A 132,625-nucleotide genomic window follows, 5' to 3' on the forward strand; every position below is an offset into this window, starting at 1 on the left:
TATACTTAATAATACTATTTATGATGCAAAATTAATGTACTCATATCAAAAACAGACATTTATTTTAAATTACATTAATAATAGTGTGGACAACTAATTAAAATTCATACCAGGAGCCGCTTCAGCCACTGCCATTCGTGGCTCGGGCCCTAACAAGTGTATTTATATATGTAAGTGAATGTTGTTTGTGATACATTTAATAATGGGATAATAATGACCAAATGTCTTATTATTACTGTTGTAAAAAACATTGCTAGGAAACATATTATATTCTATCACCTCGCTGGCAGCTGTGCCTCAGCTACACACTGTGTTTAAAAGACGATGAGGTTGTGGGCCATGTTTTCATTATAACATGATATTAAGTGTGGGGCTGCATGTGGCCTTTGAGACCCCTGGGTTAGAGACATGTGTCCCTTGTGCACGGTGAATGATGGGAGGTTTGAGGTTAGGGCCATAAACAGGTTAATCTGGTCTTGTAAACAGAATACCTGATAAACAGATAATAAAGAAAATAGAAAAGAAAAAGAAATGCGCTGTTAGAACTGGGTCAAATATAGTCCAATGTGAAAGTGTATGTAAGCAAGTTGGATGTTTTGTTGACATTAAAAGTTAAAGCACTGGTCTTTTTTTTTTATTATTATTTTTTTTTTCATTCAACCAACAGAAAGCATTTGTGTTGCATTGTAATATTTCACAGTAATGTTTTCTACTATTTTAAACAGTAAATTTAGCAAAAAAATATATGCGGTGTAAGAATTGGCTAATCACACATCACCCAGAAATAGTTGCAGTGTGGAGGTTAGTGTCGTGTCTTCTGTGGTTCACAGGTAGAGGCAGCAGACGGAATCATGTGACATGCGCACTCGGCCCTGTTGTTGTTGAGTTTGTTATGACAAGCCAAGGCCTCGGACTAAATTAGAAGCGAAGCCCCCGTGTTTGTCCGGGCGAATCCGCGATGGAGGGCATGGACCTGGACCTGGACCTGGACCAGGAGCTCATGCAGAAATTCAGCTGCATGGGCACAACAGATAAAGACATCCTAATATCGGAGTTCCAGAGGCTCCTTGGATTTCAGCTAAACCCCGCCGGATGCGCCTTCTTTCTGGACATGACCAACTGGTGAGCTCGGGGATTCGTGTGGCCTTGTTGCGTGGTTCATATTCGATGATAGAGGCGGTTTTACTCGCTAGCTTTTCACCCGGTGGTTATTTTTGTACAAGGACACGGTGTTTTTAAAAGAGAAGAAAAATGACGATAAATGTTATCCCGCGTCGTGACACTATGATTTACGTTAGGTGTGTAAACACGGGGATAGTGACAGCTAAATACGTAGTACGTAACGAGCTGAGTCAGTGTCTCCGACTTATGACTTCCAGTGACGAATAAATATAGGCAGGTAGCTCAATGGTTGTTTTTAACATATTTGCTTGTTTTTGTCATTTAACACACCGTTCGTTATCGAAATAACCGTTGCATTTTAATGTGTTACGTGTTGTGTGAATGTTTTTTTTAATGGTTGTTCAGACTGCTAGCTAGCTGGTCACCACTTGTATACCAAGCTAGTTATCAAGTAGTTACGTCACCGAGCTGATAATGAAAAGTTTGTGTATTTGCTCACATTCTCGAAAACTACTGATACTATGTCGTTAATGAATGACACCGGTCACTACGGATGTTGACAGATTTAATGTTATTACGTTACGTCTGTCCGTCCTTGACCACAAATACACTGACGATCACGACGGTTTGTTTGTTACGTAATACCAAAGACCGTCGGTATTAACCTCCTGCTTCACAACATATTCTGCATCACGGGATGTCTTAACCTTTGTCTGACTTTGTCCGAAGTATTGACGTGCAAGCTTTCATCCACTGAGTATGTTGCACACACTTAATGATACTATACGTTATTAGTCGTGAATAGAGAAATGACACAGCATCTCAAAGGGTATCAACATGCAATATAGACACAATAATGTGACAGTGTGCGCATTGCAACGTGCAAAATGATCTTTTTGGGGTTGTTTTAGGGTCCCTTTTTATGTATCAATTTTTTAAAATTTACATAGCTCAATAATCTGGCATCAGTGCAGTGGTCGTATTCTGCAATCTTTCCTCATATAACCCTCCTATGTTATCCGTGCCAATGCAGGACTCCAGTGTTGTGTGAGCAGCAGCAGTGCAGTGACTCTGTAGTAGAATCACGTGATGTCGTGTAATAGCTCCTCTGCAACGGGATTTCTAAAAATAAAAACTGCTGGCTACGGATGAGCTGCACATCACGTTGAGTTAAGCCTCGATCTCTTCAGCCATTAAGATGAATTGATTTCAATTGAATCGATTGTCTTGTCTCTCTTACAAAAGTAGAAAAACAGTTTCGCAGCTCTGTTGTTTCAGCAGCAGATAAAGCATGGATGCCACAAAATGCTGCCATTAATTATATAACACCTTTGCACAAGTCTTACTACTAATATAAATATACAAATGCATGCCCTGTACAGACAGATGTGAGTTTATGCGATATCCACATTCAAAATGATTATGCCAGTAGTGAATATTCGTTGTCTTATCTTATATGACCATAAATAGAATCTATTTGGCTTTTAGACCAAACTGTTTATTGATTCACTGACTAAAAGCCTACAGGTTAAATACAATTATAATCCACAGTTGCAAACCTTCATATTTTCCATGTGTTACTAACAAAATGTTTTTTTTAAGACTAACACATGCAGGAAAATGCCTACATAAATCTACAGCTATACTCAGTTTTGAACTAATCACCTGCCCTCTGTTGTCCCAGGAATTTACAGGCAGCCATAGGAGCCTACTATGACTTTGAGAGTCCCAACATTAGTGCACCGTGCATGTCATTTGTGAAGGATGTGACAATCGGTGAGGGTGAGTCCGTTCCACCTGATACATCTTTCACAAAGACCTGGAGGGTACAGAACACAGGTATGTCTGCTGGATTAATAGAACTCATCTTAGATATTGTAAACTGAAAATGTTTGCACTTCCGTGTCGTACCTTGTTCAGCATGGTGGTCTATGTCTTCCAGGTCCAGAGTCGTGGCCTCCTGGGATTTCTCTGAAGTATGTCGGAGGTGATCAGTTTGGTCATGTAAACATGGTGATGGTGAGGTCTTTAGACCCCCAGGAAATGGCTGATGTCAGTGTACAGATGCAGAGCCCCGTTTCTCCTGGCATGTATCAGGGTCAGTGGAGAATGTGCACAGCTACAGGACTTTACTATGGAGGTGAGGACAGCAACCTGTAGAGACTGAGAGAGTTAATTGTTGTAGTTTAGGATAGGATTTTTAAATTTCAACACTTTGCTTCTCTCGACAGACGTAATCTGGGTGATCCTGAGTGTGGAGGTCGGAGGCCTCCTTGGCGTCACACAGCAGCTTTCTTCTTTCCAAGGCGAGTTCAACACCCAGCCTCACCGCAGCCTGGAAGGAGACTACAACCCGTTTGCCTCACCAGAGAAAAGCAAGTGCCCCAACAGCAACAACAACGGCCTCCACGACGACAGTGGTCATAGGGTCGCAGAGGAACATTGGCAGGGAAGCCCAAACCAGCTACAGCAAGATCAGAATGGACTGTCACACAACTCTGTGGATATAGTAGCAAACAGTCTACAAAGCAATCTCTCACTAGTCTCTTATAACCAGGTAAGACACAGTCATGGTGGTGGGAGCCTCTAACCCTGAATCAGGGTTGGGGGTAAATTCAGAACCTAACCACGAATGTTTGCACACAATTTCCCACGTGCTGTAGATATTTTACTTCCTAGAACAAAATAGTGAACCAGTGTATGTTACATTTTTAGCGCTAGTCAGCAATATAAACTATTTCCAAAGTGGTTAAATCTGCAGTGTGTTACTTTTTGGTGTAAACAAATGGCCATTGCATTCAAACAATTGTCAAATTAGTTACAGCATGACTTATGGAGGGAAGGCAGAAGCATGACAGCTAGACTAGTAAAGAGAGATAGCAGCAATTAAGGCATTAACTCTGATACAGGAGTGGGATACTAAAACAAATGTTGAAAGAAAACGGTTGGAATATGGTAAAATATGGAAATATAGTTGTTCTATCAAAGGTTCTGCAGGCTCACCTTAGGTGTGGGGTAAGTCCGGGTGTGGTAGAAACCCTTGCAGCAACTATAAATGGCCAGAAAATAAAAATAAGCTATAGACAAAGACAACGTCTTGAATGGATTGTTTTGCCTGAACATCAGTGTAAAATAATTGTCCATTATCTTTCTTCCTGAAAGAAAATGTCATCCTCGCATATATAAATAATAATTTCCCTTTCTTACAGGGTATACAGGAGTCCTATCCTTTTGGGCACTCTTAGGTCATGGGACTTGTCACAGTACAGCAGCACCAAACCGGACCTCTGGAGTCCGTCACACCCTGACGAGGCAGTAGCTGTGGGGAAAGCACGGAGATCCAAAAAAGACTTTATGCAAATTCCAGCAGCTCTCTGAGAAACCAGAGGTCAACGCTCCCAACGTGCAGCTTGACTTACATCCCACTCCCACTGTATGCACGCGTGAATGCTAAGTTAAAATGAGTGCTATGGGTCTTTTGAGTGACAATTTATTTTCTAAATTTTTTTTTTTTCAGTTGTCAGAGTGAATATGAAACAATGATGACAGTTGGGTATATTTTGTGGAACTTAGTATGTGTGTGCGTGTGTGTTGTGTGTGTGTGCGCGCATTGTGCACCTGAAAGAATTTGGAGGAAAAGCCATTTTGTTTTGCCAACTGATTCTCTCTGATTCTTAATGTATTGATTAGGTTTCTGAATAGGTTTCCTTGAACTAAATCTAATTATATCTCCAAAACAAACCATCGAATATCATCATTTACTTTTCATTGGAATTGTTTAGATTACACTTGTTTGTTTTTTGGGTTTTTTTGAGAGGGGAAGCTGTCTCATCCTCCAGAAATGTATCTGTGGCTCGTAAAAGTCAGTTTGTATTTGTGTTTTTCCAACAGAGCTTGTTCATAATGAAAAGTAAAAAAACAACGCTGTCGCTTAACTGTAACATAGATGCAATATCGTAACCCTCCAGTGGAGGGAGTCAGCTATTACTCCTAAGAAAACATGAAGATATAAGAAGCATTTTATTTTACAATATGGCTCCTGTCGTCCAGTAAGCTACATTTAAGAACCAACTTGAACTTGGTATATTTGGTCTACATCAGTCTCTGCTGACACTTGAAAATACATATTTATGAAATGGAACCCTATTAGCAGAGTATTCATTACAAGCAATAATGCAGTATTATAGATTTTCCCCCATCATTGTCTTAAAATCGGATGTAGTCTAGTTTTGTGTGCTTGGATTAAGTAAAAAAAAAAAAAAGAATAACAGGACTAAAATACTGAATTTTAGCCAAATGGAAAGTATGTAAGACGAAACTTCACATAATAAATGCTCTGAATTTACAATTGAAAATCGACATTTCTCATATTAAAGTTGAATTTATTTAATGAATGTAGTAAAGGTTAAAGTTTTTTTGAAAATGTATTGATTTACCCAAAGATTCTATTCACATGCTTACACTGGACTTCCGTATTTATGCATGCAATTATATTGTGTTTTATTTCTAATGCAAACTTTAATACCAGTAAAATTACATTTTTAACAGATCTGGAGTCATTGTGACCTCCACTCTCTGGTCCCCGTGTGCCACACAATACAGTTAAGCCCTGAAGGGTTTACCATCTCTGTGATTTTTATCTGTCATCCAGAGCCAGTGAGTTTGACCACCTTGTCACAGGTGAACACCCTTTTACACTGAGGTGCGAACACACACACACACAAAAAAGCCCCAGGGTTACAGAGCTTTGACACTGACGACGACATCAGCTCATGCAAGAATCTTTGGGTCTCACAAAATGTTGTTTTCCCTGTGCTAAACGTAAAAAATACTACGCGTTCCTCCCAACTGTCGCTGTCGATCCATCAAGTGCTGAGTACATTTAGTTTTTTTAGCGTAGCGTCTTTAAAGTCTCTTCAGGCCAGATTGCAGAATGAATCAGTTGGCATTAGACTATTGAAACAGCACATTTTATGCAAGTGAGGAAGTGCAAACAGATGAACAAATGAAAGCCTGTTTTCCTTATGGATGTCTGATGAATGTTTGTATGATTAAATTATCACTGAAAACTTGAAACCTTGGACGTCATGTTTGTACAGCGGCTTTATATAGTTCACACATCCCGGGACTGAGATTTGAAGAAGAAGAAAATCTTTTTAAGAATTGCACTAACTCTTATATTATTAGTTTTCTTCTTTCCACGTCGGCAGTTGTGATTTGTTCTATTCTGTTCTATTTCCACGCCAGAATCCCCCACCTATTTTTTTTACTGCTTTCTTTTTCTAATACTATTATCACTTTCAATAACTCGTGCATGAAAAACCTCTTACTTACCTTTTTCTGCAGCATTTCCGGGCAGATCGCCGTAGATCCTGCACAGATCAGAGGCAACAACACGAGTACTGAATGTCAGTGAAATATGACTTCACGGTGCAGGTGTCTGTATTTGTGTTTACTGTGACACGGACCAAGTCTGTTACAAACAAACGACACATTCATTGGGTATGCTATAGGTAACTTCGAAAGCATGAAAGACACCGATCGATGAAGATACGTATGAGGAGCCCCCACCATATTTTAGGGTCAAATCCAAGCTGAAATCCACCGTTTGAGAGCACCTTCCGCATTCTGCAGCTGTAATTCCACCATTGTCACTCAGGCCTTGAAAGATGGTTTATGTGGGCGTATTCACGGGCAGCAGCTCTTTGGAATATTCCGCCTCAACCGCAGAAACATCACTGTTTAGCTCAAGCAAATATTTACTCACTTTCTCGTTCCCTGTCTAACTTGTGTATTGGCACCATGTCGTTTTCTAAAAAGTTTCCCACTGTTGATAACAACCCTAACCACTGTTTTTGGGTATTTTACTGATCATTCATGGACTACAACGCTTCATGGTTTAGATCCTCAACCAATAACTGTATAATAATCTTAGTCCTATAAGGGTTAATCTCCAAAATGTGGGTTAGAATCAGTCTTCACCTCTCACACTGAATGGTAACACTTTGACTTGATAGCAGATGGACTTCACCAATGTTTTTTTTTTTTACATTTTGACTTCACAAATTTGAATAAAATCCTCATAAACAAAATTACACAGCCAATAAACTATAGGTGTTCTCACAGCATCTCCTGAGGCTCAACAGATCCAGTCTGTTGAGACTCACCGAGTTTGTTGACATAAGGAACTCACTGTGTGTGTGTGTGTGTGTGTGAATGCTGCCCCAAGTCATTATTAAGTCGGGACTTACAGCAAACTCACCGACAAAGACACACCCTGTCTTTCAGAATTGATATGTCACGAAGGTGCTCTGTATCCCAAACGAGTCAAACTCTTGCTGCTGCGACAAGTCAACCACAAAGTGTCTCAGCGGCTGGAATCGGACTAAAGGGGGAAACAGGTCTGAGGTATAGGAGACAAGGAACTGCGTCCATCGAAACCTCACCTGAGGGAAAGAGGGACCCAGTCTCCAGTGCACCTGGACGTCAGTAAGTCCATGCTTCAGCTGAGAAGAATCTTCAGCCCTGGAAAAGCTACTGAATCCACTGATACCAAACACCGACGAGGTAAGACTCAATGAGCTTCCAAATATTATGAACTGCTAATACTTATGACACTGTGAAGATCTGTGAGGTGATCTTTTGTAAAATAGGACAAATGTTACTTAAATTAAAGAAATGAATGGTAGCATATAGAAATTGTGGCTTGCTAGACCAACTTCCTGTCGTCAAATGCCAATGATTGACAGAATTTGACTGAGCTGGCGGTACCCTGAGAGTCTTACAGTCATATATTATACGAAATATGATGGATATATATTACATATGCAGTATATAATATACAATGTAAGAGAGACAGACGTGTAAATAATGAGATGTGTTTACCTGTTTCTCCCTTCATGCTGGCTGGCCTTGGCTCACATGGACACTGAAACAGAGTAGAAGCATTATTAAAGGTATTAGTGACACGTATCTCATGGAACTGGCTCCAGTTAGAACCTTTTTTATAAAGGTTCCACCTGGAACCCTTTTGGAGGGTTCCACCAAGAACCTTATTAAAACCCTTTATTCAGGAAAGGGGTTTTAAAGGGTTCTCTGGATCAAAATGGTTCTTACTGGAATCATTAGTGTTACCAAGAACCCTTGAAGAACCCTTTCTTTGGGAAAGGGTTTTTCAGAAGCAAATGGTTCCAGGTAGAACATCAGCCCTTGTAGAAGGACCCTTTTGGAACCCTTATTTCTAAGAGTGTCGTAACTGGAGCTATAGGAACTCTTTGAAGATTTGAAGCAGAACATTGAAATACACAAGTACATATTTGACTTTCTACTATCAGTCTTTGGTTGATGAATTTGGGTTCCCCCACAATTAGAATGTCATCACATTTAAGATGAGCGGTTTGCATAAAAAAAATGTCCCTTCTCATCATGTATGATGTGTATTTTAAGAGGAAAAACACTGTATTGAAAGTACAGTGTCAAACACAGTTACACAATACAGGTCTATATATATATATATATACATATATAAGATGTGTGAGTTCATTAGAGAGAGCGGGAGTGAGAACAATTGTTTGTTCCAGTGAGCAAGCGTAACCCAGATGAGCAAGTTTTTGGCAGTGCTTAACATTTTAACTGCTCGTGCCTGCAGGGAAGGAAAAACATAGCAGGAACCATGTGTGGCCGTGTGTGTGTGTGCTGATATTCAGGCCATGATGCTCCCACTTCACATTCGAAAAATACATTATTAATACCCTTGTGACGGCCCCTTTAAAAAAAAAAAAAAACACGTAATCATGACTATATAGATGCTGAACAACAACAAAAGCCACTTCACACCGTGTTATTGTTCTTCAAAGTGTTTTGAATGAATAGAAGTAACCTGATTGTTCACTCTGCTATTCGCCCTATTATTTATAATCACTGTTTACGAAAGGACATTACATATAAGGATCATTTCCTGAATTTCAAAAAAAAAAAAAAAAAAATTCCTTAAGAGGTTTGCAAATATTTTCAACGGATCCTTGTTCAGGGAGATGCCGACTATTATGATGGTGAATTTCAAGTCATTCCGAGATACTTTTTTGTTTTTTTGAAGAAAGTCAGCTCACTGTCAAAGTGCATCAGGGCAAATGGATCATTTCCTGAATTTCAAAAATTCATTAAAATTATTCCTTAAGAGGTTTGCAAATATTTTCAACGGATCCTTGTTCAGGGCGATGCCGACTATTATGATGGTGAATTTCAAGTCATTCTGAGATACTTTTTGTTTTTGAGACTATAGTCAGCTCACTGTCAAAGTGCATCAGGGCAAATGGTGTCCAGTGTCACACACTAAATTTAAAAATTTGTTTTATTCAAGTTTTTATTTTGTCTTTGAAGGCACATGAAAATAAAAGTATTTTTATTGACAAAAATGTAAATTGACATACTGTTTTTAGTTATATATAATGTATTATTAATATTATTATAATAATAGCACAACTCCCAGGCTGATGAACTGTTATCTTATTCATATTGAAATTATGTGTTTGTGTCCCTCACTTAATGCTGCATTTTAAGTATCTTAACTTTGAATATACTCATGATCCATGGTGATGGCTTGATGATAGTATTTAAAGGCATGGTTGTCAGATTGTGATAACATCCAGACAACCATTTCATAGTTGTATTTGTTATCTAAAAAGTGGAACTGCTTGTATTCTGATAATGACTGCAGTTACGTTTTCAGCCCAGATTAGCTTGACCTCATTATTAACAAAATCTCAAATGACTTTCATAGATGCTGGTTAAAAAAGAGGCTAATGTTTTGAGGGGGGTCTGCCTTCATAGAGCGGTGACAAAGACAGCGCAGTTGGCTAAGGTGGAATAAACGATTCCTTGTTTCACAGAAAGTCGCAGCTCGGTAAATATGACAGAACAAATGTCATGTTTACTTTGGGATTCCTGCTGTCTAAATATTGAGCATTTGGGTATGGTTTTCAAGCAAAGGCATCAATAGCACACTGTCAAAGGGCTGTAAATGACACCGGTGACGGCACGTTTCTTTCTTCTTTCAGTGTTAAAGGAGCCTGAGCATGGGGAGTCCAGGTTGTGAGCACACATTTTGCACCGCGCACACATTTTGCACCGCGCACTCGCCTTTTTGCTTCTGTCACCCGCATCCTAACCTGAGGGAAGCCTGGCTGGATGACACAGAGGACATCAAACCGCCTCGCAGCATGTTGGGGCTCCCTGAGCTCAGCTGGCCGGGGGTTTACCTGCCCTGCTACGACCGATTAGTCATGGACGAGAACCCCTGGGTGCTGGGAGTGACACAGACCCCTGCGTCTGTCAGCCCTCCCTTTAGGACTCTGGAGCCCAGCCCACCTGCGCCCAGCCAAGCTCAGGATTCCTCCCCTGAAGTGGAGCACCGGGTGGAGGAGCGCTGTCTGGAGCAAGTCCAGACCATGGTGGTGGGAGAGGTGCTGAAGGACGTGGACACAGCCTGCAAGCTGCTCAACATCGCAGCAGGTAAAACAGAAAACAACAGGCCCGTGTCATTTAAATTTAAGACTGCATTAGCATGGCAGAAGTTTTAAAGGTGCATTATGTTATAAATCTAAAGCAACTGGCCATAAAATCCTCCAGGAATAATGTTCATATAACTGAACTCACCAACAACAACAGTACAGCCAAAATATTTGCATTAAATAAAAGTTATTTTGCAGACTGCAAATCATGTTTATGTTTTGAAATCATGTTTTGGCATGTGGCGCCACCTACCGCCGTCTACCAGTCATTGCAGTCAGTAGAGTCTCAACTGCCGAGCAACCAGTTACGTCAGAAAAACGAAACCTAAAAGACCTCTGTATTTTGAATTAACCTTTTTCGGCCACATTCTTACATATGGCACCTTTAAACATCTACAGTGACAAAAACTGACGCCTGGTTAGCATTTGAGGCACAACACACCTTAGGCAAACTCCTCTGTTTACTCAAGATGATCTTCACTTCTTATGAACCGAGTCACCTATGGCGTTAAGATGTACAAAACATGCAATACATGACTGTTTACCTTGTATGAGGGCGGTCTTTGAGTACTCCAGCTCATATTAAACTTCTAAAGCGTGGGGGATGGGGGGGGGGGGGGGGGTTGTGGGTTTTGTCAGAATGTGAGTACAATGGACACATTCTGACACCAATATGGAGGAACTGTAAGCAAGATCCTACATTTAACGGCATGCAAGTGAGCCGTCTTTTGGTTTTGTTAGGCCAGTTCCAAAGATCCACTACCCCACTCTTCATCAAACCATCCATCCATCCATCCATCCATCTTCTACTGCTTTATCCTCCACATGAGGGTCGCAGGGGGCAAAAGGCTCAGGTTACCAGTTTTATATAACTAAATTATTCAAATATAAAGATCTGGTTGGTTTCAAATGTGCCCATAAAACAAGCTATTACCCAACAGGATTGTTTGAACATACAGTTTTGAGATATAATGTAAAGAAGGGTTAGATGTTTTTGATGATTTTCATGCCTTTTTCTTACCGTTTTCTGTTTTATGTTAGTTTAGAGTTTTTTTGCGATGTGCAATTGCTTAATATTAGTTTATTTTAGTTATGCACATGCGTTCTCTGGGTACTCTGTAGATTAGGTTCATTGGAGGCTCTAAATTGACCATAAGTGTGTTTTTCGTCCAACGTCAGCTTGGCTGCAGCTCCCCCGTGGGACTCCTAAGACTTAAAGGTGCATTATGTAATAAATCTAAAGCAACTGGCCATAAAAATCCTCCTAATATGTCACAGAGACTCAGGAATAATGTTCATATAACAAACTGAACTCACCAACAACAACAGTACAGACAAAATATTTGCATTAAAAAAAATATTTTGCAGACTGCAAATCATGTTTATGTTTCGAAATCATGTTTCCGCATGTGGCGCCACCTACCGCCGTCTACCAATCATTGCAGCCAGTAGAGTCTCAGCTGCCGAGCAACCCACGGGTTGCCAGTTACGTCAGAAAACGAAACCTAAAAGACCTCGGTATTTTGAATTTGAACGTAGTAACGTAGTTTTTGGCCACATTCTTACATATGGTGCCTTTAAAGAATATACATTCAATGATTCAGGAAATACCTGGTCTCTCTCTCTGTGTGTGTTCTCCTGTCCAGATCCATTGGACTGGAGCTGTGTGCACGTGCAGAAGTGGCTGCTCTGGACTGAGCACCTGTACCGACTGCCACAGATCAGCACGATGTTTCACGAGCTGACCGGGAGGGATCTGTGCTCCATGGCGGAAGCAGACTTCAGACAACGCTCCCTGCAGTTTGGAGACGTCCTCTACGCTCACCTGGACATCTGGAGATCAGGTAAGAATGACAAGTCACTAAATGAGGCCACATTAAAGGTCCAGCGTGTAATATTCAGGTGGGATTATTGGCACAAATTGAGCGTATACTTACACTATATTAGAAACGGCATCCGTTTTGGGATGAACACTCACTGTTACCTGATGCACGTTGGAAAGGAAGTGAACAGAGGAGTGCTACGTTTGTTAATATCTGCCTCCTCACCAGTAGATGTCACTATATCTAAAAGACTGGACCTTTAAGCCATCCATCTTCAACCGTTTTTTTCCTCCACACGAGGAGTGTGCACCTTTAATTCTACTATAATTTTAACATATTAGAGAGGGACAAACTAGCCAAATTAAATCTGATTAGATTTTTTTGTCTTTAGCTGTCGCAATGAAGGAGCGCTGCCCACCAGAGGAGAGCAAATCTAGTAAGTTCTTTTTTTTCTCCCCCCCAACTAGTTGCAATGCTAAGGTAAATCTAAGTGAATGTTTGAAAAAGTACAATCTCTTGTCTGTCAGCAGCAGCAGCAGCAGCAGCAGATGATGACTCCTGGAAAGATGTGATGTGCCGCTATCCCAGCCAGCCCATCCACCTGTGGCAGTTCCTCCAAGAGCTGCTCCTCAAACCACACAACTACAGCCGCTGCATCCGCTGGCTCAACAAAGAGAAAGGTGAGGTTAAGTTACAGTTAAAACACACGAGATGGTCCCACAGACCAAAGACTTACCACGAGCACAAATAACTTTTGGGCACTGCAGCCAATTTGACACGTTTTAGCAGGAAAAGCACAGGTTTTACCTCTCACATTAACAACGGCTCTGTTTTGGTTCACATCGGTCTAGACCAGGGATCTGGGATAATTAATCTGGAGCTGCAAAAGCTATTTGACCCCTAAAATGTAGATAACATCATGTATAAAGTTTAATATGTAACTAGAATTTGTACAAAAAAAGTACAAAAAGAAAACTGTTGACAAAGGAAAACACGCACAAATAAACAGTGTTGGCCTTTTTGTGTCCTTCCATTATTTGTGGAAAATAGCTAAATTATTGTTTGAGTACATTGGACGCATATTTTTTAGTTGACGAAATATTAAAACTCTTCTTTCTCGCCTTCGTCTCCAAATAAGAGGCGTTCGCTTTGAAAGACAAACGTTTAGATAAAAGAATTGTTTTCTTTTGAAGCTGCAGGTTAGCGTTGCACACGAAAGGGTCTTGGTCTCGGAAAGCGATTTGGTGTTTTACAAATAATACACACACCCATTTATTTGATTTGACTCGACGGTGTGACGGTTAGCCAACATGCAACCTGACACGAAAGAAGTGAACTGGAACTCTGCCCACACTCATTTGATTATTTACACACCTGCTTTTCCCGAATGTGACCTGACAAAATGGCCGCCGTGCAAACGCTCCATCCTTGCTACGTCTCGGTGACACTTGATGTTTGCTTTTTTTGTAGTTAAAGGAAACTTTATTGGAATATTAATCTGTGAAATAGCTCAATGCTAGTTTTGTAATCAGGACAGTCAAGTCTTTGGAGAGCTAGGTTTTTTCCACAACAGTCAATTTGTCCAGTTTTGGCACGATAAGCTAGCTGGTGTTGGGGTCGTACCTATGTTCCCCGGGTCCTATGTTCCCCGATCGACCGATGTTCCCCACTTTGTAGAAGCCTGGGTGTGGAGCTCCAGGGTAAAGGGTTAGGGTAAGGGGTAGGGTCCTATGTTCCCCGGGTCCTTTTGGGTGAAAGCGGGGAACATAGGACCGTTTTTTAGAGAAAGGGTCCTATGTTCCCTGGTCACATACAAAGTGGGGAACATAGGACCAATTTTTAGAGAAAGGGTCCTAGGTTCCCCGGTCACATACAAAGCGGGGAACATAGGACCCTTTGGGTGAACAGTGAGGAACATAGGACCGTTTTTTAGAGAAAGGGTCCTATGTTTCCTGGTCACATACAAAGCGGGGAACATAGGACCCTTTGGGTGAACAGTGAGGAACATAGGACCGTTTTTTAGAGAAAGGGTCCTATGTTCCCTGGTCACATACAAAGCGGGGAACATAGGACCGATTTTTAGAGAAAGGGTCCTACGTTCCCCGGTCACATACAAAGTGGGGAACATAGGACCCTTTGGGTGAACAGTGAGGAACATAGGACCGTTTTTTAGAGAAAGGGTCCTATGTTCCCTGGTCACATACAAAGCGGGGAAGATAGGACCGTTTTTTAGAGAAAGGGTCCTACGTTCCCTGGTCACATACAAAGCGGGGAACATAGGACCGTTTTTTAGAGAAAGGGTCCTACGTTCCCTGGTCACATACAAAGCGGGGAACATAGGACCGTTTTTTAGAGAAAGGGTCCTACGTTCCCCGGTCACATACAAAGTGGGGAACATAGGACCCTTTGGGTGAACAGTGAGGAACATAGGACCGTTTTTTAGAGAAAGGGTCCTATGTTCCCTGGTCACATACAAAGCGGGGAACATAGGACCCTTTGGGTGAACAGCGGGGAACATAGGACCCTTTGGGTGAACAGCGGGGAACATAGGACCACTTTTTAGAGAAAGGGTCCTATGTTCCCTGGTCACATACAAAGCGGGGAACATAGGACCGTTTTTTAGAGAAAGGGTCCTATGTTTCCTGGTCACATACAAAGCGGGGAACATAGGACCCTTTGGGTGAACAGCGGGGAACATAGGACCACTTTTTAGAGAAAGGGTCCTATGTTTCCTGGTCACATACAAAGCGGGGAACATAGGACTGTTTTTTAGAGAAAGGATCCTATGTTCCCTGGTCACATACAAAGCGGGGAACATAGGACCCGGGGAACATAGATACGGTCCCCTGGTGTTAGCTCTGCTCAGGTCCAGTTGTTAGCACAGTCAGTGTGACTTGCGTATTTGATCAATTTAACCTGTGCTTATACTTTCTCCTATGCACTAACTTCACGTTTCAGCTGTGTTTCTGCACCATTGTACAGCCAAACTGGGCCAAATATCCAGACTGAGCTCCCATTTTTCTGTATTCCGTCTCAAGGAATTTTCAAAATAGAGGACTCGGCTCACGTGGCCCGGCTTTGGGGCATCAGAAAGAATCGTCCCGCTATGAACTATGACAAACTGAGCCGCTCGATACGCCAGTACTACAAAAAGGGGATCATTCGGAAGCCGGACGTGTCCCGCAGACTGGTCTACCAGTTCGTCAAACCCGTATGATGAACAAGGACCAAGTCGTTCAGAACAGAGTGAGCTGACGGCCAACAACCCAAAGATATGCTGGACATACGGATGATAATATCAATATAGATCGTAGATCAATATATTTTATTTGATGTTTCATGTTAATTGTAAAGACTGCCTACAGAGACGTGCATTCCTGCCTATATGACAATTTTCGCTTTCCTTTATACGGTAAGTTATATATCTTCATTTGTATCTCTGTTGTCTTGAGCACTCAAAGTCTTCGGTGTGATGCACGGTTTCTCACACGTCTTCTGTCTATTAAAACTTTTCAAAGAAATATGCTTTTTTTTTTTAAACATTCCTTACAGTTAGAGTTAGATTCGCAGATACTCACCCGTAGTCCTGGAAAGAAACTTGGCCTGAGGGATAATGAGCATCTAATCTGGTCAAGAAGGGGCCGGATTAGAGAAAAAGTGTGGAAAAACTGTTCAGTGTGTGGGCAATATGAGCTTAACTTAATATACTGTATAATATTTCAATCATGATGATGTTTCACACAATTCCAAAGTAAAAGTCCTTTTTTTTGGGATATGGAACGATGTTTACTTCATAATACCATAATACTAAAGTAACGCAAAATAAATCCGTGATTAAATAAAATTGAGTAAATGATAATGTTGACAACCAAATGTCTTATTATTACTAATAAGTATTGCGTTTACATTCCATCAACACAGATATCAAGTGGTGGGCCGCAAGTTAGTGTTTGGGGGGCCCACATGTGGCCCACGGGCCGTCAGTTTGACGCCTCTGTTCTAAAGGATTAAAACAAGGTACATTTCCTTACTTTTGAACAGAGTATGTTTGATTTACTGGTATCTTTTCTCTTTCTACTACTTAAAGGGACACTTCACCGATTTGCATGTGGCTTTGTATCGCTAGATTATGTATTGTATTTTTAAAAAATTATGCTTCCCTCCCTCAGTTTTTAACTGAGTTAACACATTTTCAGAATGTGCCCTACTGTGATGCGAAACGCGTCATTTGACTCACAGTAGGGCACATTTGGATAAGGAAAAACAGATTTTTTTTTACAAGTCAGGGAAAAACTGAGGGAGGGAAGTACTACTGCTATTCTAGCAATACAAAGCCACATTCAAATCGGTGAAGTATCCCTTTAACAATTTTTACAATAATGACATCCTATTATTCCCAGGTGTCAATAACCGATTCTATAAGTAAGTAAGTGTTTTTATACTTTTCATTCTTTGGGTTACGTTTTAATAAAGCGGAAAAATTATTACCAGTTTGAAAGTAGACTTAACAACTTAAAGGTGAAGTAAGTAGTTTATAGTGCCATCTAGAGGAGAGGCTGAAATTTACGACAAAGAACTGCTGCTCTGCTCACCCCCTCCCTTCCCTGAGCGCTACGGTGTCCTCAGCTGGTCAAATGTCGTCCTCGTCGTCTTTCTCCGTGTCAGCAGATGAGGTTCGTGAGGCGAGGGAGAGGGCGGAGCTAACGACGAAGCGGAGAGAGAGGAGGCGGGACTTCCGCAACAAGTAAAGCGACGCTTGATTTGTTCTCTCGCGTTTGTCCTTACAGGCTCCGGTAGAAACATGGCGTCTCGCTGCTAACAGTGGCTATGCAACCACGGCCCGCGACCATGTTATTTTACATGACTTTTTGAAACACTACGAAAATGAAAACAAAAACTATTATACAGCGACTAGACAATGCAGGAGCACATAATATGTATAAAAAAGTGGATTTTGGGTCATATAAACCCATAAATACTACACATTGTCCCTTTAATGCGACACGTGTACTCACCATACAAAAAACACACGGACACTAACTTTTTCAACAAACTTATTTCCCTTTCAAACCAATATCGCAATATTGACACCATCACAACAAATTGGCTTCAGGTTCTGTCATCACCACTTATCACTGATCACTATCATTACCTGCGATCATCATAATCACGTTTATGCATATTTAAATTAACTTTTCTTGTGTTACATCAAGATGAACAGGCACTACACCAGTTAGGGAGATCAAAGCACATCACTAACTATGAACACAACATCTTCTAGAGTCGACCGCTCAGGTCTAGGGTTTTTCAAACAACGTGAGCCGCTGTCCCCCCGTGTGCATAAGGAAGAGGTCATCAACATAAAAAAGCATTTCACATGTACATCTTTTTACTGCCTCAACATGGTTAGGTCTTCAACTCAACACAGGTTGTACAGTTACAATAGAATATAATCTTTAAATTACATCATCATATACAAATCTGACCGCGTGGGATAACGTCACGCTTTTTTTTTTATAATACACCGACAATTCCATTGCAATGAAATTCATACGGATATGGTACCTATTACTTAATATGTTTTCCATTGCTGTTATTTAAATGAAACACATTTACATGTATAACACTACATTTTTGTCTTAATAGTCCATCACTTGCATTTTTTTTTTTAATATATATATATATATATATTTCTTTTTTTTCTGTTACATTTACACAACTCATACACACTGGATGATAATGATGATGATGATGATGATGATGATGATGATGATGGTGTTTCCCCCAATAATTAACCTGATAAGGTGGATTATGTGTTTGAACTTGCATGTTTGTGTGATCATTGTGTGTTTCATGAATGTGTATAAATCTATGTGTGTGTGTGTGTGTGCGCATTGAGGAGGTGGGACAGTTTGATGACAGGAGTCCTTTTTGCGATGCTGGACAGCTTTTTTTTTTTTTTTTTTTTTTTTTCTTAACTCTAAGACACAACTTGTGAGCTGGTGATGTGTTTCTCCTCATGTTGCGACACCCGAAACCCCGGTCCAATCCTGTTCCAGACACAGAGCTAAAACACATCCGACTGCTTCAAAACGTTACCCTCCACTATACGACTCATTTTCTAAAAGGCATATATCGCTCATGTCTAATCAGAGATTTAGTTTATAACTTGTGGCCAGACTCACTTAACAGCATCTGATAAGTGATTCAATTCTGTAGCGTTGAAGTTGAAGACTAAGTGTGTATATAAGCGCCATCTAAACGTGCCGTTGCAGTCCTGGTGACAAATGTTTTCCCTGTGTCGCTGCTGCGTAGTGTTTTGCAGACAAATGAAGCTTGGGGCGGACTGGGAAAGGCAGCTACTCAAGCTGATCTTCACTGAAGCTGTTTGATAATGTGATATGTGAAGTTATTGCATGGAGAGAGAGAGAGAGAGAGAAGAGAAGAGATATTTGATGGTACTGGGTCATTCTTTGGCTCGGCAGGGAAACGGGCCACAAAACTAGTGCTTTTTTTGTGTGTTTTTTTTTGCAAGTTAGGTGCCTTAAATGACAGTGGAGTGGAGAACCAATGTTGAGACAACATGACCCACTTTCAAGCCCCCAAACACTAGTACATTCATGTCCTGTTGAAGAGGCTTCAATCTTCAGACAACAGTCTGTAGTACAGAAACACATTGACACGCCTCCGTTGGCCCCTCGCTCTGGAAGAAAAGTGCCCCGGAGCAGGCATTGTTCAAAACCCTCCTCTCCTACTGCGGTGGCACCCCTTAAAAAAAAAGAAAGCTCCAGCTCCACTCAGCGGGGAACCTTTCACTCGCATTTTCTTGTTAGCAGTAGTGGATTTAATTGAGACCTGATTTTACTGAGGCAAAAATGAAAGCTTCTGCCGGGAAAAAACTGTATCCTTTTTCCATGAACCGCATGAAGATGATACTGGTAAATGATTTGTGATGCGAAGAAACGAGAAAAAAAAACAAAAAAAAAAACACACAAAATCAGTTCATCGACAAGCTTTCCTCACATGAAAACGGAAGCATGTGCATGTCCAGAAGCATGTGATGCTCAAAAAGTGACCATCTGCATTTTGTGGTTGAAGTGTTGCATCAGGTGTTGTAGCCCCACACGAGGCTGCAAGGATTTCGGGGGGAATGCAAGTCGTTGCATAGCACATGCTGCTATAGCAACCTTAGAAACAGTTAAAAACACACTGCACACACCGGTAAAAGAGGTCGGACCAAATCACAAAGAAAAACAAAAAAAGGAAAAAGGAGGAAAAGAAAGAGAGAAACAGAGGGTACTGTCTGTGAAACTTTTTAACACTACACAGCATTCCTGAAGTAAGAATGACAACTGACCACACACAGCATTGGAAATGCTACACAAAATGGCGTCACACTGTATATATACACAATGCAGGTTAGAGAAGCTCATCTTTGTCGAACGGGTTTAATTGATTATATTATCGTCCCGTTTGTCACAAGAGAACAGACTGCAGTGTTACTGCGAGTTTAAACAAGCTGCATTATATGTTGAATACAGATACACAGAGAAGCAATGTGTTCCTGCACTGTCTTGATGTTATAGCCGTGTGTGTGTATATACTGGAATAACTGCTGCTCTTGTTTTTTTGTTGTTTTGTTGTTTTTTTAAATGTGTAAGTTCACCCACCTCAAATGCTGGATAAAATATCTAATACTGATATATTGTCTTTTAGGTTACTAAGTTTTTATTTAGGCAAGACTGCTTGGCGCATCTGTTGGGCAAGGGATGTGTTGCTCTTAAGTCTCTGGCTATGTGCGGGTGCAATTGGATGGGACAGTTCAAAGCTGCCTCCAATGGCTTGTCCTTGTCCAGTAACGTGACTAGATAGGCTCGACGTAATTGGCCGGGTACAGTCCCTCTTGGCCGGTGTCCAAACGACCTCGACACCAGCCCTGCTCGTCTTCGTCCTCAGTCTTGGTCAGCTCGTCACCTGTGAAGGAGACATCACTCCTTACTCAACGTGTGTCAGACATCGACTGTAATTGAGTAAAATTGCAATTTTTACTTTTACTTTCATATGTTTTTTGAATTATGAATTGATTAAAAAAAAAAAAAAAAAAATTCACACACTGGAAACTTTGACAGTGTATGATGAGGACAGGTGAATGATGTGGGCAGGTGAATGATGGGGATATGTGAATGATGAGGACAGGTGAATTATGAGGACAGGTGAATGATGGGGATATGTCAATGATGAGGACAGGTGAATTATGAGGACAGGTGAATGATGAGGACAGGTGAATGAAAAATTAGGATATGTGAATGGATAATGAGGATATGTGAATTATGAGGACAGGTGAATTATGAGGACAGGTGAATAATGAGGACGTGAATGAATAATGAGCATATGTGAATGATGAGGACAGGTGAATGATGAGGACATGTGAATGATGGGGACAGGTGAATAATGAGGACAGGTGAATGATATGATGAGGACATGTGAATGATGGGGACAGGTGAATAATGAGGACAGGTGAATGATGAGGACAGGTGAATGATGAGGACATGTGAATGATGAGGACAGGTGAATGATGAGGACAGGTGAATGATGAGGACATGTGAATGATGAGGACAGGTGAATGATGAGAACAGTTGAATGATGAGTACATGTGAATGATGAGGACAGGTGAATGATGAGGACAGGTGAATGATGAGGACAGGTGAATGATGAGGACAGGTGAATGATGAGGACATGTGAATGATGAGGACAGGTGAATGATGAGGACATGTGAATGATGAGGACAGGTGAATAATGAGGACAGATGAATGAGGAGGACATGTGAATGATGAGGACAGGTGAATGAGGAGGACATGTGAATGAATAATGAGGATATGTGAATGATGAGGACAGGTGAATGATGAGGACAGGTGAATGATGAGGACATGTAAATGATGAGGACAGGTGAATTGGCCTCAATTAAGGTCCATGATGGAGTGTGAAAGTTAAAGCATTTGTGACCTTTGACCCATGTTGACTGATACATTGTGTGTTTACATATTTTATTTTGTCAGCACTTTCATTTGTAAAGGTTTGCCTTTAATTAATGTTAGATTCGTGCTCCCTTGTCCTTTTTGCACGACACAAGAAAGAACCCCAACCTTGTTATATAAAAAATAAAAAAGTAACTTTTACTCTGAGTACATTTTAAACAAGCTACTTTTTACTTTAACCCGAGTACATTTTTAGAGCAGTACTTTTACTTGTACTGCAGTAAAATGCTATCAAAATAGTGGATGTAGCCACTCTGTTGACTGGTTCAACTGTTTACTGATGCAAATATCTCATCAGCCAATCACATGGCAACGACTCGAGATGACGTGCTGAAGTTAAAACCAAGCATCAACACTGACAACTTCTCAATGGAGGTAGAGTAAATAAAAGGAACCTCCGGGGTGTTTTTTGACCACTAGTGGTAATGCCTGTTTCATTGGTTCATATGCATGAGGATGCAAATGGACACACCCGAGGCACAGCTGGGTGGCAAACCTCTGCATTGTGTCTGGTCAACAAGAGACAGGAATAATAGAAGAAAATGCATGGTAGACTTTTGTTTGCAATTAAACAAAAGACAAACATTATCTGCAAAGGTTTTCTGAGGAAAGGAATGCATGGAAAGTAAGTCGAGTGACATGGAAACACACACAGTATGTAAACAACACGTCTTGTTTGTTTTGCGAGAAAACTTGATAGGGCACCTTTACATTTCTGAATTTGCATGAAGATATTAAAGGTCTTTAAAAACAGCCCTCGGCTGTGAGGTTAAAAAGGAGCACGAGGAAACCAGATGTAGAAACACAGCTGTGGATCGTTGCTCGGCTATTTTTCAATGCAACGCTTGTCTTCAAATAGCTCGTTGGTGTCACTGTGGCGGCCTCTGAAGCACTTTTTTTTTTAGACAATTTCGTCAAGAGCTCGTGTTAATTGGTGGCAAGTGCCTGTAATTAGTTTTTCCACTAATCACTGCTTTTATCTGAAGAGGAAGGGAGCTTTAGAATAGGAATTAGGACAGCGTTGGAGCTTTTTGACCGTGTGTGTGATGCTATAGCTTGTCGTCATATCCCCAAAAACTCCTCCCTACAGTGTCCCCTGCCCGTTTATGGGTTAATACGTTGATAAGATTAAGGCGTAAACGTGGAGACAATTCATAATTGCAATTCATTATTGAATTATTACCTGCTTTGAAGGTAAGCTCGTCCTGCTCTTGGCCGTCGTAGTCATAGAGAGCGCGCACGCGGACGGCTTTCCCGCTGCCGGAATCCTCTTCGAACGAATTCCCGTTCCCACCGTTCTCGTTACCAGAGTTAGCGGCGGGCTGCTCGTCGTCAGACCATTCAGTGGAGTAAGCTTGATTCTTATCATAGCTGCTCACACTGGAGGTGAGAAATAAGGCAGGGCAAAGGTTTGATGCAACGTGACCCCAAAAAACCAAAGACTAAGTTGGTTGATATTCTAAATATGTACACACACACATACAGTGTGTGTGTACATATTAATTATGTTTTTGTTTATTTTTATTATGGACAAATTTCATGAGGTCAAAATTAACATCGTGCCATGACAGGCTCCTTCGTCTTTTTGATTCAAGATACAGTTTCAAGCATTATATTGCATGAACTAACCTGCTACGATCACCAGGTGGCGCCACATGGTCAGTGCTGGGAGTGGGTGGGGCTCCGTCTGGTTTCTTCTTCTTTGGAGGAGCACTGGCCTGGTCTGGGTTGTATTCCTGACAAGGAGAAAGAAAATGAAATGAATAAATGAAAAACAGAATACGACACAGTTGTGAATGTAGAGAATTTAAATTTTTTTTTTATAAATATATATTTTCTATGTTTTTTTTAACCTCAAACGCAGGCCAGTTCATATGCATCTCAGGGCCGTGGTTGTTGCTGAACCACTTCAGGTCCTCTTGAGTGTTTGCAGACAGGATGGTGCGCTCCAGTTCTCTGTATATCGTGGCATAGCTGAGGAGACAAAAATGGAACAGTGAAAGTGCCAGAAGGGACCTGGGAGCGTGAGGGTGAGGATGAGGGAGGGTGAGGCAGGGAGGGAGGGAGGGGTGGACGATGGTCTGCTAATTTGGCATCAGAATCTACATTGTGGTTTAAGTCCTGGGTTGAGAGAGCCAACATTGTAAAGCCCTGGAGTCAACAATGTATTACTATGGTGCACTGCTATAACAACTTTATGATAATATCATAAGACAAATTCAAAATGAGACACATCTATGCAAAGGAAAGTCATAGAGACATCTAATTACATTTAAGATGAAGCTGAAAAACTAAATCATATGTGATCATACTGTCCCGATAGTTTTGCTTGTAATGAATCTGAGCAGGATTTTAATTTCCACTGGTATTTACATATGGATCGTTATAGTGAGAGTAGATATTTACAGTAAATGTCAAATTTGTATACAATAACCATCCAAGGTGGAAAAATAATATGGAGTATATCATATTTACATATAACTTCCCCTTTTTCTTTGATGGGTAAATATACAGTATTTTATCAAATGATATCAAAAGACTGGGTTAATGAAAATGAAAATGAAAAGAACGCGACATTATACCATTTGGGAGGTTTTTGGTATTATTCTGTGTATTATGGACACACCACATAGATATGAAATATCTCTGATATATATATATATAAAGAAATATAGGATATATATAAATCCTCTCCTTCAGCATGACTAACCTTTGGTTCTCACTGAGGTTAAGGTGGCGTTTGATGTCCAGTAAGGCCTCCTTCAGGAAGGTCAGCCTCTTGACTTCATGCTGTTGGCACTGGTCAAACACCTGCTCCATGCACTCCATGTACTGCGGGGTGCACTTGTTCAGCTCCTCCAGAGACTTCTCATACTTTTCTTTAGCCTGCGACGGAAGAAAAAGAAAACACGGATAAACAAAGCGACCGCAAACGACCACATTTCCATCCATCCAACCAACCTCCCACCCAACCAACCAACCAACCAAGCACCCACCCAACCTACCAACCTACCAACCAACCAAACTCCCATGCAACCAATCAACCAACCAACCAACCAACCAACCAAACTCCCATGCAACCAACCAACCAACCCACCAACCAACCAACCAACCAAACTCCCATGCAACCAACCAACCAACCAATCAACCAACCAACCAAACTACCATGCAACCAACCAACTAACCAACCAACCAAACTCCCATGCAACCAACCAACCAACCAACCAACCAACCAACCAATCAACCAACCAACCAAACTACCATGCAACCAACCAACTAACCAACCAACCAAACTCCCATGCAACCAACCAACCAACCAAGCACCCACCCAACCTACCAACCAACCAAACTCCCATGCAACCAACCAACCAATCAACCAACCAACCAACTGACCAACCAAACTCCCATGCAACCAAACAAACAACCAACCAACCAACCAACCAACCAACCAACCAACTAATCAACCAACCAACCAACCAACCAACCAATCAACCAACCAACCAAACTCCCACCCAACCAACCAACCAACCAACCACCTTCTACTTGATATATTCTAAGTCAACAGATCCCTAAATTGCATGTTGCATATTTCTTAGGGTTTAAACTACATTATCATGCTGTGAATACTTTGTACACAATATACCATTATTTTTTTTATGGTATATATGGTATTTATGGTATGCATGCACCTCTCAGATACAAAAATGATCAATGAACCTAATCAATACCAATTAAAACCTCTGCCAAGTCACCAGTAAGCGCTGCAGCAGCAGGGAGACAGAGCCTGGACCAGTAAGATAAGACTATATAAGAGGACACTGGTCTGTTTGCAGAGAAAAGTACAAACAGATAATGCTTTTAAAAATGCATGTACAATAACATGCGTGTATTTGTGTAAGTGATATTTCTTTCCGAACACAATCTTCTCAGCTCGGCCATTATTTGCTTCTTTTTTTTCCCACTCGGTTTCTCACCTTCTGCACGTCCTGTTTGCATTTATCTACTTTCTCGTGGAGCTTCTTCTGCTGGTCTGGCGTGACAGATGCCTCGGTCTTTCCGTTGGCCTCTCGGGCTGCAGCCAGCTTCTCCTCTTTGCAGGCCATGTGGTACGCTTTCTTGGCCGTCTCCATCTGTGCGTCCAAACACAAACACGGTACGTGAATTGATTTGACCAGAGGGACAGGAGGGAGTCACACGTTCTCGTCTCAGAGCTGGACATTTTGTTGTTTTCACCTCCCTGCAAAATAATATGATTATGCCTTTATATCTGAGGCCAGAGCTATATTTGCTCTTTCGAATAATAAGTTCAAAGAGTACAAATCCATACACAGAGGCGCAGCTTGTGAACAAGCAAGGCAGGCAACTGCTTGGGGCCCCGAGCTGATAGGGGGCCCCCGAAGCTCGGAGCCTGAGGGCTGTTTTTACTGAAATGTGCAGTGACCAGTCCCCCTTAAACAACAATGGGTGATTTGCAATGACATCTCAGTAGGAAACCTCCCTAATGGGGCCCCACCTCACGTTAACCTGTGTGAAGTTATCGTTCTGCAAGTTGGAAAATGAAGAGGATTATTTACAGTGTAATGCATATCATTTTTTACTCAGTTTATACAGTATTTTATTGTTCTATATATTTATATTGTTTTATAATGTGGGTTATTTACAGTGTAATGTATTTTTTTTAATAAGTTTATATAGTTTTAAAAAGCTATTTCCAGTATTTTATTGTTCTTTACATTTATATTTTCACAAACTTTTTAATGACGGTTTAAATTAAGGTTTTTCCATGTTATTTCATTCATTTTTCGAAAAAATTTTTTAACTCATACATTTTTCGTTGGTGTCAGATTATTTATAACATAATGGTGATGAACACTGGTTGGAATGGCCCCCTGGGGATTTTTGCCGAGAGCCCCTACAGACTCTAGAATCGCCTCTGTCCATACGGGAAGGACAGAATTCTATGTAAAATTCAACCTTGAACACAAAGCTATACTAATAGTTTAAAGCACTCGAAAGTGTATCCCTGAGCTCCTGAATGCTCATGTGCACGATGAATAATCAAGTCTGTCTTGTACAGAACCACCAGAAAACCACGACCTGTTCTCCTTCTAACACTCGGATAGATGATGAATTGAGCTGCTGTGTGCTAAGCTAAGCTAAGCTATCTGACCGACTTGGTCTGTCCTCACGCCGCTCACCTCCTTGAGCTTTTTGGCCCACGGTTTCTGAGCCTTTTTGAAGCCCTCCTCCGCCTCCTTGGCCTCCTTGAAGCCGCCGATCATTTGCTTGTGATACGCCTCCTTCTGCCAGTTCTTCACCTTCTCCACGTCCTCGTTCACCAGGTTGTTCTTCACGTCTTGGTGCATGTCGCTCACCTTCTCCGCCTCGGTCATCACAGCCAACCAGGCTCTCTCCACGGAGCCGTACTGTGGCCCTGAGCGTCGGAGGAAAAAAAACGGGTCGAATGAGTGCGATCGTGTTCAGAAGTGTGTGAACAGAGCTCTGGCTGAGTGACAGACGAGCTTTTTATTGTCTTTCATGCGAAACCTTACCTTTCTCGATGAGCTGTCTCCATCTCTTGGACCAGACGGTTAATTGATCGCCGTAGGCTTTTTCTATCTTGGCACGTTCCTGCAGGCAGCCCATGAGGTCATTGCAGAGCCGATGGCCGTCGTCAAATCTCTTGACAGCACGTTTGTAGTTCCCCACCTGAGAACAGAGAGACACAAAATGTGTTAAAGGGAGAGTCTGACAACACATTTCTACATATACTACTACAAATACACAAACAGGCAGAAAGTATTTAAGAGGAATATACAGAGGTTTCATTTAAATGTCTTTAAAAACACATTATCATGAATCCAATATATCATAGTGAACATTTAAATGGAGGCAGAAGACGTTTCATGCAGGATGAGGATTTCAAATTAAAAAAAATGAATCTGTTAATGATTTAAAAAACCCAGTATTGTATAGAAGGAACCAGGTAACATGTTTATGCACGCACTGTCACTCATTTAAATTTCACTTTAAAAAAGCCAATTTAAATAGCAAAACTGACCGTTTTTCTTTTCCTTTTGTTCATAAAACTGAGACAAGTGAACTTTGAACTGTGACATATTCCCAAATTTCACAAATCCAATCTGATTTTAAATTTTTACTTTTGACACAGTTGTGTTTGGTGAAAGTGAAAGAGATTTTTCATCAAATCACCTACAGGTTGTGCTGAAAAAAAGGATATAAGAAACCCTTTATTGCATATTCTTATTGCCTCTATACTTTTTAGTAGTAGTAATGGAAAAATGTGGCCGAAATGAAAAAATACTTTGCACATGAATATATGAACCCGTGCATTATTTGAAAAGCTAAGTATTGAATGCACAATAACAAGGTACGTGGCACTAGACTCAGTTTAATATAAAACACATTTTTATACAAAATATAGTAAGGGGGTCCCTGCTCCACCTCTCCATCAAATCCCATGTGCAATGAGTTGGGGGCAGATATAAACATTGCTGCTATAGTGAATCAAAATAATATATGGCAATAGCTTTGTGTTTTTTGCTCTATAGAGGTCCTGAAAATGTCAGTGTTTTGTTTTTTTTTAACAGAAAACTGTCACACATACACACAGTATTCACAGCTACTGCATTCAATGGCTTCTTCTTTTAATCAGTCCACCTTAAATGAGACCGCCTTAAAAAAAAAAAAAGTAGAGGCAGATTGTTTGGCTCCACCTCTCCAGTGTCTGCAGGGGGCGTGAGCTCATGGTGCATGATAAAGGGAGGGTAGTAGAGGGGGTTGCTCGTGCCTGTGCATGTGTAGTTATGCAATAACAGGCTCAAACGATGTGTGTGTGTGTATTGTGTGTGTGTGTATGTGTGTGTGTGTGCGTGTGTGTGTATAATAGTGTGTTTGTGTCACTCTTTTCATCCGTATGAGTGGAGTAAAGCGGGCTCATTCTCAGGGTTAGACAACGATGAAGACAAAAACATAGTTGTTGAGAGTGGAGAGTGTATGGCGTATATATATGTATATATATATGTATATATATACATATATATATACATATATATATGTATATATATATGTATATATATTCTGCCAAGTCACACCTACAACACTAAAGCTCTTATGTTTCAGTCGTGTTGATTATCTATATTTTATTGGACTGTTTCTCACCACATTCGCTTAAAAAACTGTTGTTTCTGAGGGTTAAGACTTTTCTCTGGCACTGACAGACCATAAGCTGACCTGAGCTTGTGTTGTTGTGACGCTAAAGACAGGTGCATGCGGTGAAAGGCCAACTCGGAGCAACTGAAGCTCTTTGTCTGCTGCGTCTCGACGGGTAAGAGCCGCCGTACAATGACGACTCTGTGTGCTGAAGGAATTCATTAACGCTAATTCGGCAGCTCTGAAATCCACACATGCGCACACACACAGACACAGGTTTGAGACTCAGCTATTCTTAGAGCACTGCAATGACTCCCACTTTATTTGGAGAGCCTAAACGAAGCATTATCCCTCACCTCAACCATAACCAGTGAGTGCCTAACCTTAACCTAACCTTAACCTAACCACAATCCAAATCTTAACCCGAAACTTGACCAGTTCCTAGAAATGAGGCTCTGTGGTCGACATTTTTGAGAGTAACGGAAGCACAATTAAATTATTGCAGCCTGGAGATGCCTTAACCCTTTATATATATACAGTAAAGGTGCATTATGTAATAAATCTAAATCAACTGGCCATAAAATACTCCTAATATGTCACAGAGACTCAGGAATAATGTTCATATAACAAACTGAACTCACCAACAACAACAGTACAGACAAAATATTTGCTTTAAAAATAATAATTTTGCAGACTGCAAATCATGTTTATGTTTTGAAATCATGTTTTGGCATGTGGCGCCACCTACCGCCATCTACCAATCATTGCAGTCAGTAGAGCCTCAGCTGCCGAGCGACCACGGGTTGCCACTTACGTCAGAAAACGAAACCTAAAAGACCTCGGTATTTCGAATTTGAATGTAGTAACTGTTTTTGGCCACATTCTTACATATGGCAAACGTTAAAATGTGTTTTTGACTAAGTCAGGTCATGAAGCCGTGAACAATAACAAACTTTGCTTTGGAATAAACTCTTTAAATCTGATTATTACTGTATGTACTGGGTTTTTGGCAAAAATGCTATGTTTCACTTGTGGTCCCTGAGCAGATTTATAGATTTGAAGGAGCAAAAAAATGGTCCAGTCCCTTTGGACCAATAAATGTTTTAAATGTTGAGGCTGACTGGTGGATATTATAGTAAAGATAGAATCATAGAACAGTTGAAGCTTTTGCACTTTTGCCTGCATTTTATAAATCTTACAGCAATGAACAGCAATGAACGATGACTGTCCTGTGATGGTGGACGTGATCCAAAAACAAACTATAGCATCAGAGCTTTGTCTCCCAAATAAATGAATGAATGGTTAATCGCATCTCACTGGCCCAAGTTTATTCTATAAGTGCCAAGGAAACAACGCGATTCAAACCATCTGGTGCATCAGCTCCTATATTTTTAGCGCTGTGACCAAAAAGAGAGTCACTACAACTCCCCATTCATTTGTTTAGTTTGCCTTCGAAAAACCTGTCAATTCAAAAAAAATAATGATCAAACACAGTGGATAAGAGAAGGTCGATACCACTGAAGTGGTTGAACAAAAAGACTGGAAACTGACTAGAAACTTAGTGAATCCTTCAAAAAAATAAAAAAAATAAACGCACTTGACCCATTTTGAATCCATACAAAAGTCCAAGCTCACTTCCTTTAGACAGAGTGGAGCAGAATTCAATCGTTTCCTCTGCAGTGTGTGAAGCCTCAGACGTGGCTAACAACATCAGGCGAGGTGACCTTTTCAAACATCATTACAACTTACGAGATAAATGCCCCCCTCCGAGGACTTAATGACAGTAATCTCATTTGGAGACAAAAGTGAGGGGGCGAGGGAGCGAGGGCGTGCGACGGCGTCTCTTTTACCTCCCAGAAACTGTCCATGGTGTCGTCCACACATGCGCTTTCATCGTAGGAGCCAGACATTGTCCTGGATGTTGCGAAGCACTCGAACGGCGAAACTTGTCCTCTGTAGCAAAGCTGGGTTCCTCATGCACTGGGGAAAAAAAGAGAAGAAGAAGAAGAAGAAAAAGGATAACTGCACTGTGAGTCTGAGCAGACATTAGCAGGTAAACATAGCCAAGCTAAGCCTTGGCGTCATGCTAAAGATCAGCCGCGCCGCAGTTTCCCTTGAGGAAACCTTTCGCCGAGAGAGTTTCTGTTCGAGACGTTTGTAATAATGGAATAAAAATCGCCTCCTTTGCCAAACATACTGCACAGCGAATGATATTACACCGACATGTCCTAGAAAAGACGCTGGAGCTCTGACCCTGACGGCTTCCTGCATCCTTCTGAGATTATGTGCACACGTGCTACTACAAAGTTCAACCGCCAACACTCTCATTCTTCTACAAGACCGGAACTAGACCGGAAGTTCCTATTAACGTTGTTTTTTTGGTGTGTATCTGCGTCATTACCTTGTTTATGAAGCCCTGACGGTTCGAAACAAACAGTTTAGCCACTGCTGAGAACGTTGTGTTTTATTGTAATCTCGGGGGTCAACGAGATCACTGAAAATCCCGTAATAGTTATGTAAGCAGCGGTTCTCCTGAACAACCGATCGTGCTGCTCCAGGCACTAGTCCGGGCACATCCGGTTGCGTACATTGAACCGCAGAAGAAGAATAACGTCCGTTGTGGAGGTGTTTCACGAGCGACAGTGTCTTCTGACTCTGGGTCTGACTCTGGTTTAAAGTCATAAAAGGGACTGCGGCGGGGAGTCGTGACGAAGCTATTTTTAAACACTGTTAAAACAATGTTTTGATAATGAGGAGCAGTGCATCCACCGTTCCAGAGGGGGGCGCTGCGCTTCTGAGAACGGATGTGCTGGATAGTACTGGCCAATCACAAGACTCTTCTGGGGGTGAAAGTTCACTCTGAAATCTTGCAGCAGAAAAACACCCTCAGAAGAGAGGATTTCTATCGACTAGTTTACAGCAACTAGGAGGTTTTTGACCATAAAAACAAGTTAATATATGTAAGTAGACCTCCATAACTAACATTTATGTGCAACAGGACCACTCTATGTCACCTTTAAAACCCCTTTCCTGAATAATGGGTTTTAAAAGGGTTCTTGGTGGAACCCTCCAAAAGGGATCCAGGTGGAACTTTTATAAAAAAGGTTCTACCTGGAGCCAAAAAGGGTTCTCCTATGAGGACAAGCCGAAAAACCTTATATGGTTCTACTACATCACATGTGTCAAACTCAAGGGGGGCCAGATGTGGCCCACCACGTCATTTTATGTGGCCCACGAGTGATTAATTGGTCTTAAAAATCTGTGTTAAAATAGGTCTATGCTGCTTTAAGGCGTGCGTTGACCATAAACTGCATTTCCCACAATGCATGGCGATTGTGTTACCCGCAATGTGTAACAGCACCGTAACTAGATCGCAGTTTATCGTTGTATACGCATCATGCGACGAGTGAAATTGAATAAGTAATAAATATAGACATTTATTAGCAATATGTTACGGAGTAGTTACCTTTATTTTACATTATATTTGGTTACATTTATCCTGTATGACGGTTACATCTTGGCCCTTTGAGGGTAACAATTATGCTGACGTGGCCCTCAGTGAAAATGAGTTTGACACCCCTGTATCTACATAGCACTTTTATTTCTAAGAGCGCAGAAACACAATTAAAGCGTGACTATATTATAAGACTAAAATGCTTGTGTTTTAGTGAGTAAAACCAGTCACATACAGAAGTCCTTTAATGACGTGCTTTAATCACTTTTTCTACTCTCTAAAAACCACAGAACACACTTCCTGCTGGATTTCCTCGAGCATTTAAGGTGATTTATATTTATTTGCTTGACGTCCGGTCGATATCTTACCACCAAGGTTAAAAGAAAAGAGGCTGGCTTGGCGCTCTATTGGTATTGAACCCCCCCGTTGAAGCCTAATCCATTTTGCGCTCGTGACAAATGCTTTTCCATTTGACACAGAGATCTTCATTGCTCTGCAACCACCAATATGACAAAGCAATATAGTAGATGCTCCTAATATAAACGAGGCTTCGCTGATAGTGTTCCTGCTCTGGTGTTTTTTGGTTCACTGTGCACAGATTATGTCTAAATTACTTGTCCGGCGTGTAGGAATTAATGACAATCTATGGCCAAGGTCGTACGTTCTGCATTTCTGCATCCAGTTCACGGTGAGCTCTTATCTTCGGTCAAGAGACAACGAGGAGAGCAGTACCCATGGAAACAGGCTTGAGATGAGTTGAAGAGAGGTCTGCATACAAGGACAGACAAACGAGATTTTCCTGGTGGGAAATCACCGCCACCGGAATTTGAAAGTGTGTGGAACTTGTGGAAATCTGGGCCGAATGGTGAAGGTGCAACAAACTGAGGACTCGACCGCTTGATGTAAACAGACTTTCACAACTCTCTCAGAGTCGCGCTGCCATTTCCTCCTCCTTATTATTTTGTTTATGGATTGGGTTTGTGTAGGTGAAGCTTGTTTCATGGTTAAGTTTTCACGCGTGTTCAGGCTTCTGTGCAAACAATGACGACCTTTATAAAGAAATCTAAGTTTACAGGGAACCAAACATAAGCCTAAAGTAATTGTGCACTAATACACGCATAATGGGTAGTATATAGGGCTCAATAATCACAATATAGTTCCATATTTCCATAGATTTGAAGTTGAATCTTTGAACACAGATGAAGAAGAAGAAGAACTACTGGCAAAGTCTCAGCCGTACTATTTACACTGACATTCTGCCTGTGGAAATAATGAGCAGGACTTTTATAGACTGTCTATAGTAAGAGACAAACTACAACAACAACAACAACAACAACAACAACAACAACAACAACAACAACAACAACAACAACAACAACAACAACAAACTGGAGCTGTGCAATTAATCAAAACGTGCGTTTCAATTACGATTATGGTCCCAAACGATTACAGATACAAATAAAGATTATTACAAAACGGGGGCTTTTATTCTGACAATAACGTCTAGTAAAAGTGTCTGACTTCCTGTCCCACTTCCTGTCCGGCTCGTCACCTGGCGGCCAAAAATAGAACACAGGCATTCAGTGGAATCCCTGGGGTAAACACACAGCATGAGTAATGATATGTAAAATATACAATAATGTATAGTTATTTTAAGGTAAATTCAAAATGTCATGTTCAAAGACACTTTTTATTTATTTATTTTTTAAGTGCAATAAATTCCATTTGTCACAAGTTCAATGTCAATCAGATCAATGAGTCATCATTGGAAAGAATCCTGATTTCAATTTTGACCCAAATAATCACAATTATTTTTTTTCCATAATCGAGCAGCCCTACAACAAACTATTCATCCATCCATCCATCCATCCATCATGGCGGTCACCAGGGCTAACATTCAAAGACACCCTAACCCACATGAGCATCTCTTTGGCCTGCAGGGCACAAATCTATAGGAACATAAGAATGACCAATGCCAAATAAGGATCCAAACAAAGAAGCTTCTTGTTGTGTAGAGACTGTGGTCGTCTCATTTGACAAGGACTTCTCAGATAGAACAGATCCCAGACACAGCAACACTGTGAGACACCATTTATGATACAATACAACACAACTTAATGTAGCCCTGTGGGGGGACATTTTGTTGCAGGGCAGCCCCAACATTTACATTTGGTTAGAAAACCACAAAAAGTACTCACAGAGGGGTAAGTAGTAGCCAAACCAAGTGTCATAATGGATGCTATGGAGTTACACCTTTTTCTACTTCATATTCCTTTATTTTACCGCCAGTGTTTCCTTTCAGTGACTAAAAAAGAGACTTGACACAAACACTCAGCCTTTAAAGTAGCATTTCTCGAAAGGAGCAAATACGCAAAAAAACCCGTCGGTTGAAGCTACCGGCCAATTATCCGTGTCATCCGATAAGCTTCGGCATCTGTTGTGACTACAACGGCTAATGACATCAAAGCCAGATAAGGGCCGACACGATGCCAGAAGAGCCACCGCACAACAAACCAGTTTGTCCTGCAGCCAGTTTAAACAAAACCCACAGGTTTAACCTCAAACACACACACTTACACTTAAGATTTAGACCTGTAACCCTGAGGCCAAAAATGTGCACCGGTGCTGGCACCCAGATTGGTTTATTACTTTGGCTATTGTTAATACGTTAATATCCTCAGGCTTGTTTGACACACTAGACCCATCTGGAGAAGGGGCTAACGCTGCAGTTATTCAGGTACTACAGTGACTGCGAAAAACACACGGCGTTCCTCTGTGTACTGAGTCATAGTAATCGAAAAAACTCCTACACAGTGTTTATCAAAGAAACACCAGTTAAATGATGTGCAGGGTTAGGGTTAGGCTTTCCGATGTCAGAAGTCATTGCTGTCTGAAGCAGAAACTGTTCTTTGTAAGAATATACTAAGCATTATCAACAACATTCACTCACCACTGTTGGCTCCATCTTTGCAAATTATAAAGAAAAACAATCCCCCCCCCAAAAAAACGTGTGCGATCACGCACAACTGCTGCAACAATGACTCCTGCTGTGAATATCTCCTGAGTCGTTGGTACCGTGAATTAAGGATGCTGTTGCCGCTCTGACCTCTGTGGCTAAAGTGAACCTACAGAGAGAGGACGGTAAATCTGAGCGAGCCAGCAATGTCTCGCAGGCTGAGGGATAATCCCGCAGTGTGCCACTTGAATGGCTTTAGAGGAAGGGAGGGGGGGGGGGGGGGGGAAGTGGAGCAAAGACGTGGATAGGACGAGTGAGACAAGGGAGATAATAAAAAAAGAAAAAAAAAACCAAGAGGGCTGAGATGTTGACACGAAACTGAAATTAGTGTACTGATGGAAAGGATTTACTGAAATGTACAATGTGACACAAACGTAAGACTGCAGGAGTGGAACCAAGGTGATTCCAAGTTTCCTCACACACGACTCCAGTGTTGACAAGTCTTTGGAGGAACTGAATGGGAGCCACAACAACCACGTAAGCTTGTTAGAGTAAGAAGATTTTAGAGAGATGAACTAACTATACTTCAGCACATTATCAAGCCCACGGTCTCGTGACTGAGTGGACGACAGAAAGTTGTTAAAGCCCTTATCAGAAGAAGAAGAAGAAGAAGAAGTAGCTCTCCTGGTGGGAGGAAACACAAGCACAGAGACAGGGACAGAGAACCACGGCAGGAGAGAGGACAAGATGGAGGCCAGGGTGGATGTGACAGAAGATGCTAGAAGTTGAAGCAACGGGCTGACGGACACTTCCTGAGTGAAACACACACAGAGCCAAAGGGTTGGGACAAGCAGCTGAACACATCAGGACAGAGAAGTGATTCATCTCGTGGTGCAGGCTGGTTGGATGTTGCCAGGAGACGGAGCTGCCTTGTGCAGACACACACACACACACACACACACACACACACACACACACACACACACACACACACACACACACACACACACACACACACACACACACACACACACACACACACACACACACACACACACATTCTTGTACTTGCTGCATACTGAGGACTGGGTTGCTGGCAAAGTAGGGACCATCATTTCCACTTTATAAATTAACATAATTACAAATATCTACAAAGAACTACTGGTTGCATTACCATAAAATGTCTGCAGGTGGAGCCCCAGAGTAAAAAGGGCTGGAATTTTTTTTTCGATTTTTAATTTTTGGTCCAAGATTTTACAAAAACGTCATACTATACTGTTGTCCAAAATTTGAAAAAAAAATTGACCCAAAATAAATAAAAAAAATTTACCCAAAATTTGAAAAAATAATTTGACCCAACATTTGAAAAACATTTTTTTTACCAAAATCTGACTTTTTTTTTACCAAAATTTGAAAAAAAAATTTTTACCAAAATTTGAAACATTTTTTTTACCAAAATTTGAAAAACATTTTTTTACCAAAATTTGAATTTATTTTTTTTTTACCAAAATTTGAAAAAAATGTTTTTACCAAAATTTGAAAAAAAAAATTGACCCAAAATTTGAAGAAAAGAAATTGACCCAAAATTAAAAAAAAATATTTGACCCAAAATTTGAAAAAAATATTTGACCCAAAATTTTTGGCCAAAAATTTGACAAAAACGTCCTGTCGTCCAAAATAAGAATTTTTTTTTTGTTGACAAATTGAGTATAGCATGTTATAGCAACCTCAGGAAGTGATTTCAATGAAAACAAAGTGAGGACCGGACAAAATGTCCTCACTCTGTAAAAATGACCTCACTTTGTTGGTTAAAATCCCTCACTGGTCCTCAGTATGCTGCAAGAACAAGAACACACACACACACACACACACACACAAGAGACGGAGACGGAGCCTCACAGTTCATATTATTCATCAGTGAAAGAACATAAACACATATATACAAGCAAATCGTAAGTAACTTTATTACTAATTAACCTTGTGATATTGATCTTTTGTCCAAACCTCATGCAGCCACACAAGTCTATTTATGTAGGAAAGTGTCACTGTCACTGGTTAATATGTTTGCAGAGCATTGTGGTGAGAAAAAAAAAACACTTGTTTGATCAATAATTTGTACGATCAAACCTGCAAAAATGAATTGTTTTAAACCTTTAGTGATCATCATGAATGAATAAAAACCTGCAGAACTAAACGTGCTAATACATTAGGAGGTGCTACTGTACCACTCTATCACACTTAATTACATTAGTATTCATTCATTCATTAATTCATTAATTCAATCATTAATTCATACCTAAGCATGTCAGCTTTGGAGCCACATGGTTGGTGTAGTTGTCTGCACTCTTGGAGACCTTAAAGACATGGCCTTAAAGACCTAAAAACATGCAGTGAGTGTGTGAGTGAATGGTTGTTTGTATCTATGTTGTATGTGTCCCTGTTATGGACCGGTGAAGGCTGTACCCCACCTTGAATGTAAAGATGACATCTTAAAATTTCACATGCTGAACAAATTGCATGTTGAAAACAGTATAACAAACATACATATATAACATATATTAACAGTACTATGAACATATGTCAAATATTATGATGGTAAATGTCAAGTCATTCTGAGATACTTTTTGTTTTTGAGAAGAAAGTCAGCTCACTGTCAAAGTGCATCAGGGAAAATGGATCATTTCCAGCATTTCAAAAATTCATTAAAATTATTCCTTAAGAGGTTTGCAAATATTTTCAATGCATCCTTGTTCAGGACGATGCCGACTATTATGATGGTAAATTTCAAGTCATTCCGAGATACTTTTTGTTTTCGAGAAGAAAGTCAGCTCACTGTCAATTTCTACGTTAACTTTGTAGAAATTAAAATGTGTTGTTTGACTACTTTGAATATAACTAATCAAAACTAATCGAATCAAACAATAATATTATATGTACTATGAATCAATAAAATAAAGTTGCTACTCACCAAATAATTAGTAAGATGGAGATGGATCAGGAACGGCAGGTAAATATAGCTTCACATGCAGCTCAGGCAATGCTCTCCCCAGAATGCCCAAAAATAATGCATTATACTGTTATCTAATACACTTTAATGGCAAAGTGCTGTGAAATAGGAATATATTAGAGTTCTGTTAAAAAAACAGTAAATGAGCTGTAATTTCACCGATGTTCTGTAATATTAACAGTAAAGCACTGTTTATTAAAAAGACACCTTAATACTGTTGAAATGTGGCCGTAAATTCACCGAAACTATTCACAGTGTGGAAGAGCAGCGGTAGTGTGCTAATGTTAGCATTTAGCTCACAAAGCCAGTAGCAGGGCCGTCTTGGTCCATTCAAAATAACGTTTTTTTTTACATATATATATATATATATGGTGCCAGTGACCAACTCTTATATAAGAGTTCACGTCTGAATGGAGATATAACACATTCCTCGCTCCGGGAACAGATTAACAGTTGTGAGGCAGCGGGGAAACAAAGGCCTGTCACATTCATCCCCACACAAAACGTCAATTTCACAATCGGCAGCATTAATAACACACACACACACACACACACGCGCGCACACACACACAGTTGAGTTGTGATTTAACACTGTGTCCCGAGCACTGCTGCAGTGGTTATGTAACCATCAAGCCTCTTGCCACAAGCCTCCTGGTGACAGTGTGGTGAAGACGGGGGGGGGGGGGGTGGAAAAAACTGCAGGGGAAGGGAAGAGAGAGAGAGATGGACAGGGAGAGCTGAGTGGAGGAGGAGGAGGAAGAGGAGGAGGAGGAGGGGGAGACAGACATATTGTGATGGTGTGGTTATGAAATAATGAACTGCAGAAATGCAGCAGTGGCTGTGAGATAGAGCAGCGCGATGGTGAGTGAGTGAGTGAGTGAGTGAGCTGAGGATCTGGTTCTGGTTCCACTCCAGATTTTCTCCCCGTCCACGGAGAAACAGGAGCAGAGGGAGGGAGGGAGGGAGGGAGAGAACCAGCAAGGCAACAGTCGATCTAAGTAACACAACAGCCTTCCACCTCCTTACCATCATGCTGCCTGATGCTGCACTGAATACTGATGGGCTCTGTGCGTGTGTGTGTGTGTGCGTGTGTGTGTGTAAGTGAGAGTAGGAGGTGGAGTTAAAGACAAGGGTGACTGTGCTACAAATGATTTTAACTCAAAGATGGGGGGCCGTTTTCTGCATGAACATACATTATTATGGCAGAAAACGTACCAAACTAAATCTTCACATATTGCCATTAAATGTAAATATCCACCGAACAGGAGGTGAAACTCCATCAGCCTGTTTTTATGTGCACATACTGCTTATCTGAATTACCCTCGCTATGGACAATAACACAATACAGACAATAATCAATACAGATCTCGATGCACAGTCACTTTGAGCACCGCCGTTGCTAAAACGGCATCATTTGTATTTGCTATTCGCTGTTGTTTGTTCTTTATTATGATGTCCGACTTACATCTTCATTACTTAGCATGCATAGGCAGATGCTTACATATTTATAGTCTGTACATATTAAAGCGGAACTAGACCGGAAGTTCCTATTATCGCTGTTTTTTTTGGTGTGTATCTGCGTCATTACCTTGTTTATGAAGCCCTGACGGTTCGAAACAAACAGTTCAGCCACTGCTGAGAACGTTGTGTTTTATTGTAATCTCTGGGCTCAACGAGATCACTGAAAATCCCGTAATAGTTACGTAAGCAGCGGTTCTCCTGAACAACCGATGGTCCTGCTCCGGGCACTAGTCCGGGCACATCCGGTTGCGTACATTGAACCGCAGAAGAAGAATAACGTCCGTTGTGGAGGTGTTTCACGAGCAACAGTGTCTTCTGTCTCTGGGTCTGACTCCGGGTCAAAGGTCGTCAAAGGGACTGCAGCGGGGAGTCGTGACGAAGCTATTTTTAAACACTGTTAAAACAATGTTTTGATAATGAGGAGCAGTGCATCCACCGTTCCAGAGGGGGGCGCTGCACTTCTGAGAGCCGACGTGATAGATTACGTCACTTCCAGATACCTGGCCAATCACAACACAGGTGGGAAGGCTCTACGCTGGCTGGCCAATCACAACACACTCTGTCTTCTCGAGCGAGATTTATGGCTGAAGTAGCGCGACTGACAAGCGCTTCGAAAAGGACAGATTTCAATCGGCTCGTTTACATCAACTAGGAGGTTTTTGACCATAAAAACAACTTAATATATGTAAGTAGACCTCCATAACTCACATATATGTGCAACAGGACCACTCTATGTGACCTTTAAAGTACTCAATATAGTTTATTTATATTCTTGCAGGACGACAGTCTTAGAGCGACTCGGCGTTACATTTCACTGTGGGTTATGTGAGTGTGAGGATGCACGTGACAAATAAAACGTCTCGATTTGCACACAAATGAACCAGAATGGAACAGAACATTCCAAAAAAAAAAACCCGTTGAAATACGTTTTGTAGGACGACCATGAGAAACCACAAAAGGTCACGAGGTGACGTCATGAGCGGCGGTTGTGTCAATCTAAACATCCAGACATTTAATACCAATTTAATGCAGAATGCCAGATTGGCTGCAACGCCTGTCTATACTGCTATAGCTCCGCTGAATGTCTGGCAGAGCACCAGCACTAAGACATACGTCGACACAACATCCAGAACCATAATCACCTTACAGCCCTATTTATAACCACCTCTAATACCCAGAGGCCATTCGGGAAGAGTGACCGACTGATTCTACTGTGATAAAGTGACAGAGGCGGAGACTAAAGGCCTGATTCTAAAAGCCACGGGAGTTTTTATAGCAAACATTTTGAAAACCACGGCAAGAAATAGCTTGTTTAAAAATACCACTGTAACTTTAATTTGCGCTCACGTCACTTTGAATTGGCATATACCGGCGATATTTACTTGAGCAGTCTTTAAAACTCAACGTTGCCAACTTGGCTCGCAGAGTGATGGATGTGAAGAACTAACCCAAGAGCCAAATTCAGCGCTTGTTGCTAAATAAAGTAGGGAATGAAATGTAAAGTGTGTAAATGAGGAATAAACGAGGAGGCGGGGGGAAGTTTTGGGGGCGACTTCCTCAGCGGGAAACGGTGATCAAGTCTAAATCTGACTTTAATGAATTAGAACTATTTAAATTATCAAGTTAGATCAGTATCTTACATTAAAATGTGTTTTATAGGCCATGTAATAGATCAGACACACAATAAACTCAATAAAATTAGCAGTTTTATGCGATTATTTATTGTTATTCGCTGTCACTTATAAAAAAAAAGAAAGAATTATCACTTCACCCCACAGAGTGGAAGTGAAGTATTGTTTTTGGCGGCTCTGTGTGTCTGTTTGTTTGTTTGTTTGTGTTTCCACACTTGCACTTGCCACTATGACCAGCAGAGGGCGCCAGATGCTTGTTGCTCGAATGTCTGCCATCTCTGATTGCCTTGGTGAAATTTGTTACGAACGCAACTACATGTATTACAAACTATGCATTTAAGTCGCTGTCACTAAAAAATGTTCTTGATGACCTATTTAATATTTATTTTATACAATATTTCAATAATATATCATTGAAATGCACTGCTGTACAGACATTAAATGTAAATTTGCGATATTATCATTAGACTAGTTTCAATATTTTATCTGATGGATGGAAAAAAGAAAATTGGTTAAAAAATAAAAAAAAACTTTTTTTAAAGGTATCTATAGTACATCAGTTTTTGGTCATCGTCGTCTGCCCTGATTTCTAAAAATTGGTACAGGCCAAAAAAAACCCCATATCAGTCAAACTGTCTCTCTTTTGGTCAAAATGTAATATTTTTGTAAATACTGCAGATAAAAAGATGCTTTGTGAAGAAAGCTGATGCATGAATGTTTACCAGTAAACACCCAGGCGATATTGTTTTTCCGACCACACTCCCAAAATGCACCGGATCCCCGGAGAAGCCGCGCTAAATTGGGCCACAATTTTCTGACGAGTCTCTCTCAGACCTCAGCGCTCGCTCCCTGCCCTAGATACTCAACGCCTCCCTGCTGCATCGAGGTTCTGTCATAATGTACGGAAAAGAAAGAGATCAAACGAGGAAAATCGATATCTCCCCCGATCCTGAGTTATCATTCTTCAACGTGACGCGACGACCGAGACAAAGTCAACGCTGAAGTAATATCCTCGAAAAAGAAAGAAAGAAAACAACAACATTTGAGAATATTTATAGTCAAAAATACGTCATCCTATCAGGGGAATGAGACTAACTATAGTGAATGTAGTACTTCCAGTACGACTGTAACCTCAGATACAGGCCTGCACATAGACGACCATGTGAAGATCAATATGAAACACAGGTCTCAAAGATGCAACAACCTCCTTTTAGTCGACCCTCGGACAGACCCGGGGTGCACCTTCATGAAATATTAACAGCGTTGTCAAAAAGGCTATTAATTACCTGAAGTGATGTACTTGGTATAAAACATAATTCTCCTAAAAGCATTTGGGCCCGAGACGAAAATGAAGGTGGAGGGAAACGGGTAGATTATTTCAAGGTGAGGCAACAAAAGACCCGTGCAACTCACCTTCTCCGCCAAACGGGAGGTTCAGGTTTCCATAAACCCTAGACAGAGCTGTTGGTCCCCTGCAGGAGATCACCTGTGGAAAGAAAACACGGAAGGGAAAGAGAGTTAAATCATCAATGAGCGAATATCTTTATAGAGATCGTTGAACACAAACGTGACGATAGCTGAAAAAGTAATGAGGCTGAAGCGCGTGATGGCTTTCTTTTTGCCTATCGTGTACAATCCAAGGGACAAAACGCATTAGATCAGGGGTGTCAAACACACGGTCCACAGGCCAGAACCGGCCCACACAAGGGTCCAATCTGGCCCTCAGGATTACATTATGATTACAGTCTGCTCATAATATGAAAAAACGATATTTAGTCAGTTTCAAATATGTGAAAATGAACAATAAATAAATAATGAACGTTGAAATTGCACATATTTTTCTCAAGAAATTTCAGGTTGTTCAGAGGCATAACAAAAGATAGTGAATGAAATGTTAAAGCGGAACTAGCTACTAAACTGGAAGTTCCTATTAACGCTGTTTTTTTAGTGTGTATCTGCGTCATTACCTTGTTTATGAAGCCCTGACGGTTCGAAACAAACAGTTCAGCCATTGCTGAGAACGTTGTGTTTTATTGTAATCTCGGGGCTCAACGAGATCACTGAAAATCCCGTAATAGTTACGTAAGCAGCGGTTTTCCTGAACAACCGATCGTCCTGCTCCGGGCACTAGTCCGGGCACATCCGGTTGCGTACATTGAACCGCAGAAGAAGAATAACGTCCGTTGTGGAGGTGTTTCACGAGCAACAGTGTCTTCTGACTCTGGGTCTGACTCCGGTTTAAAGTCATAAAAGGGACTGCGGCGGGGAGTCGTGACGAAGCTATTTTTAAACACTGTTAAAACAATGTTTTGATAATGAGGAGCAGTGCGTCCACCGTTCCAGAGGGGGGCGCTGCGCTTCTGAGAACGGATGTGCTGGATAGTACTGGCCAATCACAAGACTCTGTCTTCTGGGGGTGAAAGTTCACTCTGAAATCTCGCAGCAGAAAAACACCGTCAGAAAAGAGGATTTCTATCGACTCGTTTACAGCAACTAGGAGGTTTTTGACCATAAAAACAAGTTAATATATGTAAGTAGACCTCCATAACTAACATTTATGTGCAACAGGACCACTCTATGTCACCTTTAAATAAAGGGAACATCTTGGAGATTGTTGTTTATAGAGTTGGACCCTTTTAATACTGAACTGTCACTTCACATTGTAAACTGTATTTATTTTACATTTCAATCCTTTTTTTTTTTAAAGAGTTTTACACAAACGTGCATTCCATAACTTTACCCCCCAAAAGTGGCACATGTTTGATTTAACATTTGATCTCACTTTGCTAGTTTCAAACATATATAATCCTCGCAAATTATAATTTCCTTCTCTCAGTTTAAAGAATGCCTGAATGCAAACAGGAAGCCAATCCAACTTTATTCGTTGAGCACTTTTAACAAACCACAGTGGACCAAAGTGCTGCACATAGTAAATAAAACACATAATGAGTATAAAGTTAAAAATGAAAATTTAAAGAAATGGCAGAGGAAGCGTTTTACTCACTACACACAAGAAAATCATCTCTAAAATGTGTGAATATACAAATAATCCCATGGTTATCGTGGTTGAAATATCAAAATCAAGAGATTGTGATGTTTCATAAACTTCCCGGTGTGTGCTTCAAATACAGTAAAGAAAAGCTCATGCACGATGGTCTAAATGTAGAGATAAAGCAATAACACATACATTCTAGACTCGTTTTCAAGTGCAGGTTTTTTTTCCTGCTGTCACTAACAGATTTTTTGCAGCCCACACATAATTTAACACATACTGCTGCTCACCCACACGACTAAACAAAACTTTGACTGCTATATTTCTGCCATTAGGGACGGAGGTGGCGTTGGGTGCTCATGTGGAAAAACACAGATAATAAACTTTAGATGGGAAGTGGTCGCCCATTTACGGACATTATGTTCCAAAAGGCGAAAACGCGACTGAACTCTATTTGACCGAATATGTGTTGTAGTCATTCTTCATGAATTTCATTTAATAATATTCTAATGTTGTGATATTGACGTGATGATTATTTAAATTAAAACAAAAAACAACAAGGAAGAATTTCTGGATTCAGGACTTTTGCTTTCTGATGTTCACGCACAATATGTAAAAGTCCACAACTGGTTGGTGAAAATAACTCTATTACTACTTAGAAATAAGGGTTCCAAAATGGTCCTTCTACAAGGGCTGAGGTTCTACCTGGAACCATTTGCTTCTGAAAAACCCTTTCCCCGAAGAAAGGGTTCTTTCAAGGGTTCTTGGTAACACTAATGGTTCCAGTAAGAACCATTTTGATCCAGAGAAACCTTTTAAAACACAATTCTTGAATAAAGGGTTTTAAAAGGGTTCTTGGTGGAACCCTCCAAAAGGGTTCCAGGTGGAACCTTTATAAAAAGGTTCTACCTGAAGCCAAAAAGCCGAAGAACCTTATATGGTTCTACTTAGCACTTTAATTTCTAAGAGTGTAGGCAGTAGAGTTAAAAATGACCAAGATAGACAAGGGAACATTTAAGCTTCATCTATTGCTAAAATAATAATTTATCAAGCAAATATCTTGCCTATTCTTTGGCCTGGGCTCCCTTGAAAAAGAGGCACTTCATCTCAATCTAGGATTTTCCTGGTGAAATAAAGGTTAAATATAAAATGTGTTCTTGTTCCAACTTTTTATGCCACTCACTTGGCATCATACGACCATTTTATTTGACACACACACACACACACACACACACACACACACACACACACACACACACACACACACACACACACACACACACACACACACACACACACACACACACACACACACACACACACACACACACACACACACACACACACACAAAGACACACTCTTTCTTCCACTGGTGACGAAGCTGCCCACTTGTGGACTGAAGCAACCTGAGATGTGGGCACCATCTGACGACAGAGCGAATGGGACGCACTGAATCTGGCATGAATTCATGTTTCAAAAAACTGCTGAGTCATGTTTGGGTTTGTTCTCCCTTCAGAACTGTTATAGCTCAAACGGATGGCAGAGACTCTCAGTGAAGAAATCCCAGCAAGCGTTTTTTTGTCATTGTTTTAACGGCACGCCGCGGTATCTAATCCAGATTAACTGACTAAGAACACCGCGGTGGTTTAATCAGTTCGTTGATAACATGGGTAGATCATTTATAAGCAAATTGCAGTATTTACTTTTCCTGCTTTTCCTGTTTTTCTCCGGGGAAACTGGGATAAACATCATCGATAAAGACAATTTATTAAGTGGTTAGGGCAACACGACCACAACTGACCACTAGACTGTTGAAGTAAGAGAAACATGTAGCCGCGAGACATGTTTCACAAATCACAACTAAACCCTAAAAGCAGGTCTTAATCCTTTAAAAAAGCCACTTAAAGTTGTGAGGACCAGCCAAAATGTCCTCTCAGAGACAGGTTTGTTTCCTCACAATCCCAATAAAGACACACTGTGGCGATTCAAACGCTGACATGTCGCGGTGACGCTGCATTAAAAGGTAACCAGGAAAAAAACCAATGTTTGACAAAGAGATCACACGTTTGTTGTAGAAACAGTAGAAATCTGGAGAATCATCACGCACTAATACACTCTGAGTGTAAATACACTTAATGTTAAATATTCATTTTCTATCTGGCCAGATCACTGCGAGGAAATTGAATATTAACAGCATCTTTGTTTATCTTTCTGAGAAAACAAATAGATTCAAATTTAATTGTGTGTGGGTTTTTTTTGTATTTAAATGCATTTCTAATGTCATCAATCTTCCTCCAAGCCTCGCCCGCCGTCTTCCCCCGAGTGTGTGCGTCCTCCTCTGCGCGGGGGAGATATTCAACACTCTGGCTGCCCTTCAGACACTCTCTGTTCTTACACTGCCTCTTTTTTCACACATTGTCAGACACCACTATGTCCTCCTTCAACAGAGGAACAGCCGCCTTTAACCCTTTCGGCAGAGAGCGCATGCAAGACCCACCATTTCACAGACTTTCCTCGTCTCCCCTCACACATAATAATATCTCGGCGCAGGTCAACAACACGAGGAAACACCACAGTCCGTCCGTGTGGGACGAGCTGAGAGGGTGTGTGTGTGTGTGCAGGCTGCACCGTGCACTTCAATGTGATTTAAAGAAAACAACCTGTGACCGCGAGATTCATAAGTATACCTGAATTAACTGTGGCTGTGGTATAAATGCGTTTATTTATAAATGTTCACATATTACTCGAAGGAAACCCTCACTTATTGCTCTTTTATATGACATTGAACAGAATAAATGGCAGTAGCTTGAACTCCAGTGCTTCCTTTACATCTCATTATTGCCAAGGACATAGTCATAAATAAAGTAAACTGATTAGAGCTGCAACTAACGATTATTTTCAGAAGAAAATGCTGATCCATGTTCCCCAAACCTGGAAATAATGATGTTCTCTAATGTCTTGTTTTGTCCACAAACCAAAAAGGACTCTGTTTTACTGATTTCTTTGTTATATGTTGCAAAAAAATCTGATTAATCCAGTAATTGTTCAGGTTTAAAACTGAGGATGACGGAGAAAAAAAGCTAAAATCAATGAGGAAAAGACTCATGACACAACTGCTCACGTAATATTTTAGGATATTAAAACAAGATCACACCGGTCGTGACATGAGTGGAAATCAACAAATCAACAAACCTCCCGTTCCTGAGCAGGAAGTCGTTGCCTCGCTGCAGCACAACAACAAACCTCACATAGATGAAAACAAGTCACAAGTGAGGAATCGTGGAAAAAAAAAAAAGAACAGGGCTGCAAAAATCCACTATTAGGGCCACAGAGAGTCACAGAGAGGACGTACTTGTGGTTTGAAGACAATTAGACCAATCTCTTAACCAGTCTCAGAGGAGCGAGGGTGAAAGGTTTGTCAATAAAATAGCTCTTTATCGTTCAAGGATGCAAAGAAACACTGATTCAAAAGGGGTCAAATAAATGCATCAAAGTGATTCTGCTCTCTTTAAAGACTCAAAGCAGCTCTGCAATTATTTTGATACCAATACTGTTGAATGTCTTAAATTTATGAGCATCAGTCATCCACTTCAAATCGATTCTGACAATTAAAGTGAGCGTTAGTTAGCTGCAAATATTTGGTGCAACATTTGAGACAGCACTAAATGATAATCCTTAAATATAAGGCCTGGAAATTCATCTTAAATTTAGGCCCAAACATGCCACGCTCCATCTGTGGTAATCAAATAAATATCCTTTAAGTGAATAAGAGGGTTTACATTGAGGCGCAGGCGGATGCAAGGATGAGCTACTGTGATTATTATCAATGTCATGTCATAACAAAAAGGGTGAATTCTGACTGTGTATAACAAAATATCAAGGAATTTCCTGATGAGGCTATTTTTTAATTTGTCTCCACAGTGAGAAGATTCACTTCACTTCAAAGGATTTAAGGGCACGTGGGTCTGCAGACAAACAAACAAACAAACAACGCATCCACACAAATGCAACAAGGATTCAACAAAATCTCCCAAAAAAACAAACGAAAAGGTGTCTCAGGACGGCCAACTGACCATTTCTTCAACTGCTACTGTTCACTAATCTCACGTCTTACTGGAATAAACCCAAACATCTCACTGTTTACGTGACACACAGCCAGTCTCGAGTGCAGCGTGATCTCATAATATGCCTTCCTGAGGAGAGATCTTTGTATTTGGCCAATAATTTTGCACACCACAGGGTTACAGTAATAACACGTCGCAGGCGCTTCTTGTTTGTCCGCGAATACAGAGCAAGTTCTCTTTAACTCCAACAACACAATTAAATTACCCGCATCCACCCTCTCTCTCTCTCTCTCTCTCTCTGACCGTGTCATCATCTCCTCTCTTGGGGGCACCTTGGCTGCTGAGAGAGTGGATTCAGCACCACGGACAGCTCCGCGCAAGGTTGTGTCGTCAACACAAGGATTTGTTCGAATGAAACAAAGACACACACAACGGTGCTTTAATGTTGTGATGCGTGTGAGCTGAATGGTTTAGAGAGAGCCCAAGCCTCCATCATCATCATCATCATCATCATCACCACCATCATCATCATCATCGTCATCATCTCTGCTGCCAGAGTAGAATTGAGCTTCAGGATGAAACACTTTCTTCAGCCCGGATGCATTTCAGCTCGTTTAATGAATGATTTAAAAGAGACTCTCAAACCGTGATGCACCTTAGAAGAGCAGGATGCTCCTGTATTCGCGTTTGGGGAAAGGAAATGAAAGGAAATGAAAGGAAATGAAAAAAAACAAAAACAACACAGCAATGACGCTGGAGGTGGTTCATCGCTGTGCTGTGACAACCAATTACATAACGTCAGAGCTGAGTGCTCTCATTAACATCCGCGTCCATTTCACCAACAAACCCTCACATATACACAAGAGGAAGATCCCGCACTCTTGTTTGCACCAGAAAAACACGCACACACACAAAAAAACCCCGCATAGTTCATATTATTATCAATAGTGTTGTTTGCCCATTTGGCGCATGGCAATGTAACATCATCTACTATCATGCACTTCATATGGCAACAACATACAACCACAATTTCTATGTTGGATGTTTATGTGCACTGTGCAGTGAATGCGCGCGCACGCACACACACACAGCATTTGAACGCTGAGGTCAAATTTGTTCATTCTGGCAATAACAACACAACAACAACAACAGCTTGCAAATGCGGAATCAACGGCTCAACAATGTTGACGCTGCGATATGAATCCGAGATGATGCAAGCAGCGACACGGTCCCTCTTCACCCTTTGCACACGCAAACAACCGCACACCATCACACAATGACGCATGCATGGTTCCAAAATTTTTTTTACCACAAAAAAGGTTCTAATGAAGAAGTTGCAGCGCAGCAGAGGAAGGATTCAAGCAAACGATCGGGAAACGATGATGCGAGGTTCCTTCATCCCCAATGAAGTCGCCCTTTGCTGGGGGAAAAAAAAAGATGCACAGCTTCTTCTGATGTGGCATCAACACACAAGGACTTACCAGAGATGAAGCTGCTGCTGCTGCTGAGGTTCACTACTACCCAAGACCAAGAGTCTGCGCTGCAAATAATTCACTATGTATTTCCCCTTGCAGTGACAGAAGGTGACCCTGCGTTCTCTCTGCAAGACTCTGCATCCGCTCGATCACGATGCACGCAGCAAGGGGGAGCTCCACGGCACAGGCGCGCGACAGGGGGATGGCCCAGCCATTTGCTTTCAATAGGCGGCAGGAGTGAGATGCAAGAGGGGGGGGGGGGATGATAAAGGATGCTCTTCTGAGGGTAGGACTTTAAAAACAAAACAAAACAAAACAAAAAATTATATTAACCTTAAGGGGTTTAGAGAAGCTTTATAAGGTAAATCTGCCTGCGCAGGTGTGAGAGAGGGTCATTTTCATCAGCATCAGAGTTTAGTTTGTGAGCAGTTCTTTTTCTATATAAATCAGTGTAATTAAAAGAAAATATCATTTTAGTAGGTTTTTGTAATAAGGGGAGACCAAAATGTGACTTCCACTTTCCAACCAATAAGGAGAGAGTGGCAAGAAACATCACAGTCACATTGCATTACATTACACCGCAGGAGACGCATCTGTCGCTTTGTGTATGGAGTATCAGGGCCGTTTCTAGCTTTAATGGGGCCCCTAGGCAAGATGCTAGTTGGGGGGGCCGGATGGAGCAGCAGCAGCGATTACTCTACGACAGCAAGAGAAGCCCAGCTTCATCGAAACTGTCAAAGTCAACTACTGCATGTACTGTGTTGAACGTGTCACTATTTGTTTAGAATCAGCCGTTTATCGTGGACGACGGCTCGTCTTAACGTAAATTCAACCATCTACGTATTCCCGTAGCAGCCTCCACATTAAAACCACTTGACGTTCAGCTTCAAAATGCAGCAAAATCGTCACTTCCATCACAGCGTGGCTTGGTGACCACCACTTTTATAGCATCTCAGTTTGAAATGATTATCGCTTTTCCTTGTTCTGGTGGTTGGTTTGTAGAATTTATGTATAAATAACTGAACGGCAGAAAACCTAGGACTCTGCTTACATTTAAGTAAATGCTGTGAACATACAGTCCTGTGCTAATTTAACTTAAAGGGACAATGTGTAGTATTTATGGGTTTATATGACCCAAAATCCACTTTTTTATACATATTATGTGCTCCTGCATTGTCTAGTCGCTGTATAATAGTTTTTGTTTCATTTTCGTAGTGTTTCAAAAAAGTCATGTAAAATAACATGGTCGCGGGCCGCGGTTGCATAGCCACTGTTAGCAGAGAGACGCCATGTTTCTACCGGAGCCTGTAAGGACAAACGCGAGAGAACAAATCAAGCGTCTCTTTACTTGTAGCGGAAGTCCCGCCTCCACTCTCTCCGCTTCGTCTGCTACGGCCGCGGTAGCTCCGCCCTCTCCCTCGCCTCAAGGGAGGGGGTGAGCAGAGGAGCAGTTCTTTGTTGTAAATTTCAGCCTCTCCTCTAGATGGCACTATAAACTACTTACTTCACCTTTAAGCGATAACCCAAAAGAAGTGTGCAGTCTATAAGATTTAATTCATTGTTGTTGTTTTTTAAAGAAATTATTTGATAACATACACTTTGATTGCTGCTCCTTTTGGCAAAATAACATAATCATGTAAAGGTTTTTAACAGAGCTTACTAAGTTTACGTAGTCTAACATCTTTATGCCTTTTTTGGTCCGCTTTGTACTAATGGACAGAAGAACAATTAGCGAAGAACAGCTGTTTCTTAGAGGGCTATGTAAGAATGCAGAGTCAGGGCTGGTCAGTAGAACTACATGTTGGGATATTTTCAGATTCAGGTGTCAGTTTGTTTTTGTTTTGCGTCACAATGGAAAGTCTGCACGCAGCAAGTCGTCATCATTGTCGTTACATGTTGTCATTTTGCGCCATTTATTTACTACTGTGCAACTGTGAATGATCGCAAATCACGTGTAAATTAATCACGAATAAATCCTTACTTATTCTATATTCAAGCCTTGAAACAATTCCTTTCAGACGTAAGAATATCGGCCCTAACAAAAATACTAGTACAATTAAATTATATATTATAAACAATGATAGAAATCCTGTGAAAGGGGCCACACTTTAGGGTCCACTGACGAGTACTTTATGAGCACTTCTACTTGTCTCAGGTGACATAAACGTTGATGAGTTGTAATATAATAGCTCAATATATAAGATAATAACTGGTTAAACATGCAGTGTTCTGTGTGCTCTGGAAATTCCACGTTTTACCTTTGACAAAGCTTTTCTCTTGTCGCAAGTTTTTAGTGACACCTAGTGGCGATAGACTGACATCACAACAACAGAATGACCTGAGCAACATTTGTTATTATGTTGTTGAACATTTAAACCTTTCATATATTTATATTTAACAGCCACATTATCGTTTTTGCAATATGCAAATATCAATATTTAAATATTAACTGAAATAATTTCAGAAAAATCTGTATCCTGTGAAATCTGTAGCTGACACCACTGCATTTAATGGTGTTGTTTCAAGAGTTCAATATTATTTAAGGTTGTACTTGGTTTTACAAAGTTTGAGAACCACTGCTCTATATTATATTTGGGAACATAATGTGTTTATGTGTGAGAATTATTGTGCTTTTATTGTGAAGGGTTTATACCGGAAGAGACGCTGCTCGTTAAATATTAGCCGTTGGTGATAAACGATGTTACCTCGAGCGCTCAATGTTTTATCAGGTGGTACTTACTATAAAATGTTCCGAGAACCACTGCACTAGATTGTGTTTGTAAACGCAAAGTGTTACGGTTGAGAATTTAGCGTGTGTTTAACAGTGTGCCTTTATTGTGAAGGATATGGACCGGAAGTGATGTTTAAAGATTGGCCGTTGTTCGACGATCGAGGAACCGCATCATAACGTTCTGTCGACAGAGGCGCTGCACGTCGCACTGAGTGAGTGAGTGAGTAAAAACTAGCATTTGTTCATAATTTTAAAAAAGTGCTCATGTGACGCTCGTTAAAAAAAAAAGCTTCGCGTTGACACGACTCGTTTTTTACCCGCAGTTAAAACAACTTGTCAGTGGCGGTGTTAGTGTTTTCCTGGCGCAGCTAACGGTTGCTATGTTATTGTAGCTAGAAATGCTGGCTCATTGGTTCGTAGCCGTGAGGTTGGTTTTTTTAACAGTAAAGTTCACACACAGCTGTGTTCCAGGAAATTAACACAAGCAGAGACGAAATGCGACGACTCGTCAACAAGAGCTAAACGTTGTTGTTGTTGTTTTTATGGAACATTTGAATGTAAAGTCATTTAAAAAAAAAAAAAAAAAAAAAAAAAGATGAAAGGAAACTTTTAATCAAGTGTCTTATCTGCCGCCGCGTGACCTTGCAGCGTTCGTTCTCCTCTCCACAAAACTGTGCAACTCCTCTCCATTCCTGGTGTCCTCTGTGTTCTCCCTCAGGTTTTTCCCCGCTGATTGGTGAGGGCAGTAAATACCATGTGGAAGTCACATGCACGACAAGGATGAGGCACAAACAACACGGGGGCAGTTTGAGGAGAGAGACGCTGCACACTGTCCTGTCGTAGGGAGGAAGGAGGGTCTGAACCTCCTGCCAAGGCTGTGGCTCGGTGTGTCACACGCTTAATGCAATGAACAGCACCACTCCTCCTCCTCCTCCTCCTCCTCCTCCTCCTGCCGTCGTCGATGGAGATGTGGCTGTCAGCTATGTGCTGGTGCCCTTTTTCCTCATCACCATCATTGGCATAATTGCGGCTGTGGTAAGTTATCAGGGGACATAATACTGTAGTATTGTGATATTGCGATATTATTATTATTAGATGCCACCACGTTGGGACCCACCGATGGCTCTCGGTTCAGTTTTTGGGGTCACGAGATAAACTTGCAGAAATGTACATATATATATATATATATATATATATATATATATATATATATATATATATATATACATGTGTTTATATATGTATGCATGTGTGTATATATGTATGTATATAAATATATATGTATACGTATATGTGTATGTATATATGTGTGTATATATATATATACATGTGTATATATATGTATGCATGTGTGTATATATGTATGTATATAAATATATATGTATACGTATGTGTATGTTTATATGTGTGTGTATATATATATATATGTATACATGTATACATATATATGTGTATGTATATATATATATATGTATGTATATATATATACACACTTATACATATATACATACATATATATGTATACATATATATATATATGTATACATATATATGTGTACATATATATATATATATATATATACATATATATATATACATATATACACACATGCATACATATATACATACATATATGCATGTGTATATATATATACATACACATATATGTATATATATATATATATATACACACATGCATACATATATACATACATATATGCATGTGTGTGTATATATGTATGTATATATATATATATATATATATATACGTATATGTGTATGTATATATGTGTATATATATATATATATATATATATATATATACATATTCATATACATATATATATATATACACACACAAATATAGGGAGTGCTTAACCGATATACCATCTTTCCCTTTGCCCCACTGCAGAGGTCATTTAGTCTCTCCTGTAGTGAATATTTTTCCTCCTCATCACAGCAAATATAGCGGATATAAAATATATTTATTGTACAACATAAATAAGCATAAAAAAATATATATAATAGCTATAGCGAAGTCAAGGAGGTAGCAGCTTTTTCAGAACAACTATATTAATCATATTACAGTCATGTCGGCGGATGTTGGCGTGTTTGCCGATATCCAATGATACATTTTAAAGCCAATATCTGCTGATATTGAAATATATGGAAATAGTATTGACTAAACTGTCACTGGTGTCCACTCGTGTGTGTGTGACTTGAAACCAGCTAATGAGACTATAATTCTTGATGCTATAAATCAAGTGGGAAGTGTCATCCCATGGGATGAGTTGCAGAATCGCCCCCTGGTGGCTATTCAATAGATACTGTTGAGCGTGACCTAAGAAACCAGAAGACCACATCCACGTTTTTTAATTGATGGTCTATGGTAAGAATTAGTGACACATCTAAAGGTGAGACTGCATAATGGAGGACTCCTCCCTCCCTTTCTCAAGTGCATGGCTGGGTGAACTACGGTGGCCTTCACATACCAGAAAGGTTGTTGTTCTTTCATTATTTACATAGTAAGCTTTAATATACAAAAAGCATGTTCTGTCTGTTTGTCGGTACAAGTTGGTATCATCCCTAAAGTAAGGGCCTTGCCTGTGGTGCATATTAAAGGTTTATTCCAAGCTATTACATGTCACACGTTTACAAACATGCCTTTGCTCGCTACATTTCTGTCAATAAATCCTCCAAAAAAGGTGCATACTGTACTTTTAAAATTGATATCTGCAGTATAACGCTGACTTAACTCCACATGAGGGGGCTTGTTCACTGTCCAACACAATTAGGGTTTCCGCCACAATAAATCACAATTTTCGTAAATTGGGTCGCGACGGTTTGTCATCTTAAAAAAGTGGGTCTTTATATTAAACTTTTGGAAAACGCTGTTCTAAGAGCTCTGTAATTTTGTTGTTTACTCTTTAAAATAACAAAAAAAACAACTACTGTTGTACCATTGTAAGACACGTGTGATACCTACAAAGCCAGGAATTGAAAACCCTTTTTTTATACCCAGTTGATTTAATGCTCTTATCTGTTTCAGGTCATGTATATTCGGAGGAAAAGAAGGTAAATATTTATCTACGTATTGATTTAATCGCACAGTGGCTTTTGTAATGAACGTGATTGCGTCACTTGTGCTTCAGTGCGAGTCGTCGACATCACTGTTCCCTTTCTGTGATAATGTTCCCCCAGAATTGACAGACTTCGTCATCAGCTGTTGCCGGTTTACACCTACGATCCCTCAGAGGAGCTTCACGAAGCCGAGCAGGAAATGTTGTGGAGAGAGGAGGACACTCGGGTAGGATGCACCAATGGATTTTAAACTTATGGCATGTATTTGTTCTCTGGGACTGCTTTGCCTACTTGGAGAAAATCTGTTATGAAATCAGAAGGAAACGGCTGAAATTGATGATTATTATTATTATTACTATTATCAGGACAAGATTGGCTCAAACGTGCTCGATCTCACTGCAACTCACCACATTTTCGACAAAGGGGCATTTATAGTTTGCCTTCTGTTCATTTGCACCATTCACACTTCAGCAGTTCCTCAATTTGACACTCTCTTCCTCCTTTCTACGCAGAAATACAGCTATAAATAATTGTAGTATAGTAGAAAGGTGCAACTTCCTGTTTTATATGCAAGTCTGACACGAGAGCAGTTGGTGTCTTAGTTAGAATGAATTACGTTTTTTTTAAATGGAATAATTTATGATTCGTGGGAAAGTGTGTCTGTGTATGTATATATATGTTTGTATCTGTAGTTTAGAAAGAGATGGATGTGTTTTTTAAAACACTTCTGAAATCCAATTTTAACAACCCCTGAGCTGTGAGAGACACCAGGTGGCAGTATTTACCACGGGCAGATTCACAGAGGTTTTAGCTCATAGTTTAGAAAAATGTGACAGTGGGAAAACCAGTATATCTTGTTAAGCTTTGCACTGATTTCAGATACTTTAAGACACTCAATTAATTGGATTTCTTGCCCCTGAGGCTGCTAATCCATGACACAAAAAAGTTAAATTCTTTTGTGGCACTTTAAAACCTCATAAGCAATATTAACTTCTGTGCCTGGTTTTAAGGATTATCCACAGACAACTTTGTCAGATCTAAACTGGGATTGGGACTATGTCTTTGGCAGAAAGTACTTCTAGTGTTTATAGTGACATCCGTGGACTCATTTCCCACGTTGTGTGTTCAAATTGACTCTTTATCAACGTCAAACGCAGCATATAATTAATTGGGCCTTTTTTAGATTATGATGACATTGGTAAAGAGACTGAACTGTGACCTCGTTTTTCAAATTTTCTGTCCTCAGATTGTTCAAGGTTGGGCCAGAAGTTATCAACAGCGATACCCTCTTCTGGCCAAAGACGTCAGTGCATGACGGTGAACCATGGAGCGGATCGTCGTCAGCAGATTGCCTTTCAGCCACAGAGATTTTTCGTTCCTTCACACCACCCTTTTCTTTACCACTGTCCATCATGTCATCTGTGCGTACATCAGCAAGAGACATACTTCTTAGGTTCTGATGCCAATTCCATGTGCCTAAAAGACACTTATTTATTTGAAATTATTTATTCAAACTTCTGAGTCACGTCACTGAACACCACAGTAAGACAAAGCGGAGAAAGGCGGTGTCGTTGTGTGTGTGTGTGTGTGTGTGTGTGTGGAAGGATACAGTGGACTGAACTGTTTACATTTATAACTGGTGACACTGGAAGGCTGTCATAATCCTGTATGTTTGCACATGTACTGATGATATTTTATAGACTATATAGGAGATTATAGGTAAAAAGAAATAACCACTCAGGCTTTGAGAGGGTTTGTGATCATAGCCTGGACTGCAGAGGTCGATTGTATCATATAATATATATATATATCTTTGATGTAATTCTGTTAAATCAAATTTGTTGACATGAAAACTATATAAGATAATTTCCAAAAAACAGCTTAAACTTCAGTTTTATGTTGATTTAAGTTAGAAAGAATAGTCAAAATAAGCTTTTGGTATATTTTCTGTTTCATTCTGAGTTGAAAGGTTTGGACACAGCCCTTTTTTTTTTGTTTTTTCGCTTTACCCGTTGACAATATTCCATTTTTTTTTTTTTTGGCATTTTGGCCAAATCCTGTGACTCCCATCAAAGGAATGACAAACCAGTTACAAACGTAAATAGCACCATCCTCCTCCAATCCACAAAAAAAAAATAAAAATAAATGAGCGGTGACTAGTGGCCCAAATATGTCCTGTCTGAAAGACATGGCACCAGCATCAATGAATCCTCAACAGGAATCTGTTCAAGATGAATTCCATAGGTCTGACTTTAACAAGCACTTAGTAAAGTCACAATTTTTCTTTTCCCTTTTTTGTTACATTGTAACCTCACTTTACCTCAATTATTGGTCATGGATGTAAACAAAACAAATCACACATGTACGACAAACACTGACACACAGTTCAGGGACACGAGAACACTCTCTGTGGTACCATTTGGTCATTTTCTCGACATCGTTTTAAGTTACTGGTATGAAACAGACCGTTTAAATGGTACAAATATATAATAGGACGCCTTATTCCAAACTGGAGAACTTCCCGCAGAACGCTGCACTTGTTGACTGATGTAAATGTTTAAACAGCAACACGTTTATTGAGTTTTACTGGAGTGTTTTGGGAAAACGAACAGAAAGGATGATGTAAATAAAGAGTTCCTTCTCGAAACGCAAACCGTGGATGAACACACGACAACACACGAATGACAAAGAAAATTCTCTTTATTGACCATTTCAGATACAAATTGTTGTTGGGCACCATAGAAATATAGACATTGTACATTTATGTGATCCCATCCTATCGAGTTGACAGTATATAAATGAACAGATGCATGATGACGTGCGGATGGAGAATGACACCCGAGAGAAGTCGGAGGATACTAAAGGAGGAGGAGGGGAGGGGGGGATTGAAGTGACTGTTGTACGAGTATGGTGATGGAGGCTGAGTGAGTGTGTGTGTGTGTGTGTGGAAGAGCCAAACACACAAATGTCCAACATAACAGTAAATTGGAAAGAGCGCCCAGTCTCCCACAAACATTTGTCCATGAAAAATGAGAACCAACATTTCAGTGCACCAGAAGAATGTTTTTTTTTTTTTTTTTAAAAAAGGATAAAAACACACCAGCTAATCTACCACAGTCAGCGAACACAGTTGTCAAGCTGACAGGTCTCCCTGACTTGCTTCACACATTAAACGAAAAAAAAAAAAGAAAGAAAGAAAGAAAAACGAAAAAATAAAAAACCGTCTGCACGAGCCAAGACGCGTCTGCAGGTGCACACTATCACAAACTTGACACCCAAGTTATTACAGTCAGGAAGTTGCGCACACACACACACTTGTAATTTACAACATCTTTCCATCTCATGCCAGAGGTTACACTTTCACAACAGAAAAACCAGTTAAATGCAATTGTATGGTAAAGTAAGCTGTCGAGTGAGGTATGAAAATCCTAGGCCTTTGTCTCGCCCTCGTTTGCAGTTTTCCGGGTTTTTGTAACTGAGGTTGTAGCAGCTTTTTTTTTTTTTTTTAGGTGTGTGGAAAAACCCAGTTAAGTGGACTGTGACCGTGGGTTCCCTGACACTTCGCAAATACACTTGTAGCAGACGTACAACGACGCATGTTGAGAAAGACTAGGAAGAATGTTACGGCACTAATGGATGAAATAAAAGAGGGGACCAAAAACGAGGTGAAGTAGTGAGAGCTAGATGGAATGGAGAAAAAAAAAACAACAACGTTACAGCCCCTGTTGGGACAGCAGTGCCACCGACTGTCCGGCCTTACGATCAAACTCTTGCGTTTGACCTGTCGCAGTTTGCCTTATGAGTGACTGGAAACTGGGGACCATGAGAAGACATAGACGCTAATGTAACAGCATTTGTAAAAGCTCCCTGAAGAAAACACTGACGCTCTCAGCCTAGAACTCTGCCAACCCTATCCTCTAAAAACACACACTATACCAAAAAAAAAAGAAAAAGAGAGATTTGAGTTTTATTATAAAAATGAAGCAGCACACAAATGGGAGACCATTTGTTTCTTTTGAATGGTACGCAACCCAGAAGAACACAGTAAAGTCTGATCCAACTATACCGATGACTAATGATACACGTCAACATCTCTCTCCAACTACACAAAAAAGGACCGTGAAGGACGTCTTTGAGGAGCACAACTAAATCTTATTTGTCCTACGGGAAGAGGGAGAAGGTGGTAAAAAGACGGCGATTCTGCTCTACTGGTGTGACGCGCGGCGAACGCCCTTCATGCAGATTAGACGCACTACGGACGCCGTCCGAGTCAGCGAGATTTTCACCCCGAAAAAACGCCGAAGCTCGACTCCCGTCGACGACGCGACGCAAAAGTGAACCACTTCACGTGAAACACACAAGAGACGAAAAAAAAGAAACCAAGTATCGGTAAAATTCAACCTTTGTCCAGTAAAAAAAAAAAAAAAAAAAATCTATACGCCCTACCATCTCAGATGCGGGTACAACAAATAAGTAACATTAAGCAGAGGAAAAAAACGTCCTACAAACCATCTTTACGGGGGGAAAAAAATGGAAATATCCAGGCTACTTAGAGCACACCTTTGTCCAGTATAAAAGACTTGTGATTACATGACATGTAGAGAAAAGGGCTGTTACCTGTCTTGTAATTCTTAGATCTATGCTTGAGCAAGGTCCATCAGTCTATCCAGTGCTGTTGCATGATATATGTACTGTGTTTAACCCCGCCTTTTTTTCACAAAGGGGGCTTTGTCGTGAACAGTGGTCATGTGGTGGCACTGGTGTCGGAGATACAGCCCAGTTCTGGTTAACAGTAAGTCAGTATGTTGAGTGAGGTAGCATGCGTTGTGAATTACTGGTCCTCTTCCTCTTCCTCCTCCTCCTCCTCAGATGATTCCTGGGATGCTTTTTCTTCCTTCTCCTACAAGAAGAAGCAAAAAAAAAAAAAACACAACAACAATCAGACACCGAATCCCCGACCGCCTGGAGCGCCATCATTGTTCGACAACATCTGCCTTTGATTCGCGTCCCGAACGTGACTAATTGTTTTTAATAATCCCACTCCAAGAATCATCATAACAAATATGCTTAGCATACTATTGTGGCACTAAGAACTCCCAGGGAAGGGTAAAGACATCTGGAGTGAAAAGTGATTCATACGAGGGTGAGTCACAATGAGGCATCCTGCTTCTCTTTCCTCCTTCCACACTCTGTTGCCAAAGATGTTCATTCATAAAAATGTTAGAGGGGTAACTTTGTGTCATTCCTTCTCTATGACTAACGCAGCTCGGACTTCTTTTGAAGCACACGCCCTGGGACCGACACGCGCACGTGACAAAAAAACCTTACTACGAGTCCACAACGTGTTCGCTCGGGGATTTGTGCCGGCTAAAAAATGGTTTCTGTTGCCCTATTTTCACGGTTAAAAAAATACAGAATGTCTTCTTCCGTTCGGGAACGGCGTCACGCGGGTTCGTCGGATGTGCTTTTGCGAAGCCCAAAATGTCGAAACTGCGTGCGACGGCGCAAACAAAAAACCCAAAATAGTCGTGGTGACTACAAATGAGGGAGTAGGCAGGCGATGGAATTAGGAAAATGCAATCTTGCCCCGCAGGCAGCCATACCAATCATAATTAAGTTTGGAGAGGAATGGTGTAGCGCTGATGATGTACTGTTTGTGCAGCATTAGTGTGTAGATCTTACCTCCTTCTTAGGTCTTCCCCTGCGTTTCGCCCCTGCAACTGGGACTGCCGATGCCTTCTGTGAACGACAGCAGAGTGAATGAGCAACTGTGGTCGAATCGTGCAGTTTGTATTGAATGCAACAAAAATACAATAAAAAAAGAAAAAAAAGAAGCTGTTTTGAGGAGTCAACCGGTGCAAAAACACTGTTGTAAACAATCCTCATTTTCCTCTGCTTCTAGCTGCCTGCAGATGGCAGTGTTGCCTCTGCAATGAGACAGATGGAAAAGGGGGGCACTGAGTTCATTGGCTATTATCTGGAAGGCCGACAGGAACTGCACACAGGGCACTCCAGTTCGCTGGCCACCTGGTCTGAGGCTCAGAGACAGCTGGTGGAACTGAGCGGAGACACAAACCCTCTGCAGCTCAGCCCTCGCTCCTAAAACTATATCATACATGCTCCTACACACACACACACACACACACACGCTTCACCCTGCCTTTCCCCATACATTGTAGTGAAGGCGAGAACGCGCGGGGAGAGCTGGAGGGTTGGGGCGAGGGAGAAAAAAAAAAATCAGTTGTTGCTATGGAGACGACAGGCAGAGAAGAACTAGGACTGTGTGCTGGGTGGGGGTGGAGGGTGGGGGGGGGGGCGGGGTGGTGGAGGGCGCTTAGTGTCAGCTTGGAAACAGTATTGCGGCCTCTGCACCTGCACCGCACTGTGCAAGCTGCAGGAAGCTGGAGGGACAGGAAGTACAGACTGAGCATCACTTTTTAAAAAGAGAAAAAAGAAAAAAGTAAGGCAGTAAACCAAGGTCTTTACAATGGGAAACCCAAGCCAGGCTATTTCTGACACTGTGATATTGGAGGGGGGGGGGGGCAGGGGGGGGAGCAGCAAACTAATATATCATAAGAGCAGGACATCCTTGTCAGAGGTGGAGGTTGGCTACCGTTAAAAAGATTTCAGCAACATCAGGAGGTTAGAAAAAGGAAACGCTTGCGAGAAAAGACGGGACGATAAACTGTGTGTGTGCGTGTGTGTGTGTGTGTCATCCTGCCGCTGCTGAAACCGTCTTTTTGCAGAGTGAAAACGAAAGACTTACTTTGCCCTTGGCGGCGCCCTTGTTTTTGCTGCCCTTTGGTCGTCCTCTGGGCCTCTTTGGAGTCGGGGACCCACTTGGTTCCTGCTAAATCCGAGACATTCAGAAACGGAGTGTTAGAACAGACAAGAACACAACACATACAACTGTATTTTTGCACACCGTTTTTTTATAAACATCTCAGGGCCCCACAGAAATAAAAGATAAAGGACAAATGTAAACATAAACAAGGACCTGGAGGGGGGGGGGGGGATTACCAGACACAGACAACGCGTGGTTGCACAAGGGGGGAGAGACGTCTTACTCGTACGATAACGTGTGGCCGTGAGTCATCTCATGGCCACACTTGTCTCCTGTTGCATTTTAACTTGCTTGTTTACAACTGCGCCCCGTAACGAGCGCGGAATCCGATACGGAGGCGGAGTGACAGCTATACGAGCCAGTGTGCACGCCGCGTCATCCATTACATGACGAGCAGATGTATGTCGTGGAGGGGGGGAAAGGGGTGGGAGGGGGTTAAACCGGTTTTAAAGGGTGTTGGGTTACAGGTTTTTGCTGATGAACCTGTGTGTGAGTGTGTGTGAGAGAGAGAGAGCGGCCCAGGAAGTTTGTGTTGTAGTCGTCTGCACTGCAGCAAAGATAAAGGGGGGGGTGTGTGTGTGTGTGGGGGGGGGGTGGGGGGGTGAGCGGATGGGTCATGGGGGCCTGGTTGCAGCCGTATCTCAGGGTCTTGATTTCAAGCACAGGAGGCATCTTTATCCACCTGAGCTGGAACAGATGCAGAGCTCCTGGCGCTTAAAACCCCCCCCAGTTTGTTTTCAAATCACAGGTTCATTTTATGTGTGTGTGGGAGGAGGAGGGAGGGAAGGGGAGGGGAGAGGAGGTGGGGGTGTTTGGGGGTCACTCAACACATACACACATATATGTAGGGAATAAAAAAAAGTGGCTTTACTTACGTCAGTGGTCTTTACCTGGGGCTGCTTACGGGGTCTTCCCCGCCCCCTCTTCTCTGTAGCCTCCTTAGGTGAGACGGTCTTGTCGCTCATGTTTGCTTTTTCAAAAAAAAAACCTACACACACACAGGAGGAGGAGGAGGAGGAGGAAGGAGGGAAATAAATCACAACGATTACTGCAAGGCGAGGCGTCGAGTTCATTCACACACACACACATAACAGAGAAAACACCCAGGATATTAAAAACCCGCTGAGCGCGAGGTCAAACCAGAAAGGACCGGACTATTATTATTATTATTATTATAGCCACGCACCGGTAACGCCGTTTACCGTCCACCATTTAATCCGCGCCTCGGTTATAGCGCGTTTACAAAACCCGAGTCGTCGCCGAGAGTGACGAATGTGCACGACAACACGACACAACAACACAACACAACACAACCCGATGATGAACCCGACGCTCCCTTTTCACACACCGACCATGTTTATTAGAGAGAGGCCCAGCAGCGGAGGAGGAGGAGGAGGAGGAGGAGGAGGAGAGCTGGACTTGTGACCAACAATCGGGCCTGAAACTATCTCAGCATGTCTGCACGCCGGAACACACACACACACACACACACACACACACACACACACACACAATAGCGGCGGTGTGTTCGGCGGGATTCACACACTTAAACCGTCGCCTTAAAATGTATAAAAAAATTCGCCTGTGCTCTTTTTTTTTTTTTTTTTTTTTAATTCTGAAGCAGCGACCGAAAGAGAGCGAGACAAAAACCCGGGGCGAGAGCAACAAAAGACGGCTTCGCGTTTGAATCGTGCAGCCTCATCTCCTCCGCTGTAAATAAAATAAATAAAAATGCATGCAAAAACTTTCCACCACTCACCTTTTTCTTTAAAAATTATCTAAATCACGCGGAGATTATTATTTTTTTTTTTTTTTGTTAAAGAACCGTGTTCGCCTCACAACGTGAGCGGAATTGTCCCCGCGAAGACGGACCGTGTGTCTGGTTTGTACCCGGTTGAAAAAGAGCCTTGCACAGGATCTATAGGCTACAGCTTTTTCTTCAGCCCGCCCCTTTAAAAGCCCTACTCATGCAGCGTTTGCACACACAAAAAAACAACAACAAATATCCAAATAACGATAATAATAATAATAATAATAAAAAAAAATGTTTTTATTTACCAGCAGGTTGAGCAGCTTATTCCAACGGCGTCCTATAAATAGCACGTGCGTCTCGTCTCTCGCAGATAAAGGGGGAAAAAGGCGCCAGCCAGGAGGAGTTTTGGGGGAATTTAAAGAGCCGCCCTCATGGGAGCTGAAAACCGGAGGGCGGAGTTATGATAAATAAGCCACCAACACTACGAGAGGAGCCCAACCCCCTCCACCTTCTTCCTCCTCCTCCTCCTCCTCCTCAGTCCTTTCTGTTCCTCAAGTTTCATCCCCAAAAAACACCAGGAACATCACGTGTGAAAGTGTGTGGACGTACACTTCCTCCAAAACAATACAATTGCATTAAATTATATAAAATTAAATTAAATTACATTAAGAGTGGACTTTGTTGATCTCACACCATGTGAAATGCACCTGTTACACCAGCAAAAAATAGTCTAATAGAATTAGACATAGAATATATCCCAAAAACCATAAATATCACAAACTGTACAGACACACACACACACACACACACACACACACACACACACACACACACACGACACCCTGTGACCAGAATGTGACCGACTATGTTATTGGAAGATAAACGAGACGTGAAGCGCGGGTGTCATTTTGGTATCGGTTCATACTCGAGGCGGTGATATCGGTATCTGGAGCATGAAAGATGTACGAGTCGATCCTTGTGTGACAAATGTGACACAAACAATAATAAAAAACACAACAGGAATACAATAAGACAAAATTGTGATTGTAGTATACGATACACACCTTTGACTTTGGTGGGTAAACATGTGATTATTGCACAGATTATAAACAGACACAGAGGCAGGATGTGAGGAACGGTGCACCAACACACACGCAATGTGGTTTGTTTGTTTGATTGTGTGTGTGTGTGTGTGTGTGTGCTTGTATTTACGTCTTTGTCAGGGTCCCACAACCTTAATAATAATGTTTTTTAAGGGTTAAGATAAGGCACTTCATTGTGAAAGTTAAGGTTAGGGTAAGGGGCTTAGGAATGCATTATGTGTATCATGTGTCCTCACTAAGATAAACAAACAAGTGTGTGTGTGTGTGTGTGTGTGTGTGGTATAAATAAATAAGTGTGTGTACTCAGTCGCACACATCACATCACATCACAGAGACGGTGAGTAAAAAATGTATTGCACATAGTTTTTTTTGTTTTTCTCCATCCACCACTGTTCAATGTCCAGTGTGTATGAATTGGCGACATCTAATGGTGAGACTGCAGATTGCGACAAACAGGGTTTCTGTGTTCATTCAATTGCACACAGACACACACACACAAAATAAAAATAACATATATTTCTAACTCACAACAAGTCCAACTTCTGCCTTGTTTGGTTAGTGGATGTCACTTAAATAAACGTGAAGGAACAGCATAACAAACTCGAAGCAGTGGACCATCAACAACACTCTCTGTGGACTTTGGTGCAGCAGAGTGAGTGAGCGAGTGACTGGTTTTAGGAACTTTTAGTTTCCAGCAGGAAAAAGCTGCCGAACGACTTGATAAATTAGCAAAACTAACCTCCAGATTGTTGTAATCGTGTTTTTTGGAGTGTCTATAATCAGTCTCAGGTTCATCGCTGATGATGTGTCATATTTTCTGTCACAATATCAGATTACAGTACACATTCATGTGATCTGTAATAAAGATAATATCCTGTGTCACAATATATATGTTAGATTATGTCATGATAATTAAAATGATAATATCATTTACTCACACCTAACACACAAACGATATACTACGTAATATACCAACTATCTGGGAATTAAATTATTAATGCTTTGTCAAATCCCCAAAAATTGGATTATTTTCATATTTTTCACAAATATCACCCCAATTTTTATTTAGTTTTTGCTTCCCTGCCCTATCTTGTGACCCCTTTGTTTTTATTGATCTACTTTCACACAGCTCGTGTGCTGATGCGAGGTGATACGCAGCTCGTTTCAGATTAAAATTCTTACTTCAGTTCATTTACAATTCGGCACGTCTGTCTTTTTCCATTTTTATTTCAACGTTTTCAGAAAGAAAAGCACTGTGTGTTTAACTCCTTCTTTTTTTATTATTATTATTATTTACTGCTGTGTGATTGAGTGGAACGTTCACAAAAACGGCTTAAAAATAAACTCAACGAGCGAATAAAGATTTCCCTGTCGAGTGCTCTCTTGAAATGGCTGCACAGTTGTTGTGTCATTTTCGATGCCTCTGCAGGACACACACGCAATCTTTAATGTGCATAAGTTATCATCATATACGAGTGAAAAGTTACTCCACAATAAGAGTGTGAAAGTACCGAGGTAACATGTCCCTGCAAGTAACTTAAATAATTGTCTACCACTTATTGAGATTACATTTTTAACACTGAGCCAAGAATGGAAAGACAGAACATTAAAGTGACTAATCGTGAAAGAACTATCACACGTCGTAAAATAAATCAGATACGCAGTCGATATGTGATTAAAACGGAGAATAAAAGAAGGTTCAATATTCAAAACAATGACAGCAAAGAGGGCTCTTTTTTTCTCCGTCCTTTGATATAGACAGACGCCAAAGTGGTCGGTGTGACCGTTGTGCTGGTATTTTAAATAGATAAACATCTGATGTCTGTTACGTGGGTGTGGTTGAATACAGGGGAGACGAGGTGAGGTGGTGAAGCAACAGTGCACACTGTGCTCCGATGGAACCACCTACTGCTGCTTTCACACCGCCGGGGGTTTCTGATGTAAATGAAGTGCCCATCTGGAGCCGACGGCTCGTCAGCTCTGCAACTGAAAACAGATACCGAGAGAACACAAGAAGAAGAAGAAGAAGACGAAGGTGGAGGAGGAAGAAGAGCGACACCAGCGTCACTCTGAGACTCTCTTTCTCATAGATATCGACGCACTGTACGTACATGATGAGAGTTAGTGGGAGTTTTCAGCTGAGAGGGGATTGGACAGGGCAATGAATGGAGAGAGCGCTTTTTCTCAATGAGTCCAATGTTCTGCTCAGCATGTGCTTGCCTTGCATGCCACAACCCCCCCCCCCCCCCCCCCACATACACACACACCCTCACAACCCCCTCCCCTCCTCATTTCTCACTCTATTCACTTCCTTCCTCTCTGTCTTCCTCACAACGACTTCAGCCCCATCCCCCACAGCCTCACACATCTCTGCCATACCCAGCAGCCCCGCGCTGTGTGTGTGGATGGAGACAGGGCAGGGCGGTTAATAGGTCCACTCTGTGTGTATATGTGTGTGTGTGTGTGTGTGTGTGAAAGGAATGTCGTCCCTCTCAGCCACTGGCAACACTTAAAGACCGACGAGGCCATTGGATAGTGTGACTGATCAGTGATGATACAAAACAAAAGCAACACTTTGCATTTGAGTTGTTAAAAAAAACAACCCCAAAAACATCCCAAAAAACAGTCGAGCGCCAAATAAATCTGTGCAGATATTTGCAATAATAGAGTAACACAATTCCAATAATGTTACGTTTCCTTCGTATTTAACTGCTGAAGAGAGTTACTACATTTGTGCAGAGGATATAGACACATACGTAAGTATAAAGTAATACACTTTAACAGCTCTCTAAACATCTATTTAAGCAAAAACCGTAGCACTTAAAACTTTAAAAAGTTGTCTTTTTAAGGCCTTTTGAATTAAATTGAATTAGTTTTAGCTGTGCGATGGGTGAAGCTAATAAACAGACAGCACAGGATCAATCTTAATGCTCATTTGCTCGATTTCAGAGGTATGGAAATATATAGAAAAAGCTGAATATTATCACTTTACACGTAAAGGACTAATTTAAAATACAAAATTATTTCATCCATGTCGCTTTCAACAGCCATTTTTATGGGTCAAACCTCCAGGAGAAACAAAATAGGGATTTTACCCCAAAAAATTAATCAAATTTGAAAACTTTTCTTCATAATATTTGAATGATTTTGTCGACGTTTGTGTGCTATAAAACTTGTGTTGCAACCCGGAAAGAGTTTTAGTATTGCGCCAATTTAAGTGATTTTTTTTTCATTTTTATACTGTAATAAAATGACCAAAATCTCCACCTGAAGCACACGTACAGTATGTCATACACGTCATTTAATTTAATAGTGATTCTAATGTTGCAGGAGACAAACTCTTCCACGCCAGACGATGAACTCTGCAGCAGCTCAGTGCAGACGGAATCCTATTAAACATGGGATTGGTGGTGGTCAAAGGTGGGGTGGGGGGGGGTGGGGGGGTGAATGTGTATGTATGTGTGTGTGTGTATGTATGTGTGCTTGGCCCACTTTGGCATGCTTACCCCTCCCCCCACCTATGTCCTTCTGTCCCCCTCCTCCTCCTCCTCCTATATGCTCATCCGTCTTCCCTCTCTCGCTCAGTCTAGCACGATCCATTTTTAGGCGCAGTGTAAACCACAGGAGTGCTGCAGCCAAACCAACTAACAGATGTGGACATAACATCCTATTCCTGCCTGTGCTTGGGTTTCCCCCTGCTCGTGCTGCTGCTGCTGCTGTTGGCCCTGGATGAGCCTGAACATGACTAACACACACACACACACCTCCTCCTCCACCTCCTCCTCCTCCTCCTCCTCCGCCGTAGAGAAGACGGAGGGAAAAACACAAGGGAGAGAGAAGTCGGAGAGAAAATCCACTGGGAGGAGAGAGGAAAAGTGTGGGAGCAGTTGAAAGGCAAGGTGGGAGGAGATGGGAATATGTGTGTGGGTGTCTTTTATACTTGAGTGAGGGGGCGGATGGAGGTTAGTGGGCGGGGGGATGGGGGTCCTGCTGATTCAGTCTCGCTGCTCATGAGTAGTATCTGACTCACACAAACACAGGAAGTAGCGCGTGCTGCCTGTTTGGTGAACCGTACTGTATTTATGTGATACTTGTGTGCACGCAGGGGAAAAATAACGGGACCTCTTACGCTACCTAATTTCACCTCCGCACGTCGGTCAGTGAGTCAACGCTCGGGCGCTCGCTCCTTCTCAAATACTTTCATTTCCACATCCTGAGAGTTTTGGACGGCGACGCAGTGGGTGCATCAGTCATACGGTGACTCAAGCCTGTGAAATGTATAAGGGTGAAAGCAGAGCCATATTTAAAACTTCCTTTTGGCAAAGAAAACGCCTGAACATGCCGATCGTTTTATGCTTCGTTTCTCTGAGAGTAAATCACTCAGCTGTCAAGCTTTGATTCACTCTTATTATTCTTTTCATTATTTTTTAATAAACTCCCAGGTGATGTGTACACACTGGAGCTTTGACATAGCAAAATATTCAAGACACACACACACACACAGTGTTGTATTGTACACAGTGAAATCAATACATCCCTGGAGCTGCAGTTACATCATTATTATTAATATTATTATTATTATTACTATTATTAATAATAATAATAATAATAATATATAAATAATTAATTACTAAATCAACTGCCAACTATATTGATCATCAGTTCCAGGGTTTATTTAAAGGTATTTATCTTCTTGAAATCAAACAAATTCTTGGATTGCAGCATTTTATATGTGAGTAATTTACAGTTTCTTTGCTCGTCTTTGACAATAAACAATAAACAACATCCTTATTTTGAGGCATCTTATGCCTGAAAAGAACAAATAAGTGTTGGCTGCAGCCTTACTTTAGCGTTATACATAAATGTATAAATATGTAATGTTCATATGGATGTTTATATATATATATATATATATATATATAAACCACACACGGTGCTCTTCTATAGGTTTTTTTTCTGCAGTATAAACGACAAATGTTTCGTGTCTTACAGGTTATATAAGCTACTTACAGATGTATTATTAATGAAGTGAGTATTTTTAATCACAGTTGACAGGTGGCAGGATTTCTTCTCCGCCAGCAGGTGGCAGAAGCAGATTAGGTTTGAGCAATAAGTTTCCCATATCTTTGGGAGAGGACGCCCTCTTCTGGACGTACTCACACATGACTAGTGAGTAAGGATATATAATGTATATTGCAAAAAAAAAAAAAATGTCTTTAAAACGTGCTTATTTACACATCAGAGGAAAAACAAAAGACTTTCTTCCTCTCATTGTTTTACCATTGATTTCCTCTAGAGATTTGCTCCTGAAAACACACCTCGTCTCTCGCCGCACGGCAGCCATGTGCACATGAGTGATGAAGACCAGCAGAGGGTAGTCTTCCTCTGAGAAAACAACCCACTCAGCACTGATACCTCACCTTATGGCACAGGAATGGAGAGACAATGCAGCACAAAAACCTTAAGCTATGCAAAGAGAGAGAGAGAGAGGGAGAGACACACAAAGTTTTGCGTATGTGTGTGATTCAAAGCTCGTCCTCTACAAATGACAATCAGATGCAGCAGAATTAACTTAGTGCTTAATTCATCTGACCCTGATTAGGTTTAAATCCACCTAAAGCGAAGGAGCACTGCCACTCGCTGACAGACGAGCGTATGTTTGGTTAGCGGCTGGGAGGGTGCAGTCGATGCGAGAGTCACCTTGGTGACGGTGCATCTGGAGTTTTTAGAATTCATGCTTCCCTCCGCTCTTGTCTTACCTGATTGATCAAAAGGGAAGAGGCCAGTGTGCCTATTCTGGGCCTGTCACGTCCCTGTGTGGCAGCTGGAGTCCTGAGAGAAAGTGGCTGACCTGAGCTATATCTGGGCTGCTTACTTACAGAGGCCCAGATATAACAGCTTTATATACAGGTTTTTTTTTTTGTATTTCCATGGGGAATTGAGTGCAGACTCTGTGCTGCAGAGTGCTAGTGTGATGGCCATTATAACAAATAAGAGCCAGGTCATACAGCTGGGGATAAAAGGTTTACAAATGCCTCCAGAAAAAAAAGGCACCGGGCAAAGTTTAGCCAAGTTAACATTTGTCTTATTGATTATGTTTTTGATCGGCATTTCCTTGTTTTCCACTCACGTTTACACAATCTGTGTGAATAAACAGGCCAGACAGTGACATTTTAAGAATCTCGCCAAAAAAAACAACCTGTTTAGCCTATTCTGTTTTCGACACAGCCTGAGGACGACTATTTGATATAAAGGAGCACTCCTGAAATGTGATATTTCACTTAAAGGGGAAATAAGTAGTTTATAGTGCCATCTAGAGGAGAGGCTGAAATTTACAACAAAGAACTGCTCCTCTGCTCACCCCCTCCCTTCCCTGAGCGCTACGGTGTCCTCAGCTGGTCAAATGTCGTCCTCGTCGTCTTTCTCCGTGTCAGCAGATGAGGTTCGTGAGGCGAGGGAGAGGGCGGAGCTACCGCGGCCGTAGCAGACGAAGCGGAGAGAGTGGAGGCGGGACTTCCTGCTACAAGTAAAGAGACGCTTGATTTGTTCTCTCGCGTTTGTCCTTACAGGCTCCGGTAGAAACATGGCGTCTCTCTGCTAACAGTGGCTATGCAACCGCCGTCCGCGGTCATGTTATTTAACATGACTTTTTGAAACACTACGAAAATGAAACAAAAACTATTATACAGCGACTAGACAATGCAGGAGCACATAATATGTATAAAAAAGTGGATTTTGGGTTATATAAACCCATAAATACTACACATTGTACCTTTAAGTCTGGGGACTCACAGGAGACAGATTAAAAAAAAACAAAAACAAAACAATGGCCGACGTTGACGTAGCAGAAAGACGTGGAGTCTTTAGAAACATCCCACACTCCTCACAATCTAATGGTGCTTTTCCAGCACGGCACAGGACTTTGGTGAAAAGGCCAATTTTTTTTGTCGAAAGTTCAAAAGTGAATCTATCCTGTGCACACACAGCACAGCCAGCTGACAGTCGAGAGACCGAACAATGACCGTGTGTTAGTGCCTGTCGTTTCCAAAATAACGTTTTTATTACATCAGCGTATGACTTTTCTTACACAGCTGATCAAACACCTGCACTTATATGAATAAGCTGCTGTTTTCCATTTAAAGTAACTGCTTATTAACAGCAGCTCAACAGTTTTCAATCACGGCTGAGCCGTGGCAACACAAAGACACAAACACACACACACACAGCGAGTGAATGGAACTTTTCAAATACGAACTAATTCAGCTTTTTTCGCTCACACATACAGTGGACAGTTCAGAGACATTAGTCTTTGGATTTCATGTAATCGTCTTTGCGTACGGATATAACCTGGCACTCGCTTTACCCACAATGCAATCCAATATTCAGTCTTTAGGTCAGGTGGACTGAAACCAGACTGTGTGTGATTGTGGTGTCAGAGAGAAGGACTCATTTGTCCAATTCACAGACCAGTGTCTCACACACTCTCTCTCCGTGACATGCTGAATAAGCACAGGAGAGTCTGCAGCAGACTCACTCCACTTAGAGGCACCAGTGAGCTCCACAGGAAGTCATCAGACTTTACAATTCCTTTGCCCGAGTGTCAGACACTCAATAGACCAGGCCTTCACTTATTCCAACTGTCAGCACATTTACTTCTTGATTTATATGTTATCGTCTGTTTGTGTATATATATTTGTATATGTGGTTTTACATAATCCCACTCTTTCATCCCACATTTTCTCAGATTATAATGCACATATGTTTACCGAGAAAAACCCATTGTTCTGTAAGCTGTAGCGAGTCATTTTAAAATATCAACAAATGTCCACAACATTCAAACCATTGTCCAATGAGATGACACAATCCTGATTAAGCCTTTTAGCTCCACAATTATGTATTAAGCACAAACACAATATTTTTTTGTCTGAAAAATCCTTAAATCACTGCCTGAATCAATGCCCGTTTGTGCCAATCACAGCTGCTGCTGTTCCTCTACATTACAGCTCCAAATGTCCCTGATGCAAGTTATGCTACACTAAAAGACAAGTTAATAAAAAACGAATGTCTTGTTCAGCAGAAGGGGAAGAGCTCCCCCCCCCCTCTCTCTCTGTATGCATGAGAGTGAGGAGGATGAAGCTTTTCTGCCAGTGTTTTGGTAATTACTCAGAAGTCCACCAGGGGTGATAGAACTTCTGCACTGGAGCTTTAATAATAATAACAATAATAACAACAATGATAATAATTTGCTTTGCCTCTCTCTCTGTTCTTGGCGCTGGAGGGTCAAACACAGTGGCAGTTGGTGGTCTTTGAAACAGGGGAAGCTCATTCCAGGCCCAGTTATTTAGACATAAATTCTGCAAACGTACAACTCGAGGAAGGAAGCGCGATAATGATGTAACACTGAAATGCTACGATAATAGTGTGTTCTTTATTTACAGTGCTTATGTACAAACAAACATGGGCTATATCTCCGAGCAAATAACACACAACGAGCGGCGCTGCAGCAACTATTTGTCGACAGACTTCCCTCGCAGAATCCACACACCCCGCCCCGCTGCTCTATTGACTCCCAGAGAAGCTGAGCTTCCCTAGAAGTGACGTTTTTTGCCTTTCGAGCTTATCGCTGTGAAAAAAAACCTTTTCTGTGCCGTCACATAGAAAACAGTTGAAGCTGAGCTTCAAGTGGTTTTAATGTGGAGGCTGCTACAAGAATACAAAACTAAGCAGCTGATTCTGAACGAACTAGCGACACGTTCTAATTGCGTTCGAGTGCAACTTTAGTCTTGAAATGTAAATTGAACATGAAGTACATATTTGACGACATTTTAGAGGAAGCTGAGTCTTAAGCCCAATTTATACTCCTGCGTAAAGTGCTCTATGTAGGTTACGCAGAAGCTCTGCGTCGTCTCCGGCTGCACGAAATATTATTTAAGGGTCCGTCACTCCGTCAAGGGACAACGGAGATGGCAAAGGCTGCGATTGGTCCTCAGGACAGGCCGAGATAATGCCACAGTGCACACCGAGCGTCCACAGAGGTGGAGCTGATCACTGCCGACAACGTCGCTGCCAAACCATAAATACGTCATATCTTAACACACACAGCACATGTTTAGACTCTAAATGGCCAATTTCTCGCCTCAAATGATCTTAAAACTGCGTTCTGTGACACAGAAAAGTGAGAAACGGCCACTGTTTCAACAACAACAGTCTTTCTCTCTCGGACGCCGTTGCTCACTTTAGCCAAAAGCACAACAACCTTGCATAGCGACCCCTACTGATCGGGCGGGAAATTGCAGCGCGTATCCGTCACCACGACGGAGAAGTATGAAGGCTCAAGAAGTAGTAATGTGGCCTTGAGAGCGATCACCACTGGTCAAAACCCATTTTCTAGACCAACCAGTGAACGGCTTTCCATGTTCTGCTCCTGTTTGCATCCATCTGGTAAATAACACACCAATTTCTTCGCCCTTGTTCGCTGTCCAGACAGTTTAAAAAATAAACGGGCAGATTTCATATAAGCGGAGGATTCTTGGAGCCTGCAGTCCAGCTGTTGTAGCTAGGAAGTCCCATCTCCAGACTTCAGGTGTCTGGAGTAATATCGGTTGACAGATGCCCGTCTCTGACACCAGGATGTCTGTCACTGGCCTTGACCACATCACAGTGTCGGGTATCTTTTGTAAGCAGGTGTCACATAGCTTCCTATTGATGAATGATTAGAGTTGCTGAAGCTGGACTGTGGCGCTGCCGCCCACAGGGGTCTAGCTGAGACGGATAGGCCCATTTGTAATGCAGAGGGGGCCCCACAGCTGCATTAACTATTAAAGTGTGGTTATCTCAGGGTAATGGTACGCCGGTAGCACTGAAACAAACTACAGCAAGAGAAGGTGTAATCCTAATGTTGACGTATTGGCTCTGGTTTTTGTAAATTATGGAGCCAATTCTCCAATCTGACTGATTATCGGTGAAATGTCACACATGGTTGAAAAGAGTATAAGTGATGTCACTTGGTATTTAAATCCTGCACGGTCATCACATTACAGCACATGACAGACGCCTGATATCACTGTGACAATAATGACTTTAATCTCAGATAAACGCTGCACCTTTTGCACTCCAAACTGGATTTAAAAATACATTTGAATGGTTAACACTTAATGTCGCGCGCTGTTGGCTATTGTGTTTGTTTTATTAAAAGAATCAATTAAAACCTTTCACAGTTGGTTACTCCGCCTGAAAAACACTTGATCTGAACCACACACTTCCACTTCACTCAGTAGACTGAGTCATTTTAATCTTAAAGCTACAGTGAGTAACTTTTTGTCAACAATACTATCAGACCTGACTGAGGGAGCATTTGTGTGTATACACAGGTAGTGCAGGGCTGAGTTTTAGTCACTTTGCGGTTTCTTTTAAACAATAGAATTCACTTCTGAAACCTCTTTTTGTGGACACTTTTGCAGCCGTCTTGCTTTACTCGCGCAATTTTGCTATTGCCTCCGTCTGTCTTGACAGAAAACAAAGCACTTCCTGTGATTTCGCTCGGTGATCTAAACACCTGTGGAGCTGACGTGCTGAACCTCAATGTGGTTTATCTATTAAAAGGTTTGTCACATACATGTGTATATTGATATAAACAATAAACCTGAAACGAGGTCATTAGCGCCGCTCTGACTCACAGCACAGCCAGTAAATAAAGCCGAGAACCATTAAGTGGGAAGAGCAGCGACTGTCTGACGTGGCCTCACCTTTGGCTGGCCCTGGTATTTGTTTTTAGTCGCCAACAAGCACTTTGCAGAAGTTCACTTGTTAAACTTTCTTCAGATGGTCAATTGCCTTATTGGCTGTCCTGCTCTTACAACGCCAAGTCTTGCATAGAGAGAAAAGAGGGGGCATTGATTCCACTGTACCTTCTCTCCTTACGTTTCGTCACCCTGAAGCCCCTTCTTGTAAAACGTGCCCACAGAGTCGATTGGCCTGAAGGATGGAGGAGGACGGAGGGGGGGGGGGGAAGCCGGGGGGTCGCCGTCGTGAGTCATCCATCCACCTGGGTGAAGTGGGGGAGGATGCTGGGTGGCGGTGCTCCACCTTTCCCGCTAAATAAATCATCGCTTGGTCCAATCCTCCGTCTGCGGTCCAATTAAGCAAAAGAAAGCCTGTGAATGCAATTGGGCGGAATGATTAATTACACAGTGGCGACAATGCTCGCCAAAATAACTACAAAGTGCGAACACTTTTCACAGATTTCGCCCTCCTTTTGTCGTATTGTTCCCCTTTGAATTTACAGTGTTATTAATGGAATGCACGAGCGTAATGAAGTGGTGAAGACATTGTGACAAAGACACTCTCACGCCCTCTGTCAGACAATAAATCACATGCAACAATGTCCGACTCAAATACAATTAGAACTCCGATGATTTTCACCTCTCGGATACGGCGTCCGCTGGGAATAGTAAATTAAGGTGCAATTATTTCCTTTTACATGGTCCATGACTGAGCTCTTAGTCTTACCACCGCAGCTTACTTAAATAGTGCCTTTAATTGAACATAAAAATGCTGAGGAGAAGGCAGAAAGGAAAGGTTAATGGGACTGACACAAAGGGCAGACAGCAGAGGAAGTCTAGCCTTAAGTGTCACATCCTGCTTGCATCGCAGCCCATACACGGAACCAATTAGAGCAGGTCAGTAATTTAACCAAGTTCGCTGGCCGCGCTCTGGCCCGAGCTTTTCTGGGTGATGAAGGCGCTCTTGAAGACAATTGCTGGTAATAACCTCCATCCTTCTATCAACGATATGCTCACAGACTGACGTTTGACTGCTGCCACATCGGGAACACCACGGAAAGGTCACAGAGGATGTAACAAATGAGAGCGGAGGAAATGGCGAGACAAGGGCGTAATTGGACAAAGGAGGGGTTCGGTCAGTGGGAAAAAAAAAGACTGTTCAGCCATTGTTTACTCTTTACCAATCAGAGCAGATCACCAGAGCGTTCTTTCTATTTGCGGCGTGTGTGGATCGTTTCACTGCAGCGGTAAACAGGGTTGTGACATTTCCAAGCAACTACAGATTTAAGGTTACACTCCATTTCAGGGTCAGATCTCACTTTAAGTCGATTTTTTTTTTTTGCTCCATATCTGCAACAACAAGCTCCCTCACATAATATTTACTGTTATTTTAAACCAAGGCTGAGGACTTTCCTGTTAGTCACAGCCTTTTAGGAATCAAACGATAACTAATTTCTTACACTGTACTTTTTATGACTTGATATTTTCAAATTATTTTATACATTTTACTTCTAAATCATTATTATTATTGTCCTTTTTTGCTTATTATGAAGCCTTTAAAGGGACAATGTGTAGTATTTATGGGTTTATATAACCCAAAATCCACTTTTTTATACATATTATGTGCTCCTGCATTGTCTAGTCGCTGTATAATAGTTTTTGTTTCATTTTCGTAGTGTTTCAAAAAGTCATGTAAAATAACACGGTCGCGGGCCGCGGTTGCATAGCCACTGTTAGCAGTGAGACGCCATGTTTCTACCGGAGCCTGTAAGGACAAACGCGAGAGAACAAATCAATCGTCTCTTTACTTGTAGCGGAAGTCCCGCCTCCACTCTCTCCGCTTCGTCTGCTACGGCCGCGGTAGCTCCGCCCTCTCCCTCACCTCACGAACCTCATCTGCTGACACGGAGAAAGACGACGAGGACGACATTTGACCGGCTGAGGATACTGTAGCGCTCAGGGAAGGGAGGGGGTGAGCAGAGGAGCAGTTCTTTGTTGTAAATTTCAGCCTCTCCTCTAGATGGCACTATAAACTACTTACTTCACCTTTAAGGCCACATGGTTGGTGTAGTGGTACTTGGCTTTGCAGCAAGAAGACCCTGGTTTGCAACCCTGTTGGAACGAGGGCTTTTTCTGCATGGAGTTTGCATGTTCTCCCCGTGTGTGCATGGGTTTTCTAGAGGTTCTTGGTGTCCTCCCACAGTCCAAAAACATGTAATATGGGAGGTACATTGGACTCTCTAAATTGACTGACAGTGGATGGTTATTTGACTCTCTGTGTTCCTGTGATGGACTGGTGATCTCTACCCCGCCTATCGCCCTATGTCAGCTGAGATTGGCACCAGCGACCACCAAGACCCTCATGTGGAGGTGGGAGATGGATGGATTTGGCTTTGAAACACCTTGCTGTTAAAATGTGCCATTCGAGTAAACTTGCCTCGCTTTATAGAGACGGTGGCTAAAAGTTTGGCTTTCGCAATAATTAAAACACATTCATTAAAACAAAGGGCATTCACGTCCATGTGCCCTGACTTGGTCCCACGGCCCAAAGACATATGCCGATTGGGCTTAAATTGAAAAGATTAATTGGAGGTGAATGTGAAAGTGAGCACGTATATATGTTGATCTTGCGATAACGCCGCCTCTCACCCAATGTCACCTCGAGATTGGCTCCACCCCCCCGACCCTCAAAGATAATGATAGATATCACCGCAAAAAATAGCTTGCTCACAGCCGTGCAAACACACAAGGACAAACTTAAAACAAACAGCTGCTTTATCAAAGAACACATATGCTTTTTACACTGCATTTACTTTTCAACAAAAACTATTTTTTTTAAAACTATTTCTATATATAAATATATATAAATATATTTAGTTGTAGGGCTAATATTTACTGAATAAGTATTATGAAAATGTATATTTATTTAAATTACATAGATACTTAATGGTTTTTAAATGAATCTAGACAAACGGTTATTAAACTTCTCAATAACAACCTCTTGGTCTATAAGAGAGAACTGAAGAGAAAATTAAATAATTCATCAGTGTCCATTGAAGTGGTTGTTTTGCTGGGGTCTTGCTTTCCTACACTCTTAGAAATAAAAGTGCTAAGTAGAACCATATAAGGTTCTTTGGCTTGTCCTCATAGGAGAACCCTTTTTGGCTCCAGGTAGAACCACCTGGAACCCTTTTGGAGGGTTCCACCAAGAACCCATTTAAAACCCTTTATTCAGGAAAGGGGTTTTAAAGGGTTCTCTGGATCAAAATGTTTCTTACTGGAACCATTAGGGTTACCAAGAACCCTTGAAAAACCCTTTCTTCGGGGAAAGGGTTTTTCAGAAGCAAATGGTTCCAGGTAGAACCTCAGCCCTTGTAGAAGGACCCTTTTGGAACCCTTATTTCTAAGAGTGTGCCTCTGTAGTTCAGTGGGAATCATTCATCAATCATTTAACATTGTTCATGAATATTAAAAAAAAAAAAAAAAGTATAATTATGTAGCTCCAAATGTTATCAAACTGTGGTATGTGAGCTTCCTCTGGTGGTACTTCGAGGAAAAATCTGATTTTTGACCAGAGAAAATAAAACAAATAACACAATAATAATAACACATTAAATAATAATCTTACTGTGAATAAATCTACCTCCTGTGAAAAGACCAGATTTGAATATTTTCTCAGGTGGTTCTTGCTATAAAAAGCTCGAGAACCACTGATATAAACCGATAGTGAGCACACTGTGAACCCAAATCACAACAATGTGCAGTATTTTTGTGCTACACAACAGAACAGCTGTTGCGACAAGACACACAAAACAAACCCACCATACAGTCTCAGTATCAGTCGTGAAACTTACGAGTCTGGAGAAGCTGCTCACTAATGTTATCACCGGAAACTCAAGTTAAAACTGTGCTGTTGTAACTTTTGAAATATAAATACAAGCCCATTAAATTCAAACTGTTGTCAGATGAGTTCAGACAATGCTGATTAAAACTATCAGCTCCACATGACACGCTCTCGCCGTGTGTCTCCGTATGACATCATTATAAATAAAATTATATCTTGAGTAAAAATAGAGACATGGGGCTGACTCTTAGATGAAGTGGCTGCCAGATTAAATGAAGATGTCCACTGTTTTATTCATTTAATACACACTTATCAGACTTTATTTGATTTGAAAGAAAAAGATATAGATAGAAAAATGCACGTTTGTCTGAAATAACTTCAGTTTAAACTCCTTTGACGTCGTTTGAGGGACAAGCAAAAAAAAAGGGCCAAAGTTCAGAGGTTTTATCTGTTGGCAAATATTTATTTCCATGAGTTAAAATATCCTGCAGGTCTGCAGTGACACACACACACACGTTCACGTGTGGGCTTCACCACCATGAAATCATCACAGAAGCAGCTGTGGCGAGAACACAAACCCAGTTCCTCGTCCACGCCGCGGCTGTAAAGGCAGTTTTTTAGTTTGGACGGACTGGTGTGGAATGTCACAAGCAAAAGTAATTAAGATAAGCTGGGATGCTTTTTTTTTTTTTTTGCATGTACAGACCAAGCCATAACTCCATTAAAAAATATATATATTTCTGTCCGAGAGCACGATTACGAGACGCTGCATTTAAAAGCTATTGCAAATACATTTGCATTCTGAAAGTTGTTAAATCTCTTTTTTTTTAAAATACATTTCGCTAACACGACCCCAAAGGCTTTTATTCCCTATCTGGACATCGATAATCCCGTTGAATAAACACCATAAATATTTCTGTAGGTTTCGTCTTCTTGAAGCCAAACACGTTACAGGTTCATCTGCAACAAAACTGGAGTTGTGTTGTGACTGCGGCGGCGGCGGCGGCGACCGCAGCAGCAGCAACCGCTGAGGATTAAAACCAAACAAGACTTATCCTGCGTGCTGTGATTGTAAAGGCGCTTTTGGTCGCTTTTTTTTTTTTCAGATACATCGTCTCAATGTATAACAATGACCCTTGGCTGCGGCTGCAAACATTTCCCCTGAATTGGATTATATTTGCACAATGTGTGGCGGGGCAGCTCTCTCAACCTAGATAAACTGTGGCAAAAGAGGAAGCAGGACACACACACAAAAACTACTTATCTCCAAGGACAGGAGGGAAAAAGAAATAATTTAATAATCATATTTTTTTTTGCCAGGAGTCAGTGTGTCCCTTTGATAGTTCTGTTTTTGGACAAAAACAAACATCATATAATATGCTAATTTGGCGAGCTGAGCTGGATAGATGTTGTTCCCGTGAAACGCTCTCGCTGCTTCACTCTTCTTTTTAGTCTCAAGGCTGCACTGAGCTAAGTTAACCGGCTGCTGGCAGAGAGACGCGAGAGAGGAATCATCTTATAAGGCTCTCGACAAGAGAGAGAATAAGTCCATTTCCTGAATGGGGAGTTATTTTATAAACATAAACCCAAACAATTTAATCCCACAAGCCACTGGTAGGATACCTCTGTTAACACACTTGAAAAATACTTAAGCTTTTCTTTCAAGCTCTGCCACGGAATATACTCATTTAAATCCCAGGCTGCACATTAATATTTTACCAGTATCCTTGCTGATGATCTTTTTTTTTGGACAGTTTCAGTCCAGGTTTGTCAGTGTTCCTACATCGCTCAAGGTCAAAAAGCAGCATCACTAAACTGGTGGAATTGGCCTTCATGAATATGTAAAGGGACAGAAACTGGCAGCGGTCTTATCGTCTGCAAAGTGAACGCAGGCAATTATTTCTTACAGGTTGCAGATTAACAGCCGTTATGATGCGCAGCGATTGCCGTTTGCCGTTTGGGACAGAGAGTGAGCGCTCCTGTCGCTCGTCCTCGTCTTTGTACATCCCCCAGGACACTGTCGCGGCCAGATGTGGCGACAGGAGAGCGGTGATTGGAGGTTCACGTGGAGATAAAGACGTCCTCCTGGAAGAGAAGTCGAGGAGGGGAAACTGTGGAGGCGCGATCTGGCACAGATCTGTGTGATCAGTGTTCATTAGGATGTTTAATCACTGTACGGTATGAGGAAATTTTCTCTCCTGGTTCAGGAGATAGGGATTAGCGTGAGTCTTTGTTTACCAATTTGTTTGTTGGGAGGTGGGAGTTTTTGTACCAAGTTACACTGCAAATTGTAATAAATAAATCTCTGTTGCCACACAATGTCCACTCTCCATTTCGGGTTTTATGTTGCGCTCTGGCACCTCCTATAGGCCAGGAGTAACATTTTGGATGTGTAGGAGGTGCTGGGTTAGGGTTAGAGAAGAAACATGGGGTGGATCTTGGATCTGACTGAGAAGGTGAGGACCAGCAGGTAACCATGTGTGACAACCGCTGTGTCCGTGCAAGTGTAATTGACCCTAATTAGGACCATAATTTACTGAATGTACATCATGTTGTATGGAAGAAGTTATGCATCAAGTGACTAGAGAATAAATACCGACTCCAACCATCATAAAAACTCCACTCAAATTTAAAAGCATCCAAACATTTTTGCTTCATCTCCAGTTTTCTTGGTCACAAAATGTCCCTGAATATTAATTGAAAACTCATCATCCCTCACAGGTGCGCAGCGAAAACGCGTCCAACAAGACACAATGGGAGACTTTTGTAATCATTTTTGAGAAGTGTTTTTTCATTTTCACATCGCACCGCAAGTAAGGAAGTGGTGCCAGGTGGCATCTCACCACAAGTCAATACAACCGTCCTTAACCGTTGAAAGTATTTGGAAATTTTTAAAAGAATTTCAACTAGAATGTTATTGGAGGACATAAGTCTTTTTTCCCCTGTGGTTATATTCATGTCGAAAATGAAGGTCCAGAAAGGTACTCTCTTAGAAATAAGGGTTCCAAAAGGGTCCTTCTACAAGGGCTGAGGTTCTACCTGGAACCATTTGCTTCTTGGTAACAAAGGTTTCTTGGTAACACTAACGGTTCCAGTAAGAACCGTTTTGATCCAGAGAACCCTTTTAAAACCCCCTTTTCTGAATAAAGGATTTTAAAAGGGTTCTTGGTGGAACCCTCCAAAAGAGTGGAGCCAAAAAGGGTTCTCCCATGAGGACAAGCCGATATATGGTTCTATTTAGCACAAGAGTGTACCATATATTGCAGGCCTCCGCTGATTGGTCAATGTAGCTTGATCTCTGCTAATTAGCTTGGTGAAATCCATGTGTTTCTTAAGTCGTATTCACACCGAATCGTCCGCTAGACTTACGTACGATACGATACGATATACGATTGGGGGTTGCAACATTCAGCCAGTCCGAGTTTGCGTACACACTTTTGCACTTTAGTGAAACGAACCGAACCTGAATAACCTATTCCCCTCCTCGCCTGAGGCGGCGCTGCATCAAGGATTAGTGAAGAAGATAAGACAACAATGAACAAGAAAATTTAAAACATGGAGCTGCATCAAATCCTACTGTTTTATGTGAACAGACGACAAATATACGCTGCAACAGTGGACTCAGACATTTCTCCAGGCTATCGTTTTGGTTGTGTTCACCCACAATGCCCTGCGTTGTAGTCCACTTCCTACATTTGGTTCACTTGAAGCGAACCGAGCAAACAAGCTAGTATTCGAATTAGAACGGCTGTTGGGAATACAACTTTAGATCTTGTGGTACTTTAGATTTTGCCTGGTAAAGGGTTAAGAATGTCCTTTTCCTATATCTTTGTTATTTTTTTTCATCACATTTTGCCATAACTTGGCATAACATCCAGGAAATTCAAAGTCAACTTTGTAAAAAAAAAAAAAGCCTTTTCCTCACAAAGAGTGTCTCTGTGTATATAAACATACTTATCACAAGTTTAGTTTACTTCCAATTCCCCCATTCATAATGAGCTCACCATCAATAATGGAGGTCTGTCTCTGCACACGGCTGTCACAGTCAGCAGGCAGCAGCAGGCAGTGAGTCACTACGACCTGCCACCGCAGTAATGGCGGCTGTGCGAGATGGTGGAACACACAAATCGCTCACCAGATTTGTTTATGTTAAAAAAAAGAAAAATGCTATTAAAGGGATAATGCAGGATTTTGTGTGTTTAAATGAGGTATTAAATCTGTGTTTAGGGCCTGCTGTGGCCTTGTTCAGTAAGTTTGTGTCACACAGGCAAATTGGAAACAAAGTCATTTGCCCTTGGTGTGGGGGAGTGAGCAGTTTTCAAACCTCAGTTTCCAGCTGGAAAACACTGTCGAACTGTGAGGAAAAACTGGCAAACACATTCTTAAAGGAGACATATTATACCCTATTTCTACAAGTTAACCTAGTTCCCTGGTGTCCTATTGAACATGTCTGTGACATGCTTTGGTCAAAATACATTAAGGATGAAGCACCACAGCAGTTCAATCACCCTGACAAAACAGCCCTGTTCAGAACGCTCACTTTGAGTGCCTGTCTCTTTAAATACAAATGAGACACAGGAAACTACGTCAGCGTCACTGAGGCTCCGGCAGCTAACAGCAGTTAGCATTTGGAAGAGCCATCATTTGCCGACTCTAGCCGTCACATTGCCGTGATATATAAAATGCATCCACTGGACACGTAAATCCTCTGAGGCTGGAAGTTTGTGTAGAACTCTGTGCTGCACTGTGGAGCCAAGAATAGAACACTTCACAGACTTTTGCTCTTCCGGATACTATTGCCCTCGCCTGCACTCTCACGTTTTTTTAAGGACAAAACGGAGATCCACGAGACAACAATTCCAGGAATGTCTCATTGTGACGTAACAATGAGTGCGGAAGTCAACATCGAGTGTTTTGTCTCCTGTACTTAGACTGAGGAGGATCACAAAAACATGACTGTCATCTTTTTTCACACTTTGACTGATGGGGCCTCCAGAGTCCCAAATATAAGTATTAAAACAATTAAAATGTTTTTTGATTTTGCATAATATGTATCCTTTAAAGGTTACATAGAGTGGTCCTGTTGCACATAAATGTTAGTTATGGAGGTCTACTTACATATATTAACTTGTTTTTATGGTCAAAAACCTCCTAGTTGCTGTAAACGAGTCGATAGAAATCCTCTTTTCTGACGGTGTTTTTCTGCTGCGAGATTTCAGAGTGAACTTTCACCCCCAGAAGACAGAGTCTTGTGATTGGCCAGTACTATCCAGCACATCCGTTCTCAGAAGCGCAGCGCCCCCCTCTGGAACGGTGGATGCACTGCTCCTCATTATCAAAACATTGTTTTAACAGTGTTTAAAAATAGCTTCGTCACGACTCCCCGCCGCAGTCAGTCCCAGAGTCAGAAGACACTGTTTCTCGTGAAACACCTCCACAACGGACGTTATTCTTCTTCTGCGGTTCAATGTACGCAACCGGATGTGCCCGGACTAGTGCCCGGAGCAGTACGATCGGTTGTTCAGGAGAACCGCTGCTTACATAACTAATACGGGATTTTCAGTGATCTCGTTGAGCCCCGAGATTACAATAAAACACAACGTTCTCAGCAATGGCTGAACTGTTTGTTTAGAACCGTCAGGGCTTCATAAACAAGGTAATGACGCAGATACACACCAAAAAAACAGCGTTAATAGGAACTTCCGGTCTAGTTCTGCTTTAAGGTTTCAGAGAGAGATATATTCCAGTTTCTGGACTCAGGAGCATCAGTGTTGATAATGTGTCAATACCATGTACAGACACACTTCCAAAACCTAAACTATACCTTTAATGACAACACGTACTGTGTTTAATGCTCTGGATTTGACTGTAATTAAAACGTGAATTAAGTTCATATAATAAATCAAAGTTTGGTGTCCATTTGTATCACAAGGTGCATTTAAAGGCTTTAACACTACAGTATAACCACTCCTCTCCCATTATGTCGTCGTGTCCTCTGCCTTTTTCCTGCCTCTGGTTTATTTTGCTGCAGTGCTGTTTTTACCAACTTCTGCTGTGTGATTGATTGGAAGGCTTGATGCCTGTAAATTCCTCTGAGACGCGCTGCATTTTTGATGAATGGCAGAGAAAAGAAACTTTCTTATTGCAAACTGGGTTGGAGGGGTGAATTATGAATTAAATGTTGTACAGTACGCTTTGATACGTTGTCTTCAAGCCACCTTAAATCACAGGCAGATAGAAAACAATGGCGCCAGTGTTTCTGAAGGCACGACATCACATTATGAATGCAAAATAATCTAAAGTGAGCTTACATTAAAGGATGATAAAAGGCTCAAAGGAAAAGTGGGCGAAGCTGTGGCATAAATAAAGGTGTGATGACAGCAGCTCTATTATTTAACTGCGTGTCACACTTTCTGACACATGTCAAAAGAGACTTGATTGCACACGGTGTCTGAAAGCGTGATATAAAAGTTTAAGGCACGCCGGCTGGTGCGATGAATGCCTCATGAATGTTAATACCGCACCATAAATAGACGGAAAAACAGCTGCCAGCGGAAACATGTCACCGTCCTCTGCCATACATCAGCTGTTGTCATTGGAAATTGTAGGAAAACCATAAAAACTGGAATAAAACTCAAATCTTTCCATCAAACCCCCCCCCCCCCTCAAAATTAGAGGAAGAGCGTAAACATGGAAAGTGACAATCACACTGAGTGATTTCTTTGGTCCCAGTCGATCAGTCTTTGTTTCCCCAAACTGGAATGGATCGAAAATGGAGGTCTTTGTATTTCTTCTCTGGGATTATCGTCATCATTCTTTTCCACTTATCTGGGTTCAGCAGCGAGGTGAAGACACTCCTCTCCTCTCCCCTGTCACCTCAGCCAGATCTCCCTGTGGGACACTGAGAGATATAATCTCTCCAACGTGTCCTGGGTCTGCCCCAGGGTCTCCTTGTGGTTGAAGAACCTCCCCAGGGTGATGTCCAGGAGGCACCAACTGGCTCTGAATTACATCAACTGGCTCCTCTTAATGCAGAGGAGACGCAGCTGGACTCCAAGCCTCTCCCAAATGTCCAAGCTCCTCATTTCCTAGGGTGAGCCCAGACGCAACTGCTGAGGAAACTCCTTTCAGCCTGTTCTTTCGGTCACTACCCACAGTTTGAGAGCAAAAAAATTGGTAACTTGAGACCTTTTGCCTTTTGACACAGCTCCGTCTTCATCCTGAAGTGGACAAATCCACCGTTTCCTGGCTGTGTTCCATGTCCTCGGCCTCGTCCTAACCGATTCACACGACAAAGCCATTGGGACCATGTCATCCACAAAAGGCAGGGATGGAATCCATTGGCTTCTGAACCTGACGCACTCCACCAACCTGTGGCAACTAAATAGTCCTGTACATAAAAGCAAAGGCCACATTATACTTCTCCGACTGCGTAATGCGTTATCCGTCTGCGTCACCACGTAGACCACTCGAGCCTTTATACTTCTGCGTCGTGGTGACGGATAGGCGCTGCAATTTCCCGCCCGATCAGTAGGGGTCGCTGCGCAAGGTTGTTGTGCTTTTGGCTACAGTGAGCAATGGCGTCCGAGAGAGAAAGAGAGAGAAAGACTGTTGTTGTTGAAACAGTGGCCGTTTCTCACTTTTCTGTGTCCCGGAACGCAGTTTTAAGATAATTTGACGAGAGAAATTGGCCATTTAGAGTCTAAACATGTGCTGTGTGTGTTAAGATATGACGTATTTATAGTTCGGCAGCGACGAAGTCGGCGGGGATCAGCTCCGCCCTCTGTGGACGCTCGGTGCTCACTGTGAGCCGGCACAGAGCAGCTTCGCTCGGCCTGTTCTGAGGACCAATCGCAGCTCTTGCCGTCTCCGTTGTGCCTTGACGGAGTGACGGACACTTAAAAAAATATTCCGTGCAGCCGGAGACGACGCAGAGGCTCCACAACAGGTTCTGCGTCGACTCAGAGGACTCTGCGTAACCTACGCAGAGCACTTTGCGCAGGAGTATAAATTGGGCTTAATGAACAGGCTCAATTACAAAGGGAAGCTATTGGCGAAGTCCAAATTTTCACTGGGAGGGAGTGTCAACCAGGACAGCACCACAATATCTAGAGTCTTGAGAAATGTGGGTCTAATCTCATCCCTGCCTGGGTTCCTGCCACTGCAGAGTAGTTTAACTGTACATAGTGACTGTAGTCCAATGATTGGTCAACAGAGAACTGTCACTTCCGGGTGACGACAGGAACGGAATGGTACATGTGCCTTAATTCGTGCGCAGCCGTGGTTACTGTGTTGTGCTGTGTTCTGTACCCCACAGTGGAAACACTTGGGGTGTTTACTCTGGGTGGAAACACAGCTAAAAGGTTCCCGCAGACAATTGTGTTCATGGTCGTCCACCGCGGTGAAAGATCGGGGGGCAAATTAAGCAAAATAAGCATGACAATGTGTCAACGACCCAGCAGCCACAAAAAAGCTGTTTCAAATTCCAATTTGTTTTTGTCCAATATTCCAAAGTGGATCTGACGCTGCTGTGAGGCTTTGAGAAGATTAATTTAGATCAATCGAGGACGCGTGTCTCCAAGTGTCACTTCACTGCTGAGATCCAATGAGGCGATAGTGCCGTAAATTATACCTCCCTCGTTCTTAATGGCACACAAATATCAGCAGGTTTTTGAAGCTCACATTAGCTCTTGTGCAAAAGAGCGGATATCAACAATAGAAAATGTCAACGGCTCAATGCCGAAACAATAAAGATTAAAAAGCACAGAGACGCTGGCAAACGCACATCTCCGAAAAATAAAAATTCACAGCAACTATTCTGTGGTGTTTACTGTAGTGTAAAGCAATGCTGTGAAGGCTGTGAAGGCTGCGAAGACCACCTGCAGCTACATTTACATCTGTGGAGAGCCGCAGTGTTGCCAGGCAGGACACTGGGCCAGACAAATACATGGCTTCACGCCCAGAACTCTGCTGCCCTGTCCTGAAACTCAAAGCGCCTGTCCAAACCTGCTGCTCGTGCAACCTCTATCACCACTTCTAAGAGTATAGAGAAGTGTGTGTGTGTGTGTGAAGTGGAGAGAGCTAGACAGATAATGGACTACAACACACCGTAACACAATAAGTCACCTTCTCTCACAGGTCATATCTAAGAAATTCACTGCGACCAGATGTAACACTAGCATCGGCAAACTTGGACCAAACGTCCTCCCTCCCTTTCCTGTTCTCACGCAGCTGTTGTTGTCCAAACAGCCGCCAAACCAGAAGCACAACTGGATTAAATGTTACGCGTACGGATGGAACCCGGTGATCAGGATCACACAGCGCCCTCTACGTTTCACATCAGACATCGCACCGTTTAGAAAACGCACATCATGTGCTCTTGAGGAGCAATTTATACGATTAACTCCACAGGAAAATCAAGTGAGCAGTACAAATTCATTTTCCCATAGACTTCCATTCAAATAGTTTCTGAATCGCCCCCTGGTGGCTGATAAATATATTTTTGGTGTCCTGTGGCAAAGTGGAAGATTACATAACACCTCTCTATCTCTCGCTCTCTCTCTCTCTCTCTCTCTCTCTCTCTATATATACATATATACATATACATATATATACATATATACATATATACACATATACATATATACATATACATATAAATATATACATATACATATAAATATATACATATACATACATATATACATATACATACATATACATACATATACATACATATACATATATATATACATATATATATATAATATAATGTTGATGCACTGTGCAAGCACACAACACATTAAAGGTTTTGCCTCAGATTTATGAAATGTTTCTCTGTTTAATGAGTTTTTCTGCCCATAAAAAAGTAAAACATAAAAAAATATATATAATAAATAAATACTAAAATTGAAAAAAAAAAACACTTTCAAGTGAATACAATTTCCTGGTTTCTTAAACTTTGGCTCAGGGGCAAAACGTTATCTTTTATCAAGTTATGACCCAATATTTGTCCACATAATTATCAATATCAGCTTCAAATAACACTTTTTCTCAAAACATCATCTCATTATTGGCCTTACTGCCCAGCGTCAACATCCTATCCATAAAAAAACACCCCAATGCATGCGTATCATAGTAAAAACACTATGTCCTCATTAATAGTGTGAAAAACACACCATGTCACAGTGTTTGGTCTTGACCTGAGTCTGAAACTATGGTCTGCTACTGTGCAGACATGGCTCTGCACCACCAACCCCACAACAATTTTAGAGAAACACATCACGACAACATGTTGTCATGATGTCATGTATGAAGCCAGAGGTGTAGTGTGGTCTGTTTGTGGGTTTACTGAAACTGCTACTGACACGTCTATAGATCCAGGAACAGGCTGCTGAAAACACTCCTTTTCATTTCCCCTCGTTATATGTTCTATATGTGGGGACAGTATAAAGATCAATGGCCATGTTGAGACCAGACCACTTTTCCCCAGTCACACACATTTCACGGGTAAAGTGTGACTTCATGTCTCTGCTCAGGACACCATGACAACACTCTCTCGCGTTAATAACCTCTAACATCCCACAAGCGCGTTTGTCCGCAGATTTCTTTGTTGATGTTTGGATTACGTAAAAAAAATAAATAAATGCACACGACTGATCCATCTGTGATTACAGCGAGGTGCGATCACACATACGTCCCTTCGTCTGCTGTTTGCACAGCGTCGCCCAAACCACCAGCTTTGTTTGGATTCAAAGTGTTTTTCCCACTTCATCGTAAATGTGTCACTTTCACCTATCGATGCAGAAATGGTACAGTATGTGTGAACAATGTCTGCTATATAGCGCGCTGTGCATCGACGTAGGGATGTGCAAGTTTACCCAGTTCCCTGGTGTCCTCATGAACATGTCTGTGACATGCTTTGGTCAAAATAGCATAAGGATGAAGCACCACAGCAGTTCAATCACTCTGCCAAAACAGCCCTGTTCAGAACGCTCTGTTTACTAGTATCTCTTCAGTTCCACCTTAAAGGTCCACCTTAAAAAAAAAAGTACAACACAACTTAAGGGACAGGAAATGACATCAGCCAAAGAGGCTACTGGGAGCTAACAGCAGTTAGCATTTGGAAAAAGTGATCATTTGCAGGCTCTAGCAGGCACATCGCCATCATATATAACATGTATCCACTGGACAGATAAATCCTCTGAGGCTGAACGTTTGTGTAGAACTCTGTGCTGCACTGTGGAGCCAAGACGAAAACTTTTCACGGACTTCCGGTTTACGAATACCGTTGCCCTCGCCTGCGCTCTCGCGTGTTTTACGGACAAAGCGGAGCTCCGCGAGACAACAATTCCAGGAATTTAGCGCGTCGCGACGTCCCAGTGAGTGCGGAAGTCAACATCGCGTGTTTTATCTCCTGTACTAAGACTGAGGAGGACCACAAACACGTGAGCGAGTCATCTTTTTTCACACTTTGCCGACTGATAGGACCTCTTGAGTCCCAAATATAAGGATTTAAAGGTGAAGTAAGTAGTTTATAGTGCCATCTAGAGGAGAGGCTGAAATTTAAAACAAAGAACTGCTCCTCTGCTCACCCCCTCCCTTCCCTGAGCGCTACTGTTTCCGCAGCTGGTCAAATGTCGTCCTCGTCGTCTTTCTCCGTGTCAGCAGATGAGGTTCGTGAGGCGAGGGAGAGGGCGGAGCTACCGCGGCCGTAGCGGAGAGAGAGGAGGCGGGACTTCTGCTACAAGTAAAGCGACGCTTGATTTGCTCTCTCGCGTTTGTCCTTACAGGCTCCGGTAGAAACATGGCGTCTCGCTGCTAACAGTGGCTATGCAACCGCGGTCAGCGACCATGTTATTTTACATGACTTTTTGAAACACTACAAAAATGAAACAAAAACTATTATACAGCGACTAGACAATGCAGGAGCACATAATATGTATAAAAAAGTGGATTTTGGGTTATATAAACCCATAAATACTACACATTGTCCCTTTAAAATATTTGAAAAATTGCATATTATGTCCCCTTTATGGCTGAAAATACGTTTGTAATGTTATAGCATTATAACATTTGTGTTATAGCACAAATTCACAACAGTGCATTAAAACATAACGAGTGGCTCATTATTAATCACAAAGAACATCGTCGTCTCCATGTTTGCACGCACCTCGAGTCTCTGAGCAGAGATTTGTATATATGTGAGAGATACACTGAAGAGAAACCTCACCACACACTTTCATTACTTGTCAGATTTAGTGACAAACTGAAGAGTCTCAGTGTGAGGACATATATTTTTTTTTTTCCCGCTGGTGTGCTGACTTGTGCAGCTCACGCAACGCTTTCATTAGGAGCCCGTTAGCCTTCGGTCTGCACTGCATCACCGTCCTGGCAGAGACGGACGGACATAAATACGAGCAGGTACACTGGATTTCTCCAAATAACAGTGTCACGTCTCATCTCTGCAACAGTTTCCAGCCTCGGCCCCAACTGTTTTATTCCGCGGATATAACGTAGACTACAATTCAGCTCGATTTACTCGCTTTTTGGCTTTTGAAGGGTGCGGAACGCCGTTCGTTTGTTGTCGTGAATTGTGCACTACAAGTGCCAAAAAAGATACAAGTGCATATTATAATGTAGCTTGTTTGTTTCTGCATGGCCTGAAAGCAAACAATAAACGCAATCTACAAAGTGTCATCTCTTTTACTACAGTTAGAAATAATTTAGTGGGTGTTTTTGCGTCTTATGTATTGAACAATTCTACTGGAGAGGAGACGAGGAAAAAACTAAAAAGGTTTCTGAATGCTTCATGACAATCGTCGTTCACTCAGACAGTCATGAGTGGATGTAAATAAACATGTTACAAAACACTTCCCTGTGCATATAGTAACTAAACTAGAGAGCAGAATATGAGTGGAAATAGCGAAATATTTATCTCCATTTATAAATGTTGTTAATTATCAACTATAAATAGCTGATTTCTTCAATAACAAAAATCCTCATAAGTGACTCATGCAGGTGAATAACTGAAAGTGTTGCGGTTGATAAGAGTTGGTGAGTCAGCAAAAAAAAAAATCATTATCGACTGCTCCTGTAACTCTGTTTCTCTGCTTTAAGACTCTGTGTGTGTGTGTGTGTGTGTGTGTGTGTGTGTGTGTGTGTGATATGAAAAAGACCCCGAGACACAAACGTAGACGTGCGGATTAAAGAGCAGCCTGAAAAACGGAAGCAGCTGGATCGGCTCTGTTCATTCATTCATTCAGTCATTACTACGGGGGAGTGTGTTGTGCCACTGATTAAACTGATGAATCAATAGACCTGACTTCAATCAGCACGAGAACGATAAACACATAACGGAAAGTGACTTCGATGAGGTAGTGGAATTTACTCGGGGGACGATCGGAAAGGAAGCGATCATTAAACGGTCCCTGAAGATCTTGCGAGTGTGTGTGTGTGTGTGTGTGTGTGTGTGTGTGTGTGTGTGTGCGTGTGCATGATGGAAACACGTGGGATGGCGGAGGAGCTTTTTAATGCAGCTGCTGCTGCTGCGGAAACTACTCACACATGCAGAGAGACAGTGGAGCAGTGGAGCTGAAGATGCACTAGTCGGCGCCTTAAGAATGAAATAAAAATCCATTGTGTTGTACAATGGGTTTGGATCGCACACACACCGTTTCCATGACTTCAGAGGACATTGCAATGACTTACATTCATTTACTGGAGACTTACTCTAACCTTAACCATAATTACGACTGGCCTAATCCTAACCCTTACCCTAAAAACACGTCTTAAAATGTAGTAATTTACGTTATGGCACTTTTTGTCCCCATAATGTGACTGTGTAAACAGATTTAGGTCCCCACAACATTAGTAATACCTGTACACACACACACACACACACACACACACACACACACACACACACACACACACACACACACACACATTCTTGTACTTGCTGCATACTGAGGACCGGGTAAAAGAGCTGACAAAATGAGGACCAGCATTTCACATCTACTAAAATTTGACCCAAAATGTTTGGTCGAAAATTTGAAAAAAAAATTTGACCCAAAATGTGAAAAAAAAATTTGGCCCAAAATTTGACAAAAACGTCATACTATACTGTCATCCAAAATTAAAAAAAAAATTTGACCCAAAATTGTTGGTCCAAAATTTGGAAAAAAAATTGATGCAACATTTTTGGTCCAAATTTTGAAAAAAAAAATTGGACGCAAAATCTTTGGTCCAAAATTTGAAAAAAAAATTGACGCAAAATTTTTGGTCCAAAATTTGAAAAAAAAAATTTTACCCAAATTTTTTGGTCCAAAATGTGAAAAAAAAATGTATGCAAAATTTTTGTTCCAAAATTTGAAGAAGAAAATTGACGCAAAAATGTCCCACGTTCTACTTGGAGTCCCCTGTTTGTGGGTGTGTAACGACAGTAAAGTCCCCTGTTGTACTGGTTGACAGGTACAGGTACACACACACACACACACACACACGCACACACGCACACACACACACACACACAGCATTCATAGTGAGGACATTCATTGACATAATACATTCTTAAGAGCCTTACCCTAACCGCCTAACCTTAATCTGATTCTAACCCTAACCCTAAAACCACGTCTCAATTCAGAAAAAGCCATTTGTGTCCGAATGAGAGGACCAGGCAAAATGTCCTCACTTCCTCAGGTATAAACATTTGTTGGTCCTCACAAAGACACCCATACAAGAACACAAACACACACACACATACTTGAAAGACACACCGACTTCCACAAAGAGTTATTCCAAACCTTAATCATAACCAGTTAATCCCTAACCCTAACCTTCACCAAACCACAATTCCAATCTTAACTTCCCGAAAAATGTCATCAGTTCCTGCAGAAAATGAGGTTCTGCCTCATTAGGACCAGGTTTTGGGCTCCATGAGGACTACTGGTCCTGAACAAGGTCAATGTTTATGGCAGAGAATGTCCTTAAGAGGTAACAAATATGACACACACACACACACACACACACACACACACACACACAGCCCCAGTGCAGACATGCGTCAGTGCGTAATTTCTACAGCCGTGTGTCCACATCAGTGCAGTCACCATACATGCAGATGTCAGGAGTGTGTGTGTGTGTGTGTGTGTGTGTGTGTGTGTGTGTGTGTGTGTGTATCTGCAGGTAGTGATTTCTTCTCCAACATGTCTCTATCCTCCAGTTCACCATCAAACTCTTAAAAACCACTTCACAGCTGCTTCAAACCAGTTTTCACATTCATCCACGTTCACACAGGAACAGCCCTTTAATTTGAGCGTTTAAAAAACACACTGATTGGTTTTACGCACGCAGTCAGGTCCCTGCTGTTCAGTCGCTGTAGTGGAATGCGTTGGCAGCAGATTTAATGTCAGACAAAGATTTGCTTTTAGTTAATTTTTAATGTGTGGCGCGTAAAAAAAAAGAAAAGACAGAGAGAGAGAGAGAGGGGGGGAGAGAGAGAGGGGAAAGGAGAGGAGGTTTTCAGTCCTGCTGCGCCGGTGGGAGGGAAATATTTGTGAAGCAGGAGCGAGGAAGGAGGGGAGAAGGAAGAAAAGTAGGAAATCTCTGCAAACCCTGGAGTCTCATTCAGCAGCACTCTCTCCAAATGGACATCGTCTCAGCAGCGGAGGAGATTTGTTCCAAACACAGAATCTGGGAGTAAATAAAGAAAAGAAAAAGAAAAGAAAGGACGGGCGCGTTATTTCCACACGCATCCACACCTGTCTCATCCTCCTCCTCCTCCTCCTCCTCCTTCTTTAAATCTGACTCGTGTGGTGGGGTTTGGCACGCAGCGTTTAAAAGAGCAGGCGAGCGCAGAGCTCTCACCGTGGAGCCGCCGCTGCCAAAACAAAGACGCGGGAAGAAGAGAAGGAGGATTGGGGGGAAAAAAACTGGACGTCACCAGAAGTTCACTTTCACCACTTTGGACTCACTTGGACAATGAGGATTTAAAGGTGAGAGCGCTTCTCTTTTTATCATTATTATCATTATTCCTTCACTCTCACGCGTTACAGCATCGGCGGGGTCCAGCAGTGATGGCACAGTCATGCACCGCAGCAGCAGCAGCAGCAGCAGCAGATGCTGTGTTGCGCTGGAGCTTCTGTCGTTGCTGCGCAAATATGCCACTCCGCTGATTACGACGATTACGCGCAAGTTGGTGCGCTTTAAAAATAAAAAAAAAGCGATCCTGCGAGGGACTGGAGTGCGTAATTAAGCTTGTGATTTGGATGGAGCTCACTCTCTCACACACAGACTCTACAAACCCGCTTTATTCCATGCAAATATTGGCGCATGTGTGTGTGTGTGTGAGAGAGAGAGAGCGCGCGCGTGTGTTTGGCTGTTTCTATGGTTTCTCTCTGATCTCGGGAGTCAACAGATGAATGCGCTGGAGTATTTTGGAGCAGGGGTTGAGCTCCGTGGGTCTGCCGTGATGAAAGGGGAACACAATGAACCCCTTCATCATCACATCAGCTGAGCGAGCCCCTCTCTCTCCTCTCTCTCTCTCTGCTCCGCCTGCTTTGCTGTTGTTCCTCACAGAAGCACAAATCCGTGGAGTCTGCAGGTCTGATCAATGCACCGAATACACACACACACACACACACACACACGCACAATCCATTTTTTAAACTAATGAAAATCCAACTCGGAGTGGATGTTGGTGCCATTATTGGGAATGCAGTGAAATCTGTTGTCGTTTTTGCTTGAATGAATGAAACACTGTGGCACCTGAGCGTATATATTTGCATGAAGGGGACGCCCTGGTGGCTTCATGTGGTTTGGTGACAGCACACTTGATTATGCATCACTGCCAGAAGTGATGAAACACTCAAATCATTGCCTCTGGAGGAATGTTTTCAAAGAAAGTCTAAGCTAATCTATTATCCCGGAGGATATGAATCACTCTTTTATTTCTTTATTTCTTTATTTCCACCACACATGCAGGTGCAGAGGAACATGGCTCAGTTTACACTTCATCATTTCAGTTTTCTTTCTTTCTTTCTTTGTGGCACTGGAGGTTCGTTAAAGTTGCAGTAGTGGAAGCCTCAGGCTCTCTCAAGACATCTCATCTGCTTCAAATGCTTCACTGGATTGCAATGAGTGAAAAATGATTTAATTTGACATGAGAGAGAAAGAAAGCGGAATAAGGCAAACCACACACACACACACACACACACACACACACACACACACACACACACACACACACACACACACACACACACACACACATTCTTGTACTTACTGCATACTGAGGACCAGCATTTCCACTTTATAAATCAACACAATTACAAATATCTACATCATGAATGACATCTACAAAGAACTACTGGTTGCAGTACCTAAAAATGTCTGCAGGTGGAGCCCCAGAGCAAAAAGGGGTGGAAAACTTTTTCGATTTTCTTTTTTTTTTGGTCCAAAATTTTACAAAAACTTAACTTATACCATGTCGACCAACATTTTTTTTTTAAAAATTGACCAAAAATGTTTGGTCCAAAATTTAAAAAAAAAAAAATTGACCCAAAATTTGAAAAAAAAATGTGACCCAAAATTTGAAAAAAAAAAATTGACCCAAAATTTGAAAAAAAAAAATTGACCCAAAATTTGAAAAAAAAATTGACCCAAAATTTGAAAAAAAAAAAATTGACCGAAAATTTGAAAAAAAAAATTGACCCAAAATTTAAAAAAATTAATTTGAACCAAAATTTTTGACCAAAATTTTTGGCCAAAAATTTGACAAAAATTTGACAACAATTTTTTTTTGACGAATTGAGTATAGCATGTTATAGCAACCTCAGGAAGTGATTTCAATTAAAACAAAGTGAGGACCAGACAAAATGTCCTCACTCCGTGAAAATGACCTCACTTTGTTGGTTAAAATCCCTCACCGGTCCTCAGTATGCCGCAAGTACAAGAACACACACACACACACACACACACACACACACACACACACACACACACACACACACAAAATAGCCTGATTTTGCCCCCGAAACGTCACAGAAATGCTTGCAATTGTGCAAATACATTGAATTTGCTACATGTAATCACTGTTAAAACACGTTTCCTTTGCCTCAGTCATTCATAAATCTCACAGTAGGACGTCGTGGACTCTCTGAATCATCGCAGCGCGAACCTTTAAGCAACATCACACCGTCTGGTCACAGTGCGTGTGCATTAGTGGTGACATGTGAGAGGAGCTTTTCCCTCACTGGACATGAAAGTCTGCTGCGAATAGGAGATGAGTGTCTGTGTGACTGCTGCTCTGGCACAGAATAAAATCTATTTGTACGTTGAGATTATTTGGTTTCATTTCTTCTTCTTCTCTTTTTTAATGCCTTCATTCAGCTGCGTTGAAGTGACCGATACTGATACTGATACTTATGCTGCTGCTTTAAATGCACTGTATGCAATATCTGCCACTAGGGGTCTCTCAATCAGAACAATAACAAAAAAATAGACCAAGTTTGCTGAGCCCACAAAGCCACTTTTCCTTTCAAATATGTACTTAAAAATACATATTACATATTATACCTTTAAACTAGGGCTGTCCAACGATTAACATTTTAATCAGATTAATCACAGGGTAACTGTGGATTAATCACGATTAATTACCCATTCGTAAACATGCCAGAAAAATTCGAATTTTTCTCTTTATATTGTTGTAGGAACGGAGAGATAAATAAAGTATGTGAAAATATAAATGTAAAGAACAATAAAATACTGTAAATAACTTTTTAACAAACCTACACAAACTTAGCAAAAAATAAACATTACATTGTAAAGAACCCACGTTATAAGACAATATAAATATATAGAAAAAATAAAATACTGTAAATAACTTAAAAAACATTTTTTTAAATATACATTGCAGTGTAAATAACTCACAATATAAACAAAATATAAAGTATAGAAGTTAAATAGTTTTCTTGGGAGAACTAAACCCAAAGCAGGAAATTCCTCATCGGCACCTTAACCTACTAGTAAGCATTAGCGCCAGCTAGCATTCTGATGCTAATGTTAGCTTCTGCCTGTGTCTGTGCGTTAATTCCACAAATTAATCATCCTGCGTCAATGCGTTAATTTGGAAAGCCCTACTTTAAACTATAGTGTACGAGGGATTTTTGTTTTTTTACAGCAGCCTCTTATTCTGTCTTTGCATCTCAGTGATGTCCTGAAATGTCGCTAATTCCCTGCACAATGTGCAGGAATGACTGAATGACCTGAATCTAACCCTGCAGCTCTGCAGCTCTGCATCTCTGCAGCAGCCTCCTGTAAGATCCATCAATACAATGACGGTGTGTGGTTTTCATTATTTAAGGTTAAGGTTCAGGCAAATAGTTCAGCTGCGGGTCTGCCAATCAGAGGAGGGGATTCGCGGGCGCAGTCTGGGAGAAAAAGTGCTGAGACACGGGCAACAATTACTGCACAATTTATCGTTAGTAGGTCACGACAAAAAAGAAAAGAAAAAGGGAAGAAGCTTGCATCATAAAAGTCTGAACAATTCCAGTGGGAATAAGCGAACATTCAAAAGTGCACCACGCTGTATCCTGCAGGTTTTCTAATAACACCATGACACGATTCAGTATTTTTTTGACTCATTTACAACTTCCTCCTGAAAACAAATGGCGGCTCATTAAGATGCGGCGACGCTCCTCTAAGCAGACGAAGAGACTGTCAGCGGCGAGTTTTTTTAACCTTTATTTTTCAAACCGGTTTTTCCCTTGTACCGTAATTTGTTCCTGACCTTATAATCATCCCACTCATACCCAGAAAATCACCCAGGATATGTTTACTGTCATTTCCTCCGTCTCGTGTAATTCATTTTCCACGCCGCTGTGAGTTAGTGTGACATTAAAGGAACAAGGTGGGATAAATTATGCTCGTCTGTCAGATTCTCTCTCTTTCTCTCTTTCTCTCTTTTCACGGGGCTGAAAGTGAGGGCTTAAGTTCCGCCGTTGACGTCTCTTCTGGCAGCTGAGTGTGACAGATGGATGAAGGACGGATGGACAGACAGAAAGATGAAGAGCTTCTTTTTTTTTTCCGTCTCTCTCTGAGTTCTTCTGTTGTTCCTTACCAACGCGTCGTAATCATGGAGAGTCCAGGCTCTGGATCACCTCCCCGGCTTCCTCCTCCTCCTCCTCCTGTCTGTCCATCTGCTCATCATAGAGCCGTCTGTGTGGCCTTGCTGTGCTGACCACGGTCTGACCATCTCCAAACAACAGCAGCAGCGCCCAGCAGAGTCCTCGCAGTCACAATCCTATTTCACAAACTGCTGATTCCTCACCCCCGGTTATCCTTTAAACAAGCTTTCGGCTCGTTTCAAAGCTCAGTCATTTTCTCCCAAATGTGTCTTTTTGTTAAAGTAGATTTGTTGCAGACTTTGGAGTTTTGAAGGTTTCGTATAAATGAAACAAGTAAACAAACAAACAAACAAGCTGCCTTCTCCCCGTTAGTCAGTGCATAACAGCTCTTACACACCTACAGGTACGACATCTTCATTAGGAGCCTGTTGACAGTAATCAGAGGTGACATCCACTGGCACTCTGGTTAATTTAGCAGATTTACAACACAAACAATGCAGCAAATTATCTTCCCATATCCGCCATGACACATCTCCACAAAGGAGACGCATTTGACAAGATCAAATTAATCTTTGTTTTTGTTTCCTTCCCTGTAACGACACACGCCGTCCTAAGTAAACTGTGAGTCACGAAACAAAAATGGAGCGACGTTAAACACCCAGTTATTAAGATGATTTCCTCATCAAGCACGGTGATCATTTGGTATTCAACCATTTGATATCAATTCATCGCTTCACGAGATAAAGCCATAGGACAATTCAGATTTTTAACAACACGATCAGAAATGTTTCTCGTTTTTTTGTGTGTGTGTGTGTGTATTTACGTGACTCAATACGAATTGGCAGTGATAAAATATGTTTATATTTTTCCCCCCGTTCTCACCGTTCTATTCAATTATCCTATTAAGGATTTGATTAGATTCAATTCCACGATGCATTTTGATGAATTGCATTCTCATTTTTCTACACTAATGCACCGGCTACTTTCTCATCAATCAGTATAAACGGTCTACGGCGGAGTATTAGTGCCACACGTGAAGAATTCTTTTGCAGCTTCTGTGGAGACGAAACGTCGAGATTAAACACACACGCATGGAGAATAAAGTTAGAAAGACCACGTCGGGATTTGAGCCGACGTGTCGACGCGTCCGTCAGAGAAGAACGATCGCTCGGCAGAAGCTGCCACTCAATCCGGAATGTCAGTCTCAAAACGTGGCTGGAATGTGAACGTGAGTTTTTGACTTCCTGAAACTCTTTTTTATTGACTGGAAGCGGCGGAATATCAATAACATACAGTCCTCTCTCTTTAGGGATGTTGCCGACTGCAGTCTGAGACTTAAATCTCAACACTGGAAATTTAAGGACATTTAATTGAGTCTAAGGAAGTTTAACCCTTTTATGACCATCAAGATAATGAGGCTGCCTCGGTTTATATGGGTTTTATGTAGTATTTTCAAAAAGTCTTGTCTGTGATTGGACGGTCTTTTCCACGGAAGTCCTGAGGTTCTACACTGCTAAGTAGAACCGTATAAGGTTCTTCGGCTTGTCCTCATAGGAGAACCCTTTTTGGCTCCAGCTAGAACCTTTTATAAAGGTTCCATCTGGAACCCTTTTGGAGGGTTCCACCAAGAACCCTTTTAAAACCCTTTATTCAGGTTCTCTGGATCAAAATGATTCGTATTGGAACCATTAGTTTTACCAAGAACCCTTGAAAACTCTTTCCTGAAGAAAGGGTTTTTCAGAAGCAAATGGTTCGAGGTAGAACCTCAGCCCTTGTAGAAGAACCCTTATTTCTAAGAGTGTATCGTAATGACGTAATAAAGAATATGGGCGCAAAGCTCTATTTCCCTGCTTTCATCCAACTTCTACCACTTTATCCTCCACATCAGGGCTCCACATGTGGTTCTGTGCCAATATCAGCTTACATAGAACGAAAGGCGGGGTCACAAAAATTGCCAGTCCATAGTTTTTTAATTTTCTGTATATCACTAACGGTCTCGGAGTTACGGTAATGAGAAGTACGCATGCCCAAATTCTTTCGGCGACGACAGGATGTTCACAGAAGAATTTACCCTAGAACACTATCGCTCATATTCAAAACATCACTAACGCCGGGTGATTTTTACCTGAGATAATAAATACACCCAATAAAAACTACTTGTCATCAAAATATATCAAAACTTGATAATACATGACAAATTTGAGTAGTGTTCTTTTATTTTAAACTGTGTCATGTCTAACAAAAAGAAAGAAAGGCATCATGAGGGGACCATGAGCACAAATGCTCCAAAATTACCGGAAAATTAGGAATTTGGGAACAAAAAATTTCCCCAAAAAAATAATAATAATGAAGATGAAAACTTGGTTTTCATGAAAATCACATACATTTATTTGCTCGGGTGAAAACCACCCAGCAATGGTGTTCTAGGGTTAATCTTGACATGGCAAAAAAAAAATACATGACCCTAATACTATGACTATATGAAATTAAGATATTCTTTACAGATGAAATTGAAGCGTTTCATCCACCAAAACAAAGCAAACGCTTCTGTAGTCGCGCTGCAGCCTCGAGCAACTGGGAAATCAAGGAACTCCGTTACCCGGCGATAATCAATGATGTGTCGTGTCGCTCAATAGATGCCGTGTCACAGTGCATTTGGCATCATTTAGGTGATTTTTAATGTTGAATTTGATGCCCTAATTTAACACCAATCATAAAAAAAATACATTGATATTGGTGATTATATCATTTATGTTTGTTTTGGGGATTGCTGTTGCTTCTCTGGCTGCTGCTGGTATGAAATCAGACACATTTGGATGTTTACATGTTTTGCCAGCACCTGTTGGGCTAATCGTCTGCTGTGAGTCCGTTTCAAATTATTAAAGCTCCTCCGGTTCAATCATAGCCTTTATTTCGTTCAATTCGCCGTCTATCCCGCCATCATCACTGCTGTAGCCAATATACCAACGTGAGTCGTGTGGATTTGACTCGCGCAACGTCTTTAGAGTTAATTATGCTCATAATAGACCAACTGACCACCAAAAAAGGGGGTTTTATTGTGCTGATTTTAACAGGTGTTTAGTATTTGATAGATGACATCCACGTTCTATCAATGTAAAGGTTCCGGTTCAGCCATCTTTCACGCAGCTGCCTATATACTATCTAGGATAACCTCGTCTCATACGGTCCTTGAATCTAACATTTACATTATTTACAGTATTATTAGAGTATGTGCAGGGGGAGGACTGCTCCCTCACAATGCTTTTTCACATTTAGGTCATGCGGCGCCAGAGGTTGTAGTGTCCACTTGTGGGTCATTAATCTGAGATATTCTCCACATTAACACTCGGATTTTAGACGTTTTGTTTCTGTCAATCCCCCGTTCTTATGTCCTGATAAATATACGGGGTCATGCCTCACATAGGGGGGCACCCTTCTGGGAATTTTCATTGATATTCACAGTGTGTAAGCAGAGGCATTTCCACACCCCCCCCCCCCCCCACACACTTTCATTGTCACTGTTATGGCCTCACCCACTACTCATGAATATTTATGAATGAATCTTCAGAGGAAAGAGATACAGCTCGTAAAACTACACACTGGTGCCTTAGAAACAAAGTCTTTGCGCAATCAAAGTTTAAAGCTGTAAACTCTAAATGATCACTATATCGTCCCTTTTGTGTGTTTGTGTGGGTGTGTTACAGATGTGTTCATAATGTGTCGTATATGGCAGTGGCTTTGGAGTGATTAACATTTTAATCAATACGATCCAGTTTGAGGGGGCTGCACGGGGGGTGAAGTGGCCAGCATTGTTGCTAAAAAGGTCACCGGTTCAGATCCTGGTTTGATGGATGCCCTTTCTGTGTGGAGTTGTGCATGTTTTCCCACATGTGGATTGTTTGACACTCTGAATGGACCGTAGATGTGAAAAGTGAATGGTCGTTTGTCTCTGTATGTTGACGCTGTGATGGACTGGTGGCCTGTCCAGGGCGTACCCTGCCTTTTGACCCAATTTCAGTTGGGAATCGGCTGAACCCTTGCCTCCACGACCCCTAATAACATGGTAGAAAATGGATGGAATTGAATGGGACAATGTTCTAAAGTGTAGAAACAAGCGTGCAGAAATGATCCCCAAAATACACAACTTCATGGCCAGTTCCTTTTAGCTGCAACAGACCACTCCAGATTTTCCAGATTAGCTCTTGTTCTCCACACCAGGTTCCTGGCTGAAACCTCTTGCCAGCAGCAGTGAGAAGGCAAAGAGCCGAGTTCCTAAAACCTGCCTTCGACAGCCAGTCTGCTCGCTGTGTGCGCCGTTCCTGGCCCTGATTACAGTTTGTTTTCCACAGCAGTGTGGCTCCAAAGAAGTGTTAATGCTGTTAAAAGGGTAACTTTCTACCAAATATGTTTGTCGACAACCGGTTTACCCATGGCTAAGATAAAAAAAAAATATATATATATATATATCACACAATGGCACCAATGATATTGAACACTTAAAGGTGCCATATGTAAGAATGTGGCCAAAAACAGTTACTACATTTAAAAAAATACAGAGGTCTTTTAGGTTTCGTTTTCTGACGTAACTGGCAACCCGTGGTTGCTCGACATCTGAGACTCTACTGACTGCAATGATTGGTAGACGGCGGTAGGTGGCGCCACATGCCAAAACATGATTTAAAAACATAAACATGATTTAAAGTCTGCAAAATATATTTTTTTAATGCAAATATTTTGTCTGTACTGTTGTTGTTGGTGAGTTCAGTTTGTTACATGAACATTATTCCTGAGTCTCTGTGACATATTAGGAGGATTTTATGGCCAGTTGCTTTAGATTTATTACATAATGCACCTTTAACTGTTTAACTGACCTTGCAACATCACTAAAAAAATATATAAAACTACTTTTGGATCAACTTTATGTGAAATAAGTTGGACCAAACTGACAAAATAGTATTGCTTTTGTCTTGCTTTTGTTCATAATAGTCATTATAATCTCCGACTTTTTAAATATAACCAGAAATAGACAAAATAAAATCATTTTGGGGCTCATTCTGGGGACAAAATAAACATCTTTTGAGTTTCCAACACAATGACAAGGGAAGGGCGATATGAGGGATATTCAGCCGCAACATGCAACTCAAATACATGTCTTTAAATAGATTTTACAGTGTGTATCTTTAAGAGTAAATCAAAAACTAGACAAAACATAATAAACATACTATTTCCAAGAAGGAGCCACGTGGAAATATTCAATTATATGAGCATAACTGTAACGTAATAAAGTCTTTTAAAGAATAAATTGAAAGAGAAAGAGTAAATCGTGTCTGCGTTGTGGCGTGACGGATTTGAAAACGAAGCGACTTTCTGCAAATCCTGTACAAACATCGTGAACCAGGTAGTAATCTTATTGTGCTCCTGCTCTGCTCTACAGTGAAGGATTAGACGCGCCGCACAGATCAGATTTTCTCATTAGCCTGCCGATGCCTTAAAGGAAGATAGATGCAAAAAGTGTTCATCTTCTAAACTAAACTAGTTCAAAGACCAACAGAGGTACCTGGCACTTGGCAGACACGAGACATGATTCATTGCGATCGCATCTTCCCCCTTGTTTTACCTCAGTCCACCGTTTCCTTCAGTCGAAAAATATGAAGGACGCACGAGAGGAAGCTTAGGAAATATATTGGAGGAAGCAGAATGTCATTGTTTCACAGCAAAACGCATTCAAATATTGACTCTGAAAGAGTGCACGTCGGTTACTTTCGGTCACCGTTAATTGGCCGGTGCAAATTAGCTCGAGAAAGACGTTGCAATCGATGCCCGGAAATAAATAAATCAAGTCCAAAAAAGCAGGATAATGTTTTATTCAGTGTCTCCTGTATACTTTGTCGTCAGCGGTTCAGTCTAGCCGTCATATCGCTCCTCCACTTCCACAGAGTGTGTTGTGTTTAACAACATTATATTGTAAAGGGAGATTGCCATTAGAGGCTTTAGCTGTTTCACTTATTGTGTTTTGCTTTATAATGGGCCTGCAGGGCTACTACATGCACTGCAGGTCCACTTAATGCTGTGCAGATCTGTTAGAGCCCATTAGTCAGGGAATCCTTGTCATTGCCCTTGCCCTTCTTCAGTACCTCACTTCAGCTCACTGGTAATGAGATGTCTGTATTTACACCAAGTCCTGATTACTAATGCAGAGCGATGTGGAATACCGTGTCTCCCACTCCCAGCTTTCATGTCCCGACACCTGTGAACGGGGGATTTAAAAAACAAAAATACGGCTTCTCATTTTGCAAACATGCAGACGCAGAGCAGGATCGGGTGGAAAGCACAAGTGAAAACCAACATTCATTAAAAACAGTCAAAAAAAACGAAGACGGCAGCGAATAAAATATGAAAGATACATAAAATACAAGCTGTGCAATAACGTTGGTCATGATGCTCTTGTCTGCCAGTAATAATATTTATGAGCAAAACTGTTTAGCCTAATATCATTTTTAGATTTGAGATTAGGTTGTTCCACGCAGAACAGTGGATCAAGAGTGAGGTTGAGGTGGATGATGGGCATTTTATTGGTTTTAAGATTACTACGATGATGTGTCGCTGTGTTTCAGCACAGTCGCTTACCCTTTACTGAACTGAAACACGGAAAATACTTTATGATGATCCTCACTCTGTGTTCATGAACTAAGTGCAGTTGCATGACAGATCCCGCTCAGAGTTATTTTATAATATAGTACTATATATATATACATACACTTGTATATATACAAACATATATATATACAAACATATATATATATATATATATATAAGTACACACACACATATATATATACTAGTGCTATATGCATGACACGTTTCCATGACGACTGAGACGCGCATGACCTCATGTACATGATGTCATGTTTACGTGCTGCGATACGGAACTCCAGGCACCGTTTACCAGTTAGCTCCGTTAGCTCCTTTTAGCGCCGTTAGCGCGCCTACAGTCGAACTGGAGCGGTCTGTTTATTAAACGAAAAGAGCAGCGCTACAAATATCCAGCGTACCTGGGTACTGCGTGTGTGTGCCTCTGTTTTTAAAGTTTTTTAAAAGTTTTTTTTTCCCGGTCAGTCGTCATGGAAAGGCGAAGTCTTTTCGGTTTCGTTTTCTGACGTAACTGGCAACCCGTGGTTACTCGGCAGCTGAGACTGAGAATGATTGGTAGACGGCGGTAGGTGGCGCCACATGCCAAAACATGATTTCAAAACATAAACATGATTTGCAGTCTGCAAAATATTTTTTTTTAATGCAAATATTTTGTCTGTACTGTTGTTGTTGGTGAGTTCAGTTTGTTATATGAACATTATTCCTGAGTCTCTGTGACACATTAGGAGGATTTTATGGCCAGTTGCTTTAGATTTATTACATAATGCACCTTTAATGTAGCATCATGTTAGCATAGATTCACGTCGAGCACGAGAGAAAAGAAACGCTTTTACCGTGTCACGGCGGTAAATTTCACTTTAGTGAATCTATTTCGGACTGTGTGGTGTTTCCGACAGCTTTGCTGCGTGAGCAGCGAGGTGTGCGACGCATCGTCAATGAGCTGCTGTGAGTCATATTTGTTTAATGATCGGCGATAGCCTCGGACTCCCCGTCTGACTCACACACTATGTCCTGTCTTTGTTTACAGCGTGGCTGTAATGGAGGTCCCTGTAGACATTTTCTCAGTCAATACAAACACTATTCTACACCCTGGCTGCTTCGTAAGCACAGGTACACACACGCAAACACACACACACACACAACGCCTCAGGCTGCTCTTCTCTGGATGTCTTATCCATGTACAAAAATATTAGTACATGGTATGGAGAGCATTTGGTCTACCGGAAAATTCCACTGCATTTAGATCTTCTATGCCACGCACATTCTGAAGGCAGCAAGGACAATAATAAGAGCCTTTTTTAAATACAAATGCTCCACAAAAAGGCAAATATTTCCAATCCTTTTCATGTATTAGCATTCAAAGCATCTGCTGCTGCAAAGTTATTTTGTTATGATGCGTCTAAATGTGAATGCATTAGTCAGATGTGAGCAAATAAAGTGAACGCGCTCGGAACAGATATAAAGAGCGCATCAGGTCTCATCATCGTCACGTTCATCTTGAGAGTCATGGTTAGATAGAGTCAGAGGAAAGTTTTTTTTTTTTTTATTGTACAGAGTAAACATGGAACTTTGAAAAAAATAAATAAAAAAGCACCGTGACCTTTACTGTGATGCTGTTACTTCAAAACACATGCTGATTCTTGTGTTTCTCCACACAGAGCCCTCTGTTAAATAAACACAGAGTGTCGCTGTATGGATCTCTGATGGGCAGTTTGAGGTGCTTTGGCTCGTTCTGCCTGTTTAGCAAAACACTGGATGCTCTGAAATGATTTCATCACTTCCACTTTTCTGCCAGAATGTGGCTCTAGGGGACGGCAGTGTTGGGATTAAATGCATTGATCGTGGCTAACGTTATCTGAAAGAGGGACGAGCCGATCAGATATTCGATCGATATTGGTCAAAATCGCTGACGCAGTATTGGAAAAGGAAAATAAAACCTTAAGATATCACAAAAATGCTGTAAAGAGCATTAGTAGACACTGAATATTATGATATTAGGATTACTGACTTTGTGATACTGTGGGTGTGGGGCTCATGGTTTTTACGGTTCATAGTATAACAGTAAAATATTTTTGACAGTTTTGTCAGTATATTCTCTGCGGCTTCCTCCCACAGTCCAAAAACATGCAGATTGAGGACGAGGTTAATTGGACGCTCTAAACTGACCACATGTTGACCGAGCAATGGGATTAACAACCTGTCCAGGCTGTGACCCCGCCTTTCGCCCCTATGTTAGCTGGGATTGGCTCCAGCTCCTCCTGCAGCCCTCATGTAGAGGACAAAGTGGTAGAAAATGGATGGATGGGGGAAAAAATCCAGAGATTTCCCTGTAGCACTAACAAGAGGTGAATTTCCTAATATAGATTTATGACCAAATGGTTGATTCTTAGCAAACTCAGCTGTTTTATACCACATTTCAAACTGTGAATATCCTATAAAGAGGAGTTTTTACTGTCCTTTCACTTGGAAACACATTATACTTATGGCTATATGGACAAAAGTATTTGGATGCTTGACCAATACACCAACAGGGATTGTAATGATGTATTAAACTACATATACAGTACTTTAATATGGAGTTGCTCTGCCTTGTGAAGGGATAACAGCTTCCACACTTCACTGAAGACTTTTGAAGTGTTTCAATGGGAATTTGTGCTTCATTCATTCTGTAGAGCAGTTTATGAGGTCAGGTCAATGATGTTGGACGTGAAGGCCTGGCTTGCAGTCTTTTATTCCAGTTCATCCCCAAAGGTGCTCGAGCGGGGGTTGAGGTCAGGGCTCTGTTGTGGGCCGGTTAAGTTCTTCCACACGGAACTCAAAGTCAAACCATTGTCTTATACAATACCGTTCGAAAGTTTGGGCTCACTTAGAAATGTCCTTTGAAGGAAAAACACTCTAAACATTGTTAATGTGGTAAACGACTATTCCAGCTGCAAACGTCTGGTTTTTAATGGAATATGTACATAGGTGTATAGAGGCCCATTTCCAGCAACCATCTCTCCAGTGTTCTAATGGTACATTGTGTTTGCTAATTGCGTTAGAAGGCTATTGGATGATTAGAAAACCCTTGTTCAATGACGTTAGCACAGCTAAAAACAGTTTTGCTGGTTCTTTCACGAAAGGGCAAAATTATTATTTTTTATAAAAATCATTATTTCTAATCTGTCAGTGTCTTGACTATATTTTCTATTAATTTTGCAACTCTTTTGATGAATAATAAAGAAATTGTATAGGTGTCCCCAATCTTTTGAATAGCACTTTATATAGTCATTGCTTTGTGTCCAAAATTTGACAAAAACGGCATACTATACTATGTCGTCCAAAATTCGAAAAGAAAAAAATGTACCCAAAATTTGACAAAAACGTCGTACGATATTGTCGTAAATGAAAAAAAAATTTGGTCCAAAATTTGAAAAAAATGTTTGACAAAAAATAAAAAATAAAAATTTGGTCCAAAATTTGAAAAAAAATGTTTGACAAAAAATTTGGAAAAAAATTTGACAAAATTTGGAAAAAATGTTTGACAAAAAATGTGGAAAAAAATGTTTGACAAAAAATTTGAAAGAAATTTGGAAAAAAATTTGGAAAAAAAATTGGAAAAAATGTTTGAAAAAAATGTTTGACAAAAAAATGTTGGTCCAACATTTGACAAAAACGTCCAAAATTTGAATTTTTTTTGACAAATTCAGTATAGCATGTTATAGCAACCTACCTAAGGAAGTGATTTCAATGAAAACAAAGTGAGGACCGGACAAAATGTCCTCACTCCGTAAAAATTACCTCACTTTGTTGGTTAAAAACCCTCACTGGTCCTCGGTATGCCGCAACTACAAGAACACACACACACACACACACACACACTATTATACAACAGGAGGTTAACAAGACCAGGTATTTTTGCTATAACTATGAACTGGCTCTAAATAGTACCGAGAAGCCGTAATTAGTGATATTGTGAGAACAAAAGGCCACGCTTCCAGGTGTAAGTGTGTGGGCACGCGCAGCCAGTCTTTCATCACACTGTATTAGAGAGCAACCACCCGCATTGCCTGGAATAAGTCTCTCTAATGAAATGCTCCATCTCTGTCATCAGACTGCCATTTTCACGATCTATTAAACCTCACACATTCGTTGTGCTGTAATGCATTATGTGCCATTGACTTCTGCTATCCTGCAGGATTGTTTCAGTTAGGAGGAGGAGGGGGAGGAGGAGGAGGAGGAGGAGGAGGCCCACGCTCGAGCTTCATCAGAAAATCACGTGAATTTTAATTTCATGGATTTCCAGATTACTTCTCGTGTAATTTTCCCACATTGTGGACTTTCCTCCGTATAAATTAAAGAGGGGCCGTGATAGCCGAGGATCACTTTTAATGCGTATCGCATTAAGTTTTCTTTGATGTGAATGTGTTTAGCAGCCACCGAGCCAACACATAGCATACTTTCTGTAAAGTTGCACTCCACACAAATGACCAAAGGGGGTGAATTTTTCAAATAATCTCCACCACCAGAGTGGCGAGGCTGCGTGTAATGGCAGAGCTTAGATGTTTATTGGACTTTAGATCATGGGATTTGTCCACAAGGCACAAAATAAATTACACATTTCCGGCTACAGGGATCATCCCATGTGACAAGTTGGTGAAAATAAACTAATTTGACCAAACACAGGACACATGACATTGTTTTACTGAAGTTGAATCACCATAATCTGCACTGTAGTAAAGTATAATTTATAGGTACATGCACTTTACTAGATTTTTTGACGTATACTACTTATTATATTGCTGTAGTTCCTGGTTACTTTACAGATTGAGCATTTTCATGAAATAAACATTGATTGCCTTGTAAAATTAACTGCACTGCTATAGTTCAAACCATCTGTCTTGGCATGGGAGCCCTTCAGGTTTGTTATCTGCTTCACCAAAAGAGACATTTCCCCTCTAAACTTCTCTGATGGTTTTGTTTAAAAAACATTTAAAGCCTAACGAGGTAAATCCGACATTTCCCAAAGGCAATTTACAGCCAAGAAAGACAAATACAAATACAAATTTTAAGCGTCACGGCGTTGTTATTATAGCCTTCCCTGTTTCATTATCTTTTTATTTTGGTTGTGTGGGGCCCAATCCCAAGTCTATGCTAACTTAAATCACTGTCTCCACCATCTACAGAACAAAATTATTGGTACGCGAAGATGGATCGAGATTAAGCTACACAACTTCAGTGGCGGCTCCTGAAGAAAATTTCTGATAATGATTAAGGTGACTCATTCAATAGGTGCATAAAGAAAGACAGTATCAATTTGTTGTTAGGTGGTTAACAGTACTTCTTGTGTCCACTACATGGCAACTTGATAAACAAAAATATTATTTACATGAATCTAATGTATGATGTAAAATAGCTAAACAGGACACAAGATGTGTCCAGCAACCACATAAAGACAGGATATTAAAGGGGAAGTAAGTAGTTTATAGTGCCATCTAGAGGAGAGGCTGAAATTTACAACAAAGAACTGCTCCTCTGCTCACCCCCTCCCTTCCCTGAGCGCTACGGTATCCTCAGCTGGTCAAATGTCGTCCTCGTCGTCTTTCTCCGTGTCAGCAGATGAGGTTCGTGAGGCGAGGGAGAGGGCGGAGCTACCGCGGCCGTAGCAGACAAAGCGGAGAGAGAGGAGGCGGGACTTCCTGCTACAAGTAAAGAGACGCTTGATTTGTTCTCTCGCGTTTGTCCTTACAGGCTCCGGTAGAAACATGGCGTCTCTCTGCTAACAGTGGCTATGCAACCGCGGCCCGCGACCATGTTATTTTACATGACTTTTTGAAACACTACGAAAAGGAAACAAAGAATATTATACAGCGACTAGACAATGCAGGAGCACATAATATGTATAAAAAAGTGGATTTTGGGTCATATAAACCCATAAATACTACACATTGTCCCTTTAAGTCAAGTATTTATTAACTGACCAAGGATGAAGAGCTTTCACAACCTTTACCAGATACATACAACAAACATATGACAAGATAGTGCAGTCAAATTATTCATTAAGTGTAAAGGAAAGTGCAGAATTGGATCATTAGATGTGTTGCTAAAGGCATCTTAGAATAATACTGTCTTACACAAAACAGTCCGATTGTCTGATATGCGTAAAGTTTAACCATGAGCGATACAAACATCAACAATGTTAGCAAACAAGCTAACGAACGGCGCCTCAAACGACTGCTGTCCGCCGCTACGAGCCGTAAACAGCTAACACGTATGAAAGCGCGAACTCCGCGGCACTGGTCAAACTACGTGTACTTATCAGTTAGTGCTGGGACCGATTAAACGAGCACAATCGTCAGTGTATTTTTGAAAAAAAAAGGTGAGCTTAAAATCGCCCAAACAGTCCCTATACACCGTCTGCCCCTGCACAACATACTGTTTACATCAGGATCATCTTCCACTATTTAAAGGTAGTACAATCATAATGAAGCGTCTTAATGAACACTTTCACGATAACACGTTTTTTCCGCGTGCAGCCTAATCAGATCATTAAACATTCATGGAACGAACTGAACAAGAAGCTAAACCAAACAATCTGACAGTGATGCAGCGATAAATCAAGCGATCCGGGGAAGACGGGAACTTACATTTGATCATTTTTACGTCGATCGTTTTGAGCTCGGTTGTTTTAGATTAAATTATTAACGCATTAACTGAGATCGCGAATAGGTTCATCAGTAGATCGAGTAAATTCTCCGCTGCGGCAGCACAGAATGAGCTCACTTCCACAGCCATTGCAGCACTTAATAACATATCCCGCCGCTAACCCAGCTGCTGTCTGAAGGACTTTTTATTTTTACTGTCAGTTGATGCTTATGAGATGTCCTTGTTTGTTTGTTAGGCATCTATTTTATTGCTGTTCAATGTTGTGTAATGTTTGCCAAGTGCTGCTCTATTATTCATTTCATGGGATGTAATCTGTGAAGGTGAACGTACAGCGTTGTGGAACCGAGTTCTCCCCCTCCTGGGACAATAAAGCGAACTCGCTAATCAGCAGGAAATCCAATGAATCATTTCAGACAACAACAACAAAAAAACAACAACAAACAACTCGTGACGCAAGGACAAGACATATCTTTTGGTTCAGTCTCAACACGTTTGGCATTTCCCAATTTGTTCTCTGTTATTTTTAAATGTAGCATGGCCACCTACAAATAGATTAATGAAGAAGCTCCATCAATACATTAATATTTTATCTTCCATGATATAAATACATTTTAATTAGATTAAATTAAGGCAGATTAGATTACGGCCTTATACACATAACATAATAACATTACATCTTCCAGGATCATATATAAGAGTGTACTGCAGGTCTATCTATTTAAGGCATTCATTAAGGGTGGGGGGGGGGGGAAAGGACACTAGTGTTATTCACTTAACAAAGGGTTGAGCTGAATCGTTAATACTAATATTGGTTAACAAGCCCCATAAAAGGGAGACTGTGCCACAGAGAACCACCGTCTGTTTCCTCAAGCTTATTGTGTGGGATGTGCAGGATCATTAGAGGCTAATGCTAGTGTGGTTGGGGTCAGCTGCTGCAGTAATGAAAATATATATAACCTCTAAGGACACCATGCAAAGCTCATGGGTCCGTCGTAAAGGATTTTTTCCTTTTATACGCCGTCTCTATATCGCTACATCGACCAAACCGCTGATACAGTTCAGTGTTTTCTCTCAGGCTGATTTTTTTAATGTCAGTTTACAGAGAAGCGTCTAACTTTTACCGCACGTCAAGTCTCAAATGGATTAAGCTATAAGATCTATTTAATTATTACTTTTTCCCTCGAGGTGAAATGATGCATGATCACATCTGAATATCCTGCTCTGGTTTCACATACACTCACTTTGCAATGCTTTAGGTATGTATGTATGTATGTAAATAAAATGTGCCCAGTGTGAACAGTATATCATATTTTTAAGGTAATATTTTGATGGTGCCATGTGGTAATGCTCTATCGTGTTCGAAACTGACTGTGAATATTTAGCAGAAGCTTGGCTTTAACGCTTTAACACCGAATGTATTGCAGACGACACGTTTGCGCAAGTGCTCTTTGCATTATCGCAATCACGCCATGGTTTGTGCTATCGGAAAGATGGCGTCTTTGTCACCAGAGAGGAGAGAGTAGGAAAAAAACCTGTACATAGAGACAAAAACTGTGATGGGTAGGTTAACTAACCCCTAACCCTATTTAGTTATTTTAAATACGTACTATACTGTTCATATTTCAAATTTAACACACACAATCTCGTGTTTGTGTACAACTACAGTGTTTTTCATCATTTAAATATACGTTAATAACTTATTTTAAAGTGACACTGTGTAGTATTTATGGGTTTATATAACCCAAAATCCACTTTTTTATACATATTATGTGCTCCTGCATTGTCTAGTCGCTGTATAATATTCTTTGTTTCATTTTCGTAGTGTTTCAAAAAGTCATGTAAAATAACATGGTCGCGGGCCGCGGTTGCATAGCCACTGTTAGCAGCGAGACACCATGTTTCTACCGGAGCCTGTAAGGACAAACGCGAGAGAACAAATCAAGCGTCGCTTTACTTGTAGCAGAAGTCCCGCCTCCACTCTCTCCGCTTTGTCTGCTACGGCCGCGGTAGCTCCGCCCTCTCCCTCGCCTCACGAACCTCATCTGCTGACACGGAGAAAGACGACGAGGACGACATTTGACCGGCTGAGGACACCGTAGCGCTCAGGGAAGGGAGGGGGTGAGCAGAGGAGCAGTTCTTTGTTGTACATTTCAGCCTCTCCTCTAGATGGCACTATAAACTACTTACTTCACCTTTAACATGCAGTAAGCAGTATATAACTGCCAGATATTGAAAGTTTTTCTGGCCCTTTTATGGTTAAAATTAGAAACAAAAAAAAAAGTCCAGACAGACATTTCGAGGCTTAGGTGTTGGGTTAAAAACTAGTGCTGGGTAGGTTAACGGCGTTAGCGCTAACGCATGGCGCGTTTCCAAGATGACTGACTGGAAAAAGACATGCGTGACGTAATATTTACGCGACTCCCGATTGTTAAAATTAGTCTCTAAAGTAATGCTTTTATGTTTTTCGTGTTTTTCGAGTCCAGGCACCATTCACCAGTTAGCTCCGTTAGCTCCTTATGCGCCGTTAGCCATTGTACCTGCGTACTGTGTATGCGTGCCTCTGTTTTTAAACATGCGCGTCTTTTTCTGGTCAGTAGTCGTGGAAACGCGTGTACCGGTAGTGCCGCTAATCGTGCCCAGCACTATTAAAAACATATTCTGAATCATATTGCAGTTGTTCAATATGTAAAAAAAAATTACCTTTAGAGACTTTACCCACATTGTTCAGCCATATGTTGGACATTTTTATGGAATTTTATAGCTAAATTAAGAAAATTATTATTCACGTATTGACACATAATTGCCGTTTGCCGCTCTGCCATTAATTAAAAATACCAAGCCACCTAAATCTAGTGAACATCCAAAATAATATATTACTATCTCTGCTTCATTGTCTGGAGCTCAAGCAAACTTTCAGCCGCACTGATACAGCTTAAAGGTGAAGTAAGTAGTTTATAGTGCCATCTAGAGGAGAGGCTGAAATTTACAACAAAGACCTGCTCCTCTGCTCACCCCCTCCCTTCCCTGAGCGCTACGGTATCCTCAGCCGGTCAAATGTCGTCCTCGTCGTCTTTCTCCGTGTCAGCAGATGAGGTTCGTGAGGCGAGGGAGAGGGCGGAGCTACCACGGCCGTAAGCAGACGAAGCGGAGAGAGTGGAGGCGGGACTTCTGCTACAAGTAAAGAGACGCTTGATTTGTTCTCTCGCGTTTGTCCTTACAGGCTCCGGTAGAAACATGGCGTCTCTCTGCTAACAGTGGCTATGCGACCGCGGCCAGCGACCATGTTATTTTACATGACTTTTTGAAACACTACGAAAAAGAAACAAAAACTATTATACAGCGACTAGACAATGCAGGAGCACATAATATGTATAAAAAAGTGGATTTTGGGTTATATAAACCCATAAATACTACATAGTGTCCCTTTAAATGATAATACTCCTCTATAAAACCCTTTTGTGAATTATTTTTTCACACTCCCCCCCCCCCCCCCCCCCCTCCCATCCTTGCTTGTCATATGGTACATGACTAATCTACTTAAAACAAGTTGGTAGACTGGTAAAATAAATGAGACTACTTGGCCATCTGAGGATCTGTCTTCATTAGGTGTGGATCTGGAGAGAGTTTCTATTAGCTCGCTATCAAGATGGGGGGAGACTGTGCAGGAGGAAATTACGCATGTCACAAGACAAAGTGCGGGGCGGCCCACAGCTAAGCCCAATGGAGGATGAAAAGCCTTAATCAACGACAAGGACTGCCGCTGACAGGGTGCCATGATCGCCCCATGCGTCACAATGTGGAAAATTACATCCAGCCTCTGACAAACTGAGAGGGAGAGGATGGCACAGCGCCTCTGCTTTTCCTGTCCATTGTATTTCACTATCAACAGTCCTTTAGCTTAGTTTTTTTTGCGTCTCAATTGCAAAGGGTAATAATAACACTTAGCGTTCTGAGGAGGATAACGGCAGCGGAACGAGGCCCAGGAGGACTTCGTTCATAGCTTTCCCGAACACCGTTAGGTGATAAATTACATTTAATAATGAAAAGGAAGACTTGAAACTATCAGAGGATGTTTTTTTTTCCACCGTGAAATATTTTCATCCAATTTCCATTAAATTCATGTTTTTCTTATCCGTTTCCACGTTCACTCGCTTGTCCTTGTCACATTAGTCGCAATGAGTCATCAAACGCTGGAATAAATTCCTTTTGTTAATGTCAGACATGTGCTATGCTATTGTGCCAGTATCACTGGGTGCACTATGTAAATTGCTTTTTTTTTGTCCTGTTGTGAATCAGCATCTAAATAGGGATATCCAGACACAAAAAGATGGTGTTTTTTTATTCTGTTTTTCCTTTGCTGAGCAGAACAGAGAAGATTGTGGCTACATTACTGACATTGTGGTTGGGTATTATTGACATTTGATCCAATGCAAGAAGTCGTTGGTATTAGTAACTGTTTGGTTTTATTGTGTATATAATGTCAAAAAGTTAGTTTAGGTTGTGAAAAACCAGACCAAACAAGCTTGGTTTGGTTTTTTTATTTTACCTGTGCTCTATGTGCTCTATAACTCATTCGTGGCTGCGAGTTAACATTTCTCTCTTCACGTCAATGTGCTTTCAGAAATATGGCACGATAGAGTCGACTTAAATTGCTGGTACCAATATAATTGGAGTTCAGTGCCCAACCCTTGCTATCCGAGTGTGCAGGTGTTTGATTTGTGAACTCACGTCTCCAACAGAACAGCGACCTGGCTGTAGCTTCATCCTCTGTCAAGGTTATCGGATATTGCCTGCTGGTTCTTTGTCCGACATCGAGCACAAATAATCAATCTGCTCGTCTGAGGTAATTGTTCTAATTAATAAACAAGACCATATTTTGCATTTTCGGAAATGAGCCCTAAAGCCGATGCTGTTGCTTTATCTATCTATAAAGCAAGTTGTGTCCGTCTGTGTGTGTGTGTCTGTTTGTTAGTCAGATAGCCTTAAGAGTCATTTTAATTTTCACTGTTTTATCACGCTACACCGGGCAGGGGAGCGGTCAGAACACACAATCGCTATCAGTCCGAAAACCGGAAGTCAGCGAAAACTTCTATTCTTGGCTCCACAGTGCAGCACAGAGTTCTACACAAAGGATTTATCTGTCCAATGGATACATGTTATATATGACGGCAATGTGCCCGCTAGAGCCTGCAAATGATCACTTTTCCAAATGCTAATTGCTGTTAGCAAGTAGTAGCCTCTGTGGCTGATGTCATTTCCTGTCCCTTAAGTTTCATTTTACTTTTACTTATTTCTTTTTTTACTTTTACAGAGCGCTCTGAACAGGGCTGTGCAGTGCCCGTAGGAATACATACTTCCTACGGATATAAAACGTCTTGTCAGGACATTTCCTTTCTGATGGAAATCTGGTTGCCTACAAAACTAGTTTACAACTGTCAACACGTGTGTGAAGCCTCAAGCCTCTAGTCCACGGGTGTCAAATTCATTTTAGTTCTGTGCCACATCTACTGTATCGCAAGTGGGCCAGACCAGTAAAAATAATATAATCATATATATATATATATATAAACTACAAGAACTCCAAATGATTCCCTATGAACAACCTGGAATTTCATGATATAAGTCATATATAATTGCAGTTTCAACAATATTATGCCTAAGTACATGTGCTTTACAACTACAAAGGCACAAAACACTGAATAAACTGGTATCCAGAAGTGAAAAATATAGTATTTCACAATCAAATTGTCACAAATTCAATCCTGCGGGCCGGATTGGACACCTCTGATGGGTCGGTTCTGCCAGTGTGACCTTTACAAAGTTGAGTTATGTGCCAAAGAGTGTCCCTTCAAAGTCACAACTCTAGGTCTTTTCATGTTCAAACCTGTAGTCGTTAAAAAAAACAAAACTGCTGAATCGAGGGCAATTTGTTATATATTATACATTGTGCGGCTCCTTCTCGAGTCAAAAATAGATTGCAATAACTTGTTTCAGCCACGCAATATACTTTTCAAGACTCTGATGAGTTGTCCCTGACACTTCCTTTATCCACAGTCTGTATTTAACAGGGACAGCACACATAATTAACCCAGAAACAACTGTCTCAGTCTAAGAACTAGAGAACTAAGAGAGAGGAGCGGTTGCTTTTAATGACTCATGAAGTAGTTTCAGTTGCTGTGTACGAGCGAGTAGTTTGCTGTGTCCCTGCTGCCGCGCACGACGCACAAACGGACAATCGGACAACCTTATTGAACTGAAATAAATGAACGCTATTCATGGCTGCAATTAATAATCCGTTAAGACCGGTTCGAGCGTTTTCCAAAAATGTCTAAATGAGCCGTTTTTTTAACCGTTTCATGATAATCAGACGAGAAGAAGAAAGAAAGTGAGAACATTATCTGCAAGAGCAGCACAACTCCAGCCACTAATGACTGTCATAATGAGGCACAGACCATTGGATATAAAGTAGAGTATAAGAAGGCTATAGTGAGGTTCCAAAAGACTCCACCATCTACAGTTAATATGAGAGTGTCAGCTCACGCGTCGGCTCAGTCAGCACATCTTTGACTGTTTTCTTTTGGCTGCATTGTGATCGTTCCCTCGTGTGCAAATGTTCCACCGAAACTAGTTCTGCACGACTGTTTTGCATCCGACTGAGCGTCGCTTTGTACAGTTGTAATTGGTCTGAATAAACACACAAACGAGACAGACTGTTCCTTTTTTTTCTCCTCCTACCTCTCTAGCGGCTAGGATGATGCTAATGTGCGCGGCTAGATCACAGGGCCGTGAAGATTAACGCGACTGTACGAGGCTAACCCCGGATTTGATGTAAATGTGCTGGATGTAGCTAACGCTCATCTGCAGGATGAAGCCTCTATTTAACCATATCCAGCTGTTTTAAAACCACAGCACACTGAACACTGTCGCATCTACGCGTTGTGTGTCACACCTGGCGCACCACAGGGTACATTTCATCGCAGTCGTATCTGCTTATTTTTTTTTGCTATTGTAGATTTGCTGCATATTTCACTTTCCCCCAGTGGTTATGTAACGAAGCTTGTCGCCCGGGGTGATGCCGGCACAAGGGACCGCGCTGTCTTTTCTGACTGAGTGCCAAGAAAGAGAAACTCAGCTTATGAGGAGGCGGCACACGGGAGCGTAAACGCCTGCTCTCGAAAATCCCCAAAAGCTTCATAAAAGATTGAATGATCAGGAGCGAATTATGGCATCCAAACAAAAGCATGAGACACTGCAGTCTTATAAAGAGCAGGTGTACATACCACACCTCAGATTCACACGGGTGTGATGTGAGGTTGCTCGTCTATTCTCCGTTGACCTTTATCACTTACCCTGGATTTCCACTGGACGCGGAACGGCGGCGGCGCGGAGCCTTGTGAGCCAGCGGTATTCACGGAAGATCGCGCAATAATCTCGAACGGACGCGAGTTCGCGAGATCCAGCGATAGACTGTGTGTATAAAGTAAACAACAACAACACAGCTTCTTTTCATTCTCCTACGTGGAAGAACTGTTGATCTGGTGTCATAAATGATTTGATGTTTCTCCACTTCAACAACCAGTCTCTCGTCGTACATTATGACTCTCAGAGACGCTCTGATTAATTGACTGTTTACCTGGCAGCACCGGTCACGACGTAATGTTGATGTGACGTTGTGACAGGCGATATGACCTGCGTATTGTGTTTTATTTTGAAAGGGGGGGGCGGAAATGTTTTACTTTGATTCTGTGTCGATTTTCCTGTCTGGTGCGATCTGCTTCGTTGAAATTTACGAGGTTCAGCAGCGGCAACGGAAAAAATAGAACTGATTCCTATCGATATCGCTGCGGCACGGCGAGCCGCTTCTGGGCCGCTGCTGAGACGCGCCACATCGCGTCTGGTGGAAATGCTCTCATTGATTAGAATGGAAGCGATTTGCAACGGCGACCGCGCCGCTGCCGTTCCGCGTCCAGTGGAAATCCAGGGTAAGAGTCTGCAGAAAACGACTGTTTCTCGCACACGGCCGGGGCTGCGGTTTGTGGGAAACCTATCGGCACGGCACAGTGACACTTGTCATCTCGAGCGGTTTGCCGGAGAGCAGTGATGGGGGGCAACGCGAGCCCGAGCTCGTCTGTCGCCCGTCTCCACCGCCGACGGTGATTAAAAATTGCAGTGCAGTTAAAACCATTAACCACAAGCACACCTCAGGGAATCGCGTCCATGTCCGGTTTTAAGACGCATTTACAAAACGTTACAAAAAGCATTATGCGGCCCTTTTTTATTCTCATGCTTTCAAAAAAAAAAAAAAGAACATTAAGTGATCTGCCACCAACAAAGTTGATTATGCTCATCCAGGGAATTTTGCTCTGCAGTCGCGATGTAATGAGAGTTCCTCTGCTGAGTGGTGCTTTGATGTGTCTTTTTGTATCTAATTAAAGTAATCTGGTCACCCCCATTTTTTTTTTTACATCTTCTATTGTTTGTTTATGAAAGTGCAGCAGCTTCAGCTTGTTTTAAGTCTGTTAAAGGATAAACAGCAGGACTGGGGTCAGAGCCCTGAGGGAACATTAGGATAAAGCTTCTGCTTACGGAGCTTTTGGAGGGTTTTTGTACACAGTTCACACGACTGGCAGTTTAATGAATTGAAGCAGATTTTTTACGTCATGCCACCGAGATGCACGCTCTTTGCCTTGCTGGTTAAAAGTCAAAACACAGGAGAGGTCGCCTTGTCCACCGTCCATCTTTCACTCTCTTTCAGTCCTGTTATAGGTTTCCTCCTTTTACTGTGAGTCAAGCTGATAGAAATATTTATTTTCAGTGTGACTTTGAGACAAGTAATCAGAAAAGAATGGAATTACGTTTGTGTCAATATCATGTCAATAACAACACATTTCTAAAAGCAAACAACACTTTTTATGAAGCAAATAAAATGTCGATTTAAAGGTGAAGTAAGTAGTTTATAGTGCCATCTAGAGGAGAGGCTGAAATTTACAACAAAGAACTGCTCCTCTGCTCACCCCCTCCCTTCCCTGAGCGCTACGGTTTCCTCAGCCGGTCAAATGTCGTCCTCGTCGTCTTTCTCCGTGTCAGCAGATGAGGTTCGTGAGGCGAGGGAGAGGGCGGAGCTACCGCGGCCGTAGCATACGAAGCGGAGAGAGTGGAGACGGGACTTCCGCTACAAGTAAAGAGACGATTGATTTGTTCTCTCGCGTTTGTCCTTACAGGCTCCGGTAGAAACATGGCATGCGTGGCTATGCAACCACGGCCCGCGACCATGTTATTTAACATGACTTTTTGAAACACTACAAGATGAAACAAAAACTATTATACAGCGACTAGACAATGCAGGAGCACATAATATGTATAAAAAAGTGGATTTTGGGTTATATTAACCCATAAAGACTACACACTGTCCCTTTAATAATTCAAAAATATTATATTTTACTGTTTGAAAATACACTTCTTTGCGCCATGTTTTTTTGTTTGCAATTCTGACCATGGGCGATTCTGCCTTAGGAAGCTGCCTGCTGATTGGATACTGAGTTTTGGAGCTGGAAGATGTCACAGCCTCGGAGTCGCTGTCTGTCTGGAACAAAATAATAGTATCTAACGTTCGATAATTACAATTATTATTTTGTTGGATGTTGACAAGGAAAACTTGGGGAGCAAGTTTCCAGACGGACAGCGACTCCAAGCCCGTGACTATTTCCGGTCCATTGAGATGTCGCTCCAAAACAGTAACCAATCAGCAGGCAGCTTCCTAAGGCCACGCCCAATATGGCGCAAAGAACAAATCAGGGAGCGTGAAGAACAAGTGTATTTTCAAACAATAAAATGCAATATTTTTTAATTAAATAAATATTTTATTTGCTTTATTACCGATAGGCGGAGTCACCTTGGACAGTTTGCCAGTCCATCACAGAGACACATACAACCCACTGTCACACCTACAGTCAATTTAGTCCAATTTACCTAATCCTGCAAACCTGGTCACTGATGAATTAATAATTATTAAACCAATTGGATAACCCCATAGAGCTCAAATATACAGCCTAGAAGTGCACCAGACTGTTTGCGTGAAGACAACAGTGATGTTATGTTGTTTGTTGTGATACCGAAGGAAACAAACACGCCACACTGTCCTCCTCAACACACACTCTCATGACACCAAAGCATCTGAAAAGCAGCATGAAGTGAAAGTATTCCCGGGTTCTACACACCATGTGGCAAAAATAACTCGGCTCTTGGCGGAGTTTGCCGAGCTAACAGAGTCAGCGGAGGCATCGCACTTAAGCGTCTGTCATCGCATTTGTCGCTCTCAACAGAGACGGGTAGAACGCCAGATGAGTCACAAACTTTGGTCAGCACCACAATGTGAAAAAGACGATGTAACAGACAATTATCGACGTTAACATCAACCAATTTAGTCACTTTTGTTGACAACGTCAAGCTAACGGTTGTACGCTCAGTCAACACACGGCATATATTAAACACATCTAACCTTCGATAATATTCTGGTAGATTTCATTGTCAATAAATTATTTATACCATCATTCGGCGATTACAATACAGCACAGTATATTTCATCATGAAGCGGGAAGACGAGACGGGTTTACATATTAATTAGCAATACCACGGCTCAAAAAGTCAATAATAACGTTTGGTTAAAGAACTATTTAACTGCACTGCAATAAAAAAAAATGGAAGGGAAGAATAAATTGAGACACCTGATGAAAAAAGTCACGCAGATGAAATGAAAGTGAAAACCAAACTCAAGTCAGGAAGTCACTAAATGTCAACTCAAAGAGAAAGATGGTGGCAAATACATCAAATCCAAAAGTGGAACAGATTACTGCAGAACAGATATTTCATTTAAACCTTGTTAAAATAGCTGTTTGCGTCACAGTACAACTGCGTTGACTGTTTCAAACTAAAGTTGTGCCTCTTTATCTCCGGCTCCAATTACACTGAGTTTATCGGCACAAATTTGGCGTGAGCAGAATGGTAGCAATTTCAAGTATATGTATTTCAATGGAAAAAAGTCACAGTTAGATCATCTAACAGTGGGAAAAAAACACTAAACACAATAGGTTTGGGCAATTATACAATTCTGTCCAGCCTCTGGTTTAAACCCATAATGTCCAAAATGGCGAGTTGTTTTGCAGGAGAGCAGCCACAGATTGTGAGGCTTTTCTTATTGGCCACACAACACTGCAGAAGCAAATTCAAAAGCAAACACCCTCTGTCTCTCTCTCTCTCACACACACACACCATAATGAGGAGCTCATGAAATTCCATGAGTTCCTCAAACACAACCACATGAAACCTGGAAGAGATGTTTGGGAGAGCAGAGCATTAAAGGACAAAGACACCCACCTCCTTCCTCCCACAAACAGCTGGAGACTTTCGGTCTCAAACGCAGGTCAAAACCCTTAAAATACAGAAGCTTTCACAAAACGGAAGTATGACAATTCATGTGTGTTAGGTCATCGTTCACTGAGCACTTAAGAATCTAAACGGACAAAAATACATAGCGTGGACAAGCATGCAATAACTCAAGCTGTGTTGGTCAGGTTTGTTTGTTGTTAAGTGAAAATAAAACATAAATGAACGTCTATTACATTACCAAATGGCCTCACACAAGGCTAATTAAGGCTAACGCACTCTTTCTGCGTTTCTAAGAATTGCAGTTATTTGTATTTTCACGTCTGTGGCGTCATTCCTGCGCTGCACACACAGTGACATGTGTAGATTGGAATAAGCACACAGCGTGAGTAAAGCAAGACGGCTTCATACAGCAGCAAACACACATCCTGAGGTTTCAGAAGTGGATACTCCTGACTAAAACAAACCTGGATGCTCAGTAGGACTCACAATTTTGGCTTCTTGTGAACGTGATCGTGAGATATTGAAGATGTGTGCTCCGCCATAAAGCAATCAAGCGCTTCTTTACTAGCAAAGACTCGCCTAATGGTGTGTCGCTCAACACGCAGCTCCAATTAAGTACTACATGAAAATACTTTAGACTGTAGAAACAAGACCTTGTGTGTGTCTGAGTGTGTGGGCAGGTGTGGGATAGGAAACTAGATGACTGCAGGGTCTAAAGCGCTATTTGGATGGGATTAGTTTTACATGGGGAGGTGGGGTAAAGTAATTATCAACACAGCTTCTCAGTGACTTTAGTCAGTAATCATTAGGCGGCGGTGACTTTTACCTGGGGTTAAAAAAAGGTCTGGAAAAATTACCACAGCTAAGACTAATCCTGTGCGAATAGACCAGCAGCAAATATGTGCGTAAATATACCGCCACTTCCTGCTTTTTAAGAAGTTTTCCACGGATTTTCAAGCATGACGGCGCTATGTTAAAGCGGAACTAGACCAGAAGTTCCTATTAACGCTGTTTTTTTGGTGTGTATCTGCGTCATTACCTTGTTTATGAAGCCCTGACGGTTCGAAACAAACAGTTCAGCCACTGCTGAGAACGTTGTGTTTTATTGTAATCTCGGGGCTCAACGAGATCACTGAAAATCCCGTAATAGTTACGTAAGCAGCGGTTCTCCTGAACAACCGATCGTCCTGCTCCGGGCACTAGTCCGGGCACATCCGGTTGCGTACATTGAACCGCAGAAGAAGAATAACGTCCGTTGTGGAGGTGTTTCACGAGCAACAGTGTCTTCTGACTCTGGGTCTGACTCCGGTTTAAAGTCATAAAAGGGACTGAGGCGGGGAGTCGTGAAGAAGCTATTTTTAAACACTGTTAAAACAATGTTTTGATAATGAGGAGCAGTGCATCCACCGTTCCAGAGGGGGGCACTGCGCTTCTGAGAACGGATGTGCTGGATAGTACTGGCCAATCACAAGACTCTGTCTTCTGGGGGTGAAAGTTCACTCTGAAATCTCGCAGCAGAAAAACACCGTCAGAAAAGAGGATTTCTATCGGCTCATTTACAGCAACTAGGAGGTTTTTGACCATAAAAACAAGTTAATATATGTAAGTAGACCTCCATAACTAACATTTATGTGCAACAGGACCACTCTATGTGAGCTTTAAAGTGTGACTGCACTTGTTTGATACGACGAAGCAGCGTAGTGCACACATGATGACAGTAGTTGCTTAAATTGAGCACCACTCGGCGTCAGGGCGAAGTCGTGTGTGCGTATCCACCGACGGAGCGTCGTTGACTGGGGCGTCTAGGGGGTACGACAGGTCATAGGCTGTGATGTTTGGAGATAACCGCCTTGCCTCACGAGTCAGGGCTCTTGTCGACAACCCAGTTACTGGGTCCCCGAGAGAAGATGTGCCTTGCGTCGTGGCCACGCGCCACGGGAGCGCACAGAGCTGGTCAACTGGGCGGGAGACCGTGACGGCCGTAGCAAGTAAAGGGCTCCTGGGACAGAAGTGCCAATTTAACCCGTTTTACCCCCTCCCAATTGTGGTGGTTTTACGGAGATTTTTTATCCTGTGCGAATAGGGCTTTAGAGACGACAGAGTGTGTTCAGTTTTTTTTACTCAGAAATGAACAGGAGGGTGATAGAGGTTCTGCACAGGAGCTTTAAGAAAACCAAACATCACATCATTTGACATGCAGAAGTTTCTATGAAAAAGTAAGAGAGACGAGGGCAGTTTCACTGGGTCCAAATCTAATCATATTATTTGCAAAAAGTTGAATTTGCAAGCTTGTTTGCAAAACTGTGGTTATATTTAGACTAGCATATAAAGCAAAAAAATAATTTAATACTGATATTTGCGACACTGTTGGTCCTCAGTCAGCGAAGTGTGTGTGAAGTGTGAAAAAGGATGACTCACTCATGTTTTTGTGGTCCTCCTCAGTCTAACTACAGGAGATAAAACATACAATGTTGACTTCCGCACTCATTGGGACGTCACAATGCGCTAAATTCCTGGAATTGTTGCCTCACGGAGCTCCGCTTTGTCCGTAAAACACGCGAGAGTGCTGGCGAGGGCAACGGTATCTGAAAAACCGGAAGTCCGCGCAAAGTTCTATTCTTGGCTCCACGGTGCAGCACAGAGTTCTACACAAACTTCCAGCCTCAGAGGATTTATCTGTCCAGTGGATACATTTTATATATGACGGCAATGTGCCTGCTAGAGCCTGCAAATCACTTTTCCAAACGCTAATTGCTGTTAGCAAGTAGTAGCCTCTGTGGCTGATGTCATTTCCTGTCCCTTAAGTTTCGTTTTACTTTTTTTTCAAGAGATACTACTAAAGCGAGCGTTCTGAACAGGGCTGTTTTGTCAGGGTGATTGAACTGCTGTGGTGCTTCTTCCTTAAGGTATTTTGACCAAAGCATGTCACAGACATGTTCATTAGGACACCAGGGAACTAGGTTAACTTGGAGAAATAGGATATAATATGGGACCTTTAAGTCTAATGATTGAAGTAACTAATGATTGAAAACACTGAACCCGAGACAAAGATGAGCTCTTTTCTATGTTACAATGAAGTAGAAAAATATGTCAATATGTTCAAATTAACCCCTCCCTTTCAAAGAGTAAAAGAGTTGCTGGTTTCAAGGATGTTACACACATTTAAGAAGTGTTTTTTCCATTTAATAACGGCGAAGGACAGACACGTCTTTTAAACTGTGTCCAGAGTCACAACACAACATGCAGCAAAGCTGCTCATAATAGAATTCAAAAGTGAGGACTAACAGTTTTAATTAGTTGTCACTATGGGGTCCAGATTTGTGAAACCTCCTCCCGCTACTTAGGCACAACTCATTGTCTGCACACTGTTTATCGCTTCTCTTGCCTGTTTTAATGCACGCCCTCACCGTTGGTAGCCTACTTTCCTCTCAGTGATTTGCTTTACGTGCAAATTGAAGGAGGCATTTCAAGGTTGCCTCCCGTCTTTGATCGTCACAGTGGAGAGCCCGTCGGTAATATCAAATATTAAAGCAACAGTGCTCTTCAGCTGTGCACACTTTGAGACTCCGTGCGCCATGAGAGCGGCGCGGCGCGGCGTGCCGCGGAGACGCAGCGCCGTTCTCAAAGCGGCTCCCAGAGGATCCTCTTTCCACTTCTTTGAACATATTGAGCACGAGAATGCTCCTGCAGCTAGAAACAGGATAACAAAGAGTCTAATCCAGGTATGTCAAATCATGTGTCATGACGGGCTTAGTGTTTTCACATTATACGCAGTGATCTCAATGAGGGGATTATGAGACGAGGGGAGAGGAGGAGGTAATTAGTCAAAGCGTTTTGGGTCATGTTCACCGATGTTTAGAAAACTCCTCTCAAAAAAGCTATTAAGCATTAAGGTCAGACGTGATTTTTCAAAACCTTTGATCTCAGTTGAACAGTAGATTTTTACATTATGGGCTGGTGCTTAGCTACCAAACTAGAGCTGAAACAATTACAGGATTATTATATTAAATGAAGATTTCTGATTTTTCAGCTTCTTAAATGTGAATATTTTCTGGTTTCTTTGCTCCATATAACAAATAAATCATAAAAACGGAATCATTGAGTGCGTTTGCATGCACATTAAAAAACTGATTACTGGCAATAGTCGGGTAACTGGAATAAACCGTAATCAGATTATTGGCAGAAACCTAGGTTTTTCAAAAACCGATAACGGCAATAAACGTTTATTCCGTTTACATGAGCACTTGAATAACCAGATAAGTTGTTTAGTCTGCATGTAAACGCACTCACTTTTTGGTTTTTGGACAAGACAACACAAGACATTTGAGAACATCATCCTTTGATCAGCATTTTCTGACATTTTCTGGACCAAACGATCCCTCGATTAATTGAGAAAATAATCGAAAGATTAATCGATTGTGAAAATAATCCTGAGTTGCAGCTCTAAACCAAACCTTGTGTTACTATAGATGAGAATAAGTCTCCATCCAATCTCTAACGATCTCCATTTCATAGGCAATCTGCATCCACACGCCGAAAAACATTTATAAACAGGAAGTTCACTCTCTCTCTGCAGTGATTTGCTTAGTATTCGTAACAAAAAACAACAATGGTGAAAACTAAGGACAGGGATTTCTGACCTCAGAGCGACGACGAGGCGAAACTCAACCTCAAAGTGTTTTATTCAAAAAATGCAGGTGTCGTCTTTTCTATAGGGTCTTGCATATTAAAAATGCAGCCCCAGAGTATTTAATTGAAAAAATGGAGCAGGAGCAGGCATTGTTTTTAAACTCTCTGGCATTGGAACAGCAGCTGTATGTGGTTTTTAAATGAAAATGGAGTCGTGTGAATGTTGCCTAAAATGTAAAAAAGCAACGTATAAACATACGCCTCTCATCACGTCTCATCTTGGATCAAAACAAAAAAGAAGGCAAATGCATTAGGGATTCAAGACGAGCTAAAAAAAAGCGGAATTGCTTGCCAGATTTTAAACAGGTCTATATGCATGTGTCTGTTCAAAATGCATATATAATGCTCACTTTTCTCAAGTGTTTCTATGTCAGCAAGAGGTCTGTGGAAATAACTACTCACAGAGTCGGTCCCCTGGGACAATGGCAGTTAAAGTGACTCTGAAATCTGCCACTTTCTCCCTCGTGATTGAAAGCGATGGAGGAGGGGAAATAAAAGAAGCAGCTCTGGCAACATATCTGGTGACACCGGCACCAGTGAAGAGATTATCTGATCGCTGTTCATGACAGCCATTGAGACGAACATGCACATCAGTGATGAGATCACCATGAAATGACTCACTTGTCCATAAAAGTGCACATTATACATGTGGTAATGCAAGTCCATGTGCAGTTACTGCAGGCAGTTTAACAGGGAGTGTTGTAACTGGGCATGTACGATGCTTGAGTTTCAGTTTTTTGCAGGTATTTAAGAGCTAGACTGGAATTGGATTGGTTGAGTAAACTGCAAATACGGCCAATGGTCGGTTTTAGTGACCCGGGTTCACGACCCGGTCAAACAGGGGTGTCAAACAAATTTTTGTTGAGGGCCCACATAAAAGCACAATTTGATCTCAAGTGGGCCGGACCAGTAATAGCATAATAACCTATGAACGACAAGAATTTTATGAAGAATTTTGTGAAGTATCGTTTTACGAAGCATGAAATTTCTTTAGAAATGAACGTGCAATTTCAACAATATTATACCTAAATTTACCATGTACACATCACACTGGATCTATACGGGCACAAACATTTAGTCACATTTTAACAAATTCATCCTGTGGGCCAGATTGGACCCTCTGCCGGTCCAGTTCTGGCCCCCGGGCCGTACGTTTGACACCTCTGCTCTAAAGTAACGGTACACTTTAAAAACAGAGGCACACATACGGTACACAGGTACGATGGTTATGTGTAGCGCTGCCCTTTTCGTTTATTAAACAGACTGCTCCGGTTCGACTGTAGGCGCGCTAACGGTGCTAAATGAGCTAACGCAGCTAACTGGTAAACGGCGCCTGGACTCCGGTGCCGTGGCACGTAAACATGACGTCACGCGCGTTCATTTTCCGGTCAGTCGTCCGAGAAATGCGTCATGCGTTAATGTGCGTTAACGTTGACGCAGTTAACGTCGTTAACGTGCCCAACACGAGTAAATTCCTTAATAAAACTTGTTAAATATCTAAACCACACATTGTCCAACAAGTTTTGGGATTTGCTGACTTACATGGCGATAAAGGAGCTAACGCAGCTAACGGCGCTATCTGGTACGGTGCATGAACTCCGGTGCCGCGGCACGTAAACATGATGTCCCCACACATCTTTTTCCGGTCAGTCGTCACAGAAACGCGCCATGCGTTAATGTGCGTTAACGCCGTTAATGTGCCCAACACGAGTAAATTCCTTAATAAAACTTGTTAAATATCTAAACCACACATTGTCCCTCTATTATTTGCTGTTCCCAACAAGTTTTGGGATTTGCTGGCTTACATGGCGATAAAGGAGCTAACGGAGCTAACGCAGCTAACGGCGCTAACTGGTACGGTGCATGGACTCCGGTGCCGCAGCACGTAAACAGGATGTCCCTGCACGTCATTTTCCGGTCAGTCGTCACAGAAACGCGTCATGCGTTAATGTGCGTTAACATTGACGCCGTTAACGTGCCCAGCACAAGTAATTCGATGTTTAACAAGAAAACTTGTTTAGCATCTAAACCACACATTGTCCCTCTATTATTTGCTGATCCCAACAAGTTTGTGGATTTGCTGACTTCCACACACACACACACACACACACAATGCCTAAACAAAGCATTATCCCTAACTGAAATGAAACCAGCACACTCGCCTCAACAGAGTACACAACGTGACACCCCGACAACAGAGAACTTCTTGAAAGAGCAACTAGAGCAAAAATGTCTTTTCTGTCGAGACAGTTTCGGTGAGCAGCGCGCAGCATTGTTCCGCGCCTCAAACAGAAATAATCTGGTTAGCCGTCTCTGCAAAAACGGCACAGTACAAGAACACACGGCACAAGAAACGACTCTTCTTGTTTGCCCCCTCTTTTCCATCCTTCTTGTGTCTTCTGTGAGAGATAAGGAAGTGATCTGACCCCTCGCTCCAGCAGCGCTCCAGGAGATGAGAAAAAGCTAGAGGGGTTATCAGAGTTCATCTAGCAGCTCCATGGGGAAATGGCACTGTGAGAGCATTAGCTCTCTGCTCTGCTCACTTCTCATGTCAAATGTCAGTATGCTAATAACCAGAAATCCATGTCAATAATGTTCTCTTGTATGCCTTGCTACACCCCCGGTGATTCTGCAGCATGTTAAAAAAAAAACGCACCAGTCCTCCGCAGCATCGCCATGGGCGTGCGTGCACTTAAGGCCACATTATACTTCTCCGACTGCATAATGCGTTATCGGTCTGCGTCACCACGTAGACCACTCGAGCCTTTATACTTCTGCGTCGTGGTGACGGATAGGCGCTGCAATTTCCCGCCTGATCACTAGGGGTCGCTGCGCAAGGTTGTTCTGCTTCAGGCTACAGTGAGCAATGGCGTCCGAGGGAGAAAGACTGTTGTTGTTGAAACAGCGGCCGTTTGTCACTTTTCTGTGTCCCGGAACGCAGTTTTAAGATAATTTGAGGCGAGAAACTGGCCATTTAGAGTCTAAACATGTGCTGTGTGTGTTAAGATATGACGTATTTATAGTTCGGCAGCGACGAAGTCGGCGGGGATCAGCTCCGCCCTCTGTGGACGCTCGGTGCTCACTGTGAGTCGGCACAGAGCAGCTTAGCTTGGCCTGTCCTGAGGACCAATCGCAGCTCTTGCCGTCTCTGTTGTCACTTGACGGAGTGACGGACACTTAAAAAATATTCCGTGCACCCGGAGACGACGCAGAGGCTCTTCGACAGGTT

The 132,625-nt window shown here is 41.6% G+C and overlaps 5 protein-coding genes across 6 annotated transcripts; 3 read left to right on the forward strand and 2 right to left on the reverse strand.

Moving 5' to 3' along the window:
- The first annotated feature begins 851 nt into the window (after positions 1-851).
- On the forward strand, positions 852-6,182 carry LOC310932296 (protein ILRUN-like). The gene is made up of 5 exons (XM_083895590.1): positions 852-1,122; positions 2,807-2,961; positions 3,065-3,262; positions 3,354-3,679; positions 4,332-6,182. Exons 1-5 carry the CDS (start codon positions 959-961, stop codon positions 4,365-4,367), a joined length of 879 nt encoding a protein of 292 aa, XP_083751716.1. The 5' UTR covers positions 852-958; the 3' UTR covers positions 4,368-6,182.
- A 4,014-nt stretch (positions 6,183-10,196) lies between these two features.
- Positions 10,197-15,671, forward strand: LOC310931341 (SAM pointed domain-containing Ets transcription factor-like; the record flags this gene model as incomplete). The annotated part of the gene is made up of 5 exons (XM_083894473.1): positions 10,197-10,632; positions 12,278-12,475; positions 12,846-12,890; positions 12,997-13,134; positions 15,493-15,671. 5 exons carry the CDS (start codon positions 10,197-10,199, stop codon positions 15,669-15,671), a joined length of 996 nt encoding a protein of 331 aa, XP_083750599.1.
- A 4,647-nt stretch (positions 15,672-20,318) lies between these two features.
- Positions 20,319-30,627, reverse strand: LOC310932053 (protein kinase C and casein kinase substrate in neurons protein 1-like; the record flags this gene model as incomplete). Its single annotated transcript, XM_083895321.1, has 9 exons — positions 30,513-30,627; positions 27,042-27,198; positions 26,688-26,923; positions 25,464-25,619; positions 24,200-24,375; positions 23,343-23,463; positions 23,119-23,225; positions 22,673-22,869; positions 20,319-20,428 (listed from the first exon to the last, which is right to left on the reverse strand). The coding sequence occupies exons 1-9, from the start codon at positions 30,570-30,572 to the stop codon at positions 20,319-20,321; spliced, it is 1,320 nt and encodes a 439-aa protein (XP_083751447.1). The 5' UTR covers positions 30,573-30,627.
- A 22,609-nt stretch (positions 30,628-53,236) lies between these two features.
- On the forward strand, positions 53,237-58,175 carry smim29 (small integral membrane protein 29). The gene is made up of 4 exons (XM_083894902.1): positions 53,237-53,529; positions 55,544-55,569; positions 55,696-55,801; positions 56,822-58,175. Exons 1-4 carry the CDS (start codon positions 53,401-53,403, stop codon positions 56,888-56,890), a joined length of 330 nt encoding a protein of 109 aa, XP_083751028.1. The 5' UTR covers positions 53,237-53,400; the 3' UTR covers positions 56,891-58,175.
- A 1,935-nt stretch (positions 58,176-60,110) lies between these two features.
- On the reverse strand, positions 60,111-64,506 carry hmga1a (high mobility group AT-hook 1a). Of its 2 annotated transcripts, none has more exons than XM_083895730.1 (5): positions 64,478-64,506; positions 63,295-63,407; positions 62,342-62,425; positions 61,258-61,314; positions 60,111-60,475 (listed from the first exon to the last, which is right to left on the reverse strand). In XM_083895730.1, the coding sequence occupies exons 2-5, from the start codon at positions 63,382-63,384 to the stop codon at positions 60,407-60,409; spliced, it is 300 nt and encodes a 99-aa protein (XP_083751856.1). In that variant the 5' UTR covers positions 63,385-63,407; positions 64,478-64,506; the 3' UTR covers positions 60,111-60,406. The 2 variants fall into 2 exon arrangements, with proteins under 2 accessions (XP_083751856.1, XP_083751857.1); XM_083895731.1 differs by lacking the exon at positions 64,478-64,506 and adding an exon at positions 64,179-64,301.
- Positions 64,507-132,625: the final 68,119 nt, after the last annotated feature.

Source organism: Microchirus variegatus, assembly GCF_963457635.1.
Source record: "Microchirus variegatus genome assembly, chromosome: 9".
NCBI classification, from domain to species: Eukaryota; Metazoa; Chordata; class Actinopteri; order Pleuronectiformes; family Soleidae; genus Microchirus; species Microchirus variegatus.

Excerpts from the sequence above, each read along its gene's own strand:
- smim29 (XM_083894902.1), top strand. The coding sequence starts at position 53,401 with ATGAACAGCACCACTCCTCCTCCTCCTCCTCCTCCTCCTCCTCCTGCC. Across the intron at positions 53,530-55,543 it reads TTGGCATAATTGCGGCTGTG|GTCATGTATATTCGGAGGAA; the intron begins GTAAGTTATCAG and ends TATCTGTTTCAG. Across the intron at positions 55,802-56,821 it reads GGAGAGAGGAGGACACTCGG|ATTGTTCAAGGTTGGGCCAG; the intron begins GTAGGATGCACC and ends TTCTGTCCTCAG.
- LOC310932296 (XM_083895590.1), top strand. The coding sequence starts at position 959 with ATGGAGGGCATGGACCTGGACCTGGACCTGGACCAGGAGCTCATGCAG. Across the intron at positions 1,123-2,806 it reads TTTCTGGACATGACCAACTG|GAATTTACAGGCAGCCATAG; the intron begins GTGAGCTCGGGG and ends CTGTTGTCCCAG. Across the intron at positions 2,962-3,064 it reads CTGGAGGGTACAGAACACAG|GTCCAGAGTCGTGGCCTCCT; the intron begins GTATGTCTGCTG and ends TATGTCTTCCAG.
- hmga1a (XM_083895730.1), bottom strand. The coding sequence starts at position 63,384 with ATGAGCGACAAGACCGTCTCACCTAAGGAGGCTACAGAGAAGAGGGGG. Across the intron at positions 62,426-63,294 it reads CCCAGGTAAAGACCACTGAC|CAGGAACCAAGTGGGTCCCC; the intron begins GTAAGTAAAGCC and ends TCTCGGATTTAG. Across the intron at positions 60,476-61,257 it reads GGGGAAGACCTAAGAAGGAG|GAGAAGGAAGAAAAAGCATC; the intron begins GTAAGATCTACA and ends TTCTTCTTGTAG.